Source organism: Dama dama, chromosome 9 (assembly GCF_033118175.1).
Source record: "Dama dama isolate Ldn47 chromosome 9, ASM3311817v1, whole genome shotgun sequence".
NCBI classification, from domain to species: Eukaryota; Metazoa; Chordata; class Mammalia; order Artiodactyla; family Cervidae; genus Dama; species Dama dama.
This window is the reverse complement of record NC_083689.1, coordinates 73676733-73789700: the sequence shown is the minus strand read 5'-3', so window position 1 is coordinate 73789700 and position 112968 is coordinate 73676733. Positions and strand designations below refer to the sequence as shown.

Here is a 112968-nt window from a genome sequence, read left to right as displayed (position 1 = left end):
GGTCACAAAGAATCAGACATGACTGAGTGACTGGACTGAACTGATTGTGTTTTATTAGGTTTGAGACCTCTGTGCCATGTGTTTATCATGGATTAATATCTTTGGCCTTGAAAACAACATGTAAGGTATTTATATTACTATGATGTACTTTTCACAGATGAGGGGATCAAGGCTCACAGAGGCTCAGATAATTGGTTGAGCTCATTCAACTGGTGAAGCTGAAGAGCTGGAGCTCAAATCAAATTTCATCTGACTTCCAAACCATCGAAAGCTACTAGTGGCCACAGCCCTGGTCCTCAACAGAGGTTGCACAATGGAATCTCCTGAGTGGGGTGTACATATTCAAATCCTCCCCCGAAGAGGTTATGATGTAATTATAACCAGGTTATATAATTATAACCAGAGTAGAGCCAGGATTTTGGGGATTTTTGTAGATAGGTGAGTCTATTGTGAATTCCCTTTCTGCTCAGATTGGCTGTGATTTCACCAGTTCTGCTGCCAGTAGCCTTTCTCCCAAAGTGACTAGGTTTCAGGAAATGACAGATGAAAGCTGAGGGATCTTGGTGACATCAGTTTGGCTTTAATGGCTGAGCAGGGAAAGCCAAGTCCTCCAGGCTGCATCTCTAAGCCCTGCTAGCCACTCACCTTTGGCCCAGACCCAGCCTGCAGACAAGGGGAGATGAGGAAGAGGAATGGTCAGCTGATCTCAGGTGGGCCCTGATACCAGAGACTGATGGACTCCTCTGAGAGCCTCTGGAGTGAGCATTAGAAAGTAGTGGGAGCAGCTCTTACCTGCCCCCTTGGGCCTGCTTGGCTTCTTGGGGGTTCTGCGGCTTGGAACAGGATATGGGTATTTGACCCTCTCCTTTTCCCCTCTCCAGCCACTTGGTCTGCTGCCCCTTGAACCTGCCGAGTTCATTCCCCCTTCTAGGGCTTGGTATTGCTGGTCCCTGGGCTTGGCATGCCTTCCCCCAGCCAGTCACTTGGCGACTCCAGGTCTGGAACGCAGGTGGGCCCCCGACAGAGCTCTGAGCAGACTCTGAGTTGAGAGGCCCAGAGGCAGGCTCTACCCAAGGCTCCTGCTCCTCCTCCTCTCTGATATCTGGGATAAGTCTTTATCCGCCCCCAGGGAAACCAGCCCCCACCCCGCCCCAACCGCCATCATTCCTGCAGTCCAAAGACTCAAGTCGCAAATGCTTACTTGATCCTCTCTGACTCATGACTACGCAACCGCAAGAATTTAGAAAGAGTTGGGACAGCAGAGAGCAAAAAACAATACCTCACATCTGGGGGCTGCTTTCTGTCTTTTCCAGAACCTTCTGGAGCTTATAGACTTCTCACTTATAGACTCAGACTCTGACAGCTTTATGGAGACTGCATATGCCCTGTCCCCATAATGCAAATAAGAAACTTTGTGGGGTGGTTGTGTTCTGCCCGTAGTCCGAGTCCCCGGTCGGGAAAGAAGACTCCTCGAAACAATGCAACTTGCAATAGGGGAATTTATTACTGACTGGAGCCAGGGCCTCCCGCCCTCACCAAGGGTGTGAGGACGGAAAGGCCCCAAGCCCCAGTTCTCTCGGGTATTTATTAGGTCAAAAAAAGCAGCAGGTAGTTGGTGCAAGCAGATTGGTTACACAGTTGCAAGGCAATTTTTGTTGGCCCAACGTGGGGCTTTCAGCTTTCCCCTGATACGTTCCCTTTTTCTTGCTAGGCATATGTTGATTGGCTAGCTCCAGGAGGCCTGATAATTATGTTACCCCGGGAAACCAGGCCTACTCCTAACCTAGGTTGCCTGTCATGGCATTAGCTGTGACAGCCTCACAGTTGTTGCAGAGATTTTATGGCTGAGGCAAGGTCATGAGGCCTAAACTACAACCGCAGATGATGTCGATTCACGTTTGATTTCCAGGATAACCCTGCAAGACTGGCAGGACAGTATCATCAGCCCATTGGACAGATGACGAAATAGAGGTACAGAGATGAACAATCTGCCCAAAGTCACAATGGACCTCACTGGGGAACAGAGACCAGAAATCTGCACCCTTGGCCCTTGCCAGTATGACACCACACAGCTCTGCTTCTGAGAGGGGCAGAGAGAAGGCAGGCAGGGTCCCCATAATGCCAGTTGATGTGAATGGAAAAGTTTGCTTTTAAGACTATGAGGTCTCAACTGTTCAATGTTATTAGTTTGCCTGACAAGCTCAATCCCAGCTCAGCTTTTTTCCTTGACCTCTTAAGAGTCTCGGTTTTCTCATTTATTAATGAGGATGGTAATATTCCTTAGTTCATAGATCATTGTGAGGATTAAACGAGAGAAAAAGCCCACCAAATGAATAAACTGTACTCACAGGCAACAAAGAACAGTTGCTATTTTTACTTTAATAACTCCTAGTAGAATTTCCTCTGTAATACTAACCATTCTGGGACTTCTCTAGCCGTCCAGTCGTTAAGACTCTGAGCTTCCACTGTAGTGGGCACAGGTTCGATCCATAGTCAGGGAACTAAGATCCCATATGGCAGGAGACCTGGCCAAAAGTAAAAACAAAACATTCTGGAAAACAAACCATTAAAACAGCTCTCTCTGAGAATGAGTCCTCCTGGGCTCCTAGCTTGTGAAATCAACCCAGAGGAAGTCTCTCCTTTTTGTCTTTCTTTTTTTTTTCCCTCAAAATACATTGGTATACTGGAGCCAATTTGTACTGACTTCTGAGGGCCCATTGTTCCATTTTCAGGAATTTGTGGGCTGGTTGTTAAACACAGTTATTATTAAAAATTAAATTATATAAGCTGTTTGGAGCCAATTCTTCAAGAGTTTCTCTTGTTTCAGTTGGTCCTGTGAGAGGGAGCACTAACAGTCTTTGTTCAGGATTATCTTTTCAAGCTTGTTTGTATCTTGTTTCCCTTAAGAAAAAAAGGGGGGGTTTACTTATCACCCAGAATAATAAAGACAATGTCTGGCTCTGAACATTATAAAAGATGATTATTTAGCATTATAAAAGATTTGGGTCCCTAAGCTCAGGATTCCTCTCCTATGTACAACTCACCACACGTGCAAGTGCCAGCTGGTCCATTTTGCATCACCATTTGGGAACTGGGGCTCAGGGAACCAGTACAAGACAGTGCTGAGACTTTAGTTACTGCAGTTGCTGTAAATAATAAAGTCCATTGTCTCTGACCCAGGAATCTCATGTCTTCCATCAGCTTCCGTGAAACTGACAATGTGTTAGTTGACAAGTACGGCAAATCTTAGAACCTCCAAAGTTTTTGACATACACTTAAAATTGAATAAGTTATATTTAAAATAAAGTTAATAAATACTCAAAACACATCACTTCCTACCACCTTTTATTATTCTCTATACTTCTAAGGTCATGTGCATCTATTGTAAGTGTGAGTGTATTACATAACGGTGTGCTCCTATAAATCTCTTCCTAACTCTGTGCTCAGGGGCATCCTATCAGTTGCTAGCAATCAGCAGTCAGCTATCCCTCCCCACCAAGATTTGGCTGTGAAGCATTTACCATCACATCGCCATCTAAATCCTACCAATCCCTCCCGGAAATTTCTCGGACCTTGATAGTCCCAAAGATCTGTTAAAATGCAGGATCCGAATTAGACATCCATAGGAAAAACAAGATAAACAAGAAAATCTCAGCCTAATCTTACACTTTATTACACAAAGTAACTCAAAATTGATCATAGATTTAGGGAAATTCCCTGGTGGTCCAGTGGTTAGGCCTCTGTGCTTCCACTGCAGGACTGCGGGAACAGGTGTCTGATGCCTGGTCAGGGAACTAAGATCTCGCATGTGGCAAAGCCATAAAAAGAATTCAGTGAGAGAAAAAGTAGTAGGTAAGAAGTGGGTTTATTTAGAGAGATACTCATTCCACAGACAACAAGTAGTCTGAAAAGGCGAGAAGGGCTCCGGGAGAAACACATTCCACAGACAAAGTGGAGGCCATCTCAGGTGAGAGACCCTGAAATATGGGGGTGGTTAGTTTTTATGAGCTGGGTAGTTTCATAGCCTAAATAGTGGGAGGATTATCCCACTATTTTGGAAGAGGGGGTGGAAACTTCCAGGAATTGGGCTACCGCCCACTTTTGGGCCTTTTATGGTCAGCCTTGGAACTGTCCTGGCACTCATGGATATCATTTAGTTTATGCTAATGTCTTAGAAGAGGAACTGAAAAGCCCCTTGATGAAAGTGAAAGAGGAGAGTGAAGAAGTTGGCTTAAATCTCAACATTCGGAAAACTAAGATCATGGCATCTGGTCCCATCACTTCATGGAAATAGATGGGGAAACAATGGAAACAGTGTCAGACTTTACTTTTGGGGGCTCCAAAATCACTGCAGATGGTGATTGCAGCCATAAAATTAAAAGACACTTACTCCTTGGAAGGAAAGTTATGACCAACCTAGATAGCATATTAAAAAGCTGAGACATTACTTTGCCAACAAAGGTCCGTCTAGTCAAGGCTATGGTTTTTCCAGTGGTCATGTATGGATGTGAGAGTTGGACTGTGAAGAAAGCTGAACACCAAAGAACTGATGCTTTTGAGCTATGGTGTTGGAGAAGACTCTTGAGAGTCCCTTGGACTGCAAGGAGATCCAACCAGTCCATCCTAAAGGAGATCAGTCCTGGGTGTTCATTGAAAGGACTGATGTTGAAGCTGAAACTCCAATACTTTGGCCACCTCATGCGAAGAGTTGACTCATTGGAAAAGACCCTGATGCTGGGAGGGATTGGGGGCAGGAGGAGAAGGGGATGACAGAGGATGAGATGGTTGGATGGCGTCACTGACTTGATGGACATAAGTTTGAGTAAACTCCGGGAGTTGGTGATGGACAGGGAGGCTTGGCGTGCTGTGATTCATGGGGTCGCAAAGAGTCAGATATGACTGAGCGACTGAACTGAACTGAACTGAATGTATTACAATGGCTTCCCAGGTGGTAATAGTGGTAAAAAACCATTCTGCCAAGGCAGGAAAAGTAAGAGACTTGAGTTCGATCCCTGGGTCGAGAAGATCCCCTGGAAGAAGACATGGCAACCCACTCAAGTATTTTTGCATGAAGAATCCCATGGACAGAGGCTAGCTGGTTACAGACCATAGGGTCGCAAAGAATCAGTCATGAGTGAATCGACTTAGCACACATGAATATATTACAAAGAGCATGTAATGAGGTTCAGGATCTCCTGGAAGCTGAATCTTCCCCCATCTTGGGCCTAATTGGGTCTAACCAATTTATGTTGTATCCTCAAGGATTATGTCATTTTTTGGAGGTTGTGCCTGGTCCTCTTGCCTCCTCTTTTAGTTCCAATTTAAAGAAGGGATATGTGAGGCACATAAAGACTAGTTCTTCTTTTTTTAAAAATAATTTTATTGACTGATTGATTTTTGACTGTGCCGGGCCTTCATTGCTATGTGGGATTTTCTCTCCTTACAGACAGCAGGGGCTACTCTTGAGTTGCAGTGTGCTGGCTTCTCACTGCAGTAGCTTCTCTCATCGTGAACTACAGGCCCTAGGGCAAGTGGGCTCAGTAGGTATGCCTCCCAGTCTCGAGAGAACAGGCTTAGTAGTTGTAGCGTATGGGCTTAGTTGCTCTGCAGCATGTGGGATCTTCCCGAACCAGGGATGGAACCTGTGTCCCCTGCATTGGCAGGCAGATTCTTTACCACTGAGCCACCTGGGACACCTAAAGACTCGTTCTTACTGCATACCTATATGTGCAGCTGTGTTCTGGACAGTGGTGATAAAGCAGCAAACACAATAGAGGAAGATTCTTGCCTTCATGAAACTTGTACTCTAGTAAAAAGAGGCACTAAACCAGGTGAAAAGGTAATCTAATATGTTGCATGTTCTTAATTACTATGGAGAGAGAATAAAATAGGAGAGGACATAGGGAGCTTGTTAGAGGCGGATAAGGAATTTAACGACAGAAAGGGTGAACTGTGTTCAGAAAAGGTGAACTGTGCTGTGCTTAGTCGCTGAGTCCTGTCTGACTCTTTGCGACCCCATGGACTGCACCCCACCAGGCTCCTTGGTCCAGGGGGATTTTCCAGGCAAGAATACTGGAGTGGGTAGCCTATCCCTTCTCCAAGGGATCTTCCCAACTCAGGAATTGAAGCAGGGTTTCCTGCATTGCAGTCAGATTCTTTACCAGCTGAACTACCAGGGAAACCCAAGGTGTTACTGCAAAGGTGGCACTTGAGCATTAGCCATCTCACTCTTCAAGGGTGAGTTGCAACTATTGGAGAGTGCTATGGGGGAGGGGAGCATTTCAAAGGCTTGAACTGGCAGCTCGCACCCTGTGTTCAGCCAACCGGCCACCTTGGCTAGAGAACCAATGGCAGGAGATCAGGGATGGCATTAAGGGCCTTTAACCTCACGTGGGCTTAGCATGCCGACAGAGAGACTGCAGTCATGAAATTAAAAGATGCTTGTTCCTTGAGAAAAAACCTGTGTCCAAACTAAACAGTATATTAAAAAACAGAGATGTTACTTTGCCAACAAAGGTCCATCTAGTCAAAGCTATGGGTCTTCCAGTAGTCATTTATGGATGTGAGAGTTGGACTACAAAGAAAGCTGAGCACTGAAGAATTGATGCTTTTGAACTGTGGTGTTGGAGAAGACTCTTGAGAGTCCCTTGGACTGCAAGGAGATCAAACTAGTCAATCCTAAAGGAAATCAGTCCTAGATATTCACTGAAAGGACTGATGCTGAAGCTAAAATTCCAAGACCCTGATGCTGGGAAAGATTGAAGGCAGGAGGAGGAGGGGACTCTGTTGAGATGGTTGGATGGAATCACTGACTCAATGGACACGAGTTTGAGCAAGCTCTGGGAGTTGGTGATGGACAGGGAAACCTGGCGTGCTGCAGTCCATGGGGTAGCAAAGAGTCGGACAAGACTGAGAGACTAAACTGAACCTGGAGAGTCCCTGGAGCGTTTGAACAATGACTTTGCATAGATGATGCACAGGCAAACAGGAAGTAAATGCAGGCTGCAGGTCCCCCTGTGGAGGTCTGACAGGGCTCTGAAATAGGATTCAAGGTGATCAACAAAATAAAGGAAGTGCGGTAGGAAATAGCATCAGAGAAATCCAAGTCCCTGAACCTCGTTACGACAAATTATAGACAAGAAGTAACCCTGCAGAACAGGGTAGGGATGTTTTCCTTCTGCTTTTTCTGCCTTGCTCTGCCAGGTCACAGCGTGGATAAGATGACATGGAAACCTTAGCAACATTCGGGGCTGGGAAGGACGACACAGAGGGCTGCAGCATCCCTTCTTCCCTACCTCCCAGGTCCAGGCACTCCCTTAAATGCTTTACCTACAACAACTCATTTCTGCTAACTTAATCCTCTCAACAGCCTTATGTGCTGCAGCAGGGGCCTCTCTGCTTCACTATAACTCAACACTAAGAAATAGAATTACTTTCTGTTTTATTCTTTTTTCATTTAAAAACAAACACTATTCCTTCAAATGGGTTAATTTTAAGACATGCTCTCAATATCAGAAATGTCAAAAAGTGAATGACAGAATTGAGGCAATTTGGAGTCATCCATTTCAGATGAAATCAAGGCTCCTGCAGTTAGAAGTGTAAAACCAGAGACTTGAACCCATAACCCTTGGTTCTACTCCGAGGTCCCCCATTTAGTAGCTGGCAGAGGAGCCCAGCGGGCTTCCATCCGTGGGGTCACAAAGACTCAGCCTCGACTTAGCAACTAAACAGCAACGACAAAAGTCATCACGTTTGATGCTTACTCAGGCATGTCAGACCGTTCCCTCTATCACAGTGCTGACACACAGCATTCTTTTAAATCCTCAACTAGCAGGACCTCGGCAGATGGAGCCTCCTACCACAATTCCCATCTGTTGATTTTTTGCTCCATGGCCCAGCTCCTGAATTTTGCTGGTATGTTTTAATCTTTAAAATATATGTGAGTGACATTCTACTCATTAACACTGTATGAACACAGAAACAATATGTTTTTCTTAGCCAAATCTTTGAATAATATTGAAGTTTGATGGGAAATGGGCCATGGCCTTGGGTACACAGAATACATTGATAAAGTCAATCCATTTGCTTGTGTGTTTCCAGTTAGTCAACCACAGCTTGCCTCTTGGCAAATATGGGTAACAGATGAAAAGGTACTTTCTGGGTCAGCATTAATGCATCACTGAAAGCAAGTCAGTGACAATTTGTAAGATGAAACATAAATCTAAGAGGAAGCCACCAGTATCATCAGGCTGAAATCTGTGGTGCATGCACGCTCAGTCGCTCAGTCATGTCTGACTCTTTGTGACCCCATGGACTGTAGCCTGCCAGCCTCCTCTGTCCTTGGGACTCTCCAGGCAAGAACACTGGAATAGTTGCCATGCCCTCCTCTAGGGGGTCTCCCCAAGCCAGGGATTGAACCCAAGTCTCTTATGTCTCCTGCATTGGCAGATGGGTTTTTTACCACTAGTCCCACCAGAGTGACTCAACTGATTGACCTTGGAACTGAATCTGGACAAGGTGAGACAGTGGAGAGGTATCAGGATTCAGGACTTCAATGATTATTAGGGTCTGGGTTCTAGAGGGAGAAAGCTAGAAATTGAGTTTATGGAAGGGGTGAGACCATGGTAAGGAAGATGGGGTGATTGGAAAATGGGAAGTCAAGGAATAAGAGGCCGGAATCTTGGAAGGTACATCTCTCTGCTTGGATATTAAAAATATGAAGAATTAAAACAGAAGTCGGTTAGAGAGAGTGACAGTGAGCCAGACAGGCATTAAAATCCTCAAGCAAAGAAGTCATGGCCTCGCGGTCAGGAGGTGACTGCCATAAGGAAAGGTGACAGGAGCTGTACTCTGATAACAAGTAGTTCCAAGCCAGAAGGTTTTACAGGAACAACAATGGTGGAAGGTCCGGCAGAGGCAAGGGGGAGCAGGGAGAGCCCCCCACCTCCAGGTCCATGAGCAGAGAGGCAGGAGCACCAAAACCTCCACGTGCAGAGAGGGCTGAGGAGCTGAGCGCCCTGCAGAACCAGGGTCCGTGGTTCTCCACCTGAGCCCCAAACAATCAACAGAGGGGGACTCTGTGTCTCTGTCAGTGCCTGGACCCCACCATCTGGCCTTTTCACTTAATTAGTCTGGTGAGGAGCCTGGACTTTAGTGTGCTTTTGAGTCCTGGAGGTGACTTAAATGTGTAGCCTGGGAATGACAATAGAAGGTAAAGGGGACACAGAGAGGAGTTTGAGGATGTAGGGGGCTTTGCCCAGGATTGGCGTGGGGATAGAGGGAAAACAGTGGACTTTAGGGACAGGTTAGAACAAGGGCGGGTGGTGAGCATGGGGATAAGAGCCTGGGGGAGGTATGGGAGGCCTGGGAGACCTGGGCAGAAGAGGTGGATCATGTGGTGGTGAAGCTGTGAGTGTTGGGGAGCCAGAGGGGCAGGGTCTTGCCTGGAGCACAGAGAAAGCGGTGGCCCACTTCACCAACACAGGGACCTGGAGGCTGAGGGAAGCCTTTCCTAAAGGAACACCTGGGACTCTGGGCTTCCCACTGACTCCCAGCTGCCTTCTTCCCATCAGATTCCCCAGCACATCACACTCCAGTGAGGCAGGGCAATGTAAGTCCCCCTCTTATCCAAGGGAAGGGCTCACTTTCTGTAGTTTCAGTTACCCTCGGCCTGAAAATATTAAAAGGAAAATTCCAGAAATAAGCAATTCATAAGTTTTAAATTGCTTGCCGTCCTGAGTTGTGTGATGAAATCCGCTGCCCTCCTGCTCCCTGAATCATCTAGTCTCTGTCGTCAGATGGACTATCAAGGTATCACTGTGCTTGTGTCCAAGTCACCCTCATTTTACTCACAGGGCTCCAAAGTGCAAGAGCTGTCCATGATGCTGGTAATTCAGATCTGCCAAAGAGGAACTGGAAGTGCTTCCTTTAAATGGAAAGGTGAAAGTTCTTGATTTAATAAGGAAAAAAAATCATACACTGAAGTTGCTAAGATCTGCAGTAAGAATGAATTTTCTATCAATTTGTGAATAAGAAAAAGACAGTCGTGCTAGTTTTGCTGTTGTACCTCAAACTGCAAAAATTACAACCACAGTGTGTGATAAGTGTTTTGTTAAGAAGGAAAATGCATTGCAGTTGTACAAGGCATTAAATTTTGGGAGACTACATTCATATAACTTTTATTCCAGTATATTGCTATGATTGTTCTAGTTTATCATTAGTTGTTAATCTCCCACTGTGCCTAAACTATAAATTAAACTTTGTCATAGGTATGTATGTGTAGGAAAAGACGTGTGTGTGTACTCAGTTGCTCAGTAACCTCTGACTCTTTTTGACCCCATGGACTGTAGCCCATCAGGTTTCTCTGTCTATGGAATTCTCCAGACAAGAATACAGGAGTGGAGACGTCCCTGGTGGTCCAGTGGCTAAGACTCTGTGCTCCCAATGCAGGGTGCCTGGATTCAATCCCTGATCAGGGAACTATATTCTGCATGCCACAACTGAAAGCTTCCACATTCTTCAACAAAAATTGAAGATCCTGTAGGCTCCAACTAAGACCAAATTATTATTATGTATTGTATTATATATATATTATATATTGAGGCCAAATATATAGATACTTTTTTTTAGATACTTTTTAAAAAGAATACTGGAATTGTATGTACGTATAGGAAAAAATATGGTACATATATAAGATTTGGCACTATTCGAGATATCAGGCCACCACTGGGGATCTTGAAACGTATCCCCCACGGATAAGAGGGTACTGTCACAGTCAGAGCCTAGACTATGGAGTCAGAAGAACTTGGTTCAAATCTCTGCTCTGGGTGACTTTAGGCAAATTAATCTCTCTGTGCCTCCATTTTCCCATTGGTAAAATGGGGCTAATAATAGTATCCAATACAGAGGGATTTTGTGAGCATTAAATGAGTTAAATTATGGAGGGGATTAGAAGATTGCCTAGCATACAGGAGGCCCTATTTGGGTTTTTCATTCTTTTCCTTTTTTTTTTTTTTGGCCAGGGGTGGGGGGCAGGGGGACACTCTGCCTGTGGGATCTTAGTTTCCTGACCAGGGATCGAACCCAGGCCCTCGGCAGTGAAAGCACGGAGTCCTAACCACTAGACAGCCAGGGAATTCCCCTGTGCTTTCCATTCTTCATCAAACATATCCCAAATCTCCTTCTCTCCGTCTCTGTTGTGATAACACTGGTCCAAGATACCGTCATTGTCTGCTGGGAGTCCTGTTTTCACTCGGGTTTCTAACCCACTCGCATACAACAGCCAGGGTGATACTTCAAAACGGCGCATCAATCTGTGTTGCTCCTCTGCTTGAAACCTACCTCTGACTGCTCACCCATGGCATTTAGAATGAAGCCCCAGATCATTATTCCTGGATTACTACGTCCCTCATCATCGGGTCTTCCTCTCTACCTCATTTCCTCACCTACTACGTCCCAGAGTCACTGACCTTTCCCTCCCTTAACATGCCAAGCACACTCCTGACTTGGGTCTTTGCCCAGCTGTGTCCTCCGCCCAGGCGATTGTTTTCCCTAGTCTGTGCACGGCTAGATTCTTCTTGTCCCTGAGGTCTCAACTGAGGGAGGCCTTCCACATCCCCAGTGTCACGTGGCCTTTGCTCACTAATTTCGCTCATGCCAAGTTCAGTTCTCAGAGGATCCTCACTACACCGTCTGCTTTGTTTGTGTCTGTTCTACTCTGCATTCCCCCCCAGACAGAGACTGGGAGTAGGATTTGGGTGCAGATGGCTTATCTGGAAGATGTGGCCAAAAAGCAGCAGTGAAAATGCAGGGACAATGAGACAGGGAGGGTGCAAGTTCTGTGTGTGTTTACAGCCTCACTACTAGGGAATTCCACCCCCGGTCAGAAACTAAGGTCCCACAAGCAGGGTGGCCAAAAACAAGGAAAGAAAGAAAAGAATGGAAAACACAAATAGGGCCTTCTGTTCACTAGGCATTGTCCTAACCCCCTCCGAGATAAGTTAACTCACCTAATGGTCACAAAATCCCTCTGTGTTGGATACTATTGTCAGCCCCATTTTAAGCACAGAGAACACCTCACACGGTTGTCCTGCTATGTATAGGGGCTACACCTTCAACTGCTGGCTCTGATGGCTCTTTAACCGAAAGCTGCCTCTGAGGCTTTAATTCCCTGACTTCTAGGCCCTGCTTGCCTTTGGGCCAAGCTAGTTTCAGCAGCAAAGCTGTATTGGAGAAGGCTCTGGGCTCCCTTGGTGGCTCAGATGGTAAAGAATTTGCCCGCAATGTAGGAGACCTGGGTTTGATCCCAGGGTCGGGAAGATTCCCTGGATGAAAGGGATGGCAACCCACTTCAGTATTCTTGCCTAGAGAATCCCATGGACAGAGGAGCCTGGTGGGCTACAGTCCATAGGGTTGCAACGAGTCGGACATGACTAAGCAACTAACACCTGCCACCAGAAGCAAGTCAGCACAGGTCTATCTAAACTCAAAGCAGGGCTGAAAGCCTTCACTACAGGTCAGGTGTCTGCTGCCTGCCTGTCTCCTCACTAGAGTGTAGACTTTTAGTGAGAGAAGACTGTTCTTTCTGCTCACTGCTATTTTCCAAGAGTCCAGCATGGTGCCTGGCAGATAGCAGGTATCAATAAATATTAGTTGGAGGAATTTAATCCCTTCATCAATCCAAGCGTGTGAATTACTGTTATCCTCATTTTTTGAGGAGAAAATTAAGACTCGCCTTGTTAACTTGCAGTTGCAGCTGTGGTACAGCTGGAATTATCAACCCAAGCACTCTGACTTTAGACCCCAAAGCTGAGAACTATAAGAACTTCCTTCATCAGCAGCTATAGTTACTGAGAAAGATCATTAGACTTGGTCATCACATTTAGTTTTGGCAGTAAAAGGGTTTTAGGTACTTTTTAGAGATTGTCTTGCTTTTAGGGCATAATGGCTTTCAAGTGGTATTAGGGGGTGATTTACAGAATGAATAAGAATAAAAAATGCAAATGACTCAAAGACCTTGGAGAGCAAGATAAATACTTGGAGTTGGCCTGGTTTGATATAAGAACAACTGGGGAAGATCTGCCACAAACTGGAGGGCACGTGCTCCATTTAGAGGAAGCTCCCGTGGTGGCCCACAGCTGGTGTCTAATAGCAGGGGTCAGTGAACATTTTTGCAAAGGGCCTGGTAGTAAATAGGCTTAGGGAGCCGTATAATCTCTGTGGCAGCTACTCACCTCTGCTTTGTAGCATGAAAGTAGCCACTGAGCATTTGTAAGCAAATGGGTGTGGCTGTGTTCCAATAAAACAACATCCTTTACAAAAACAGATGATGGGTGATGGGCTGTAGTCTACTGACCCCTGCCTTAAAGGAATGTAGTCCAGATCTTCTGATTTTCCAACAGAAGATGGAAATTGAGACTTTATGTGAAATTTCCCAGTTCTGAAAATATCATATAGACTGCCAGTTTGTGCTCACCACATACAGTGGCTTCTCATATTGCCTCAGAGGTCAGTATACTTCTGTTCAGGAAGTAAGGCATAAATATCAATAGCCATAATGCAAGTGGCCTGTGAAAGACACTGTCGTTCAAAGAGAAAATTCTCTCTGGACTGGGAAGCAGTTACTAAAGGCTTTATGAGAAGGCGGTGCATAGCTGGAGTTAAAAGTTAGGTAATATTTTTCCATGTTAAAATTTACATTGTGGGAGCACTGTAAAGGCAAAGGTAGTGGTATGAACAGAAATATTTGGGGAACCACAAACATTCATTTTGACAGAGAGCGGGGTTGATAAGCTTGGGAGAACAGGAAAGGAGATCAAAGGCTTGCTTGGAGTCAGGCAAAGAACCTTGAGCAGGGTGTTCAGAGCTTCCCTTTAGGAAGGTCCCTGTTAATAGCAATGCCACTTAAAGACCGCATCATGAAGGGACTTCCCTGGTGGTTCAGTGGTTAAGAATCCTGTTTGCAATGCAGGGGATGTAGGTTCAATCCCTGGTTGGGGAACAAAGATACCACGTGCCACAGGGCAACGAAGTCCTTGAACTGCAACTACTGAGGCCATCACCACAACGAAAGAGCCCGCATGCCGTAGCTAAGACCCAATACAGTCATAAATGAATGAATAAAAGATAAGACCATAATGGGGTCACACATGGGATTGAATGTTTGTATCCCCTACCCTCAATTCATACATTGAATTTCTAATCCCCAAGGTGATGGTGTTTGTAGGTAGGGCCTTTGGAAAGTAACAGGGTTTGAATGATGTCAGAGAGGTGGAGCCCCTGTGATGGGATTGGTGCCCTTGTAGGGGGATGACGGGACCAGAGCTTTCTCTCCCTGCCATGTGAGGATACAGCAAGAAATTGACCATCTGTAACTAGAAATAGGCTTCACCCCAAGAACTGGACCACGCTGGCACCCTGATCCTGGACTTCCAGACTCCAAAACTGTGAGAAGTAAATGTCTGTTGTCTAAGTCACCCAGGCTATGGTAATTTGTCACAGCAGCCTGGGGTAAGACAGAGAGTATTGTAATTGGCAATGACAGCTTCTTGAAATGTTAGCTCAGAGGCAAATTTCCGGTTCTAGGACTAGAATCAGAGAATGCCTGACCTGGGAGGAAGCTCCGAGGTCTAATCAGATCTGCCCCCCACTGCCAGGCAGAGACTCTGTGATCTGAGAGATGTCGCATGCCTGCAGGTGCGCTGCAAGTTAGGGCAGGAAGGGCCTGCACTCTGGCTTCCCAGGTGCGGTTGGAAGCACATACTCTCAGGAAGGGACGAGAGGTTTGACTATACGTAACATAAAAATCTAACATAAAAAAAAAAAAAAAACAATCTAACATAAAATTTAAAACAGCAGGAAAAACATTTGCCGCAAATTTAACAGTCTTGCTAGTTTTAATATATAACTAGCACTTCCTTTAGCAAAACTCTAACATGCTAACACAAAGATGGATAAAGAACAATGTATAGAAGAAATACAAATAATCACATTTTAAAACTCCAGTCTCACTGGAGAGGAAAGAAATGTGAACTGAGACAATATATTCAATTTCATAATCAGTTTGGAGAAAATTTTAACATACTTTCTCTTTTAAAAAAATTTTTTTTAAATGATAATTTAGTCTTGGTGGGTCCAGGGAAGCAGGCACTTTCTAACATTGTATTGACAGAAATGTGTTTTGGTAGAACGTTGCTAGAAACCCATTTATAATCTATTTTAGAAGGCGTAAAACTGTCATACTCTTTATCACAGCAATCTCACTTTTAGGAGTGAATCTTCAGGATAGAATTGGAGAAACATAAAGACAGTATGTCTTAGGATTTTATTTATATTGTGCACACACACAAGAAAAAAAAACAACCCCTACACTGTGTTACCAATACTCTTAGTCATATTTTAAATTATCCAAAAATAAAAGGCTAATTAAACAAATGATTTGGCAATATGTTAGAATATTATGCAGCCATTGAAAAATATTGTTACTATTTTATTTTTGGCTGTGCTGGGCAGCTTGCAGAACCTTAGTTCCCCAACAATGGATTGAACCTGAGCGACAGCAGTGAAAGCTCAAACTCTTAAACCCTAGGCCACCAATGAAGCCCCTGAAAATATTTTTTGAAAGATATTTTTAAGATATCTCATTGGGACTTCCCTGGTGGTCCAGTGGTTAAGACTTCACCTTCCCACAAACCAAAGAAACGTAAAAAAGAAAAAAATAAGAAACTAAATTGTAGTAAATTCAACAAAAACTTTAAAAAAAAAAAGATATCTCATAAAAATACTCATGAGATAATTTGGGGCTTAGAAGCAGCAGGATGCAGAACTGCATCCAGGTGATTACAACTTCATGATTATATACGAATTTTGGCTCACACTTAGTGCCATCTACATACCAGGCATGAATTGATCTTCATATAACTCTATAAAGGAGATCTTCCTTATTATCCCATTCTACAAATGAGGAATCTGGGGTTAAGTAGCATGCCTCAGATCAACCAGAAAGACGCAAGGTCAGGACGGTAGCACTGACATATACACTACCATGTGTGAAGTAAACAGCTAGTGGGAAGCTGCTATATAGCACAGGGAGCTTAGCTCCATGCCCTGTGATGATTAGAGGATGGGACGCAGGAGGAGTGGGAAGGAGACTCAACAGGGAGGGGATGTATGTATGTATATTTATAGCTGATTCAGATGGTTATACAGCAGAAACCAACACAACATTGTAAAGCAATTATCCTCCCATTAAAATTTAAAAACATAATTAATTTTAAAAAAATTGCAGTCTGGGCAGTCTCAGGACTCTGATTGAACCATGGAGCTTGCAGGAGGCAGAGAGGCCAGGGTAGGGGAGGGCAAGACATCAAAAATATCCTGGGTGATGGGATTAAGGTCTCAGGAAATGAGAACTTCCACCTTCAGATACTCAGAACTAAAGCCTTGGTTTCATCTTCATTCCCCTCTTTCACACCCCACATCTGGTCCATCAGCAGATCCTATCAGCTCTACCTTCCAAACATGCTCAGAGTCTGGCCCCTTCTCACCTCCCCCATCGCCTCCACCCTGAGCCTCGGACCTGGTCGCTCTTGCCCCCACCGTCTATGTTCCCAGCCCAGGACACCATCACACTGATACCATATGGTTGCCTAGTGGTAGTGGGGCAGTGGGGTTGTTCAGGATCTTAAACATATTTTAAACATGCTTTAATAATGTTTCAAGCAGAGTGATACCTGTGTAACTTAAAAACGTCAAAATAGAAGATTGCCCAGCACCTTCCCCCACCCTTGGCCTCAGGGTCCCCAGCTGAGCAACTGCTGCCCTAATTCTTGGCTCTTCGAGCCTGGGTCTCTGAGCACTTGCAAGCTTTGGAAGCCCCTCATGGAAGGAGACCTCGTGGCGTCCTGTGGCTTGAAGAAAGTGGTGCCCGGCCGCTTGCGGTCAGGACCCTCTCAGCTTGAGGGTGCCATGGGCAGGCCCCAGCAGGCTTGTCTGGTTGCTTTTTACTGTCCAGTCTCAGCTTCCTTCCTGTTCATTGTCTGTCAGAGGAGGGGTGTCTGGCAGGCTCAGGGGCTTTTAAGTTAATGACAGCTTTTACTTCCTCCTGGAGTCTGGGCAGTTCTTAGGCTCTTGTTCCATTGTTCCCCACAGACTCCTAGTCAGGCTGGAATGCTCCTTATCACACACCTAGTCCAGAGTCCACAAACTGGGGCTGATTGTGAGTGTGGCTGCAAGCATTTAAAAAAAAAAGGAAAAAAGGTAGATACACACGTCATTTAAAAATGGACGTTTAAGTTCAAAACATGTGGGAATTTGTTTAAAGTGTCTTAAATATTAATTTCTCACTTAAATGCTTTCTTCTCTGCAGTCACCCTCTGTGTTCTTTTTTTTTTCAATCTAACTTTATTGAGGATTTCGATGGCTAAGTTGAAGATTTCTCTTGGTAAATGTCATATTGCACTTGAAAATATATTTGGGTTATTTTCAAATATCTTTTCATATTGATTTCTAACATAATTCCACAGTGATAAGAGCACAGACTCTGTACGATTTCAATAACTTTAGACCATGAAATTTTTGCACCTTGTTTTATGTCCCTGGATATGTTCCAGTGTCTCCTAGTTTATAGTCTATGGGAACTTGAATAGAATTTGTATCCTATTGTTGTGTGAAAATTGTATAAATCTTAATTATGCTGAATTGATTCACAGTGCTTTTCAGGCCTACTGTATCCTTCTACTTCTCTGTATATTCATTCTATTAATTTTTGAGTGTTTGATATTGAAACTCCAACTACAAATCTTAATTTATCTACCTAAAAAAATAATTGTAATATATAGTGGAACTACACGTAGTTCTGTATTTTCCAAGTCCCCTGTAAATGTGTTATCATACTTTCATAATCTAAAAAAACAGGAAAGGAAAGGAAAAAAGCCAGTATTTTAAAAGTCAGAAGATGTCTTGGTTTCTTCTTTGAAAAATCCAACCACTGGTGATAATGGAGCTGGAACAATCAGAGAAGCACAGAGGGGCCTCACTCTGGATGTGCCGTGAGCAGTCTGAGTCACCTCAGGCCTCAGCACCCTCATTGTCCTCCCCCCAGCACCTTGGTGGCATGGCTGTTGACCGTCAGACTTGGGCTGTTGTCTTCCTCACAGAGAAGAATGCATCTCTATCCCTCCATCTCTTTCAGAGTGAGGAGTTACACAGTGGGGCTGAGAGCTTTCTTCCACCCAGCAAGATCCTCTCATGCTGATCCCCTTGGGTTTATGCCCCCCTAGCCTCTGCCAGGATCTAATCCCATCCTCTCCTTTGGTCCCCTCCTTTGACCTAAGGAGAAACTGAGGCCTATGGAAGAAGTGCTGCTTGTCAAGTCCCTACGGTGAGTTTGCACAGCGCTTGCTTCAGGCTCTAAAGTGCAATGTCCTAGGAAGGCTCTGGCATGTTTTGTTATGAGTGACACTATTAGAGAGCACTTTGTACTTCCACTCACCTTTCTTTTTTTTAAAAAAAAAATTATCTTTAAGAATTCATTCTTTTGACTATGCTGGATCTTAGTTGCAGCATGCAAGATCTTTAGTTGCAGCATTCAAACTCCTGGTGATGGCATCCAAACTCTTATTTGCTGCATGTGAGGACTATTTCCCTGACCAGGGATTGAATCTGGGACCTCTGAATTGGGAGGGTGGAGTCTTAGCCATTGGACCACCAGGGGAGTCCCTCACCCTGCTACTTTTCATCATCACAACAGTCTTTCAAGGAAACAAAGTTCCTCTTTTCTAAAGCCAAAGAGCATAAGTGTCCGGAGTCACACAACTCTCTGAGTCTCATTTAAAAACTGGGGGTAATGCCTCACCAAGCCGAAGTCTGAGCCAGGTGATTCCTTCAGACCCTATTAGCTCTGCTAGGTACATGCCCCTCATTTATCTGTTAATTCAGGTAACCTGTATTGACCACCTCCTTTACATAAGGCACTGTGCTTTTCCTCGAGGGGCCTAAGTGGTGTGAGGGTAAATACTGAAGGTGAGGAGAAGGGGAAATTTTTGCCCCAATGATTGCCCATGGAGGGGGAGGGTTGAGTTCAGATTAAGCATTATAAGGTATAAGACTATCTTTGGAAGGAACGTAAATAGGTATCTTACTCCTGTCAGGCTACTATGACAAAATACCACAGACTGGGTCACTTATAAGCTACAGGAGGGCTCCCCTGGTGGTCCAATGGCTGAGACTCTGCACTCCCAATGCAGGGGCCCCGGCTTCCATCCCTGGTCAGGGAACTTAGTCCCACACTGTGCAACTAAATATCCTGCATGCCGCGACAAAGATCGAAGATTCCGTGTGCAGCAGCTAAGACCCAGTGCAGTCAAACAAGCAAATAAACAACAGGAATTTATTTCTCAGAAGTTCAGGAGGCTAGGAACACAAAGATCAACATGCCAGCATGGTCGTGTTCTGGTGAAAGCCCTCCTCCTGGTTCACTGCCAGCGCTCTCTCGTTGTCTTCCACATGGATGAAGGGGCCATGGATCTCTCTGGGGTCTCTTTCATAAGGCACTACCCTCAAGACCTAATTGTATCCTGAAGGCCCCAGCTCCTAACAGCATCACCTTGGAATGTTAGGGTTTCAACACATGAATTTGGGAGGCGGGGGGAGGGGCAGACACAAACATTCAGACCATTGCAGTGGGTTTCCCCTTAGGTAGAGGTCAGAGGACCCGAGTGGGGAGCTAGGCTAGTTCTGGTCTTCTACAGGGACTCATGCGAAATGAAAACACAGGGCCCCTTGTTCAAAACACACGGGAAAGTCCTCTTAAAGTTATTAAAATATAGTTTTTTCCACTTCATCTGCCATCTCTCAGCTTGTCATGGTTTTATTTGCTATTTAATGTTCTAAGTTAAGAAAATTGGGAATTCCCTGGCAGTCCAGTGGTTAGGAGTCCAAGCTTTTGTTATGAATCCAGTATGACAGGACAGTGAATCGGAGATGAGGTATTGAGGTGAGGAATATTATTCAGAGAGCTGATTGACTGAGAAGATAGCAGATAAATGTCTCAAAATAACCAGCTAATGATGTGAGGGTCTGGATGCCAGGTTCTTCTATAGATCAGAGATGGGGAGAGGTGAGGAAACAAAGTAAAAAGGCCATTAATCCAAATATATCCTAGAATGGCAAGTCTCAGGCAGGGTATGTGTTGATTCTTCCTTCCTGCAATTTGCAGGTCGACAGGGTTCTGAACAACGGCACTTCAATTTAACAGTGAGGCAGAGGGGCAGTATTCTCTGAGGCAGGCCATTATGTTTGATTATAAGAACAAAAGCAGTGAAAAGCACATCAAAGAAACAGTTCCAATATGGAGTCAGAATTGCCTTTTCCCTGCAACACTCTGACTGCCAAAGCCACAGTCCAAGGTTCATTCCCAGGTTGGGGAACTAAGATCCCCGAACTCTACTTGGCAGACCAAAACTTTTAAAAAGAAAAAAAAATTTTTTTAATTTAAATATCACTGTGAGTTTTGTCATTCATCTTTATATTGTGCACTGTCACTTTTCACTGCAAAAATGAGAATTTAACTCATATGCAGGGTCCCTGAAATTACACAATTCACATTTCACAGTTTGTATGTACATATGTATTTAGTTTACATAATAGCAGTGGAAATGCTGCACCAATTTTTTCCCCCAGATTGCAGCAGGTTTAATAGTGGCCCCCAAAGGTACTCCCCAGTTGTAACCCCCAGAACCTGCAAAGATGACTTTATTTGGAAAAGCAATCTTTGTACATGTAGTTGTGGATTTTGAGATGAGATCAACCTGGATTAAGGTGGGCCCTTGTTTGTTTGGGCTCAGCTGCTCAGCTGTATCCGATTCTTTGTGACCCCATGAACTGTAGCCTGCCACACTCCTCTGTCCATAGACTTTTCAGGCAACAGTACTGGAGTGGGTTGCCATTTCCGACTCCATAACACCAACTTTTTACTTCACTTCTTTTTTGTTGGTTTTTGTTTCAATAATCTACCAGTTTTAATAAACAAAAATTACTGATGCATATAAAAAGCTACTTTTGTCTGCAACTTAGATGTCCCCACTTTCTGGATAGGAAGTTGTCTTCTCCACGGATTGGACTTTCTGTTTCTCCTGGGGCCCCAGCTATCAGGGTGAACGTGGCTCTGTCATACCAGGGCAGGAGCTGCCTGTGTGTGGGAAAAGCTTGTGGCCCCCATCTGCAGCTCTCGTCAGCGTTTTCACAGAGTAGAAATTGCTTTTGTCCTCTGCCTAAGAAGGCCACCAATGAGATTAAAATATCTGCTGCAAAATGGATGTCAACCCAGGTTCCTTACATGAGGAAGGCTCATCTTCATCTTGGAGCCCAATCCTCTGCCTGTAGTCCTCAGTTTAGGGCAGAGTTGTTCTCGGATTCACTTTCTGGTATTTAAAGACCCAGCCCTCCAGCGGTGCAGGTCTGCACGTGTGTGGGGTGTGGGGTGACCCGGGAAGGACGGAGAGAGGAGACAGCTCTAGGAGAGCTTATGGAGGTGGGGCCTCAGGCCACCCAGAGTCACAGGAGAAAGGAAGGGAGCAGGTGAGCTCAGAGCCCTCCATGTCCTGCCTCTGAGGGCAGGTGAAGCAGTGAGGGGCCAGCTGAGGGTGCTCCCTCTCATGCCAGAGCCAGGATGAGGTCAGCGTGTGAGGCAGAGTAGGGTTACCAACCACCACCCCAAAAGTCGGGGGGCCACAGGCAGCGCCCAGCACCAGGCCCTTCCCCTACAAAGAGAACCACCAGCAGGCCAACAAGAGTGTAGCGGGCAGGGCTGACCCAAACCTTCGACAGTGGGCACGAGGTTTCCCTAAAATAAATATTAGTTCCAGCTCATCAGCCGCTGGTTTTCTGTGAAGGGCAGGGGTTGGGGGAGCTCAAACTCGTTGAGCAGCCCCCTCCAGACAGCCAGACCCAGCTCAGAGCCCCAAGGCAGAGGGGTCTAGAGCCACTCCAGATGATTCCAGGGTTGCTGCTGAGAGGAACAGAGGCCCAGAGAGTCCTGGGCCCGAGGGCACCTGTGTGGCCAAGACTGTGACTGCTGGCCACACGTCGAATCGCCACCTGAGGGCCTCGTCCCCTCCTGAGCCGGGGACCAGTGGACACCAAGGAGCTCTATCTAGTACCAGTCTCAGGGGGTCAAGGCTTGTTCCCCTTCTGCTCCATCCCGGTTGCCCACCCTCCCCTGCTGCCCCTCCTCTGGACCCACTTGTTTCCTACCACCCTCACCCCCACACAGGGCTGCCTGGAGGTGAGGAATCGGTGGCTGAGGGACTTTTGTTTTTGTTTTTCAATAAAAACTATATAATTTAAAGTGTACAACATGTGTTTTGATATACATATACATCGAACCTAGGTCTCATGCGCTGCAGGCAGATTCCTTACCCTCTGAGCTACCAGGGAAGCCTTACCAATACACAGTGAAATGATTACTACAACTGAGCTAATTAACATATCCATCACCCCCACCAGGGTATATAGTTATGAATGGCGTCGAGAGAGAGAGAGAGAGAGAGAGAGAGAGAGAGAGAGAGAGAGAGAGAGAGAGAGAGTGTGACCAGACCGGGGGGGGGGGGGTGGGGGGGGGGGTGGGGGGTGCAGCAGAGCCTGTCTGGCAATCCTTTATTTTTTACCATAGCTTTTATACCCTAAGTTAGTACACTTCTAAAGGGAAGATAGTTTAACATTACGTCAGCTTGTCCTTCATGAAACCAGGGTGTTTTCTGCATACTTCTTTGTTTATGAGGGTCTTGTACATTATCTTCTGGCCTTAGGGCCTATTAACATTTTATGCAAGTTAGGTGAATGTAAACCTATTTTCTGTTTCTCTGGTGACCTTAACTGAAAGGTAGCAGTCTCATAGGGCAACAGTACAGAGTAGAAGTATAACCTTGTTAACACAAAAATTAATCCTTCTGCAGTGGTCAGTTGCGTTTATCTAAGAAGTTTACCCCACACAGACTCTGCGGCTTCAGTGAGGCAGCCTCTGCCTAGCACTACTGGCTGACAATTAGCAACCATTTCATTGTTACCACACTAGGGCTAAGTTCTTATTTCTCTAGATCTTTAACTATATTAGCAATGGTTTCTATAACACAACCTTAGCACATTAAAAGCAAAAACACAGCAAGCAAAACACAGCAAGCAAATGTTAACCCAATAACCACTTTTAGAATAATTTTTCTTATGTTTTCTTAATAGGGCTTCCTCACTCCCCAAAGGGCTCTATGTCTATTAGGGTCTTTATACAATCAGCTTCTTTATGCTATTTTATGATTAGGATATTATAAGCAATCATGCATATTAGTACCAAGGGCATAAATGCATTTGGCCAACAAACTACCAGCAAAGGAGTTTAAATTAAAACACTCCTTTCACCCTGGATAATCTCATAAAATACCACCACCTGGGAAACTTATTGATTAAAGTTCTAAATTGATTCTTATTTGGGAAGAGATTGGGGAAGGCCTTCTGCCTGTGTCACAGAAATTAGGGAGTAGTCTATTGAGGCAGGCATCAGGAAGACAGATATCATCTTTAAGGTGAGCGCTGGCGGGCAGCTTTTCGAAATCCCTGAAAACCTGATCTGCCTTGCCTGTCAGGCTTTCTCCTCGTGACCTTGTATGGGTGGGATCTCGTGAGCTGGCCTTTTCGAAACCCCTGAAAACCTGATCCGCCTTGCCCGTCAGGCTTTCTCCCTCATGACTTTGTCATGGGTGGGGTCTTGTGTGTTGGCTCCCGGCACCTAAGGTTTTGTTTTTGTTTGTTTTGGTGGTGAGAGCACCTGAGATCCCCTCTCTTGGCAAATTTCCAGTATACAATGCGGCTTTTGTTTATTTGTTTGTTTTTGGACATGCCTCATGTGGGATCCTAGTTCCCCGATAAGGGATGGAACCCATACCCCCTGCTTTGGAAGGATGGATTCTGATCTACTGGGAAATTCCTACAATGTAATTTTACTGACTATAGCAACTGTGCTGTACATTAGATCCTCATAACTTATCCATATTACAGAACTGTAACTTTGTACCCTTTAAACAATAGCTTCCCATTTTCCTTAGCTCCCACTCCTGGTGACCACTGTTCTATTGCTTCTATGAATTCAATGTTTTTAGCTTCCACGTGTAAGTGATACAATACTTGTCTTTCTGTGTTTGGCTTATTTCACTTGGCATAATGCCTTCCAGGTTCATCCATATTGTTAAACATGACAAGATTCCCTTCATTTTTATGGTTGAATAATATTCCATTGTGTAAATATACTACAACTTCTTTACCCATTCATCCATCAATGGGCACTTTGTTTGTTTCCATGTCTTGGCTGTTGTGAATACTGCTGCAGTGAACTTCTTGAGATGTGCACATCTTATCAATACTCTCTACCTCTAGCTCACTCATGAGGAGTGAAGAGAGGAAAGGAAAAGGAATGACAGGTTGACCCATCTTTCCCTTTCCTTCTTTGTCATAATATATGGTTGCTTAATACAAGTAAGCAACACCAATAAGAAAGACTGCATAGGCTTCCATGGTTGTTCATATTTCTCAGAGCACTACTGCCCTCTGTTATGGGCTGAATTGTGCCCCCACCAAAGAATGCTAATATTTTATTTGGGCATAGGGTTGTTCTAGTGATAGTTAGTTAAGATGAGATCACAGTAGTGGGGTGAGCCCTTAATCTTAGATGACTGACTAGTGTCCTATAAGAACACTATGAAGATGAAGGCAGATAAGGCAGATGCAGCTGCAAGCCAAGACACCATGGGTTGACAGCCACCACCAGAAACTGGAAGAGGCAAGGAAGTATTCTACCCAGAGCCTCCAACGGAGCATAGCCCTACTGACACCTTGATTTTGGACTTCTGTTGTTCAGTTGCTCAGTTGTGTCAGACTCTTGGCAACACCAAGGAGACTTCTAGGCTCCAGAATTGTGACAGAGTACAAGTCTGTTGTTTTAAGCCACATGGTTTATGGTATTTTGTTAATAGCAGCCTATGGGAAACTATCACACCTTTTTGCATTCAGAGCAAGTCTATTTCAAGTGGAAAGTAGAGCGTCTCAGGGTTATTAGGCCTTCCTGCCCTGTGACCTGCAGTTATAGGTGTAACACACTTACCTTCTACTTCTTTGGATTTCACTGAACTCCTGTGCCTTCTAGGTCCACTGGAATTCCGTGCTCCCACGGCAGCAAGGAGTAGCAGACACCTATGGCACAAAGTTCCTTTGTTTACATACATGCTCCTCTGTCCTGGACTTCATTTACAAAACACAGGTCCAAAGATAAAACTCTTTAAGAATTTCAAGGCGGTAACAGTAGAACATAAAAGCACAAGGCCCTTCTGAGTTTCAGCCTGTACAACTGCATAAGTCATACACCCAGGAATTGACCCAGTGAGACGGAAATTCATTTTTTCTTATTTCTTTCGTGCCTTCTAGATTCCATACTACCTTTTTAATTGAAAAAAAGTAGTACGGGCCTACTTTATAAATATCCTAGGTTTCAAGTTTTGTTTGCAAAATGCTGCTTTTAAAAATTTGTTCTGCTGGGGTCTCAGGCCTAATCTGTAGAGTTATAAGTCAAGAATTTCTAATCAAGGATCATAAAGGATTTGGTCAATGTTCTTTTGACTCTGCAGAGCACAGAGCTAGAAAGAGTTTAAAGGGGTTGGACTGGTTTTTGGTTAAAGACCAAAATGGTAAACAAGGCTTATGTCTCAAAGTTTATAGCCCAGATGTCTTCCTTCTGTCCCTATAAACTGAGCCAGGCTTCGTGCTTTTGGTCCAAAATGGAGCAATGCAAACCATTAAGACACTAAGGAAATAAGGGGTGGGGGGAGAGGGATAAACTTGGAGGTTGGGGTTTACATATACACATTACTATGTATAAAATAGATAACTAATAAGAACTTACTGTAAAGCACAGGCAACTCTACTCACTACTCTGTAATGGCCTATATGGGAAAAGAATCTAAAAAAAGAATGTATATGTATAACTAATTCACTTTGGTATATGCCTGAAACTAACACAGCATTGTAAATCAACTATACTTCAATAAAAATTTTAAAACAAACAGACAAAGACTCTAAGGAAATACTACTCAAAGTCTAGCCTCAGCTTAGGACCTGCAAAGCTGAGTGCCTGAAGAATTTGTATCATGGACCCCCCCTGCCACCCAGGACATTTACTGTAGTGTGGTTATGGCAGCAAAAGACTGGAGACAATGTAAATGTCCAGCAAAGAAGACTGGGTCCACATATCATGATGGATGGATCTATACTATGTGACTATGGGGTGACTGTGGAGCTTCCCCAATGGCTCAGTGGTGAAGAATTCTCCTGCAATGCAGGAGATGGAAGTTTGATCCCTGGGTTGGAAAGATCCCCTGGAGAAGGAAATGACAACCCACTCCAGTATTCTTGCCTGAAGAATTCCATGGACAGAGGAGCCTGGTACAATACAAAGGGTCACAAAGAGCCAGACATGACTGATCTACTGAGCACATACACACACACCGGGGTAACTCTGCAGCTCTTCGGACACTGCCACGGGACAACCGAGAGGGAAAAACGAGATGCAGAAGGATGTGTTCCACACGCTGCCATTCGTGGAAACGGGGAAAGGCATGGGTATTCACGTTGGTAAGTGTGTGGGTCACTTCTGGAAGAAAACATCAGGCGCTGCTGATCCTTGGGAAGGAGATCAAAGCCTGGGAACAGGATGAGAACACATTCTTTTCACCATAAATATGTATTTATAACGTGAGAGCTTGTATCCTATGAGAGGAAAAAAGACAAAGGAAAGTTAAAGTGACCAGTTGAAAAAAAAAAAAGTTAGCAGTTGATAATATTAGATTGATTTGTCCTCTGAGGAAGATTGGAAAGATCAGAGAAAAAAAATTATTTTCTCATTTTATACCTGGAAAAGTTTTAGATAGGTAGGATGGTCTTGCTCTAAATCTTTGGTTCCCATCCTGTGAGTTTCAGAGATTGGAAGTGGGGAGGCAGTAATTGGTTCATAGTTCATATTTGATAAAATTGTAGTCTTATGAATGAATGAATGAATGAATACTTCTTGGCTTATTTACTTCTCATAATGCAATGAGTGGGAGAAGTAACTCCAGTTGTATTTTTCCTCTGTCATCTACCATAGGAAGCCTCTTCTGCTAAGGGCACCGACATCATTTCTACCTGTGGACAGGACTCACTACCAAAACCATCAGTGCAACATGTTTTTATCTTTCAGAGACACATGGAAAATGAGAGACTACTGAGAATGATACACGAAAGACTGAAGAATATGAATAATGTTTAGTATCCCCTTAAAATAGCCCTGGGAGAAAAGACCAAAGCTTCTGCATCTCGCTCACCTATTGGGACTCTGGATAACTGAGAACCTGAAGTTAGGAAGAGAGAACTCCAAATCAATGAACAATAAAGACCTGACATCCTTTGGTGTACCCTGAGAAATAAATAATACTGCTATGAAAAAGATAAAACCAAACCAGAAATAAAACAACACTGTTAATTGTTATTCAATGGAAGGCCACTCTGTAAATATATCAAGTGATTTTTTTAAAAATAGCATTCATTCTTTTTTTATGATTGTGAAAGTAATGCATGTTTCTTAAAATTTAGAAAACTCAGATATACTAGAATAAAAACCAAATTAAAATTTCCCATAATACTACCACTTTGATTACACTGGGTAATGTTTTAAAAGATGCTTGCCCCTTGGAAGAAAAGCTATGATCAACCTAGGCAGCATATTAAAAAGCAGAGACATTACTTTGCCGACAAAGGTCAAAGCTATGGTTTTTCCAGTGGTCGTGTATGGGTGTGAGTGTTGGACTATAAAGAAAGCTGAGCACCGGAGAATTGATGCTTTTGAACTGTGTTGTTGGAGAAGATTCTTGAGAGTCCCTTGGACTGCAAGGAGATCCAACCAGTCCATCCTAAAGGAAATCAACCCTGAACATTCTTTGGAAGGACTGATACTGAAGCTGAAACTCCAATACTTTTGCCATCTGATGTAAAGAACTGACTCATTGGAAAAGACCCTGATGCTGGGAAAGATTGAAGGCAGGAGGAGAAGGGGACAACAGAGGATGAGATGGTTGGATGGCATCACCGACTCGATAGACATGAGTTTGAGTAAGCTCCGAGAGTTGGTGATGGACAGGGAAGCCTGGCATGCTATAGTCCATGGGGTCACAAAGAGTCCGACACGCCTAAGAGGCTAAATTGAACTGATTGAATGTTTTTATGGACATTTTTTTTCTTTTGAGTGTGTGTATGTGAGCATAATGTATAATTGGGATCATAATCTAATCTCCTTTTTCACTTACTATCTTGTGAACACTTTCTCAAATAATTATTTATTATCTTAAAAAACGTTGAGCCAAATTAATATTTAACCAGTCCCTGTTCACTATAATGGAAAAACTTTGTGATGAAACCCCTGTAAAGAAATCTTTGTACTCATATGCTTATTTTTTTAGAGTGAATTTCCAAAAGTGGAATAGTTGGATCCAGTGATACATTTTTAAGGTTGTTTTTTTTTTTAGTTTGAGGTAGTTTATTGTTATATTTTTAGAATAATATATGAGGCACAACTATCTCCTGCTTTTCCAGCATCTCAACATAAAAGACAATAATCAAGTGTATCAGTGAAAGTAAAAAAAAAAGACAAAAACACAAAAGCCCAAGGTTTTGGAGAGAAAAGTGACTATAATCTATATGCAGAAAGGCTGTAAATGGTTTTAGCTGAGCGTTGCAAATAGTGCTCTTTGTCTCTGACAAGAATTGAGGGCCAGGCACCTAACTGAGGGCCGGGCACCTTCCAGGAATAAGATGCCCGTTCAGCTCACCATGAAGTGGAGGAAGCCCTGGCGCAGGGGAGAATGTGGGTCAGTTTTGTGGGTCATGCAGGGCCTAGGAACCTCGGATTGTGTCGTCTGCCTCCCAGTCAGCTTAGAAACTGCTCCTGAATACAATTATATTGTCTATCAGAAGACGGTGTTAAATTTCATTCTCACCATCACTGTATTTGTCAATCCTGTATATTGTGCTTTAAAAAATTCTTGTCAGAGATACACCCTGTTTCTAAAACATGTTTAATGTCTTGGCTAGTGAGTATGAGCATTTAAAAAAAGCTTATTTAAAAATGGTAATTGTCCCCTTGAATTTCTTCTTTCATGCATGCCTGTTCATCCATTCCTGCATTTCAGGTGTTAGTGTTTTCCATAGTGATTTACAAGAGGTCTATATGGTAAGATCAACCATTGTCCCATTTGTTAACAACATTCTCTTCAGTTTATCATTTGCCTTTTTGGTGATATTTGATGGCTGAGTGCTGAGTGCTAAGTCACTTCAGTTGTGTCTGGCTGTGTGATCCCATGGATGCAGGCTCCTCTGTCCATGGGATTCTCTGGGTTTATTTACTCAAATCTATATATACTCATCCTGGCCTTTTGTTTCTTCCTGTGCCTTAACCTCTAGACCTTCTCATCTGAAATAATTCACCTATGTTTATTTTTAATTATCTTGTAATTTTTTTTTTTAATGGGGGAGGTTGTCATTTGTTTGTAGTTCTTTGGGTTTGATAAAGTTAACTCGTTATGTGGAGGCCACCCCAGTGGTCTGGCCTACATCACATATCTAAACCTAAGTCAGCCCACACTGACCGGAAACATCTCACTGTACAGCAATCTGAGTCCTCCAAGTGAGCTAAAACTGGCTCACCCTACCCTAAAAAACAGGACCTCCTCGTCTGTCATGCCTTGTTTCCTCCTTCTCACACTCTATAAAACTATCTCTCTTTTAAAATTTCTAATTAGAGGGTAATTACTTTACAATATTGTGATGGTTTTTGGTATATGTCAACATGAATCGGCCTTGCCTGTACATATGTCCCCTCCCTCTTGAACTCCCCTCCCACCTCCTTCCCCATCCCTCCCCTCTAGGTTATCACAGAGCACAGAGCTTTGGGTTCCCTGCCGGTCACCTCAAGGTGTTTGAGTCAGACACCAAACTCTGATGGGCTATCTACTTTACGTATGGTAATATATATGTTTCAAGGCTACTCTCTCAAATTATACCATCTGGTCCTCTCCTTCCCCCACTGTGTCCAAAAGTCTGTTCCTTATGTCTGTGTCTCCTTTGCTGCCCTGCAAGGAGGACCATCAGTACTAACTTTCTAGATTCCATTATTATGCATATAAAATTCACTTTTGCCCAAAATTTCTTGGGAAGAATGTTCCACTGTTTGTAAGGCACTGTACTCTCCCAATCCATGAATTATTTTCCCTTAAATAAATAACATCAAACCATCACTAAATTGTTTTAGTTTTGTCATTTGACAGTTTCTTACATTTATTTTGATGATGGCGTAAATAAATCCCTAATTTTACTTTTTTCCCTCAAATTAACTAATTTCCCTGGCCAGTTTATTGAAGAATTTATCCTTTTCCCCTTAAAAGTGAAATGCCACATTTATCATAGTTAGTTTCTAAGTATGTGGGATATATTTCTAAATTTTCGATTATTCCACTGATACTTATCTACCTATTCTTGTGTCAACACCATACTGTTTGAATCATAGATCTGAGATATGTTTTAAGATTTGGCAATATATAGCTCTATCCCTCATTTTTAAAAGACAAAAATCTTAGCTTTACTCATTGGTATTCTTCCTTTTAAGTGTTAGAAAAAGAAGTGTTATCATCCCTCCCGTACCTGCTATCTACACACAATCGTTAGAATTTTATTAAAAGAGTTAATTTGTGTACAGTTGGTATTTTCACCTTTTTCTATTTCCTCAAACTTTTCTTATTCTGCTCAACCTTTATAATGTCTTTATTAAGAGCCTGTATTTATTAATGCTTATTCCTTGATATTTTTCACTTTTACAAGGTGGTTATTTTTTTTTTAACACTAAAACTTCTCTTTAAGCACCTATTGAAGCTTATCAAAGCTGATTTAAAAATTTCTTTCCAGGTGGGTACCTGCCTGTAGGAAACTAGTCAGAAACCAAAGCCTCCTTAGTAGCAGCTAGTTATTGAGTGTTTTATACTTGTCATGGGGATTATCCCTTTATACGAATTATCTTATTTAGTGATGCAGTATCTCCAGCAGATTGGTGCAATTTTTATTCCCAATTTTCACATGAGGGTTCCCAGGCTTAGACAGTCTAAGGAACATGGCAAAAGTCATCCAGTCGGTAGCTGGATTTGAAACGAGTCTGTGAATCTCCAAAAGTATCACAAAAAGCAATCAATCTGTTGTTCCATCAGAGGGGCTGATTCAAGGGAGTGTCTTTCCGAAAACAAAATAAAACTAAATTAAAAAGACAATGCTTTCCATCCACCTGACCCTCCAGAAACACTGGTTTTCTCCCAATGTAACGAGTAGATCTATACTTTGCAGGAGCACAAAAACAAAATCCGTTGATTTACTGAGCCTCCTTTAGAAACAGCGACTCGTGGATAATCAAGAGCGGGTTTGGGGGCTTCCGTGGGAATTTTACATTTAGACATCCACCTCCGCATTGCAGGGCTAGTTAAAAAGAAAAAACAGGTGGAACCGACTAAAGGTAGGCTAGAACAGCGCACGCGAGAGGCAGAACTTTCTGGGGTTCGCCTTTCACGAGTGGCGCGCGCAGGTGGCGCCGCGGTCCCAGCGCTGCCCGCGTGAGCACACCGGGAGTCCCCGCGACCACCGGGAGCCCCCGCGAAGGTGAGAGGAAGCTTTCCGCCCCGGCGGGGGTGGAGTGCGGACAGGAAAAGCAGCCAGCTCGGGCGAAAGAAAGACTCCAATTCCCAGCCCCCCGCCCCGCGGGGTGCGGGGGCCGGCGGCGCATGCGCGAGGCCCGGCCCCCAATTCCCCCAGCGAAGGAGGGAGGCCCCCGGCGGCCGGGAGGCTGCGAGCCGCGGCGGGACCCGAGCGCACACAGGGGCGCGGCGGCGGCAGGGGCGAGCAGGGCTGCGGAGGCGGCCGTCGAGAGCTTGGAGCGCCCCGCGCCAGGGGCCCCTTCGCTTGCAGGCACCCGAGGGCACACCGGCTCGGCCCTGAGAAGGGCCCGGCGCCCGCAGCCCCCCACCTCCGGAGAGGGATGCGTGAGTTTCGCCCCGGCTGGAGGGCAGGATGTGGGAGCAGGACAAAGGCTGGGCGGCGGGGGAGGAGTTGGGGACGGCGAGCCGGTGGCCGCTGTCGGAGCCCGGGCCTCTGGAGAGCTAGCGGAGTCTGCAACTTTCTGTGCAACTTTTGCAAAAAGGAAGATAAAAATTCTGCAAGTTGTTGCAGAGCTCCAGGTCGCCTCAGGTTCCGCGAGTAAAGGGGAGGGGACGCTGCAACCTTCTTGGGATGGGAGGCGACCGCCCTCCGCTGAGTGGGGCAGAAGGGGGCGCCCGGCAGAGCCCCTGGCCGAGGACAAGAGAGGATGGGGATGCCGGGGGTAGGAGCTGGGGGGCGCGCTGCGGGCTCTGAAGTTGCCTGTGTCCACTCAGGGTGCGCCCTCAGAGCCCGGTAGCCTCGGAGAGCGGCGCTGCAGACGAGATGATGGATGAGCCGTGGTGGGAAGGGCGCGTCGCCTCGGACGTCCACTGCACCCTGCGCGAGAAGGTCAGTCCCTCCCCGCCCTCGTCACTCGCAGGACTGAGCATTTAAAGTCCCTTTCGCTCTTGACTCCATATCCTCAGGTCGCACTGCGTCGGAACTGGGAACTCCCGGTGCCTTTCTTTCCTTCTGCTCTTAGCCTCCTTCTGGGACAGTCGCGGGGAGAAGGGGAATGAGAAACGGGACTGCGGAGCTTAAATTGATTTCTCTGCATAGGAGCCCAGAGTTCTTAGACAACTAAACTCTACTCCTTAAGGTGGTATTTCCCATAGTATTGTCACCCGACATTATTTTAAAGGACATATGAACGGACTTAAAAAAAAAATTATCGTGTATTTAATGTGCAATTTAAAAACATGTATCTAGCAAGCTCTACATAAAATAAATGGTGCTGATTTTCCATTTATTGTAACGATATAGCAGTTCCTTTAAATATAAGTTTAAGTAAAAGTAGTGACATGATATAAAGAACAGTTAGGTTAATGCTAGACTAAGGCATATATAGTAATGCCACACCCCAAATATATCTAGGATGGGACTGAATAAGATTTTAAAAACACTGATCTAAAGGAGAGGCTACAACACTAGGAAAATGTGGGGAGAAGGGCTGGTGCACTGATGACCCAGAGGGATGGGATGGGGAGGGAGGTGGGAGGGGGGTTCAGGATGGGGAACACATGTAAATCCATGGCTGATTCATGTCAATGTACGGCAAAAACCACTACAATACTGTAAAGTAATTAGCCTCCAACTAATAAAAATAAATGGGAAAAAAAAAAACTGGGGGGAGAAAACCAGCACTCCCCTGCCGGTGTGCTTCCGCAGGCAGAAGGTGGGGATAGCTGAAGTATGATCTCTGCTGTCCCCCACCCCTTAAGGGGAGAAGTGCTGATGGGCTCTGGGAAGGTGGCAGAGTCCAGGTGGGTTAGAAGTATGGCCTGTGTGTCTTGTCTTTTGCCCCTGGGCTGAAACTGGGAAGGGTGTGTTGGGGAACAGGTGTGAAATAAAAGGTGTGTATTGGTTTCCTAGGGCTGCTGGACAAGGTACCACAAACCTGGGGACGTGATAAAAATGTGCTCTCTCACAATCTGGAGGCTGGAAGTCTGAAATTGAGGTGTTAGCAGGGCCATGTTACTCCTTGGCTTTCCTTGGCTGGTGAATGCATCACTCTGTCTCTCTGCCTCTGTGGGCATATGGTGTTCTGTCAGTATGTCTGTCTGTGCCTCTGTTTTCTCGCCTTGTAAGGACACCAGTCGTTGGAATGGGGGCTGCTTTAATTCAGCATGACCTCATCTTAATTTAACTAGTTACATCAGAAAAGACCCTATTTCCAAATAAAGCCATTCTGAGGTTCTGGGTAGACATGAATTTTGGGGCGACACTATCCAACCCAGTAGAGGGAGAGGGGGTCTCTTTAGTGGAGCCCCTGGGTCCGTACACAGACAGGTCTCACATCGAGTGCATTTGTACCCAATGTCTGTGGAGTTCTGCTTAAAAAGTCATTAGCTATTTAGATTTTTCCTCATGAGGGGGTAGCTGTATTCCAGTCCAATTATCTTATCTTTTTTCCTGTACCTACTTTTTTCTCTGTTTTGCATTGCTTGTCAGGGCTGTGGCTTTCCTCTGCTTCCCTTAGTTTTCTCCCCAGAACAGAATGGCCCAAGGTGCAAGCATATCAAGGTATCTGGAAAAGAAATCCAGATCTTGGTGGTTCAGTTAACATGCAAGGAGTAGGAGTGGTAGACCAAGTAATAAGGGTCTTAGTCCTTTTCTGGAGGTGGTGGCTAAATGAATTAGTGAGGCCTGCTGTAAAAACTCGGAGAAGGCAATGGCACCCCACTCCAGTACTCTTGCCTGGAAAATCCCATGTACGGAGGAGCCTGGTAGGCTGCAGTCCATGGGGTCGCTAGGAGTTGGACACGACTGAGCGACTTCACATTCACTTTTCACTTTCATGCATTGGAGAAGGAAATGGCAACCCACTCCAGTACTCTTGCCTGGAGAATCCCAGGAATGGGGGAGCCTGGTGGGCTGCCGTCTGTGGGGTCACATAGAGTTGGACACGACTGAAGCGGCTTAGCAGCAGCAGCAACAGCAGCAAAAATTGGGCTTCTTTGTTCTTTGCAGGTGCCAGTGGTTGTCAGTTCTGCTTGTAGCTTAGGGGAATGGCTTTGACCTCATTGGTTCTTTTCTGGCAGGAAGGATTTCTGAGAGCAGTATAAACTCAACCAGCTCAGTTACCTGAGAATCCTCGACCTTTTGTGTGTAAATAAGAATGTTCTAATCTCTCCTTCAGCCACTCAACGGAGCAGGGCAGGCAGTTGCCCATTAACTGTTCCTCACCATGTCATATTAGTTCACTGTTGGGTTGCCCACCTTGAGGGAGGATGGGTTTGTCCAGATCTTACGTGTTAGTGATTGAAAACTCACTTGAGTTAATGCTGAGAGTCACCTGTGACTTGAAACTGGCCTTATTAGTTGAAATATAGGTGATTTATAATGTTGTGTCAGTTTCTGGTATACAGCAAACGGATTCAGCTATGCATATATATACATATTGTTTCATATTCTTTTCCATTACAAGATATTAAATATAGTTCCCTGTGCTGTACAGTGGGACCTTACTGTTTATTCATTCTCTATATAATAGTTTGCATCTGCTAATCCCAAACTCTTAGTTTATCCCTCCCCTCCCCTTTTCCCCCTTCAGTAACCATAACTTTGTTTTCAATGTTTGTGAGTCTGTTTCTGTTTTGTAAGTAAATTCATTTGTATCATATTTTAGATTCCACATGTAAGTGATATCATATGGTATTTGTCTTTTTCTTTCTGACTTAACTTCGCTTGGTGTGATAATCTCTAAGTTCATCCATGTTGCTGCAAATGGCATTATTTGATTCTTTTTATGGCTGAGTAGTATTCCATTGTATATATATATAGCACATCTTCATTCATTTGTTGATGGACATTTAGGTTGCTTCTATGTTTTGGCTATTGTAAATAGTGCCGCTGTGAACATTGGGTTGTGAATGGCATTTCAAATTTGTGTTTTCTCTGGGTATAAACCCAGGAGTGGGATTGCTGGATCATATGGCACCTCAATTTTTGTGTTTTTTTTTGAGGAATTTCCATACTGTTTTCCATAGTGGCTGCACCAATTTACATTCACGCTAACTGCTGAGGAGGATTCCCTCTTCTCTACACAATATTTTTATTGTTTGTAGACATTTTAATGATGGCCATTCTGAGCAGAATGAGGTGATATCTCATTGTAGTTTTGACTTTGGTTTCTCTAAAAATCAGTAATGTTGAGCATTTTTTCATGTAACTAATAGTCATCTGTCTGTCTTTGGAGAAATGTCTGTTTAGGTCTTCTGCCCAATTTTTGATTGGGTGGTTTGTTTTTTTGTTATTGAGTTGTATGAGCTGTTTGTATATTTTGGAAATTGAGCCCTGTAGGTCACCTCATTTGTGAATATTAAAGTACTCCTTTGAGCATCCTACCTGGCCCTACTGCTTCTGTTGAAGCAGACTTAGAGCTTCTCCTCATTTAACTACTTTTCTGGTGGGGCCTGGGGGTGCCAGCCAATACAGGGGAGTCAGGATTCTTCCCCATCACTCCTGTGCCCTTGAACTTCTTCATTGAATATGAGAGAGGAGCAGATCATCCCACCAGGCTGGTGGTGACAGTGAGGCTGTTGGTGATTTTTTCGGCATATGGCCCAAGGAGTGTCCGGAGTAGACTGACTCCCACTTTTTTTTTCTTTTTTTTTTTTGCCAAAAGAGGCATCCAGCCATTTAAAATGAGCAGGTTCTGGAGACGCATGATGGAATTAGGGCAGGGGATGGCTCTCAGCTTGAGGCCCAGCTTCCTGGTCCTGCGAGCCTCTCTCCCCTCCCCCAAGGGTCCTGGCCCCAACCTCATGCTTCCCTCATGGTCCTGTTACCTGTGTCCTACTCACCAGGCTGTGAGCCTCTCACAGGCATGACGTATGTTTTGTGATATCTCAGCGCTCCCAGACCAGTGTGTGGTATGGAGGGAAGACAAGGGGTGTCCACTGCCTCACCCGCTGCAGGCACAGCCCTTGGGGGAGCACAGAGGAGAAGGACCAGGCTCAGATGGTGGTGCAGGAGTGCTCCCCAGGGCCCCTCTGCTGGTCTCGAGCATGTCCCAGGAGGTCGCCCTGGCCTGGTGGGGGCAGTCCATGTGAGCGGCTGCAGTGTTGGCTGGGGTGTCCAGGACAGGATCAGGCGAAGGCTGCCTCCTGGCCTCCTATAGACTTAGACAGTAGATAGTCTCATTCTCTTCTTGGATAATGTTGGGGTGGGGAGTGAAACGAGAAGGGACTGGGAAAAGAATTCCCCACAAAGACAGATCTACTGACCTGGACCAAAGTCCTGCCTTGGGATCGTAGGAAAAGAACTACAGGTTTAGCCCAAATAATAGAAACCTAAACCATTCCTCCCACACTTCTGCTGGGAGGTTTCATTTTCCTTCCTGAATTTTATCTTTGGACGAGCAGTACAGTAGATAGAACTCGCTCTGGTCTCCTTTTGACTTATGTCCATTTTACACATAATCATCATTCCAGTTAGGAGGAAGTGCTTATGTTAGTAAAACAGAATGTTTAATAGCTCTCATCACTGTGATTTAAAGCTTCTTGGGTATGTGGAAGACTTTCTGAATATGGGGATTTGAGGGGAGTACTTGGGGAAGAAGTACCCCCACCCTGCCGAAGCCCCATTGACAGCGCTGGTAGCTTTCTCTTCCAGGAGTGTGCCAGAGGCCTCCCCCTCCTCCAGCCCCCTCTTCCTCCATCAAGCATCCACCTTCTCCCAGGATCGGAGTCATGTGGTACCTTGGGGGTCTTTTCCATCACCCGAGATTTGAGATCTTCAGGGCAAGCAACCAGGGAATGTATATTCCCTAAAACAGCCAGTTTTCTCTTCCCAGCCAGTTTTCCTGAAGCTGGCTTTCTTGTACACTTAAAGGCCTTTAACTGTGTGAGACTGTGTTTTTTGAACCAGTGGAGTGTTAAAGGACATTTTTACTGATCTGTGACTAAATTTACACAGAGAACTTCTGAAACACCAGTAGAAATGATGTTTAGTGATGATAATGTTAGTGGCTACTGTTTTTTGAGCACTTCCTATCTTTCAGGCAGTGTGCCAGGCACACCCCTGTGTATTATCTCACTTACACCTCATATCTGCCCTGGTTCTGGGACTGACCCTGTAGATGGAAACTCTGAGACAGAGTGTGTCAGTAACTGTCGTGAGATCAAATCCCTGCTTGTATCAGAGCCTGAACATAAATTTATTTGGGAGAAAACCACCCATTTTAACCAAGAATGGAAGTTCAACGCTAGGAACAATCAAGGCTCTGCCCTCTGTGACACTGTAAGCTCTGTATCTTAGTTTGTTGTCCGATGGCTCTCCAAGGGCTGGGTTCTCCCTAAACCATCCTGAGAAACCTGGGCGTTGGGAGTTGCTGACTGAGAGGGCAGGGCCTCCCTTATCTGGTCCTGGTGGGTCACCGTGCCCCACCTGTCCATGGTGCTTCTCACCTTGAAGCGATCTGACCTCTGCTGTTGCCTGCCCCCGGGGTGTACCCGGGGGGGCTGCTCCTGTTTCTCCTGGCCCGGGAAAGGGTGAGATGCCTCGGGACCTTCCTTTCCTGGAACTCTGACAGCAGCATGTGGTAGGATCTCACCCCAGCTCTGTCCTTCACCTGGATTAAAACCACACTGTCTTCTAGTGACCCCTAAAGCACGTACATTCTTTTATTTTTCTTTTCCAACATCAATATTCCCCCTTCTCACTCCTCCCCTTACATTCCTTGAATGTCCCCACTGCAGAGCTGAACATCTGTCTCCTTGTAGAAGGTGTTGACCCAGGTTACCTCTTACTTGGTTTTTCTCTTCCCTTCCCCTCATTTTTGGGTGTCTGCCCCCCCAGGGAGCAGTTCTTCCTAAATCATGAGGCACACCCAGGTCCACCCATGAGAAAATGTTGCACATACTGGGATGTGTCTGCCCAGCTGAGTTCCAGGAATGTGTCACCCAGGCCTTTCAAACCCAAATGCTGGCCCGGACAAGCCCCTGGGTACTGACAGGGGCGCCTTGTGGTGATGGCCTTCAAGTGGGAAGACAGCCAGCCCAGAGGTAAGGGTGAAGCTTTTAGCGTAAGCAGAAGTTTCTGGCGTGCATCCTCCAGAGCTGATGCAGGCTGTCCTGGAGGTGTGTGCAGAGAGAAGATGGAAGGTGGATTGAGAAATGGGGTTTAGAGCCAGGAGGAGATGGCCTTCAAAGTGGCATCTGGCTTGCAGACTCCCTGACTTCTCTGCCTTACCTGTTTTCTCTAGGAAGCTGGGGACAAAACTGAACCAGAACTTGGCATTTTCTCTCGAGTCCTAGCAGCCTTATATTGTGGAAGCCCCCAGTGTGCCCTCGACACTCAGCTGAGACTAGATCTTTGCACGTTATCCGTTATCTGTGGAAGTAGATTGTCTCGAAGGCTCCCTTTCATCTGTAAACCAGGAGAGTGATTCCTGCTCTCTGCCTTCCAGGTATCCTGGGAGAAAATGGGTATGGGTATCCTCCTTCCATCTCCCGGGCCTCTGGATTGTGGAGTGGGGAAGGGTCTTGGCAGGCATCCTAGTTGGCTGGGGAAGTCTGTGCTCCCTAAGTGAAGGGAGGACAGTTAAGACTTTGGGTTGGCTCTGTGCCCTTGCCCTTGACTTGTTCTTTGTCTTCCTAAACCACACAGCCCCTTGGGTAAAAGGAGTGTAGCCAGCAATTCTCTCTGAGAGAACCTGGCAGAAAGAGGTGACATTGTTGATCTGCTGTTTCTTTCTTTTCTTTCTTTCTCTTCTTTTGGCCACGCTACGCAACTTGCAGGAGCTTAGTTCCCTAACCAGAGATCAAACCCATGCTTCTGCAGTGGAAGCACTGACTCCTAACCACTGGATGGCCAGGGATTTCCCTTCATTTTTTAAAAAAAGTTATTATACACATAAAGTACGTTTTTTGTTCTCTAGGAAACTACGAAAATAAATACAAGCAAACAGAAGAAAGTAATATTCCCTCCACGATCCCACTGCTTGGAGTGATCTGTTGACATTTTAGTGTAGGTTCTTCTGTTTGTGTGTGTGTGTGTGTGAGATCACATTTTTATAGAGCTTTTATTTAGTGAAGATAGAAAATATCTTTTCTTAAAACACTGTTGATTTCATAATATATCATGCTCACATTTCCATATCATTCTTCTTCTCCCAATCCTGATTATTGGACTTTTGCAAAAAATTTGCAACAATTCATTGTGTTTATTTAGAATAGACAATATAAGAACATGATAAGAGGAAAAAAACACACATGAAAGGCTGGATGGTGAAGAGGTTCTAGTTCCCTCCCTGAAAGGCACCACTGACTCCAATTTCTCCTGAATCTTTCCAGAGTTATCCTGTGTATGAACAAACCATGTGTGTGTGTTCTGACCCAAGTGGTAGTAGAATTTATACACTTCCCTGTACCATTTGATTTTTTAAATGTTTACATTTTAATAATTTATATATTTTTATGAAACCACCAACAGAAGCTCCATGACCAGAAGGGAATTTTTTTGGTCTTTTCTGCTCACTGTAACAATAAAGGTATAGTGTAGATACTCAATATATTTGTGTTGAATGAATGAATGACATGTTTCTTTTTGGCCATTTTTTATCTAAATGTATACATTTTATTTTATATAAATATTGTCATAGTGTATTACAGTATATTATAGTTTCATAACAATTTTTTTGTTAACTGTATATACTAAATAACTTTCTAAGTTAACTGTTGGTCTACAGGTATCATGCGTAATGTTTTATTGTATGGATATACCATGACTGAATTAACTCATTTCTTTGTTGGATACTTAAATGAGCTGCTTATTCATTTTTTTAAGCTGAAGTTAATTTGTATATGATACAACACACAGATCTTAAGTGGTTATGCAGTTTTGAGTATACAGCAAGTTTTGACAAATGTATATACATGTAGCAACCACCATAGTCAAGAGATAAAACATTGCCATCAACCTAGAAAGTTCCCAGGTACCTTTTCTCAGTCATTCACCCCATCTTGCTGCCAACCCCAGGCAATCACTGAGCTGTTTTTTGTCTGTGTGGATTAGTTTGTCTTTTCCAGAGTGGAAATGGAGTTACATGTATATGCTGTTTTCTCTCTGTCTTTTTAAACTTAGTTTTTTAACACTTTTGAGATTCCCCTGTGTTGTATCTATTAGGAGTTTATTTCTTTTTTATTGCTGAGTAATATTCCACTGTATGTATATTAGATAATTTGTCTACCCCCCTCTTGATGGCCTTTTGGATCATTTCTCTTATACCATTTGATTTTATACAACACTGTAGTGGTGATCCTACTCTGCTGTTTATGAGTGTGCTCATGAGAATAAATGCCTAGAATGGAATTGCTTGTCACAGGGTGTGATTTTAAGAACTTTGTATTTCCCTAGTTAATAAATTCTCAAAAGTTGCACCAGCTTTCACTCAAACCAGTGGTGTTGGAGGGTGTCTGCTTCCCAGTAGCTTTGCCAACCCTGGTATTAGCCTTTTCTAAAAGTCCAGGGACTTTCCTGGTGGTCCAGTTGTTAAGAATCTGCCTTGCAGTGCAGGGGACGAGGGTTCAATCCCTGGTTGGGGAATTAAGATCCTACACACCTGGAGTAACTAAACCCACAGACCAGAACTACTGAGCCTGCGAGCCAAAACTAGAAAGCGCATGCACTGCAACGAAGATCCCACATGCTGCAACTAAGACAAATAAAATAAATGGTAAAAAAAAAAAGAAAAAGTCTGTTCTGTTTTAATAGGCCAAAATGGTGTCTCTTGTCTGTGTTTAAAAAGAATCAGAGAGACACAGATGTACAGAACAGAATTTTGGACTCTGTGGGAGAAGGCGAGGGTGGGATGTTTCGAGAGAACAGCATCGAAACATGTATATTATCAAGGGTGAAACAGATCACCAGCCCAGGCTGGATGCATGAGACAAGTGCTCGGGCCTGGTGCACTGGGAAGACCCAGAGGAATCGGGTGGAGAGGGAGGTGGGAGGGGGGATCGGGATGGGGAATACATGTAAATCCATGGCTGATTCATGTCAATGTTTGACAAAAACCACTACAATATTGTAAAGTAATTAGCCTCCAACTAATAAAAATAAATGAAAAAAAAAAAAAATCAGGAACCCTGAACAGGAAAAGTACTAAAAGATGCAAAGGAAGGGGTAGAGAACTCTGAACACTTTCCAGGATCCGGGGAGGCCCATCTGCAGCAGAGAGCCATCCTGAGACTCGTGTCATGCTAGGGGAGGCCTGCTCACCTTCGGCTCTGGACACAGAACTCTCCAAGCTCCCCCTGAGCCCCTCCACTGCAGCATGTGCTTCCCTCTATCCTCGCATGGCAGTTACTTGGAAACTGAATCCTGAGGCTGAACTTGAATTGTCCTAAGGCACTGGCTCCCTTGCAGTTCCCCGGAGCAGATGGTACCAGAGCCTGGTGTTCTCTTGGTAGGGACATCCTTGGTGGTAGGACCAGCTACTTACTTACTGAGTCGAAAAATGGTCATCTAGTGACTTGAGTGGGTGGGCTGGGGTGACAGGGAAGGGTAGGGAGGATCATAAGAACAGCAAGAAGCATCAGGAATTGGATTGATTGAATTATTGTAAGGAAAAGTAGAAAACCTCAGTGCCCATCGGAGAAGAATTGGTTTCATTGTGGTTCATCCATTCACTAAAATAGGTGAAATTATTAGATGTGACGAGGTATATAACTTTATACTTAATAACAATTGATTTTTCTGATCACTGTAAAAGTGACCGAATGACTTAATACTTCTGAATCTTTGGAGTGAACTTGTCCTTTTTTATTATAGAAATTTAAAAAGATATACAAAAGTAGAATAGTGGAGTGAATCCCCGTGTACTCTCCACCTAACTTCAGTACCTGCTTCATCTTCCCCGGACAGCATGTCATTTCACCCATAAATATCTACTAAGAGATAAAGGCCATTTTAAAACAGCACAACACCTATGCCATTCTTACAAAACTCACTATCATTCATTAATAGTCTTCTATGGCTCAGTTCATGTTCCCTTCTCCCAGCTGTCTCATAAATGGCTTTTATAGTTGTTTTGTTCCAATTATGATCCAGATAAGGTCCATGCATTACATTTTCTTAATTGAATGACAGGTTCTTTAAATTCTACAGTGCTATAAAATTTTCAGAAGTTTCACATACATGATTTAATATAATCCTGTAATAACACTTTTTTAAAATCCCCCTTCTCCTGTATTGTCCTTCTTTTCCTCTCCCCACTGGTAACCAGTAATTTGTTGATTCTTTTTGGTTATATTCACTAGTTACATTTTTTACGTTCCACATATAAGTGATGCCATACAATATTTGTCTTTCTCTGACTTATTTCACTTAGCATCCATCAGTGTTGCTGCAAGTGGCAAAATTTCCTTCTTTTTAGGGCTGAGTAGTATTCCATTGTATATATGTATACACCACATCTTCCTTATCCATTTAGCTGTTGAAGGACAGTTAGGTTGCTTCCATACCTTGGTAGTTGTAGATAATGTAGCTTTGAACGTTGGATTACGTGTATCTTTTTGAATTTGTGTCTCTGGTTTTTTCGGCTATCTGCCCAAGAATGGAATTGCTTGGTCATATGGTAGTTCTATTTTAATATTTTGAAAAATCTTTATACTGTTTTCCACAGGGCTGTACCAGTTTGCATTCCCACAAGCAGTGTAGGAGGGTTCTCTTTTTTTCTCCACATCCTTGCCAACATTTGTTGTTTGTATTTTTTTTTTTCCTTTTGGTTGTTTTTTTTTTTTTTCCCTTTTCCTTTTGCTGGGTCTTTGTTCTTGTGACTGGGCTTTCTCTAGTTGTGGCAAACGGGGGTGCTATTCTTTGTTGCCATGCATGGGCTTCTTGTTGCAGTGGCTTCTCTTGTTTCGAAGCACCAGCTTTAGGGCAGTCAGGTACTAAGGCTCACAGGCTTCAGTAGTTGCAGCCCATGGTTTTGTTAGTTGTGTTTCCCAGGGCTTTAGAGCAGGGGCTCAGTAGTTGTGGAATGCTGGCTTAGTTGCTCTGTGGCACGTGGAATCTTCCCAGACCAGGGATCAAACCCGTGTCTCCTGCATTGGCAGGTGGATTCTTTTTTTTTTTTTTTTTTTGGCAGGTGGATTCTTATACACTGTACAACCAGGGAAGTCCATTACTTGTGTTCTTTTTGATGATGGCCATTCTATAGATGTCAGGTGATGTCTCGTGGTTTTCATTTGCATTTCCCTGATGATTGTTGATGTTGAGCATCTTTTCATGTGCCTGTTGGCCATCTGCATTTCCTTTTTTAAAAAGTCTGTTTTGTTCTATCCTCTTTAAAATCCAGTTGTTTGTTTTTTTGATGTTGAATTGTATCAGTCATATCATTGCAAATAACTTCTACTATTCAGTAGGTTTTAAAAAATTATTCTTAAGTCTTTCATTCTGTAATGGTCTCCCTGCCTCCCATTGCCTTAAATTATTTTTCATGCCATTGAATTTTGGCTAAACCAGGTCATATGTCTTGAAGGACACCCCATATTCTTGATTTGACCTATTACTTCCTCATGGTGTCCTTAACTTCACTATTAAGTGTGACCTGTATAATTCCCTACTCTGTGGGACTAGAACATTCTGTAACCTTCTTGTTCTCTAGCTGTCAGTCAAACATCACTTCCTCAGAAGAACCTTCCCTGGCTCCCACACAAGGTCAGTGTGGGCCTGTGCTGTGTTCTTAGACAACCCTTGATTATTCCTTCAGCACTGAGCACAATTTGTAATTGTATACTTATTAGTGGAGTCACTCCGTTTGTATCTCCCTGGAAGGCCGGTTCGTTAGGACAGGCTGGGACTGTGTCTCCCCAGTTCTGAGCAGAGCAGCTGATGCATATGAGCGCGCCCCCGTATGGGTATGTGCTCATCACGGACGGCTGGTCTGGGCTCTGTGCCTTATAGTCCACACCTCACCTTCCTGGGCCTCACTGTCTGGCAGGGTAGGTAGCCTGGCTGCCAGTAACTCCATCTGCTGGGAGAGAAACAGCCTCCAAGGACTTCAGCACTTGGCCATTAAGTGGGAGAGCTGGGACCTTAAAACCTCGCAATCTGCTATCCGGAATCTGCCTTTCAGCAAGCAGAGTTGCACGCAGCCTTGAAGGCAGTGATGTGTAACAGGAACTTCCCTTGGTGGAGGGGCAACACCCGGGCACCCACACAGGGAGGTGAGAATGCGGGGGCGAGTGGTACAGAGCTGTTAGCTCTGAGTGGAAATCTCTCATGGGTCTCTTGTGTTAACTTTCTGTTTGAAATAATTTCAAACTTAGCAGAGTTGCCAGCCCAGTACACAATTGTAAACACTTTAACACATTTGCTTTATCATCACCTTTTTTCTTTCTTTAGGCGTTTTTTTCCCCCTCTTGGATCAAGATGCAGACCAAGATGCAGATGCAATGCCCTTAACATTTCAGGGTTTCTTTTGCATGGTTACATTTTTTTTTTTTTTTTCTAATTTATTTGGCTGCGCTGGGTCATAATTTCACCCTGTAGGATCTTTAATTGTAGCATGTGGGATCTAGTTCCCCGATCAGGGATCAAACCTGGGCTGTCAGCATTAGGAGCTCGGAGTCTTAGCCATTGGACCACCATGGAAGTCCCTACATGGTTTCTTTTAAGATGGGCCATAAATTCTGGGGGAATTTTGGTCAAATCACTAGCAGCACCTTCCCAGCTAGGAATCCTCTCTGGAAGCCTGTTTTGGGTGAAGGGGATACAACAGTCAGATCAGGAGGAAAGTGGCCTGGCTCTGAGTCTGGGAAGGCAAATTCTGGCTCATTTCCTTGGACTGTCCCATGCCTTGTTGGCTGACCACTTCTTTATCAGGCAGTGCTGTGGTTTTTCCAGTAGTCATGTATGGATGTGAGAGTTGGACCATAAAGAAAGCTGAGCACCAAGGAATTGATGCTTTTGAACTGTGGTGTTGGAGAAGACTCTTGAGAGTTCCTTGGACTGCAAGGAAATCAAACCAGTCAATCCTAAAGGAAATCAACCCTGAATATTCATTGGAAGGAGTGATGCTGAAGCTTAAACTCCAATACTTTGGCCACCTGATGTGAAGAACTGACTCATTGGAAAAGACCCTGATGCTGGGAAAGATTGAAAGCAGAGGGAGAAGGGGACAACAGAGGATGAGATGGTTGAATGGCATCACCGACTCAGTGGACATGAATTTGAGCAAGCTCTGGAAGGTGGTGACGGACAGGGAAGCCTGGCGTGCTGCAGTCCATGGGCTTGCAAAACTTCGTGCGTCACCCACAGACACCGAGAAGCTATACAGAAGATATCACAGCCCCTGGCCTCACTCCTGGGGGGTTATTCTTTGTACAACTGAAGATAATCATCTCAGACCACTTCTGGCCATTGTATTTGTCAATGGTCGTAATGGCCAGTGAAAGTTAGCAAAGCTCTTCCCCGTTAATGGGTGCTTGTTGTGTGCCTGACTTACGTTACCTTCCATTATCTAAATCCTCTGCTGCTGTTGCTGCTAAGTTGCTTCAGTCGTGTCCAGCTCTTGTGACCCCATGGACTGTATTACGCCAGGCTCTTCTGTCCATGGGATTCTCCAGGCAAGAATACTGGAGTAGGTTGCCATGCCCCCCTCCAGGAGATCTTCCCAACCCAGGGATCGAACCTGCGTCTCTTAAGTCTTCTGCATTGGCAGGCAGATTCTTCACTGCTAGTGCCATGTGGGAATCCTCTAAGTCCTCTAGTAGGTACTAAATTATCTTCATTTTACCTCCACTTTACAGATGAGACAGATGCTAAAGTTTACAGAGTTAAATAAACTTACCCAAGGTCATGCAACAGGTAGATGAAAGAACCAAGATTTGAACACAGGCAGACTGGCTCCAAAGTGCACACTCTTAACCATTATACCCATGATGACATCCCATTGCCTGGGAAAATACGAAAAGCTTCCAAAAGAAGGTGAGCCGTAGAGGAATTTCATCTACTAGGGCCCAGGGCTGCAGCATATGGTGGTCATGCATTGGTGGTCTACCTAGGGCAGTCTGGTGAATAGTGGGCGGGCAGGTGAACCAGGAGTATTGGCTCTGGGATGTGGGTCTCAGTAGACATTTACACTTATCCTGAGACATAGAGAACTCTGAGGAGTGGGGACTGGATTACTGGAAAATATCCTTGGCCTTGAAGACCTGGGTGTTGGCAGTGTTCCAAAGATATGGCCTCTAAACCAGGGCAGGAAGTGGGAAGACTTGAGCGTATTAGGCAGTAGGATCATAGGAACCAGTTAACAGAGTGAAAGATTCAATGTTTCTTACTTGTTGGAACAAAGTGATTTTCCATTGCTGAGGGATTGGCCTTTTTCATGGTGAAGATTGTTGTTGGAATGCTCCTTCCAGCAATTGCTAGTTTCTGTGTAATTTTTCAAGGCTCCCACTGCCCTCTAAATTAAGAGAGTAGGCGTTTATCGGGTACCACATGCCAGACATTGATGAATGTTTGATGCATGTTATCTCATTTGATTGTTAAAGTTGCTTAATTTGGGAAAGGAGTACATCAAGGCTGTATATTGTCACCCTGCTTATTAAACTTATATGCAGTGTATATCATGCGAAATGCTGGGCTGGATGAAGCAAAAGCTGGAATCAAGATTGCCAGGAGAAATATCAGTAATCTCAGATATGCAGATAACACCACCCTTATGGCAGAAAGTGAAGAAGAACTAAAGAGCCTCTTGATGAAAGTGAAAGAGGAGAGTGAAAAAGCTGGCTTAAAACAACATTCAGAAAACTAAGATCATGGCATCCAGTCCCATCACTTCATGGCAAATACATAGGGAAAGAATGGAAACAGTGACAGACTTTACTTTTTGGGGCTCCAAAATCACTGCAGATGGTGACTGCAGCCATGAAATTAAAAGACGCTTGCTCCTTGGAAGAAAAGCTATGACCAGCCTCGACACATATTAAAAAGCAGAGACATTACTTTGCCAACAAAGGTCCATCTAGTCAAAGCTATGGTTTTTCCAGTGGTCATGTATGGATGTGAGAGTTGGACTATAAAGAAAGCTGAGCACCAAAGAATTGATGCTTTTGAACTGTGGTGTTGGAGAAGACTCTTGAGAGTCCCTTGGACTGCAAGGAGATCCAACCAGTCAATCCTAAAGGAGATTAACCCTGAATATTCATTGGAAGGCTTCCCTGGTGGCTCGTAGGTTAAAGTGTCTGCCTCCCAATGTGGGAGACCCTGGTTCGATCCCTGGGTTCGATCCCTGGGTCGGGAAGATCCCTTGGAGAAGGAAATGGCAACCCACTCCAGTGTTCTTGCCTAAAGAATCCTATGGATGGGGGAGCCTGGTAGGCTACAGTCCACGGGGTCGCAAAGAGTCGGAGATGACTGAGTGACTTCACTTTCACTTTCATTCATTGGAAGGACTGATGCTGAAGCTGAAACTCACTTTGGCCACCTGATGTGAAGAACTGAATCATTTGAAAAGACCCTGATCCTGGGAAAGATTGAAGGCAGGTGGAGAAGGGGGCAACAGAGGATGAGATGGTTGAATGACATCACTGACTTGATGGGCATGAGTTTGAATAACCTCCGAGAGTTGTTGATGGACAGGGAAGCCCGGCGTGCTGCAGTCCAAGAGGTCGCTAAGAGTCAGACACAACTGAGGGACTGAACAGAAATAAAATGTCCTGACCAAGGCAGAGTTAGTTCTTGCATGCTGTTCCACCTTCATTCTTTCATTCAGCACGTTTTTTAGCAGCTGATCACGTGCCATGCACTGCTAGCCACTGGGTATATAAGTGGTGAGCAAAACAAAATTCTCCACCTTCATGGAGCTTACTGCCAAGCATCAGGCTCACATGAAGTGCGTGTAAAGCGCAGAGATATGCCCAGCTCCATCACAGGAGGACTGGGTCAGCAAGACAGCAAATGGGGACTATAGTAGATTCCTAGGGCTACCTCAAACTGGGTGACTTACAATAGCAGAAGTGTATTCCCTTGTAGTTCTGGAGGCCAGAATTCTGAAATCAGAGTGTTTACAGCATGGTGCTCCCTTCAGAGGCTTGCAGGGAGGATCCTTCCTTGCTTCTTCCAGCATATGGTGGTTGCTGGCCATGCTCAACATTCCTTGGCGTGTAGCTTCATCAGTCTGTTCTCTGCTTCCATCCTCACCTGGCCCTCTTCCTGTGTTTGTCTTTGCCTGGTCTTCCCTCTGTGTGTCTGTGTGTCTCTGTTTTCTCTTCCTATAAGGACACCAGTCATTGGATTAGGGCCCACTCTAATCAGGTATGACCTCATTTTATCTTGATTGCCTCTGTAAAGACACTATTTCCAAATAAGGTCACGTTCTAGGGTTCTGGGTGGGCGTGAATCTGGCGGAGATGCTATCCAACTCAGTACGGGGGGGTGGGGTGGGGGGCAGCCTCCATGTTTCAGTTGATCCCAGATCACCTGTGATCAACGCCACAGGTGTGGGAGCCCAGATCAGCAGGGGACTGGAATCCCAGCTGGAGCAGCTGGGGCTTAGTGGTGGTGGTTACCACTACCGACCCGTTTCTGGCTGCACAGTAGGGTCAGGATGCCCAGGAGAATGCATCAAAAGGAATCTGGAAATTAGGGCAGGTAGCTGAAAGTGTGGCGTAAAAGCCACAGCTTTGGAATAGTGACTCAGGGGAAAAGGAGAAGAGTTGTGAGGGTTGAACCTATTGCAAAGAACCAGCATGGAAGGGGGCACACCATGACCCCTGCCCCTAGGTGACAGAGGGTGTGGAAGAATGAGGGGCACCTCCAGTTCAGAAGGTGTGGGACAGCGTTGTATCAGGAAGAGCTCGGGGGGGGGGGGGGTGGCATTTTATGGGGGGGGGGTGTAAGGGTGTCACCCTGGGAGTGGGGGGAGGGGGTTGCTCAGACTTGCCTTGTGCCCTGAAGGGCAGTGGCTCTGTCTCCTGGGAATGAGGAAGTGTGTTTGGAGCTGGCCCTCCTATGATTTGCAGACTTCGGGGGGCCCCATGAGAGGTGGGGTGGCTTGGGGTGACCTCTCTCTGCTGGAAGGAAGCTGCAGGCCAGACATCAGCAGGAGAGGATGTGACCAGCCTTGCTGGCTTCATGTACCGCAGGCCACCCTCTCGAGGATGTTGAAATAATGTTCCCGCAGAGAAGTTGATTCTTTACGGAAAATGCCTCCTTGGGCTCTATGAAGCAATCGGTTCAAGAGGGGGAGGGAGGGGTTGGGTGATCCTCTGGCTTTGCAGGGCCTCCCAGGTCTCCGGCCTGTCCTCCTGAGGCCTCTGAAGAATCAGCCCACCCCTCCCGTTTCTCTCTCCCTTCCCATTTGCAAGTCTCCACTTCCTGCTGGTCACCTTGGTTACCCACGGTGTTTCTTCACCGTCTTGCTGCTCTTTGTTCTCAGGCGGACTCAAGCCCTGGAGCTGTTTCCCAAGCAGCTGGCCCGGTGCCTGGGCCCAGCCTCCCTAGGGAGGCAGCAGTTGGCAGCAGGGAGGAAGAGCTTGGTGGGAGGCACTGGGAGGAGACCCCGAGTGAGTTTCTATCAGTGGCTGGTGTGGGAGGGCAGCTCCTCCCTGCTCTGCACCTTGGCCTGTTTATGCAGCAGTTGTCACACTCAAAGCCGTGTCCCACCCCAGGCCTGGCCAGCTCCTCTGATGTCCACGCCAGGATTTGCCACTGACCTGCACTGTGGCCTGGGTCATTGCACTTCCGAGCCTCAGTCTCCTGGGTTCTGCTAGTGTTAGTGGCAGTTCCCCTGCCTGGGTTCAGTTGTTGGGGGGCATCTCTGTGTAGAGAAGCAATGTCAGAAGGGCACGTAACGAGACTTGTATGGACTCACAGTTATCTCCCCGTGTGGGATTACTGGTGATTTAATGTTCTTAGTACTCATTGTATTTTCTAAAATTTCTATAGTGGTGGTGCTGCTGCTGCTGCTGCTAAGTCACTTCAGTCGTGTCCGACGCTGTGCGACCCCATAGACAGCAGCCCACCAGGCTCCCCCATCCCTGGGATTTTCCAGGCAAGAGTACTGGAGTGGGCTGCCATGGCCTTTATTTTATAAATGGTTTCATATAACATTATTTTGGAAGGAAAACACAAGCCTAAATTATCCCATGGAGGCCCCAAAACATAGTGTTAAGAGCACAGAGTCAGAAAGCCCAGATTCAGATATGTCCTTCATTAACTGGATGGCCTTCAGCAGGTTACTTAGTTTCTCTGAGCCATCCTGGTCTGGAGCACCAGGACGCCAATGATCCCCATCTTGTGGGCCTGTTGGAGGATGAGAGGACAAAATGCATGAGACATAGTGTCTGGCTAATGACATATAAGCTTTCAAATTATGTATATGATACATATATATGAAATGGGAGGTTATATAAAACTATTTGTCATAATGAGCAAATCCAGATTCTTATGAAGACCAGAGGGGAGGTATAATCCAGGAGAAAGAGAAAGCTCTGTCCTTGCCTTGGGGTAGTATGTACCTCAGTCTATCTAGTAACAACAGAGGTTATCAAGGAGGAACCCAGGTCTGTGTTTATGGAGGACAGGATGCTGCCAAAGTTGTATATATATTTGTGTGAGATAGGCTTCCCTGGTGGCTTAGCAGTAAAGAATCTGTCTGCAATCAAGGAGTTGCTGGAGACACGGGTTCTATCCCTGGGTTCGGAAGACCCCCTGGAGGAGGGCATGGCAACCCACTCCAGTATTCTTGCCTGGAGAATCCCGCCCATGGACAGTGGAGCCTGGCGGTCTCCGGTTCACAGAGTTGCAAAGAGTCGGACACGACTGATGTGACTGAGCACGCATTCACGGCACATGCGTGAGATGGGACGGGGCAGGCGGGGGTTAATCTGGGGCCCAGTCCCCGGACCCCTCAGGGCAGGGCACCCAGCACCCGGCTGCCTGGGACTTCTGTGGCTGGCGTCTTTGACCTCCTGTGCCCCTCCTAGCCTCCTTAATACCGCTGCCACGTGGGGGTTCTTACCAGGGGTCATTCTGCAGGTGGAGGCTGTGGTTGTCCATCTCAGCAAACTTTTCAGCTAGTCTCTAAGTTTAGAGTTATCAGATTACTAGGCAGTGTGCCAGGGATTTTCACGAGTCTTGCCTTGCAGATGGGCTGGGGTCCCAGCTGCCAGCACCGTAAAGCACCGAAAAGGGTGGGTGAGGGTGATAGTGGTCAGTGGATAAATTTAACCCAGAGTTTCTCAGAACTGTGAGTTTTGTCTGAACAAATGTTTCTGGGCCTCTAATGGGCTAATATATGATGCTTTTTAGGAAGGAGCAATGTAGTAGTGGGCTTCTCTGGTGGCTCAGAGGTAAGAATCTGCCTGCAGTGCAGGAGACTTGCAGGAAGACGCCACTTTGTTCCCTGGGTCAGGAAGATCCCCTGGTATAGGAAATGGCAACCCACTCCAGTATTCTTGCATGAAGAATCCCATAGACAGAGGAGCCTGGTGGGCGACAGTACGTGGGATCACAAAGAGTTGGACATAGCTGAGTGACTGAGCATGCACACACAATGTGGTATGCAGTGTTTCCCAAACTAATGGCCCACAGAATCCTCTTCTTCAGGGGCTGGGGTGTCATGGGACACATGTCAGGAAGCAGTGTTTTTGGAATGACCAAGTATGGAGGGTATGATTTAGATTCTTAAAGCTCCCAGTCCTCTATAAACACTGACCTGCTTCTTCCTTGGTTACCCTATGTTGCTGCTGGGTAGACTGAGGCACAGGCCACCGCAAGGCAAGGACAGCTTTCTCTTTCCCCTGGAATTCAGCATCACCCCCAACCCCACCCCTACACTGCCGGGTTTTGAGTGCTTAGAATCGCATCACCCACACCCTTATCCCCACACCATCAGGCTTTGAGTAGTTTGAATTGCCCTGCTAGATGAATAGTTTTATTCAACATAAGATCAGGAGTAACTCGTTTTTTCCTGCCTTTTCATTTCAAGTGTTTACCGTTTCCAAAATTTGGAGATTATAAGAATTGAGTATCTCTTTTGTGTCAGGCATTGGTGTCCCAGAGCTGAACAAGACGAACCCAGTCCCTGCCCTCATGATGTCTGCAGTCAGGGGTGAAGAAGGACAGTGGACTGATGGATGGAGGGATGGATAGAAAGTCCTGGATGCCCCTGAGTTCTGACAGGGGCATGCCCTGGGGACACTCTCTTCAGAAGTGACTTTTAAGTTGAGATCGGCAGGAAGAGTGGGTTAATAGGCAATTAGAAAGTAACACAGTGCAGGACACCACTAGGGGTCAAATGAAGACTTCCTTTCCTCCCATCGTGAGAAACCAGGGGTGACTGGCTGAACTTTCACAGTGCATGTGACCTTCAGAGCCCTCTGAGGTTAGCCTCAAAGTGTGAGCAGAGCCTGAGTGTGAGGAGCACACTCTGAATTTCCTGCCCATCTGTCCTGCAGCAGTGACAGGCTGGGGTCCCCGCCCAGCTCTCCTGGCTGTGGGCTCCGGGTCTATCAGACTGCCCTTGGAGCTGGCCTCACTCCTGTTCCCAGACACATCTGAGCCCAGCACAAGTGTGCAGGGTTTGCCACCTCTGCCAAGGTCAGTGCCTCAGTGCTGGGGATGAGGGAGGGGTCTGGACGCCTGGGCTCCGGGCGGCCCTGCCGCCTCTGTGTGTAACTTGGTTTGGGGCTTCATGTTGGTCATGATTCACTTGTCCCTGGTCTTTCTCGGGGCCCTGCCCCTCTCAGGCAGTCCTCTTTCTGCTTTGGAAGCCTCTGGAAGAGCCCTTGGGCAGGCAGGAGAGTGTTTCTAAAGGACTCCAGCCTGTCTTAACACCCATCACCTTCCTCTCCTCCAGGATGGCACCTCTGGGGTTTCTCATCCCGGGACTGTCCCCCAACTATGTTGGTTACCCCCAGGGAAGAGTGCAGGACCAGGCAAGGGAGACCTGGGGGAGGAGGGCAGAGACGGCGCCAGGTGGAGGAAATTGGTGTTGCTTGGGTTGTACCTGTGTTCATCACAGAACACGCCATTCATTCATTAATACATTCATTCCCTCATTCAGCAGATGTTCATTTGCCCTTAACTGTACCAGATCAATCCCTGGCTTGGGAAGATCCCCTGGAGGAGGGCAAGGCAACCATTCCCACTATTCTTGCCCGAGAAATCCCACGGACAGAGGAGCCTGGTGGGCTACAGTCCATGGGGTCACAAAGGAATCGGACAGGACTTAGCAACTAAACAACAACAACTGAGATAGCAAAAGCAGGTTTTTGGTGTTTTTTTTTAAGGTGGAGTCCCACCTACCTGCCCTCCCCAACCCCATCACAACCATCTGTCTTTGTGCCCCCACCTGCTCAGACTGGGCAATCAACCTTCTGGAAGGGCAGACGAAAGCTCTCCCCATCTGGCTCAGGTGATAAAGGTCTAGGGAGGGAGAGTTTCAGGAAGCTCTGCCTGCCCCTCCGCCCCGCCCCTTCTCCGTGTGGCTTTTGTGCCGGCCGCGCTGATGCTGCCCCTGGCCCCACCACGAGCGGGGTCACCTTGCCAGGCCGGTTCCTGCCCCCTTTCCGCCCTCGCCAGCAGCTGCCTGCCTGCCTGCCTGCTCTTTTGTTTCTGGAATTCGGGCGGCTCAGCAGAGGGGCTGGCTTCGTGCACCCAGCTGCTTCGAGCTGCCTTAGGTCAAGAGTGCTCCGGGAGGAATGAGATCCTCAGAGCAAAGCCCTTGTAATGGATGCCTTCCCCCCCACCCCCGGCACCCTCCCCCTTTCAGTTGGGTTAGGGGAATAATTGGCCAGACTCTCAACTAAACAGGGTAGGCATGCTGGCGTCCTGGTTTGTTGTTCCTTTCCCAAAGAATCACCTGCTCTGAGGTGCTGAGCAGAAGCGAAGGCTCAGAGTCCTAATTTCCTTTGGCTCTCTGCAGAGCACGTGGAGGCAGGCTGTTTTCTCTGCTCCGCCACCCCCCTCTCCCCACCCTAGCCCAGCTGTAAACCCTCAGGTAGAACGTCTCCTTCAGCAGTACAAATCAGGTTCCTTTGAGAGCCCGACAGAGGCAGATAAGCTCAACTTATCTGAAGGTTGGTTGCCCAGTTTGAGGGAAAGGCAGGCCTAAGTGCTGTTAAGTGCCACACGCTTTACATTATGACCGTGTGACCTCCTTTTCAGGTGAGGACACTGGGGTTCAAAATTCACATGTCCAGGGTTAGTAAATAGCGGAGGTGAGATTCCACCCCAGAACTGCCTAACGTTACAATCCGTGCCGGGCTGTTCCCTTAAATGTGGAGGAGTGTATTTGGAACAGGGAGGGATATCCTTGTGTTCATTCTTATTTTTTGACTGACTTTGTGTTTTCAGGCAGTTTTAGGTTCGCAGCGTATTGAACAGAAGGTACAGAGACGTCCCCTGTACCCCGCCTCCCCTCCGCATCCACAGCCTCCTCCACTATCAGCAGCCCCCACCAGAAGGGTCCATTTGTTAACAGTCAGTGAACCTACAAATCGTCACTTGAATTCCAGAAACAAAAGAGCAGCCAGTGAGGAGCAGCTCAGGAAGCGCTCCTGTAGTGAACCTACATAAACGCATTACCCCAAGACCACAGTTTACACTGGGGTTCACTCTTGGTGGTGTACGTTCTGTGAGTTTGGGCAAATGTGGAATGACATGTCTCCACCGTTATAGACTGTACCAGCCCTGAAAGTCCTCTGTGCTCCCCGTTCGTCCCTCCCCCACCCAACCTCTGGCAAACCACTGATCTTTTTCTTCACTTTCTCCGTAGTTTTTCCTAGTCCAGATTGTCATATAGTTGGAATCATAGTATGTCGGCTTTTCAGATTGCCTTCTTTCACTTAGTAACATGCATGTACGTTTCCTCCTTGCCTTCTGATGGATGTTCATTCCTTTTTTTAACTTAGGCAGAGAATTTTTTTTTAACACCTGCCCCTGTGCCAGGCTCTGGGCAGTTGGTATTGGCAGGGTGGATGTGACTCCTGCTCTTTGCAGCTAGAGTTTAGCAGGAAGTAAACAAGTAAATTTAGTAAACAAGTAAATATCTGGCCTTGAAGAACAGCGTGCTTACAAGGGGCACCTGATTTAAAATGATGAGGGGTCAGAGAAAGCCTCTGTTTGGAAGTGACGATTAAACCTGTGTCTGAGGGACGAGCAGAAATGGAGCTGGGGAGCATCACAGACAGCTGTTCTCTTTCCTAGAAGCCTGCACACCCTTGAGAACAGCCTTTTCCATGAAGCCCTACCTGCTGACTCCTTCTTGAGCTGTTATTGCCTGTTCCAAAGGTCCGTAGCTGTTTTATGTACCGATGGCTTCCTCAGAGAATCCGCTCAAGCCAGTGGGCTCTTTCTGCAGGAGGGTGTGCAGGGGAAAGATGTACAGCATCTTGCTTTGAGCTTCTCCTACACAAGGAAAAATGCAGAGGATGGGAGCGAAGCTCTGTTGGGCTGAGCTAAAACCAGAGAGAAGTCAGGACATTGCATATCTGACTTCTCGTGTTTGGAGCCTTTGAATCGCCTGGATGAGGGCAGTGCAACCCGGGCCAAAGGTCACTTCGCTAATTTCCGTCAGCTGTTGCCTATGGAACACTAAGAATCTGAGATTGTTGTTGCTTCTTGTCAAGAGGCCTTAGAACCCTCTGCTTAAAGGAAATACCCAAGTAGGCTGCAAGCTTGTGGGGGCTGCTGGAGGGTGGGGAGGGGGTCCTGGTGATCAGAGGGCTGCAGCCGCAAATTGGCTGCTGCTACCAGCTGTCTGGCTATATACCAGGGTGAGGCTGACTGAGACATCTTCCCCGCAAGGCCACTCTGCTCTAAACCCTTCACTGTCATTGCCCTGCTCCAAACCCTTCGCTGGCTTCCATTGCCCACAGGACAGGCGGAATATCTTACGTGTTAAGTCCCTTCAGTCGCATCCAACTCTTTTGTGACCCCGTGGACTGTAGCCTGCCAGGTTCCTCCGTCCATAGGATTTTCTAGGCAAGAATACTGGAGTGGTTGCCATGCCCTTCCCCAAGGGATCTTCCTGACCCGGGGATTGAACCTGTGTCTCTTATGTCTCCTGCATTGGCAGGTGGGTTCTTTACCATCTTAGCAGGACACATAGACTGAGACCCTGTCCACCCTCGCAACCTGCTTTGTTCAGGCATACTCTCCCTCTCTGGCTTGTCCAAGGGCTCCAGCTTCCCCAGATGGGACACCAGTGTGGCCTTGCAGGTGCTGTGTTCCCAGCTGAACTTCCTTTTCCCCTTCATCTTCAACAGGTTAGTTCCTAGACGTCCTTCTAGAATCTGACTAGACAGGTCTCCTTGAGGTTCCCACTGACTTGCTACTCTATACAAGTGGCCACACCTTCCCCTGCGACCTGGGCAGTCAGTACTCACCACTGCAGTCCCTCCCTTCTTTTCCCCCCCTCCCTTCCTTCACTCCTTCGCCGTTTAATTCCAGGCATCTGACCATGTTTTTGTCACACCAGGGCAGTGGCAAAACAAGGAGGAGTAAGAGCAGACCCAGACTCGCACCCTCAAGGAGCTCGAAGTCCCATGGTGGAAGCATGAATCCATCAAACAATGAAGATGAAAAATACCCGAAGAAGTCAAATCTGTTCCTTAAAGAAGTGAAGATTTTGTCCATGATTTTAAAAGCCTACACATAATAAATGCTGGCGAGGATGTGGAGAGAAGGGAACCCCTCTACACTGTTTTGTTGTTTAGTCACTAAGTCTTTGCGACTCTGTGAACTGTAGCCCACCAGGCTCCTCTGTCCGTGGGAGTTCCCAGGCAAGAAAACTGGAGTGGGTTGACATTTCCTTCTCCGGGGGTATCTTCCCGACCCAAGGATAGAACCCACGTCTCCTGCATTGCAGGTGGATTTTTGACCACTGAACCACCAGGGAATGGAATGTAAATTGGTGCAGCCACTGTGGAAAACAGTATGGACGTTCCCTAAAAAACTAAAAAAAATAGAGTTGCCATTATCATCCAGCAACCCCAATCCTGGGCATATATCCAGAAAAGATGAAAGTTCTATCTCTAAAAGATACATGCACACCAGTGTTCATAGCAGCACAATAGCCAAGACTTGGGAGCAACCTAAATGTACATCAACAGATGAATGGATAAAGAAGATGTGGTACATATATACAGCACATAATAATACAGATTATTATTCAGCCATTAAAAAAAGAAATGAAATAATGCCATTTGAAGCAGCCATTATCATGTGACTTACTAAATGAAGTAAGTCAGGTAGAGAAAGACAAATATGTGGTATCACTTATATGTGGAATCTAAAAATAATGTAAATGAATTTATTTATAAAACAGAAATGGACTCATAGACATAAAAAACAAACTTTGTTACCAAAGGGGAAAGGAGTGGTGGATAAATTAGGAATATGGTATTAACAGATGCATATAAAATATTTAAAGAATAAAGATTTACTCTGTAGCACAGGGAACTGTATTCAGTATTTTGTAATAACCTATAGTGGAAAAGAATCTGAAAAAATATGTATGTTAGCTGAATTACTTTGCTGTAACCTGAAATTAACAAAATATTATGAATCAGCTATACTTCTATTTAAAATTGTTTATTAGAAAAGATTTTCTTCATGATTTAAAAAAATAATAAAAGGTTGAGGAAAAGGATACATTAAAATTCTTCTAGTCTCAGATCTAATATTTCTTGTTAGTTAAGCCCTGGGGTTTTAGGACTTTGTCACATTCATTTTCTTCATGTGTAATGTTAGGGACAGGAAATAATTGATCAGGCGTTGGGCACCTTCCATGATCACAGCTTTAGGGCTACTGAGAGAGTAGTGTTGTGGCCTCAGGTTCTGGGGGAATAAGTCAGAGAAGAGATCCTCGCTTGGAATCTCTACAGGGTTTGCATTCAGAGGGCAGACCTCCCCTCCCTCAGGGAAGACGAGCATCTTTACCAGTGTCCACAGCTTTCCTCTGCAGTGCTGATCCCGGTTTGGAATTCTGCAGTTGTCTTACCCTTTGATGGTCATCTCTTTCCAGCAGGGCCATAAACTCCATTAGAGTGGGTGATGTGCCCATCTAATTTTTTTTTTATAACAACTTTTTTGAGATACCATTCACATACCATAACATTCACCCTTTTGAAGTACACATTCAGTTGCTTTTAGTGTATTCACAGAGTTGTGCAACCATTGACACTATCTAATTTAAGAACATTTTCATTATTCCTAAAAGAACCCTCAATCCATTAGTAGGTTCCCTCTGCCGTTAACCTTCCCACGTGCCGCCAGCTTCCTGCAGTCACTAATCTACTTTCTGTTTGTACGGATTTGTTACCAGAAGGGGGACCCCTTCCAGGGCCCAAGAGTGGGCTCTTGTCTAACACTCGGAAGCAGATTGTCCGAGGAGACACATGTCCTTACAAAGCAAGAGACTTTATTGGGAAGGGGCGCCCAGGCAGAGAACAGTGGGATGAGGGGACCCAGGAGGGGGTTCCCTGCTCCTGGGCAGAGGGTTCCTCTGCCACATGGCTCACAGTCTCAGTTATTATGGTCATGGGATTAGCTTACCAGGTTGTCTGTGGCCAGTCATCTTGCTCATGCCCACTTTGGTCTGACTAGGGTCCTTCCTGGTGGCGCCACGATCTCTCTGCCAAGGGAGGGTTTCTGGGAGGTTAGCAGAACGTACTGTGGCTTGGTGATTCCTCTCTCCTTTTGGCCCCTCCCAAATTTTCCTGGTTAGTTTTCAGTGGCAGCACTGTCTTCCTTATGGGGACCTTCCTGTTGTGAGACAGCTCATGCAAGTGGTTATTACCATGCCTGACCAAGGCAGACAGTTTTGGTCTACAGTTCCCTAATATTTTCCTGTGCTGCACATTCCATATAAAGAGAGTCCTATGATATGTGACCTTTTATGACTGGATTTTTTTTTCACTTAACGTAAAGTTCTCAAGTTTCATCCAAGTTGTAACACATATCAGTATTTCATTCCTTTTTGTGGAATAATAATATTCCATGGGATGGGTATTCCATATATTTCCATTCATCAGTTGGTGGACACTTAGGTTGTTTTCATTTTGGGGCTATTATGAATAGTGCTGCTATGAACATTCCAGTACGAGTTTCTGTGTGGTCATCTGTTTCCATTTCTGTTGAGTATACACCAAGGATTGGAATTGCTAGGTCATGCGGTAACTCTTTTACATTTTGAGGAGCTGCCAAATCATTTTCTCACAGTGGCTGCACCATTTTTCTTTCCCACCGGTAGTGTATGAGGGTTCCAATTTGTTCACATTCTCACCAACATGTGTTTATTTTCCATTTTTGTTTTTATAATAGCCATTCTAATAGATGTGAAGTGGTATCTGATTGTGGTTTTGCTTTGCATTTTCCTAAAGATTAGTAATGTTGAGCATCTTTTTGTGTGCTTATTGGCAATTTCTATACCTTCTTTGAAGAAATATCTGTTCAATCATTTGCCCATTTTTAAATTGGGTTGTTGGTCTTTTTATTGATGAGTTGTGAGAGTTCTTTGTATATTCTGAATTAGAGTCTCTTACTGATCTATGATTTCCAAATATTTTCTCCCATCCTGTGGGTTATCTTTTCGTCTTCTAGATGGTGTCTTTTGCAAGTTTTAAATTTTGAAGTCCAACTTATGCAGTTTTTTTTTTTCTTTTTGGTTCCTTCTGTTTTGTATGTCATATCAAAGAAACCACTGCCTAACCTAATCATAAAGATTTGCTCCTTTTTTTTTTTTTTTTAAGAGTTTTATAGTTTTAATCTTACATTCATGTCTGTGTCTATCTCATTCCTGATTATACCCCCTCTGCCTAGAATAATGCCTGATATATAGAAGTTACTTGATACCTATTGAGTGAAATGAATGAATTGGTATCTCTTAAATGAGTGAATGAACAGATATCTCCTTGTCCCAAAGCTATTCACAGCCCCAGGGTTAAAAGAGGGTGTTAGACAGGGGAGGGTCACTGGTCTGTTTTAATCTCATCCCCCAGTTAACCTGCCCTTAGTGGACACTCACAGTTCCTTTTCTGCAGTTTTCTTCTTTCTGTTTTTCCTGGATTTTTGCTTCTTTTTTGTTCCCCCTTTTGACAAAATGTTGCTAAGACGTTTCCTAAGTAAATTGTGTCTGGTCTGCTTGCTTAAATGTATGGTAGAGGTATAAGAAAATTTTTTCATTCATCAAAATCTTGGGTGAGATAGTTCTCTTGTTGCATTTACTTGTGTTAGACTGATAAATTCAGATGACACAGTAGTACATAAATTACGAAGGAAGAGTCACCTCCTCAGGGGACATATGATGGCTAGAACTTACTTTTAGAAAAAGTGTATGTATAGAGAAAGAAGAGGTAAGATAACAACTAATGAATCTGGGTGAAGGCTCTTTGGAGTCCTCTGTACTCTAGTTTTCATTAGGCTGGGCCAGGTCTGAGTTGCGGGACTCAGGGTCTCTGATTTTCATTGTGTCATGCAGGGTGCTGTAGTTGTGGCATACGAGATCTTTAGTTGTGGCGTGTGAACTCTTAGTTGTGGCGTGTGAAGTCTTAGTTGTGGCGTGTGGGATCTAGTTCCCTGACCAGGGATTGAACCTAGCCCCCCTGCATTGGGAGCGTGGAGTCTTAACCACTGGACCACCAGGGAAGTCCTTGTGCTCAAAATTAACAATTTTTCTTACACTGAATTTTTTTCAAAACAGTGTTTCTCACAATCCCACCCATAGAGGAAATTAAGCTGAGGACCCTGAGAGGTTGCTGGGTACTTGGGGCTTTACATCCATTTTTCATTTTATCCTCAGCTGTTGGAAAGGAAGCCAAGGTGAAGGTGGACTGACCAAGGTCATACAACCTGCTTGAGTGGAAAAACCCGAATTTGGATTTGAGACTCCCAGCTTAAGTCCTCCTATGTGTTTTATGGCCTGTGCATCTCAGGCAGTCAACCTTTTGCTGGGAATGACCAGGCTATCACCCTTGCCTCTGTCTTCACGTTCTTGACAGTTCACGAGCCTATGCTCAGCGAGGGTGGGAGGAAGATGGTCCAAGACTTTCTAGAACAGAGTGACTGCCATGTGGGACTTGAAGGAAAGTGAAGAGGGAATGGAGGGAATTGATGCTCCCTCACCAGCCAGCAGGTGGGCCCTGAGGCTCCCGGGAGGCAGCCCTGACCTCCTCTTCTGCCCTACCTGTTCCAGGAGCTGAAGCTGCCCACCTTCCGAGCCCACTCCCCGCTCCTGAAGAGCCGCCGATTCTTCGTCGACATCTTGACCCTGCTGAGCAGCCACTGCCAGCTCTGCCCCGCTGCCCGGCACCTGGCTGTCTACCTGCTGGACCACTTCCTGGATCGCTATGACGTCACCACCTCCAAGCAGCTCTACGCCGCGGCGGTCTCCTGCCTCCTGCTCGCAAGTACGTGGAACCCGCCTCCTTCCCTGTGCCGTGCCCTCCCGCTCCATGAGCCCACGTGCTCCCGAATTGTTCTACATTTCCGTGGTCTTTGTGCGTCTTCTGTATTCATCCTTAGCTGAATGCGAAGAAGTGAAGCTGCTCAGTCGTGTCCAGCTCTTTGTGACCCCTCCTCCATCCATGGGATTTCCCAGGCAAGAATACTGAAGTGGGTTGCCATTTCCTTCTCCAGGAGATCTTCCTGGCCTAGGGATCAAACCTGGGTCTCCCGCACTACAGGCAGACTCTTTATTGTCTGAGCCACCAGGGAAGCATTTAAAATGTACCAGACTATAAGGCATAAGGATTTTAGCAACTTGATCTTAAAAGAATCAACATAATGACTCTAGAAGACAGATGTTTGAGTACCTGCATTTCACCGAGGCGCAGAGAGGTTAAGAAATTTGCCTTGGATCTATAGCAGATAGGATTTGAGCCCAGAAATGCACGATGCCAGAATCTGTGTCTTAACCCCATATTACCTCCTTTCTGACATATAGGGCCTCTGAATGTGCTAGGTGGGTGGGTGGGGAACTCTAGCAACCATTGTCCTTAGACGTGTTTAGAAATGTGACTGCTTGTGTGGGTCCCAAGCAGGACCCTTCATGTATTTGTCAGGCCTGGGCACAGGCCTCTTTCAATGAGGCCTCACTAAAACACAGCGTGGCTTTGACCATCTGTCTGTCTGCCTAGGTAGGAAATGAACATGCTCCTGGCCTGGTTCAAACACAGTCTGCCATACCATGCTGCCACTTTAAAATCGCCCCCTGGTTTACTGACGGTCTTAAAAGGACCAGCCATCAGGGTCCTGCCTCTCTGACCTCATGCCTTTCTCCCCTTCCATCCCTGGGTTCCAGCCAGTTCCCCTGCTCCCCTGTCACAGAGCTTTGCATATACTGTTCCCCCTGCCCAGAGCGCTTCCCATTCTCTTCCCCTGCCCCTCTGGTCTTGGTTAGACAGCACTCGGGTCCCACGCTTGCATCCCTAAGCAAGCCTCCACCACTGCCTGCAGAGTGAGTGGGGTGTATGTAAAGTGTCTCTGATGTACAGTTCCATAGCGTCGTGGATTTTTAATTAAAACCCACCTCCCCCACTGAGCAGGCTTCCTTGACGGCTCAGCTATAAAGAATCCACCTGTGGTGCAGGAGGCGCAGGAGATTCCGGAGATGCTGGTTCAGTTCCTGGGTCTGGAAGGTCTCTTGGAGAAGGGAATGGCTACCTACTGCAGTATTCTTGCCTGGAGAATCCCATGGACAGAGGATCCTGCAGCCTACAGTCCACGGGGTCGAAGTCCAACCTGCAGGCTACAGTCCAAGAGTCGGACAGGACTGAGTGACTGAGCAGCACACGCCCCTCAGCAGTGAGTTTCAGAGGGAAAAGGAGCACATAGTGAGGCCTCAGGGTATAGTATTTGTGGGCTAAAGGAAATGAATGGAGCCAAGGGTTCCTTTAGAGTGGGGCGTCCGCACTTCTCCAGGTTGCCCTTAATGCAGAGGAGTGGATACCCCAAAGTGACCAGCTGCAGTCACAGTTCCTTGATATCTAATCAGATATTGCCTTCGTCGCTACGTTATGTTATTGTCCTATTTTATTACTGGGGGCCCTTGCCTAATCTTTTTGCTTCCCACTGATGCTTCAAGAAGATCATGCCCATTTTCTCCAGTGGCTTTGTCTATCCCTGGCACACTGCTATGAGCCCTTCATCACCATCACCCAGTTGCAAACACATGGCATTAGAGTTTTTAATTCTGCCTTGTTTTCCACCCTGGCACCTGCCACCTATAATCCCTTTGCCAGCTTTGGGTTTACAGCCTTCTGATTTGTGATTTTCTTTACCTTGGGCCAGCTGGCTTTCCCCTGTGATATAGAGGAGCCCGGTTTGCTGGGAGACTGGCCTGCTTGCTAACATCAAAGTCCTGCTTGCTAACTTCAAACATCAGCTCGCAGCTCTCTTTGGTCTTGGGAGGAGCTGTGGGGCTGGCGAGACGTCCCTGTTAGCAGAAGGCAAGAAGGGCGTCGCATTTCAAGGGACCCTCGGGGAGTCTGTGCCATGGCCTCTGGCTTGCTGCTGTCTGTGATCTGTGGGCTGCTTCGAGGCCCCTGGGGTGGGGGACTTGGATTTCCATGGGGCCACCGAGGCTCCGGCGTCTGTCTGGGGGAGCTGGGGCGGGAGGTGTGCACTGGGGACTTCTTTGTGCCGTGGCTGCCATGGCAGAGGGAGGGGACCTTTCAGTCGGAGAGCGGACCCCCACACATACCCACATGTCTGAGGGCGGCAGCCAGCCTTGAGTGGCAGGAACGGATTTTTCAGGACACCTGCCATATGCTCAGAGGCCCCAGGAAAGAAAAGTTTCCATGACAGCCTGAAATCCTATTCATTCCTTCTTCGCCTCTCCCCAGGCCAACTGTCAGCCACAAGGGAGGTCACCTTGCTCGGGAGGTTCTGAGTTCTGCTAATTTGCTAGCAAATAATTAATTCCCAGATAAGAAGGTGACAGTTCTTGGGTTTTTGCAGCTGCTTCCAGGTAAGGGTCTTGCATAGATGGAACCTACTCACCCACACGCAGTTTCTCTGCTCCCATAAAACAGGAGCCGGTCAAGGACCCATGTCTCCAGACTGTGGAAGGAGGAAAAAAAGCAAGAGTTTGTGGGCTGTTCCATGGCGGACCAGTGGCAGAGCCGCCCTTTGCCTCTCTATGATCAAGTTTTATTTATTTATTTTTCATCCCCTTTATTGCTAAGTAGATTCTTAACCACTGGACCACCAGGGAAGTCCCTGTATGACCAAGTTAACTTCATTTTCTTCCTTAACAGAGGAGAGACTCCTGTTGTTCAGTTGCTAAGCCGTGTCCGACTCGTTTGTGACCCCATAGACTAGCCCACCAGTCTCCTTTGTCCATGGGATTTCCCAGGCAAGCATACTGGAGTGGGGTGCCATTTCCTCCTTCAGGGGATCTTCCCGACGCAGGGGTCAAACTCATGTCTCCTGCATTGGCAGGCAGATTCTTTACCACTGAGCCACCAGGATAGCCTGGAGAGACTCTTTCTGTAAGTCTCATCTAGGTATAAGTGTGCCATAAATTGAATAGAGCCACTGTCTTCTGTAGTCTTTCATCTTATAAAGCACCCCTCCCCGGCTGTCTTTTGGTTGTTGTTGTTGTTTAATTGACAACACAGAAACCCCACCACCTGCAGGTGAGTTGGCTTTGACGGTGCCACATAATCATCGTCCTGATGAGGTGGCTACATTGTTTACTGGTCCCTTTCTACACGCCCAGCCCTGTGCCAGCCACTTCATACACACATCACTTGGAAGCTTCGCAACCAACCCGGGTAGTCGTGCTGTCTTCTGACCATTCTGTAGGTTCAGAGAGGCCCAAAGTCACACAGTTTGGAATTTTGCTTTATTTTTTTTAATTGAGGTAGAATTCATATCACAACATAGAATCTACCATTTTAACTGCTGTGAAGTGTGCGGTTCTGTGGCATTTAGTTCACGTACCGCTGTTGCACAGCCATCAGCTCTCTCTGGTTCCAGCACACGTTCATCATCCCGAAAGGTGCCCATGTACCCCGTGAAGCAGTCGGTTCCCATTCCTTCCCATCCCCAGCCCCTGGGAACCACCAGTCGGTTTTGTGTCTGTCTGGAGTTGCCTATTCTAGATATTGCATATGGAAAGGAATCATACAATATGTGACCTTTTTATGTCTGGTTTCTTTTACTTTAAGTTTTTAAGATTCATCCATGTTGTAGCATGTAGCAGTACTTCAGTACCTCATTCCTTGTTACGGCTGTATGGATACATACAGCCTTGTATGGATGGACCACAGTTTGTTTATCCATTCACATGTTGATGGACATTTGGGTGGTTTTCACCTTTTGGCTGCTAGGATTAGTGCTGCTGTGAACATTTGAGCACCAATTTTGTTTGAACATTTACTTTCAGTTCTTTCGGGTATCAACGTCGGAGTGGAATTGCTGCCCATATGTGGTTATTCTGTGTTGAACTTTTTGAAGGAAACTTGGAGTTTTGCCTTTGCCTGGTTATTGTCATTCAGAGATGAATATGTGCTGAGTCCTTATCCCCAGGATATGGACAGGGAAGGAGAGAAAGGAGAGAGGGAGGGAAAGAAAACCAGAAAGGCAGGAGGCATGACCAGTGGCATTTTGCTGGGATGGCAAGGCCTTAAATGTAGTATAAGATCTTACAATGATGATATAAAAAGTATGAGATGCAGTAAGTCTCCGACATACGAATGAGTTCCATTTTGAGAGTGCATTCGTAAGTCCAACTTGTTCATAAGTCCAACAAAGTTAGCCTGGGTACCTGACTAACACAATCTGCTATGCAGTACTCTACTATAATAAGTTTGTAATACTTTTCATACAAATAACACATAAAAACAAAAGCAAAAAAAAAAAACATTTTTAATCTTGCAGTACAGTACCTTGAAAAGTACAGTAGTACAGTACAACGCTGGCATACAGGGGCTGGTATCGATTGAACAGGTAAGCAGTGTTACTGACTGCAGGAGGGAGAGGAGGTGGGAGACGGCAGAGCTGAAGGATCAGTAGCAATAGGAGACAGAGCAAGCTGCAGTTTCACTTACTCCTGACATTGACGGAACAAACATTTGCATCTTTGAATGTTCGAAACTTGAAGGTTCATATATAGGAGACTTTATATATATATATATATATTTATGTATATACATATATATATTTATGGTTTTTTTACTGTATATTTTTATTGTTTAAAAGATTCCAAAAGGAACAGAAGCACCCAGTGTAAAAAAATCAGTTTCTCCCCAAATCCATAGTCCCATTCCCAAAGTTTGGGGTGTATCGTTCCAGATCTAGATGTACTTATGTATTTTCATAATTGAGAAAGTAAACCTATTTTCATTTCTCTGGGTGGGTATGGGAGGGAATGAATCATAGGTTAATAGCTGTATAAACTGCCCAGTAAACAAAATTGCCCTCCCTTCCTCCTTTTATCATTCTTTTTTTCATTCTTTCTTTCCAGCTAATCCCAATTCCATTATACTTTCTCTTTGCAAGCTTCTGTTTTCTTTCATTGTGACTTTTGGACCCCTACCCGCTCCCTGGGAGAACAAGGTTTCTGAGTGCTGAATTGTCGGTGAGCTGCATCCTGCCCCTGACTTCTGATTTGTGAGAAGCTGTGGGAGCTCAGGGAGATGAGTCCATGTGTTTCTTGGGATAAAATTCTGACTTCCATTTTTTTGTAGCTGAGCCTGAGTCCAGTTCTGGCCTTCATCTCAGCCCTCATCCTTCTCCCCAGGAGAGGGAGGCATCAAGCAGGAGGGTGATCCCGTGGTCTCTGCAAGAATAAGACCCTTCTCTGTCCTTGGGTCCTCCTGCAGGGCAGGCTCCTTGAGCCGGGCCTGAGTCAGTCCTGCTCTTCTGTGCTTACCTGTAGTAGGCCCATCTCCCTCTGCTAGAGTTTTAAAATTAGCAATGGTACACTCACTTGTAATGAGATTCAAAGAATAAAATACAAAATCTGTTGCCCATCCCACTCTCCAGAGACAACTTATGGGAACAGTTTCTTATATCTTTGCCCAAAACGGATTGAATGTATTTTCTAGGAATATTCCCTGTGTATACAAACATACAGTCAGCTTTCATGAGCCAAGATTCTGTACTTGCAGATTCACCTGCTCACTGGGGTTTATTTGTGACTCCAAAACCAGTGCTTCTGGAGCTTTGGGGGCAGCTCTGTGCTTTCTCATTTCAGCTCTCATATTAATAACAAATATCAGGTGGCCTTTTTTGCTCTGTTTCGTGCCATGTTTTCTTATTTTTCTGCTTGTTGGAGACTTTGCTGTGTGAAATGAGCCCCCACCATCATGTTTGAACTATGGTGTTCTGTTCTGCTGCGTTTGGGAAGGCTGTGCTGTATGCTCCTTCGGAGAACATTTGTGTGTTAGGTCAGCTTTGTTTAGGCAAAAGGTATAGTGCTGTTAGCTGTGAGTTCAGTGATCATGAATCAATGATATATTAAACAAAAATACACAGAAAAGGTTACGTGGGGGTTTTCTTGCTCCGCTGGGTCTTTGTTGCTGCGACTGGGCTTTCTCTAGCTTCTGTGCGTGGGCTCCTTGTTGCCGTGGCTTCTCTTTTGGAGCACGGGCTCCAGGCACATGGGCTCAGTAGCTGTGGCACATGGACATAGCTGCTCTGCGGCATGTGGAATCTTCTTGGACCAGGGATTGATTCTGTGGTTACAGGACCACTGGAGAAGTCCAGAAAAGCTTATGTGTTGATTGATTGTGATCAGACTCACAGGAACCTAACCCTGTATCTTCCCTCTAGGAGCATGGTTCTCTGTGCACCGTGAATAATCAGAATCAGTTAGATCTGCACAAATGGGTTAACACCAAAGGTGCTTTCTTTGTGGTATGTTAGGGAACATCTTTCCCGTCAGTCTTTTGGATGTACCTTACTCTTTACACTGAGTGCAGAGTTCTCCATGTTATAAACACCGACATCTATAGAATGATTTCTCTGTCAATGTATATTTACAGTGTCATCTTTTTTTTTTACACTGCTTTACACAATGTGACAACAACTGTCCTTTCCCTTGCATCTTTGCACACTGAAGTATGTCTGTGAAATAAATTCCCACAGATGGGATGGCTTTGGTCAGAGGTGTGTGCATTTAAGATTTTGGTAGGTTGCACTGAGTCCAACAGCTGAGGAGATCCTTTTTTTTCTTCAGTTGAACTTAGTGGGCGGGAGCCTTTGGAGCCACGCTTCTCCACCGTCAGGAGAGTCATGTCCCTCCCCTATCGTGGCCCCTCATCACTGTCCACCGGGGCTTCCCAGCGGGGAGTGCATTTGCATCCCACCTTTCTGCCTTGTCCTGTCCAGGATGCCCAGGTAAGAAATGAGTTCCCACAACTGCTTTTAAGGCTTCTTAAGTCCAACATCAATAGACTCATCTCTTAGTGAAGGTACCAAAAGAAGCAGTGCCTCTGGGCCTCCGTAGATTCTAGAAGAGGCCTGTCTTTCTCTCAGTAAATGGTCTCCCTCTGTCTCTCTCACCCCTGTATCCTTCCCCTCCCCTTCCCCTGCTTTCATTACTTATCAGCTGAGAAATAGCTTCTTTGCCAGTGGAGTCGGGGGATGGGATCGCTCCCTCTGAGATTTTGAGATTTCGGAAACTTGAAAGCAGCCCTAATCCCTCCCGATGTCCCTCCTGGACAGAGATGAAGGAAGACGCCCCAGCTCCCCCTGAAGCCAGGGATGCTTGGGACCCCACTGGGGCACCAGTCACAGGCTGCTCGTGCACCTGCATGCTCAGTCATGTCAGAGCAACCTTTTGTAACCCTTTGGACTGTAGTCCTCAAAGCTTCTCTGTCTATGAGGTTTTCCAGGCAAGAATACTGGAGTGGGTTGCCATTTCATCCTCCAGAGGATCTTCCCAGCCCAGGGATTGAACCTGCATCTCCTGTGTCTCAGCAGATGCAAGTGGAGGCAGTTTTTCCAGGTAGCCTTGTTCAGGGGTGTGCTTCAAAAAAGTGTGAGACTTATTTATAGGATTCGGCTCAAATCTGCAAGGAAACTTGGCTGTTCAGGAAATAATTTAGCGCTCCCTGCCTCTCATGCAAGAGTGGTCGGCCCTGTGTTTCCTTCCTGCTATGGTTTCACATTTCAGAAGTCAGGATGGGTCTTACCTTTGATGCGTGCACTTGATGTGACCAGTGTGTGTTACTTCCTCCAGAAAGCTGCTACAGTGTCAGTGGTGTGTGTTCTAATCCGTAGTATTTCAGCGGTGGCCACACAGCACAGGGCGGGCTAGAAACAGGGGTCAGTCATGTGCGGGCCACGCCGAGCAGCTCCAGCGTTACTGTACAGTGAGCGAGGACATGGTAATTTTCCATTTCCTGTTCCTGTTTCTGCAGACTGGCAGGCTTAGAACTATTTGAGGGGAGGGATTTTGTGTGAAGTGGCTGTCAGACAGCTGACTGGGCTGGAAACTGAGAAACTGCACCATTTGCCCTAGCAAGTCTAGTGTCCAGACCTGTTTGGTCAAGGCCTGCTGTTCTGGTCTCAGAGATTTTTTTGAGGGGAGGGAGAATCTTGAGCTGCATGAGTTGATTTATCATGCAGTGTTTAAGAGCCCTTGACCCCACATGGGTAAAATAGTCATAAACAACCCCCTGTATTTCACCTTTGCTGTATGCCAGACGCATGCTGTATGTCAACCTCAGGGAGACGGGGTGAACAGCAGGAGTTCACCTGGAAGACTCAGCGGCACATCGCAGGGCACAGAGCAGATCAAGCCCGCATCCTAAGAAAGCAGGCTTCAAGCCAAGCGTGTCCAGCAAGTCCTGGGCACATGCCAAGAACAAGCCAGTCACCCTGCTGAGAAGATCCAAGCGTCCTTCCTGTCAGGAGAACATTTCGGCTCACACCATGACTAGGATATTGACATTGGGCACCCTCTCTGCTCCTCATGCTATTTGCGGTTTGGCTGCTGGGATCTCGGCATCTTTATCTTCTTATTTACAGTCACCTTGAACCCACCGAGTAGTGAATGCTTGGTGTCTTATAGTACTTTGTCCGCTGTCACAGCCAGGATTGCATTATAAGCATCCTCTTGCTAATGCTGAAGGCTTAGAGGGCGGAGTTCAGAGTCTTTCATCATCGGGCCACCAGTTCCCCACACCCAGAGTCTGTCCTCCAGGTTAGAACCCCTCCCTGCCTTCCCAGGGAGACTTGGGCTCTGCGTGGTGGGGTGTTCACACCTCTGGTCACAGCATTCTGCCCTCCATGAGGCACCCACCAGTTGTCTGCATTGGTTACAGTAGGACCAGCAAGGCAGCTTTCGGTTCTTTTCTTTTTTTTCCTCTTCAGTATAATTTCTGGGCTTCCCTGGTGCCTCAGTGGTAAAGAATCCACCTGCCCATGCAGGAGATACGGGTTTGAACCCTAGTCTGGAAAAATGCCACGGAGCAGCCAAGCCCATGCAACACAACTTCTGAGCCCGCAGTCTGCAAATGCTGAAGTCCTCGTGCACCCTAGAGCCTGTGCTCTGCAACAAGAGGCACCTTAGTGAGAAGCCTGCGCACTGCAAGTGGAGAGTAGCCCTCAAGGCAGCAAAGACCCAGCACAGCCAAGGAAAAAAATAGAATTACTTTTAAAAAAGAAAAGTATGATTTCCGTTTTATTGTCTTTTCAGAAAACAGTATTTCTTCAGTCTTTAAGGACTCATCTCCTTTCCTGGGCTTCAGTGGAGGCCGTGGAGCAGCACCTGCAGGTCTAAATCAGGGTGGCGCTGTTCTGTCCTTCAGCGGTTTCTGAGAATGATGCCTGGTTGACTGCTTTGCTGTGAATGGTACCGTTCACACAATAGTGTTGTTTCACATACAGCTTGGGAAGCACAGAGGCGTTGAAAACACTTGTTTCAGAGTTGTCATCCCTGATGGCTGCGGCCTCTAGGATGTTCCGAATGACAAATTTTTTTAAAAAGAGAAAATGTTTATTTTTGGCTGCACTGAGTCTTTGTTGCTACGCATGGGCTTTCTCTAGTTGCAGCAAGTAGGGGCATCTATCTAGTTGTACACAAGCTCCTCTTTGTGATGGCTTCTCCTGTTGCAGACCACGGGTTCTAGGGCATGGTCTTCAGTAGCTGTGGCACGTGGGCTTAGTTGCCCCGAGGCATGTGGGATCTTCCTGGACCACGGGATGGCAGGGACCAATGTCCCTTGCATTGGGAGGCGGATTCTTAACCACTGGACCTCGAGGGAAGTCTGAATGACAAACTTTTTAATGGGCTTATCCTTGGGCATACATTGGGCATAGTTGGTGTGTTGGACAGGCTGCACGTGACCATGGCTTTTTTTCTGTAGGATCATTGTTCCTTCTTTTCTTGGTGATCTTGGAAACGAGGCGAGAGAGGAGGTTTGTTTTAAAACTCCTTTCAGACCCAAAGGAAATGTGCCAGCCTAGCCTTTCCTGAGAGGTCAGATGAGATTAATCTTTTTCTTTTTTTGGCAGATCTTAGTTCCCAGTCCAGGGACTGAACCTGGGCCCTCAGAAGTGAGAACGTGGAATCCTTAATCAGTGGACTGCCAGGAAATTCCCCCAAGATAAGATTGTATTATTTGTGTTTGCCTAGATTTTCAAGATGGTCTTAAAGGAGCATGCCTCCCTTCTCCCTACATCCTTGTCTTGAATGAGGGCAGATCCACATTTAGGAACCTTCTCTGGCACTTACTTTTCTGGTTCTGGCTTCTAGGGTCCCAGCAATGGCATCTTGATTTCTGAGAAGTTGAAACTGTTTTTCCTCAGCGGCAGAATGATATTTGTTCCTTGTAGAAAATTAGAAAATAGAAAAAAGTAGAAAGCATAAAATATAAGCTACTTGCAAACCCACTGAGTTTTTTCCTACAATCAGAATTTGGGGGTGGAGGGCAGATTCTGTCCTCAGTGATCATGGGATGGTTAAGATTTATTGTTTATAGGCCAGGTGGTGTTTGGAACTCTTTGTGTGGATTTGCTCATTTAATCCTCAAAACCATCCTGTGAAGTAGGCACTGATATTTCCTCCAGTTGACAGAGACCCAGCGGTTGGCTAACTTGCCCATTGGGTGAGAGGCCTGGATGAGGACCCAGGTGGCCCAGAGTCCTTGCTTTCAGCCACTACACAACAGCAGCCTTTGTCACCCAGCAGGTCACTGTCTTCCTTGGCCATAGCCGCAAGACTCAAACCAGCAACCGGAGAGGTTGCCGGGAGATGCCTGGCTCCTCTGCTTTCTGAGTCTGCTGAGCCGCATTTCAGCTGACCTGGATGGAAGCTTCAGCCCCAGGGACCAGGCCTCATGATTGGAAGTGGCTCCCCTTCTGACCTTGAGAGAGGCGACCAAGGTTGCTGCCTTGCTTCTCCTCCCGCCACCTCCTCCTCTTCTTCCTCCCTCTCCCCCTCCTCCCTTCTCCAAGCAGAGAAGTTGGAATAACAAAGTATCCAGAACTCCTGACATCCATGCCTTCAGCTCAGAAGAGGACTTGTTGTCAGCTTTTCTGCAGCTGGCAGCCCAGTCAGGCCTGGTCCGGGGCTGCCCGGATCGGCTGGCAGGGGCATTCTGCAAGGCAGTGACCTTCATTACAGGGGAGAACTCCCTCCCTCTGCACAAAGCACTGCCTGACCCTGGCCCCAGAAACCGGCCATGTACACGACAGGGGGCCGCATTGCACGCCCCTGCTTTTACACTCAGTGGAATTATTTGAGTCCCTCTTAAAGAGGAGCACAAAGGAGCCCAGGCTTTGCTGGGGTCAGCGTGTGAGGTCGTCGCGCCAGTTGCTCAATCCTGAGACAGGGAAGCCCTCACGTCCAGAAGGGACGCCGGTGTGTGACCCAGCTGGCCACATGCCACCTCTGACTCGGAGGCATTTTTACAATTTCCTCCTGGAGAAAACAACTCCCCGCAGCCTCAGCTCCAGCCCAGAGGTGAACTCCGGAATTGAGCCAGCCTGTCAGAAATGTGCTTTCAGTCATTCTTTCATTATTTACTGAACTCTGCTCTGTGCTGGACCCTGAAGATGCAGCCATAACAGAACAGCCTGCTGTGAGGAGGGGAACGGGGAGGCTCTGAAAGGCAGGCTGAGCCCGGGGACCTGATTGTTTTGGGCCCCACCATCTCCCAGGCTCAGCACGTAGTAGGTGTGTGTGTGTCAAAGGAATCTTCAATTGCAGGGATCGTGGACATTCCTTAAGGGCCTTTCTTTGTGTCCTGAGCAAGGCAGGGAGCTCAACCAGGGAAGAATCCCACTTTACCTTCCCACTGGGTGTCCCAGATGCCCCAGTTTGGCTGGGATCACAGGCTTGTTTCTGTAGGACATTTCCTAACCTCCAGATCCCTGGAGGGGCTGGGGTTCTTGCATGCGGTGTGTCTGGAGTAGGTCTTCAAGGACAGACTGGGGGCGTGGAATGCTCCCCACTTCCCACCCGCGATGGTCTTTATAGCTTCTTCCCTTCACTGAAGACTGCCACTGAAGCAGTGTCTTTTTTTTTCTTTAAAGATCTAATTTTTAAAAAAATATTTATTTATTTGGCCATGCCGGGTATTAGTTGTGGCATATGGGGTCTAACCTGAATAGGGATCAAACCCAGGCCCCCTACATGGGGAGTGCAGAGTCTTAGCCACTGGCCCACTAGGGAAGTCCCCAGAGTACTGTCTTACAGCAGGAGGGTTTTCTTGCTCTGTCCCTGGCTTTCTCTCTCCCATCTCAAATCTCGTCCTCAGGTGAAGCTGTCACTGCACCTGTGGCTGACTGCATGGTTGGCTTTGCAGCGAGCAGATATTTATAAAGCAGTGCACATTTCAGTGTTTGTTGAGCTCCGGGCACCCTTCTGAGCATGCTGAGCCCTGTGTCATCCTCACCAGCATTTTGTCTCCTTCTGTCTCTCCTATTGCTCGTGCCCTGAGGTTGAGACTCGCCCCTAGCACAGCCGGTGATTGACCGAGCCTCCAGAGAACCTGGGTGACCCTGCGCACTGTGCTGGCTCTGCCTTCTCCATCAGATTGCTCAGAATCTGTCTCCCCTGGTTCCTTGGAAAGACACTTGTCTGCTGCATATGAGCAGTGCTCGTTTGGGGATGAATAGGAAGCAAACTTCTGGCCTCAATAAGAGAAGCTGGTTTGGGTGGAGAGGAATCTGTCCTTTTTTAAAAATTTCTTTTTATTGAAGTATAGTTGACTTACAATGTTGTGTTAATTACAGCTTTGCAGCAGTGATTCACTTATACCTACACATATATATATATACACATTCTTTTCTTAATATATCCTTTTCCATTATGGTTTATCATAGAATGTTGAATATAGTTTCCTGTGCTATACAGTAGGATGTTATTTATCCATTTTATATATAAAAGCTTATATCTGCTCACCTCAACCTCCCACTGTATCCCTCCCCTATCGCCCTCCTCCTTGGCAATCACCAGTCTGTTCTCTGTGTCCCTGATGCTGTTTGTTTCATAGATAGGTTCATTTGTGTCATACTTTAGATCCCACATGTAAGTGATACCATATGATATTTGTTTTTCTCTTTCTGACTTACTTAGTAGCTAATCCAGGTTCATCCATGTTGCTGCAAATGGCATTGTTTCCATCTTTTTTGTGCCTGAGTAGTATTCCGTAGTATACATGTACATCTTGTTCATCTGTTGATGAACATTTGGATTGTTTCCATGTCTTAGCTGTGAATAATGCAATGTGAATATAAGGGTGCATATATCTTTTTGAATTATGGTTTTGCCTGGATATATGCCCAGGAATGGGGTTGCTGGATCATATGATGATTCTATTTTTAATTTTCTGAGGAATCTCTACACTGTTTTTTCCGCAGTGGCTGCACCAACTTAACATTCCCACCAACAGTGTAGGAGGTTTCCCTTTTTTCCACATCCTCTAGGGGAGGCTATTCTTTATTGCAGAAAGTTTGCTTTGGAAGAAAAAACTAAGTCTCTTTGATCATACACCTCTTTAGTGGAAAGGCTCTGGGATTAAATTACTTAATGGCATAAAGAGGAGAATTGACAGAGATGAGTGTTTGTGGACAACAGGGTGTAGATGGGGAGGTTGCAGCTGGCCTGACACCCATGTTCATGGGAATTCCTGCGCCCAGATAAATATACTCATGGAGACTTTCTGGAACTGCAGGGCTTTGTGACTGTGTCTGAGATTTCTTGCTTGTGGAATAGAAAACTCTGGACTTTGGAACCACTTATGTATTCATTTTAAAAAGAACTACTTAAGTATTAAATTTGTGCTGGCTAAATGAAGGGCATCTACAACGTTACAAAGACAGATGTATTCCCGTCCTCGTGGAATAAGGAGCTAGCCAGACTTTTCATTTTGCTCTTGCCCTTCACAGCTGGGTGATTGGGCAACTCCGTTAACCTTTCTGAGCTTCTAATTCCATGTGGAAAACACTCCCAACCTCTGGGGTTGTTCCCAGAATGAACTGAGTTTGCTTGTCAGTAGTTCCTGAGGCTGCGCCTCCCTGGGGGCTGCCTGCATTGTCTGAGGCCTGCTGTGCAGTGCTGGGGCCTGGGAGGCAGAGGGGAGCCCAGAGTGAGCCACGTGCCCCCTGGGGCTCACGTCCTGGTGTGTGGATTCTCTGCCTCTTGCCAACCAGCTAGGAGGCTAGGAAAGTCCCTCCCCTGTGAGGAGGACCCATCCGGGAAAGGCCTTGGACCCCACACTGCCCTTGACCTCCCAGGCCCTGTGAACCTTGAAATTATCAGCAGGAGGGTGGAATTCAAGGTCACAGTCTAGGGCAAGGAGGCTGGAGCCACTCTGGCGTTCTCTCTGGGGGTCTGGTACTGCCTGGCCGGTGGGATCAGTGGGCTGAGGGAGCCTTTGGTTGGACTTACTTTCTCCCCTTTTTCAGAGCCCGTAAGAAAATGTTTGTAGTATTGACTGCCAATGCTAGTTCATCTGTACGCAACTAACAGGACTTTAGAAGAAGATCCCAGGTCCAGGATGCAAAGAATAAACACCATGTTCAGGAAATAACAGCAGCAGCTGCTACCGTTTGTGGAGCGCTTGCTTTACCCTGGGTCCTTTGCCAGTCGTATTACCTTCTGTCTCCTTGAGCCCTCCCAACCATCCTTTGGGGTGTAGGTTTCCATATGATTGCCCAGAATCATGCAAATCATAACAGCAGTGAGGATGGAGAGCTAGCACCTAAGCCTGAACCTGAAATCCTTGGTGGGGGTGGGGGTGAGGGTGTGAGAGGAGGCATTCTTGTCTGTTTCCATTAAGGACCCCCCTCCCCCAGAATCTGGGCTTCCCCTGGTAGCAGATGCTCGGCCCTCAGTAAATACCTTGCTCAAAAAACAAACCAAAAAAACAATTCCTGCTCCTCCTGAAGGCCACTTCTCTCCCCTCCCTTAAAAGAAGAATCTGAGGAAGAAAGGTCTCCATTCTGCCTGGCCCAGCCTGGGAACTAAAGGGCCCAGTACTTCCTCTCCCAGCTATTGGGGAAAAGCCCTTTCCATCAGGGCTTTCTCTTTCCTCTTGGGTCCTCACGTCCTCTACCACCCAGCACTTTCTACAGGCATGTCAGAAGAGGTTAGGTTCACCTGGAGTGCCAGGCAGTCACCAGGGTGGCTTTTTACCTCTGACCTGCCCCTTTATCATCAACTGCACACACAGGAGGGCAGAGGGCTGCTGAAAGAAGGAGCAGTATCCATGGGGTCTCAATCCCTGATCGAGAACATTTTGTTTCTCATTCTCAGATGAAAAGCAGGGGCAGTGGGTGTGGGGGGAGACTTTAAAATAGGAGAGTGGCCTTTCTTGAGAAAGAGCAGCTTTGCCTGTTCTAAAAGGCATTGCACTTCTTTAGCAAAGAAGAATTGTTTTCATAGCTGTTGCTTTAAAACCTGGTCTCTTTAGCCAGGAGGCCTTGGCCTCATATCTGAGCCTAGGTTTAGCTCCTGAATGAGCAGAAGGTAATCCTAAATGAATCTCTTAAGTGTGTGTCTTGCCAGGGATGTAGGATTCTTGTAGGAATTGACTGGAATCTGTCTAGTAGAGAGTGGGCAGCGCTGAGCCCGGGCATGAGAAACAGGCAACTTTTTACTAAAAAGCCAGTTTTTCTTTTCTTTTTTTTTTAAGAAAAACTCCCATTCTGTGCTTGTTTACCTTTTTGTTTAAGGATTTTTCTTTTCTTTTTTTTTCTCCCTCTTTTGGCCGTGTGGCATGCAGGATCTTAGTTTTCCAACCAGTGATTGAACCTGAACCCCCTGAAGTAGAAGCACAGAGTCTTAATCATTGACCCGCCAGGGATGTTGCAAGACTTTTTCTAAAGACAGTGTAAATGTGGATGATCGTTAAAGCTTCATGATGCATTCATGGGGTTTCATTATAACATTTTCTCTGTAGGTTTTTTTTTTTTGGTATGTTTAAAATTTTCTGAAATTAATAGTTTGAGGGTTTTTTTAAGCAATTAAAAATATTGCTTCTCTTGCTTCTACTTCAGAAAAGTCAGTATTCTATTTGATATGCCTTCAGGCTTGATTGTCAGGACAGTAGGTAGAATAAGAAAGAGCTAATCTTTAGTTCCAAGAGATAGAAAGTAGAAAGGCGGTTATCAGGGGTTGGGAGAGGGGAACAGAGAGTTGTTAAGTGGGTACAGCGTTTCAGTTTTTGCAAAATGAAAAGAGTTCCGGAGATTGATTATACAACAGTGTGAATGTGCTTAATGCCACTGATCAGTACAATTAAAAGGGTACATTTTATGTTATGTGCATTTTACTACAATTTTTAAAAATACCATTGTTTTTAAAAAGGGAAAGCTATTGTGTGGGTATCCCTTCCAAGGCTTGCTGGCTTGTGGTGGCTGCCCACTGTGGTGGAGACTGTGGTTTAGGCCACTTGGTGGACACATGTCATCAATCTACTAACTGTGACCTTCCAAGAGTGGCTCAGGCTCTCTTTGAACCAGCCCCTGGGAGTGTGGGAGCAGTCGGTCAGCTGATGCACAGAGCATCCTCAAAGATGTTGTTTGCATGTTTCACCATCACCACTAACATTGGGCTCATGTGCATGCAACTGGCCTCCCAGATTCAGGGTGAGTGCTTTGATAGGCTTCAGTTCAGTTCAGTCGCTCAGTTGTGTCCGATTCTTTGTGACCCCATGTACTGCAGCATGCCAGGCCTCCCTGTCCGTCACCAACTCCCGGAGTCCACCCAAACCCATGTCCATTGAGTCGGTGATGCCATCCAACCATCTCATCTTCTGTCATCCTCTTCTCCTCTTGCCCTCAATCTTTTCCAGCATCAGAGTCTTTTCCAATGAGTCAGCTCTTCGCATCAGGTGGCCAAAGTATTGGAGTTTCAGCTTCAACATCAGTCCTTCCAATGAACACCGAGGACTGATTTCCTTTAGGATGGACTGGTTGGATCTTCTTGGAGCCCAAGGGACTCTCAAGAGTCTTCTCCAACACCACAGTTCAAAAGCATCAATTCTTCTGCACCCAGCTTTCTTTATAGCCCAACTCTCACATCCATACATGACCACTGGAAAAACCATAGCCTTGACTAGATGGACCTTTGTTGACAAAGTAATGTCTCTGCTTTTCAATATGCTGTGTAGGTTGGTCATAACTTTCCTTCCAAGGAGTAAGCATCTTTTAATTTCATGGCTGCAATCACCATCTGCGGTGATTTTGGAGCCCAGAAAAATAAAGTCAGCCACTGTTTCCACTGCTTCCCCATCTATCTGCCATGAAGTGATGGGACCAGATGCCATGATCTTAGTTTTCTGAATGTTGAGCTTTAAGCCAACTTTTTCACTCTCCTCTTTTACTTTCATCAAGAGGCTCTTTAGTTCTTCTTCACTTTCTGCCATAAGGGTGGTGTCATCTGCATATCTGAGGTTATTGATATTTCTCCCAGCAATTTTGATTCCAGCTTGTGCTTCCCCCAACCCAGCGTTCCTCATGATGTACTCTGCATATAAGTTAAATAAGCAGGGTGACAATATACAGCCTTGATGTACTCCTTTTCCTATTTGGAACCACTCTGTTGTTCCATGTCCAGTTCTAACTGTTGCTTCCTGACCTGCATACAGGTTTCTCAAGAGGCAGGTAAGGTGGTCTGGGATGCCCATCTCTTTCAGAATTTTCCATAATTTATTGTGATCCACACAGTCAAAGGCTTTGGCATAGTCAATAAAGCAGAAATAGATGTTTTTCTGGAACTCTCTTGCTTTTTCAATGATCTAGTGGATGTTGGCACTTTGATCTCTGGTTCCTCTACCTTTTCTAAAACCAGCTAGAACATCTGGAAGTTCATGGTTCATGTATTGCTGAAGCCTGGCTTGGAGAATTTTAAGCATTACTTTACTAGCGTGTGAGATGAGTGCAATTGTGCAGTAGTTTGAGCATTCTTGGGGATTCCCTTTCTTTGGCATTGGAGTGAAAACTGACCTTTTCCAGTCCTGTGGCCACTGCTGAGTTTTCCAAATTTGCTGGCTTATTGAGTGCAGCACTTTCACAGCATCATCGTTCAGGATTTGAAATAGCTCAACTGGAATTCCATCACCTCCACTAGCTTTGTTCATAGTGATGCTTTCTAAGGCCCACTTGACTTCACATTCCAGGATGTCTGGCTCTAGGTGAGTGATCACACCATTGTGATTATCTGGGTTGTGAAGATCTTTTTTGTACAGTTCTTCTGTGTATTCTTGCCACCTCTTCTTAATATCTTCTGCTTCTGTTAGGTCCCTACCATTTCTGTCCTTTGTTGAGCCCATCTTTGCATGAAATATTCCCTTGGTATCTCTAATTTTCTTGAAGAGATCTCTAGTCTTAGGATTTCTTTTATAATTTTATTTATTTATTTTTGGCTGTGCGGGGTCTTCCTTGTTTCGAGGGCTTTTCTGTGGTTTTGGCAAGTAGGGGGCTACTCTTTAGCTGCGGCACATAGGCTTCTCATTGTGGTACCTTCTCTTGTTGTGGAGCAGGGGCTCTAGGGTGCATGGACTTAGTTGTTGCAGCTCTCCGGCTCTAGAGCACAGGCTCAGTAGTTGTGGCGCATGGGCTTATTTGCTTCTCGGCATGTGGGATCTTGCTGGACCAGGAATTGAACCCGTGTCTCTTGCGTTGGCAGGTGGATTCTTTACCTCTGAGCCACCAGGGAAGCTTAGGATTTTTTTTTTTTTTAACCTTAGTATGTTGATAGTGCTCCCACTGTTCAAATTTGGAACAAATGTGAAAAGAAAAATTTAGATGAAATGATAGATGAAATGTAGATGAAATGCAGATGAAATTCTTTTTTTTTCAACCCCTGTATAACAATTTATTCAGGAAAGGATGCTAAACCGTTGAGTTAAGGTTGTTGGGAAACGGGGTACTCACTTCATCTTGAGGTGTCACCTAACAGATGACTTACTAATTTTGCAGGAGAATTTTAAAATAGAGAGATCTGGTTTCAGCTCCTTAACCAAGTGATCAAACGTAGCATCGCTATTGCTGGGACAAACTGACCTTGTATAATTCCTGAGGAGATCCAGTAGGAACAAAGCGTCGCCTCTGTAATCTTCTTGACCAAACTGTGTGATCATGAGGAAACAATCAGGGAAGTCCAGGATATGTGATATTGTACCAGACAACTGGCCCAGATTCATCCAGAGTTGGTGTCATGAAAAACAAAGAGTGGGACCAAAGAGATGTAATAGACACCATGTGTAGCCTTGTTGGATCTGGATCCAAAAAGCAAAAGTTATAAAGGCATTTTCAGGACCCTTGGGGAAAGCCAGATATGGATTGAATGTTAGAAAATGTTACTGCATCAATGTTGATGTTCTTGGAATTGTTAATGGCATTATGATAATATAGGAAAATGACCTCAGAGGTGGATGCTGAAGTAACGAGAGGTGGCATGTCATGTCTACAACTTAATTAAAATAGTCCAGCAATCCCAATATTTATATACTACACACATGCACACACACAGCAATTATGTGACTCTGGGGAGGGGTCATCTGGGTTCATTGTTCTGTTCTTTTATCTCTCCTGTGGATTTGAAAATTTTCCTAACAAAAAGTACATCAAACAAGTTGAAGGCAAATTGTGGCTCTTGCCTGACTTGGAAAGACTCGGACTTCTGTCCCCCACTCTTCCAGGGAAACTGCCTGAAGACTCCTGGCATTTGTTGTCTGTGCCCTTTGTCAATCAGGAGCAAGCAGCTGGGTGGTGGTGCTTGGTGCTGGCAGGCTGGGGGCAAAGGGCTGCCTGGCTCCCAGTCCTGGGAAGAAGGATGCCAGGCACATGCAGTGCCAGGAAACTCATAAAATCTTTGCTGACTGTGAAATGTGTTGTTCTAAGAGCATGGGCTGTGAGGTCACTCCTAGGTGTGGACCTGAGTGCCGGCTGGACCTTTTCCTCTGAGTCTCTGGGGCTCTGAATAGAACCTGCCTGGGGGCATCCAGCGTGTGTCCAGCACAAAGCCTGGTGCCCAGCCCAGTATGGAGCTCCATCCGTTTCTCTGCTGGGTGTGTCTTATAGGACTTTGCATACTGCACAGCCATGCTTTCTCCATGTGGGGCATATTCATAGAGAGGAAATGAATAGTTTGTGGATTTCAGTGCTTTTAGGTCCAGAGTCCACTTGACGATTCAGACCCAGCTCTGCCCTGCTCTGGCCTGCAGTGCAGTGAGTCCCCAGGAAGCTTCCCCAGTGTGGGGAGCAGAGAGAGCCAGTGAATCAGATTCCTCAGTAATCATTGGCCCTTCCATTTCAGGGTGATTCTTTGAGTCCTGGTAGCTGTGGGAAAGGCACAACTCTGAAAAGTTTGAAAGCACCCAGGGCAGGGAGGACCTAATCTGATTGAGTACATCTGCCTGTTGGGATAGATTGCTGTCTGCCAGCAGAGCCGTGGAAGGGTCTCAGTGCCATTACCGGCAGGATTCATATTTCTGCCAGAGCTGTGACCTTCACCTTCACCTTCTGTTCTGGGAAGAAAAGAGCTCTAGCTATTGAGTGCCTGCGAATAGCATTGACTCAAGTGAGCCCAAGGTTCAGGGAAACCTTAATAAGTTGGCAAAAAAAATTTTTTTTCGTAAGTTGCCGAAAGAATACGTGAATCATTGGAGAAAAAAATTAGGGAGTACAGATAATCAGAGAGCATCAGAGAACAATTCAAATGGCCTGCAATTCAACTAGGGCTTCACCGGTGGCTCAGACAGTAAAGAATGTGCCTGCAGGGCAGGAGACACAGGAGATGTGGATTTGATCCCTAGGTGGGGTGGGGAAGATCTCCTGGAGGAGGGTATGGCTACCCACTTAAATATTCTTGCCTGGAGAATCCCATGGCCAGAGGAGCCTGGTGGGCTACAGCCCTTAGGGTCCCAGAGTTGGATATGACTGAAGCAACATGCACAGTTCAACTATCCAGAGAGAACCATTCATTCTCTCAACAAATAGACGTGGGATATCTACTGTGTGCCGGGGACTGTGCTGGGACCTCGGGCACCGCTGAGAACGTGTGGGACGTGGTTCCTATTCTTCTGGGGCTCGCGCTTGTTGATGATTTGGTTGCTAAGTCGTGTCTGACTCTTTTGCGACCTCATGGACTGTAGCCTTCCAGTCTTCTCTGTCCATGGTATTCTCCAGGCAAGAATACTGGAGTGGGCTGCCATTTCCTTCTCCAGGGGATTTTCCCAACCCAGGGATCGAACCCACATCACCTGCGTGGACAGGTGGATTCTTTACCACTGAGCCACCAGGGAAGCTCTCAATTGTGTCCGACTCTTTGCGACCCCATGAATTGCAGCACACCAGGCCTCCCTGTCCATCACAAACTCCCAGAGTTTAGTCAAACTCATGCCCATCGAGTCGGTGATGCCATCCAGCCATCTCATCCTCTGTCATCCCCTTCTCCTCCTGACCCCAATCCCTCCCAGCATCAGGGTCTTTTCCAATGAGTCAACTCTTCGCATGAGGTGGCCAGAGTATTGGAGTTTCAGCTTCATCATCAGTCCTTCCAGTGAACACACACACTGATCTCCTTTAGGATGGACTGGTTGGATCTCCTTGCAGTCCAAGGGACTCTCAAGAGTCTTCTCCAACACCATAGTTCAAAAGCATCAAATTTTTGGCGCTCAGCTTTCTTCTCATACTTGTTAGTGACTATTAATGATCAGGTGATGACCACTGACAGTAATATTTGAAATTAAAAAATCTTGAGTGTGAGAAGTGTCTTGGTGACACCCAGTGGCCTCTGATCAAAGCCCTGGAGGACATGTGATAAGGTGGATGAGGGCATGAGCACACCCCGCTGGAGGAGCGGTCACGTTTCAGGTGTGGTTGAATCCAGTGTTTGGGGAGGGCGTGGGGCCCCAAAGCTGTGGAAGGCGGCAAGGCCTGGTCAGCAGGCAGGCCCACCACCCGACCCCCGCCCAGGATTTCATTGTACAAAGGCCTCTTCCACCTGGGGAAGGGGCAGCGCTGTCCTCGCCTTTTCCTGCCCGAGTTGCCCTGGTACAAGGGAAGGTGTGTGCTCTGGAGGCAGGGCTGTGCCTGGCAGGCTGGGAAGGAGATGAGTCTGGGTTGCAGTAAGCCACTTTGGGACTGGTCAGCATCATCTTATCCTTCCCTCCTCCAAGGCAAAGATGAGAACTGCATGTCATCGACTTTGCCCATCCGGTGGGCTGGCTGTTGCCTGGCTCCCTGAGAAGAAAGATGCAGGCCTCCCAGAGTCAGTGTTTCATTTTTGAGTGACATCTTCTGAGGCCTTGGTGAGGAATGTGTTGTCTCTGCTGCAGGGCCGCCTGCCTGAAGTGGTTACTTCCTTATCTCTCGGCGAGCGAGAGCGTCGGCTGAGAACTGGGTCAAAGGGCCCTGGCAGTTGTGCACAGGTGTGTGGATGCTTTGTAGGCTGTTCCCTCTGTCGGAACAGATGTGTGCTCCAAGCTCAACTAGGTTGCCCATTGCCTTTTCCGACACCTGCTCCAGCAGCTGTTCTGCACACAGCGAGGTTGGACTTGGAGGCCAACGTGATGGGACCGAGGTCAGGCCTTGGGGTACACTGTCTGATGCGGGTGTCAGGCAGCTCGTGGGGACTGTGGTCAGGGAAGGCTTCCAAAGGGGAGTGGCTTTGAGGTGGAGGACAGGGTGAGCTTTGCGGAATGACAGGACGATGGGAAAGGGAGAAGAGGGGCTGTGCTAACCAAGGCTCGTCAGCAAGGAGGGCACAGTGCCTTCAGAAAACTTCAGTGGCCACGGCCACAGTCTGGTGCGAGTGGTTTCCCTGAGCATTGGCATGAAGGCTCGGAGTCCCCAGAAGTTTCCCCTGTAGAGCGGCCTCCAGCGCAGGCTGCCTGTGGGGCTTCCACCATGGATGACTGCCCAGGGGCATTACTATGGAAATCCTCCATTCCCTTGACCCTGAGCAGGATAACCCAAGGTTTGTGTTTTATTTTTGTTTGTATCTAGCTCCATTTGGATATATTTCATGCAGTTTATTTCCAGGATCTTCCAGTATGTAATCATGATCTCAGTGAGGTAGCAGTGAGCAATGGTGTGAGATGAGATCAGGAATTGAACCTGGGTAGCCTGGATGAAAATCAGGAATCCCAGCCACCAGATCAACCAGGGTTACAGGCTAGAAGCTATTTTTCCCTGGATCTTTGCCCCCAGTGAAAAATGCATTTATCATGGAGACAAGAACTGTAAATGCAGGTACAGAGTTTATCATTAGAGTCCGCATAACAAGTGGGAAGGCACCCAGAGAAGCAGTTTATTAAGACAGAAGCAAGGCAGAGATGTGCATCCAGAGAGAAAGGTTGTGGGTGTCCCCCTTAGTGAGGAGGAATGCAGTAAAGAGGCGGTTAAGTCATTTAGATAGGTCAGTTCTTACAGGTCTTTGTTTACCTTTAGCCAATTATCTGGTTTCTTTTTCCACACCTGACCTACCCTAGGACCCTCCCTTGGATGTGCACACACCCCTCGACCAAGATAGATTTCAAGTGAAGTCTTCTGGGAGGATCAAGACTCATTATGGTCTGGCATTATTCCCTGACTTTTGGCCCCCAAGGAGCCTTTCTGCACATGTGTGGTGTCTCTTTATCCCAAAAAGTGGGGAGCAGAAATTCCTTAATCCTTTACTCAGGTAGGGTTTTGCCCCTCATTGTCCTTGCCATGACTATTACCTTGACTATTGCCATGACTATTACCTTAAGGTGTTTACGAGAGGCAAAGACTGGCTGTTTACCCTGTTTCTGTTGTTACTTCCATATTGGAGGGCAAATAGGAGGCTGATTATAAATGCCTTAACTGGAGCCCACCTATCTTTTACCTCAGGAAATGCAAGCAGGAGACTGCTTAGAAGTGTCCAGTCTGAAGCCTACTTCTTCCTGCCCCAAGAAATGCAAATAGGAAGCCAGTTGTCAATGTCTAACCTGGAGCCTGTTTATCTCTGGGCTCAGTTATTCTTTTTTTAAACCATTTTTAATTATTTAATTTTATTTACAACTGTGCTGGGTCTTCATTGCTGCATGAGAGCTTTCTCTAGTTGTGATGCAAGGGCTTCTCACTGTGGTGGCTTCTCTTGTTGCAAAGCATGGGCTCTAGGATGGTTAGGCTTCAGTATTGTGGTGTATGGGCTTAGTTGCCTCTGAGCATCTTAGTTCCTGGACCAGGGATCAAACCCGTGTCCTCTGTACTGGCAGGCAGATTCTTTTTTTTTTTTTTTTTTTGGCAGGCAGATTCTTAACCACTGAACCACCAGGGAAGTCCATGTAGTCATTGTTTCTTGAGTACTTTCCAGGCTATGTGACAGGTCTGTCTGTGGGATTTCACATCTTTTTGTCACTGTGCAATGATATGGGTATATTCCAGTTATCTGTTCCTGCAAAACAAATCACCCCAACGCTTAGTGATTTAAAACAACAGCAATGTGCACTGCATGGTGGTTCTGTGTTGGTTTCACTTGAGCTCATTCATACAGCTGCTGGAGGATCCACTGGCCTGGAAGGTCCAGAGTGGCCTCATTCACATGTGTGAGAATCAGTGCTGGATGTTGCCTGGGCACGTCTGCTCCCATCCTTGTGGCTTCTTTGACTCCGGGAGGCTAAATGTGCTTCCTTACATGGAGGTCTGGGAATGACACTCCAGGTAGGGCCAAGTTTGGATCTGTAAGGCCTCTCTCGACATTCCTTATAGTCAAGTGGTTAAGAATCTGCCTTGCAAGGTAGGGTACACCGGTTCGATCCCTGGTTGGGGAACTAAGATCCCACATGCTTTGGAGCAACAAAGACTGCAGGCCACAACTAGAGAGTCCATGTGCTGCAATGAAAGGTCCGCCATGGTACAATGAAGATCCTGTGTGCCACAACTAAGACTCAACGAAGCCAAAATAAAATAGTAATTTTTTAAAAGTTGTAAGGCCTCTTAAAGCATTGTCTTGGAAGTTACATGACACCATGTTTTCCAGTTTCATTGAGATGCATTTGGCATAATGTATTGATTTAAGGTGTACAACATAATGGTTTGATGTATGCATATATTGTGAAATTACAATTAGTTAACATCCATAATCTCACATAGAATTTTTTTCTTTTAAGATGAGAACTTTTAAGATCTACTCTCTTAGCAACTTTCAAATATACAATATGGTTTACTAGCACTATACCCTATGTTACATCCCCAGGACTAATTTATCTTGTAACTAGAAGTTTGTACCTTCTGATCCCATCCCCCACCCCACCTCTGGCAACCACCAATTTTTTTAAGATTCTACATGTAAAAAATACTGTAACAGTGCCTGGAGCTCAGCCCTTACCATAGTAGCCTTTGCTGTGCGTCATTACTCTGCACACTGTTACCAGGCAGTGGGTCCTGCTCAGTCATTGGTCGGTGCTTCAGTGGGCCCCGCCCACTGGCAACCAGCTGTCAAAGAGGAACCGCTAGTGGCCCTTCTCTGCCATTGGACAGCACGGCAGTGGGCCCCGCCCACAAGCAACGACAGTTAGTGAGGGGATTCAGACAACTGTAAAGTGGTGGTCGTGAGGTGCAGAGTGAGCTAAGAGGCAGATTGCGGCCTTCTCCCCGAGGCCCCCCAACTCACCCAGCCCTGGGCCAGCGGGTGAACTGGGGGCCCAGAGAACAGACTGGGGACCGTGTCCTGCAGGGCACCAGAGCTCTTGCCAAGGCCACTCACTCGCCTTGGCCCAGGCACTAAGGCAGCTGTGAGCCTCTCCTCAGTCCCTGTCTGCGACCTAACAGCAGTGGCTGTCTGCCTGACTCACAATTTTCAGGACCTGCCCCCGCCGTACCGGTGGCTTGAGGAGCGTGAGGGCCAGTTGGGTCCTGGGTGCCTGGCTCCCTCAGCGATGAGCTGGACAGGGTATTGGGACGTGGCCCTGAGGGAGCTGCCAGCTGAGCTCTGCCTCCTCTCGGCCAGAACCGGGACCTCGGAGGGTGAAGGTTGTACCTGGGACCTGGCCCTTTCTTGTCAGAACAGGGAATAACATTCATTTGGTGGAGCTTTATAGGAACATCATTACCTGACCTCAAGAACAAAGGATCTGACACAACAAGTAACCATGCCCCTCCGTCATCTTTTTACTTTTAAAATGGCTTTGCTGAAAGCTTTCAGTAACTTCGGGGTTCTTAAGGTATGAGGCACTCATCTCCTTTCATGTCCCTGTAATAAAATTTTCTCTGTTCCAAATTCCAGTGTTTTGGTATTGTTTGGCCTTACTGTGTATTGGGCACACAGACTTGGTGATCTTCAGTAACAATATCATATAGTAGTTGTCTGTCTCTGTCATTACTCACTTAATATAATGTCCTCAAGGTCCATCCATGTTGTCCCAAATGGCAGGATTTTCTTCTTTTTATGGCTGAATAATATCCCATTAAGCTCCAGGAGATAGTGAAAGACAGGGAAGCCTGGCGTGCTGCAGTCCCTGGGGTTGCAAAGAGTTAGACATGGCAACAACAAATATGTTGTTCAGTTACTCAGTCGTATCCGACTCTTTGTGACCCCACAGACTGCAGCACGCCAGGCTTCCCTGTCCTTCACCATCTCCCAGAGCTTGCTCAAATTCATGTCCATTGAGTTGATGATGCCATCCGACCATCCTCTGTTCCCCTCTCTTCTCCTCCTGCCTTCAATCTTTCTCAGCATCAGGGTCTTTTCCAGTGAGTTGGCTCTTCACATCAAGTAGCTGAATATTGGAGTTTGATCTTCAACATCAGTCCTTCCAGTGAGTACTTAGGGTTGATTTCTCTTAGGATTGACTGGTTTGATCTCCTTGCAGTCCAAGGGACTCTCAAGTGTCTTCTCTAGCACAATAGTTTGAAAGCATCAATTCTTTGGCGCTCAGCCATCTTTACGATCCGACTCTCACATCCATACATGACTGCTGGAAAAACCATAGCTTTGACTATACAGACCTTTGTGGGCCAAGTAATGTCTCTCCTTTTCAATGTGCTGTCTAGGTTTTTCATACCTTTCCTTCCAGGGAGCAGGTGTCTTTTAAATTCATGGCTGCAGTCACCATCCATAGTAATTTTGGAGCCCAAGAAAATAAAGTCTGTCACTGTTTCCACTTTTCCCCTTTCTATTTGCCATGAAATGATGGGACCCATTGTATATAAATAACTAGTTTCTTTATTCATTCGTCTGTCAGTTGGACACTTAGGCTTTCTTGGCTCTTGTGAATAATGCTGCAGTGAACATGGGGTGCAGATACCTCTTCAAGATAAAATGCCCCTTTGGATTTCGTCCCTCTCTACTACTTATAGATCTTCCCTAGGCTTACCTCCCAAGAAAACTATTTCTAATGGAATCCAAACTCAGAAACTTTTGACAGAGTTTAAGCTCAGTATTGAAGATTCTAGGGAGCCACTGAAGGGCTCTTCCACATCTGCAAGGACAGGCCAGATTTACAAGGTTACTGTGACTAGGGCCCCCTGACCAGTCCTGATGTTGAATTAGTATAGACCAGACAGGAGGGCCCAGGCCCTTGCTGCTATTGCTAACTGCTGTTGAGCATCTTCTGTGATCCACACGCTGGTCTGTACATTTGGTGTGTGTTATCTCATTGAATCTAACAAAAGCTTTAAGAGGTATAAGTTCCATTGTACATAGGAGAGAACTGAGGCACAGAGAGGGTGAGATATGTTTCCATGATCACACAACTGGAGGTGATGGTGTGGGGATTTGAGCTCAAATGTGATAGATCTGTAATATGTGCCTTTGGGCTTGCTCTTCTCCTTGCCAGCACCATCTGAGTACTGTAAAGAGGGCCTTTACAACAAGTGCTGGCTGTCTCACGTGATCTCTGCTTCTCCCTTAGGTAAGTTCGAGGATCGGGAAGACCACGTCCCCAAGCTGGAGCAGATAAACAGCACCAGGATCCTGAGCAGCCAAAACTTCTCCCTCACCAGGAAGGAGCTGCTGAGTACAGAGCTGCTGCTGCTGGAGGCCTTTGGCTGGAACCTCTGCCTGCCTACGCCTGCCCACTTCCTCGACTACTACCTCTTAGCCTCCGTCAGCCAGAAGGACCACCACTGCCACAGCTGGCCCACCACCTGCCCCCGCAAGACCAAAGAGTGCCTCAAGGAGTACGCCCACTACTTCCTAGAGGTCACCCTGCAAGGTGGGGCCAATGTCAAGGCCTGTCTACCCTTCCCCACCCACTTGGGGGCCAGGGTTGGGGGCCAATGCACCCACATCACCAGATCACCCCACTTCGCAGGGATAGGCAGAGACAGATTTGCAGGGGTAAGCAGAGATGGAATGAGTTAGCAATAATGTGTAATGGAGGAGTAGCTTGTATGTAGGCAACCTGGAGTCTATTTACTGATCACCTACCTGGTAGTTTTTAACTCACTTGGAACACTGCAAATGATCTAAATAGCACAGAGTCAAGGTAGGTCATTCTGGAAGAGTATCGTACAGGTAGGATGGGAGAGAGGATTTTGTTTCCATCTGCTTTAGCAATACACTTTTACCATTTGGAGATTTTTACTTAAAGTGTCTTAAGATCTGGGTATTAAGATCTAAGTGTTTGGTACAACACTAGGTCAGAAATACTGTTGATTTAACCACCTGATAACCCACTCCAAGCCAAAATGGTTGTGAGTAACAGTACCAACAGTTGTGATATTAAGCAGTAAGTGAGCAGGTACTGTACACGAGGCATCTTGTTTTAGTGCTCTGCATGTATTGTTTCATTTGAACCTCACAGCAACTTCACATGAAGATCATTTCTGCTATTCTCATTTTACAAATCAGTTTCCTTAATTGATACTCAAGTTGTGAAGTAACTTATCCTAAGATCATTGCTAGGATTTGAACCTGGGGAGTCTGACTCTGACTGTGCTTACAACCGTACCACCCTGCCTAATTCATACTTTAAGGGGCACATGTTGAAATCGTTGAAAGTCATGAACAGTTTAAGACAGCAAAGTAATGTGCGGATAACCAGCTATTCTTCATGAGAATTGTGGAAATTTGAGCAGTTTGCCTTTGCACTGTATTTGAGCAGTGCAAATTTGAGCAGTACCAGCCTTGCCAGGTTGCCAGATATCTTAGTAGGACATGAAGATTTCTTATATTATTTCACAGTGTTTACTTGTACCAAAACATCACACTGTACATCATAAATATATAGTGTTTGTCAATAAATCTGGGGTGGGTGAGGGGAAGATTACCCAGTAAATTTTTGAATATCAAATACTTACAGACATTCATTTATTTGTTCATTCTTCAGCAGATTTTTAGTGAGTTCCTGCTTTGGGCCAGGCTTCATTACTAAATAGCCTTCAGTCAGCACCCCAAACAGAAGTCTTTGAAATGGTGTGTGTTTACCACTGTCTTTCAAAGGAAGGACAGATGTTTAATGTTTCTCCTTGTAGCATCAGCAAGTCCATTGCAGCCCCTGGAAGCCAGAGATGTATTTTGACAATCACTGCTCTAGGCTGACATCAGAAATCCCAGACCAAGAGCTGAGGTGTTTTAAGAATGAAAATCCATGCTATTTTAATTTTTCATGTAGACCCTCTGCACTGCAGGTATGGTGAACAACCTTGGACCTAATCATTTGTCTCCCAGTTCCCAGGGAGCACAAGGCAGAGCTTCAAGGCCAGGCTTCTGATGGTGACTCTCTCTCTGTGATTCTCTTTCAGATCATATTTTCTACAAATTCCAGCCTTCCATGGTGGCTGCAGCCTGCGTTGGGGCCTCTAGGATTTGCCTTCAGCTTTCTCCCTATTGGACCAGAGACCTGCAGAGGATCTCAAACTACTCCCTGGAACATCTCAGCACATGCATCGAAATCCTGCTAGTGTAAGTTCCTCTCCTGATCCTTTTGTGTTTTTGAAATAGCCAAGTTCCACTTGCTCGTAAGGCCTACCTCAGGTGATTTCCTGCAGTTTGAAGCTTATAGTGTCCTGGTGGCTCACAGAACGTGAACCACCGTGACTCCTGATAGAATACATATTTGGGGAGTTAGTCCTTCCTATTTTGGGTGTCTTTGGGTTTGCAATTGTCGGGTCCAGAGTGCAGGAGAAGAGGGGCTCACTGCACATTTTTCTGAGTGTCTGGGCTCTTTGACCCAGTGTATCAGTCAGTCTTCTGGGTGATCACATGGAGAGACCCTCATTATAAGTTGCTTTACTCAGACATGGTCACAAAGTGAACTCTTAGCCTGCTCAGCCCAGAGTGACTTCGCTGAAGAGACCATAGCCTAGGAATCTTGGGGAGGAAATGTTCAGGGTTTCAGAGAGGATGCTTAAAGACACAGCACCCTAAAACTGACATTGGAGGCCAAAGAGTAGTGACTGCAGGGAGGAGGACAGAGAGGACAGAAGCTCTCACCTGGCTACACTTGGTCTCTCTTGCATCCAACAGCTAGCAGCATCTCCTGCGTGCTGGTCCCACTCCCTTCGGGGCCATGCCTCTGAAGAGCCATCTCTCACCCTCCTGGTACAGCTGTCTTAGTCTCAATCCTCTGAAATCAGTCATGCTTCCTAGCCCTGATTTTAAAATCTCCCCCTTTTGAAAGCTGGCGAATATGGTCTGACCTGAATGAGGACAAGTGCCCCAGATACTTAGCCACGAGCTCTGCCTCTTCCCCAAGGCTCTGGGGTAGCCCCCTGCTCAGACCTGCTACAGCTTCACTTGCCTCTTTCTTACCAAAGCCTCTAATTGTTTCCTCAAAACAAATTTATTATGGGAAGCTTTTTTTTTTTTTTTTGAGATGGAAAAAAACCTGTTCTATCCTGCTTTTCAGATACAGACAGGACCCTGGGGGCAACCTGTTTGAAATCTGCTAAGTCTCATAACTCCATCCCAGCTAGGGATGAAGCTGACCAAAAGTGTCTTGAAGGTAGAAGGGCTGCTCACCTAAGCACCAGGGGGCAGTTCCTGTGCCCTGTGTGGGGATGCAGTGATGAGCAAAAGCAGACGGGCCCTCCCTCTCGAAGCTTCAGCTCCACACACGGGGCCACACAGTGACCCGGAAGTTATCGTCTGCAGTGTTGACCGCCAAGTGGGGGCAGTGCAGAGGGTCTACATGAACAGCTAGGTTAGTCTTGAGGGTTGCCAGGCTTTTGTGGGAAGCAGATCCAAGCTGAGATCTGGATCCTGGGTTTAGTCGGAGATCAGCTGAGGCAGTAAGCACAGACCAGGAGAGGCCTGCAGGACACAGGTCTCCTCGCATCCCAGTCAGCAGGCAGGTGACCGGCGCTGCAGCCTCTGGCCTCCCAAATCTCACCCAGTCCTTTCCTTTCAGAGCTTACGACAACGTCCTCAAGGATGCCGTTGCTGTCAAGAGCCAGGCCTTGGCAATGGTGCCCGGCTCACCCACCCAGGTGCTGTTCCAGCCACCCGCCTACCCGGGCCTCAGCCAGCCGACGGCGACGGCGCTGGCCCAATTCCAGACCCCCGTGCAGGACCTGTGCTTGGCCTATCGGGACTCGCTGCAAGCCCACCGCTCGGGGACCCTGCTCTCAGGGGGCACCAGCCCGTCCGTCCACGCCCTGTACCCCACCCTCCAGCCCCTGGACGTGTGTTCTGTACCGCTGCCCGCGTCCTTCAGCATGCAGATGGCCATCGCAGCCGAGCCCCGGCACTGCCTTGCCACCACCTATGGGAGCAGCTACTTCAGCGGGGCTCAGGCATTCCCCGCAGGCTGTTTTGATAGATAGGGCACCTTTATCCACACAGGGAGGCCTTGGAGACCCGGGCAGAGGAAAAGGTTGCAGACCAGGGGAGCCCAGCCCAGGGAGGCACCTGGGAGAGGCCATCCCCACAGAGAGCCTCAGGGCCCGTGAACAGAGCCGGTCTGTGGTCTTTTTAAATAAAACTGACCCGGAGCAAAACAGGCAATGACATACCTCACCCGAGAGCATTCCTCTGGAAAAATGTCTTCCACTTGTGGCCAGGGTGCAGGAGGGTGGCTCGGTGGCCACCTTCTGGAGAGGGGCCCAGTGGGTCCAGGAAGACTTGGGAAGAGGCCAGGAGGCTGGAGACTGGATGCAGGCCTGCAGTCCACGAGCAGCTCCAGGTTTTAGCATTGAAGACGCCTTTATTCTTTGCTGATGGCAGCTACACAATTGAAAAGGGGGTGGCCTGACGTGCTCTCAGGAACCCCGGTAGATGCCGTCTGGCTCCATCCACAGGGGCCTGGGTGTGCGTCTGCCTCCCGAGACACAGTGACAGCTGTCTTGATTTGTTGTGGAACCTAAAACCTTCTTCAGCCTTTTAGATGTTTCACGTGTTGCTGCTTCCCGAAGTGACCTAGCTTTCTGTTCAGTAAGATGTCTTGTTTACATGCTATATCAGGGATTTTGTGATACTTGAAAACTCCTTAGGAGAAAAACATTGGTGATTGCTACACTGCCTGTCCCATGCGTGGGCTGTAGGTTTTAACCCGGCTTGGGATGGACCCCTGGTTAACCACAGAGCTCCCTTTTGCAAAAGTGTATGGTTGGGGAGAACCACTTTCCAGGCTCTCGGTTCCAGAAGATTCCACATCTTGGATGCTCTGTTCATCTGTAGAACTTCGATAACCACCCAGAGAAAAAGGACTGTTGAAAAGTAGACAAAAATTTAGCACCAGCAACCCCCACCTCCCTCCCTCCACCGCATGCTTCTAGTGCATGAGGTTAAATCCAGCCTCGGCCTTGCATTTGGCTCAGAGCAAAGGATCATAATGTGGAATGTATGCCTGACGCCAGCTGGATTTGGGGGCGTGTGGGGTCTGTGACACCACTGACAGCCAGCAATGGCTTGGATCAAAAGCCAGTATTTGGGTCTCTGCAGTGAGAGGGCTCTCAGGAAGACTCTTGGAACCATGTGCAATATGTTTTTATTCTGACTCACGGCTTGTGCTCAGCATATTTTATTTCTTGGTTGGTTTGGGGTCAGTGGTCAAATTGTTCCTCCCCTGGGACTGGGAGGTGCAAAGAACCATGGAAGCGTATTTTGGTTTGTTTCTTAAAGAAGAACCCATTTTGGTTTTCTTGACTTGGTTGCCAGTCTAGGAGACTGGCAAAGGGACTGCCAGAAGTCAGATCCGAAGGTGGTTTTCAGAGCTGATGGGAGCCTCAGCATGGAAGCTGAGTGAAAGAAGAGCCTGGACGCCGGCACGGAGGGGTCACGTCACACTAGCATAGGAAAGTGCGCGTTCGTTTGTTTTCTCTTTTTCCTTGCCAGCCTCCTTCTATTTATGTGCAACTGGTTTGGATTCCGAGTTACTGTGTCTGTCTTTTCTGGGTCTGGGCATTTGTGAGGGTCTCCCCCCAAATAGAGCCTCACAGCCAACCCATCCCCGAGAAAAAGTGGACCTGCAATAAATACATCACCTGCTTGTGGCCTCTCTGGGTTCTCTTCCTGGCCTTCTCTCAGCCAGTCCTCCCTTTCTCTTCCTCGTCAGCCCCAGGGATCCACACGGGTACCCCGAGTTTGTCGGGGAGGAGTGGGTGACAGCAAGATGAGCTCCTGCCCTCTGAGCTGGAGCTATGCCTCCCTGGGACCTGGGCTGGGCTGCAAGAGTCAGCCCAGCACCACCACCAAATCAGGCAGGGTGCTCCAGAAAAACAGAGCCCATTGTATATGTAGTGAGAGTGATTTATTCTAAGGGAATTGGCCAAACATTGCGAATGCCTGCATTAGGATCAGGGCTAAGGTTCCACTTCCTCACGCCCTCTAGGTTCAAAATCCATCTCTCCAAAGCCATCTGTTCTGTCATCTGAACACTCCTCTCTATTAACCCCTTAAACAGTGATTCTCAGCAGGGCTCATTTTTGCTCTCCAGGGGACTTTGGCAACATCTGGAGATATTTTTGGTGGTCACAATTGGGAGAGGGACATGGTTGGCATTTAGCAGGTAGGATCCAGGATGCTGCTAAACATCCTGCAATGCACAGGACAGTCCCCACAGTGAAAAACGGACTGGCCCAATATGACAACAGTGCCGTGGTTGAAAAACCTCAGTCCACAGAACACCTTCCGATGACGTCTCCATCATCCCCCAGGTCCCTTTCATTACCCCTTTCATTTTCATCATAGCTGTTAAATCATCTGGAATCATCTTGTTAGTTTACTGAGTTTGATGGCTGTGCCCTAAACCACCTCCAGCCAATAGAATATATAGATACTTGTAGATAGTAGTGCTCATCATCCAACTGGCGTTTATTATTTGCTGTGTAAAGCACTGTGCTAAGGAATTCGTTCATATTATTTCCTATAATCATCCTAATAAGCCTCCGAAGTAGGAACTATTATCAGCTGTTATCTTACAGACCAGAAAACAGGAACAGAGGGGATCTTCGCCTAAGGTCAGGTGAAGGAAGGAGCCATAATTCAAACTCGGGCAGCCAGGAGCTGCCCTGCCACCCTGAGGTGCCTCAGGGGTTTTGGATGAGCTCAGGGCTCCCGCTGGCCATCCTGTTCACCTGCTGGAGAAGACATAACAGAGTAATGGATATGGGTTTGTAACAGGGTTGCCAGGCATTTGTGCTCCTGATTGACAGGGTCCCAGGGGGTTCTTGGAGCATGCTCAGTAGCAGACAGAAATGGTTTTGCACAGCTGCCGCAGGCTAATACAATTTACAGCTCCATCTGCCTGCCTCCAACAGGCTCTGACCTGGGAGGGGATCCCCCAGCCTCGTCTGTGAAGGTGAAGATCTGAGATCCTGCTTGGGGCATCCCCTGGGAGGGACCCTGCCTCTGGGTTGGCTCTGGCAATACCTGGCTCTTTTTGAGTTCCAGCGAAAGAATCTTAGCAACCTCATTAATCTCATTCTCTGTTCCTCAGGGAAGCCCCTTGGGACAAATTTCAGTAGAAAGGCCTTGGCCTTTAGCAGGAGTGTCAAATCCAACGGCCCATCAGGACCAGACAGGTAACATAGTGAGTGGATCAGCTGGATGACTGAGACAGTATGAGATGGTGGAGACTAATGAAGCCTGTGTTCCCCTGTAAGGGATATGGTTGGCTTCTGTTCAGCGCTGACTAACTACAGCCTTTCAGGGATATAAGCTGTATGTTGCCACAACTTCAGATTTTCAGAGAACCTGGAAGTCTATGCTTTCTAGGAAATCTAATTTGTAATTTTAAAAACTACCTAAGAAATTGTAATGCAATAGAAGACCAATGAAAGATATTGTAGGTTAGGAAGATTCTTAGCCTAGAAACTTGCAACTTCTGGTGTGTAGACAAGAGCATTGGACCTAAGAGGTAGAAGATCTGAGTTTGCCTGCCTTTAGCTAGGTGACCTTGAGAAGAGCTTCCTCTCCCCTCTGAACTTCTGTCTTGTCATCTATAAAGGTGGGAAGGTTGTCAGGCTGGGCTGCATTTTAGATTTATGATAAGAAAGCATGGAATTTATGGAATCATTATCCAACAGTGCATCCTTTGAGGACTCAAAAGTGGACCACTCCTTTTTGGGGGGTGGTGCTCAGATGAGCCCCAGAGCTTCACCTCCCTCTAGCCCAGCTCTAATTTTTAAGGGAGAAGTATTTAAGTAGTCAGCCTTCTGCTGGCCCATCTCCAATGAGTGTTTCAGGTTCTACCCTTGCCAGAGCCACAGCAGACACCATATACTAGAAGTCAGACCTTCTGCTACCCCCTGGCTGTGTAGACATAGGCAGATCAGTCCCCTTTTCTTGATCTCAGTTTTTTCATCTGCAAAATGGGAGGATTGGGACTGGAATGGTCTGCAAGGTCACATCTAGCTGGACAGCACTTTGGAAGAATTACAGCTCCCTGGTCTTCATACCTGAAGTGTCCCATTCTGTAGGTCTGCGTTTGGGCCTGGGCTGCCCTTTTAATATGCCCCCAGGAAATGTGTATGCATATCTGGGTTTGGTCTTCTTGCTCTAGAATCTCTGACCCGCTATATGCCCATTCCACCAGTCAAACCACCCATAAGGATCCTGTTCAGTGAGCATTTACTGTGTTCCAGGCCCTGTACATGACACTTTCCTCATGCTCTCTTGCCCCCTGCTCCTCTTTTGTCCTCTCAACATCCATGACCTAGCATTATTTACTGTCACAATTTTCCAGATGATACTGAGGTTCAGAGAGGCCCAGGGTCTCACCACGGGAAATGGTGAACTGTTTCGCACTTAGATATGCTGGACTGAGGAGCCACGTGGCCTCTGAGTTGCCCGCCAACCCCCCAGAGGACACGTGCACACCCACCCCAAGGCCCAATTACTCGGGATTTCACTGGTCCACCACCTGTCCCGCGCTAGCATACATGCGCACCCAGGGGTCCCTGGGACCACGGGTGCGTGGTGGAGCGCCACCTAGTGGTGGTCTTTAAGGGTACTTCGAGAAGCTCCTGTTAATACCCAGTGAGCTCGGTGGGAGGGAAATGGGATAGCGATGATTCCCAAGGGTCAGGGTAAAGGGGCACCTTGGACCATGCAGCAGAATGGTGTTGCACACCTAACTTTCCAGAGGCCACTGGCATGGATTTTTACCCTTGAAACGCCTCTACAACCCAAGAAGGGAAGGCCTTATTAGCCTGTTTTACACATGGACAAGACACTGAGAAACGCTACAGGATGCCCACATGTCTTACACGTGAGTGGAGGAGGCACTCCTAACACTTTCATCAGGCTGGCTTGAGAATGATGGTGCTGATGGTGGAGGTGATGCTGGTCATGGTCACAGTGGCTAGTTAATTCGTAGCATGACAACTGTTATTAGATAAGTGCAGTTTTTATCCCCACCGACAGGTGAGGAATCTGAGGCTCAGAGAAATGGATGAACTTACCCCAAGGTGACACAGCTTCTAGGAAGCAGAAGAGAGATTTGAACCCTGGCAATGGGACTCCAGAGTCAGAGCTCTTAACCTCTGTCCATTCTTCTGGTTGAGGAAACTTCTTTTCCAAGATGCCGGTAAAATGGACACCTCACCGCATCTCACCTTCCTCCACTTACTCCCATAAACTGGAATGAGAAACTGAAGCCTCCATCAGCTAGTGATGCCCAGCCCCACATTTCTCTCAAGAGACTTGCTCAGCTATGTGACCTTAGATAAATCTCGTCACCTCTCTGAGCCTTGGTTTCCATATCTGAAGTACAGAATTTAAATTAGTTGCGCTCTGGGGTTCTGTTCTCTGAGTCTGTGACTCTGTAACACTGGCTGCAGTGTTTTAATTTGTTCTTAAGTCGGTTACCAAAGCAAAAACAATCTCTCTCCTTGCAGCTCTTCCTTTCTTTTCTACTCTTTCTCTCATCCCTTCTCTCTCTCTCAGCTTTCCACCTAGTTGTATTTAACTCTCTGTTATTTAGAGACTTATTGTCCAAGTTCATTATGAGTAATTATTCAGTCTGGGTGGAAAACAGGAACACTGCTAGTTTAATTTAATGCTTATCTAGTTCACTTAATTAGCAATAAGTCTTGGCAAAGTGCTGGAATTCACAGGGTCCTGGCTTTGTGGGTGGGTAGGGGAGGTTGAGTGCTGTTCTTGGAAAGAAACATGTTTCAGGGCACAATGTGGGAGGAGGCAAGGACTGAGCTGCCATGAGCTGGGCTGTGCCATCTGTCCAGGCTGAGGCCGGCTCCTGAGAGTGAAAGCCTGTAGATTACACAGGCTGCAAGTACCTGAGGTCAGGTAGTATAGCAGTTACTAAGCACCTATTGTATGCCAGACTCTCTAGTAACCACTAATCTGTTTCTGTATCTATGAGTTTGTTTTATTTTGAGATCATATGGACCACCAGAAAAGTCTTTCTCCATCTGACTTATTTAATATAATACCTTCAGGCTTTAGGGCTTCCCTTGTGGCTCAGCTGGTAAAGAATCTGCCTGCAACGCGGGAGACCTGGATTGGGAGGATCCCCTGGAGAAGGGAAAGGCTACCCACTCCAGTGTTCTGGCTTGGAGAATTCCATGGACTGTATAGTCCATGGGGTCTCAAAGAGTCAGACACAACTGAGCCACTTTCACTTCACTTCAGGCTCCATCCATGTTGTTGCAAACAGCAGGATTTAATTCTTTTTATGGCTGAATAGTATTCCTGTGTGTGTGTGTGTGTGTGTGTGTGTGTGTGTGTGTGTGTGTTAAACATCTTTATCCATTCATCCACTGATGGACACCTAGATAATTCAATTCTTAACGAATTCTCGTCCTGGAGTCCTGCAGGCATTCTGATGAGGGAAGGAGGGTTTCCTGTTTGGTGCCACTGGCTGTTGTATGGCTCTTTCCCTTTTCACAAAGTGGGGCCTAAGGCTCAGAGCTGTGGCAGTAGAATCCAACGCAAAGTCAATTTTGTTCACCTTTGACTTTTAAAAATATTTTTCATCTATTTATGGCAAATGATGTTGGCTTTCCATGTATGAAAGTGATATAATGTTTCCTTTGGGGTAAAAACAAATTAATTGTCCTGGAGAAAAATATGGGGTAAAAAGGAGTCAGGATGGGCACTTTTCTGGTGGTCCACTGGTTAAGACTCCGCACTTCCACTGCAGGGGGCACGGGTTTGTTCCCCGGAGCTAAAGATCCTGTGTGCAGTGTGGCATAGCCAATTAAAAAAACAAAAGAGAGAAGAACTCAGGGTGGTACCCAGGAGAGAAGAGAATGAAAAAATCCCATTCAAGGTTAGGGATGATCTATCCAGGGGACAGGCAGACCTCCCTCCTCCTCTCCCATGCCCCGAACAGACACCGTGATCAGGCAGGGACATTTGCTCAGTCCAGGTGCGGCCCTGGAATCCTCCGTAATTCAGGGGTCCAGACACCTACCCGAGGGTCAGAGTGACCTTTCTGATCCCCTTTCCCATCCCACTGCAGCCTCTCCAAGTTTCTCCCCGGCCCCCCATCCAAGCCCTGCTAGTGTAATCCATGACATTTCAGTTCCTGCCTGCCACACCCATAACCCCTTTGTCACTCCCATTTCTCCTCAGTCCCTCATTGGCCCTCCTGGCCCTCTCTGGTACCAGTGGGTAAACTGAGGCCCAAAGGAAGGACTCCACAGTGAATTGGCAGAGAGCCCCAGTCACGCTGAAGCACTGGCCCTGGCTGGTACGTCCACCCCAGTGTCTGTGCAGCCTCGGCGCCCAGCAGCGGCGTCCTTCCAGGGAATCGCCAGTCCTGCCCCTGCTTCTGATACACTCTCCTGCGGCCCATCTGAGAGTCAGGGTCACCCCTCCCAGGGGACATTTGTCTCTTGAAAGAGTGATCTCTCCACCCTGAGTGTGGGTGGCAGGTAGGGGCAGGGACCACAGAGATATGCCCACCATGCCTCTCGAGCACTGCCTGTGCCCTCTCTCTGGGGCCAGGGGTCTTACGTCCATACCTGTCCACACCCCAAGTCTCTGTGGTGACATGGGGCCCACAGGGACCTCAGGGCCAAGGTGTGGCCTGCGCAGCCATCCTCAGGGGTTTCCCATCTCCACCAGCCAGAACTGCCCCAAGACACTAGAGAACAAAGAGAGGTTCTGGAACAAGCAGATAGTCTTGTTACACCAACTTTATTGATACGGCTTTATGGCCCCTGCGGAGCCCTACCCGCCTGCTCAGGCCAGCTTAGGCCACCTTCTTGCTCACGCGCTCATAGATCACGCCTCCAAAGGTGGAGACCTGGAAGAAACAGCGGGAACAGAGGGAGTCAGTGCAGGGATCCCAAGGTGACCATGGGGCCCAGGGAAGGTAGACTGGCCTCTAGTCCCGCCCGATGGGAGTGAGCCTGTGGCAACACTTCTCTGGGCCTCCGGTTCCTAGTTTGTTGCAAGACTCACTCTGTTCACTTTTACGTGGCCCGAGCGCTCCATGATGTGACTTTCCTTGGGATAACCTTCCACTTGTCTGTCCATTTCATTTCACCCATGCCAGTTACATTTCCCCCAACAGTGAGCTTGCCCCATTGTGCAGATGAGAAAACTAAAGGTTAGAGAAGTCAGTCACCCCTCTGAGGAGGAAAGCCATGTTCACGCTCTACACCATTGAGCATTTATGGGGTCCCTGTGCTCAGTGATGGGGAGATACAATCTCTGCCCTTGTTGAAGCGTAAGGTTTTGTGGAAGAGGCTGAAAAGAGGATGGTGTTCAGCAGAGACCCGCTGTGTGCAGTACCCTGGGCTCAAGGCCAAGACATGCTGTCATGGGGTGTACATGTACCATCAGTTGGTCCTGATGCCCAGCAGAGGAGAGCTGCTTTCTTGTGGGAGGGGACAGGTGGCAAATGGAATTTTGTGGAAGCAGTTTTGTCTAAGGGCAGCAGTAAAGTGATGTGTGATTTGCTATGGGGTGGATGGAGGATGGAGTGGAGGAGGAGGCCAGGGCTCTGTCTAGAGAAGAAGTGATAAGAGAAGGGGTGCTGGTGGTGGGTGGAAGTGGGAAGAGGGATGCTCACAAAATGCATCCCTGTGGGTGGAGAAGGAGGAAGGTGTCTAGAATGATTCTGGGCCTCCAGAGATGGGAGGAAATATGCAACCAAGACAGCTTCTCTCTGGTACCTGGTACACACACACATGTGTGTGTGCATTCCTGTGCCTGTTTGCCTGTGTTTGTGTGTGTGCAATGGCCATGAAGTCTGGGCACTGCTCTCACAGTACAGGCTTCATGGTCAGGTGCCCCCAGCAATTAGGAAACAGATTTGTTTCTTTTGGGAAGATGAGTTCTCCTGTTGGGCACAAATGTGCTTCATTCTGCCCTGGGTTCTCCTTACACCCCTCACAGGCTGGGGAGCTTTGCCTCTGGGAGTCAGTGTCCTCCAGCTTTCATCGGATTCTCCAAGAGGTCAGTTTCCATCCAGAAAAAAATGCTCATGCTTGTGCTTAGAGGCTCAGTCATGTCTGACTCTACAACTCTGTGGACTGTAGCCCGTGAGGCTCCTCTGTCCATGGATTCTCCAGGCAAGGATACTGGAGTGGGTTGCCATTTCCTTTTCCAGGGGATCTTCCCAACCCAGGGATCAAACACTCATCTGCTACACTGGCAGGAGGATTCGTTACTGCTGAGCCTTTGGGGAAGCCTCTGCCATATGTATGTATGTATATGTGGGTATACATACATGTACACAGACATATTTTAAAACACTATAGATTTTTTTTAAACTAAAATGAAGGGAGGGAAAGAAGACCCATGGCCTGGGAAGAGCAGGCAGGGTTTAGAAATCAGCCAGTTTCATCTGCCTCCCCCACAGACTAGTTGTGTGGCCTTGGGCAAGTTGCCTATGTCTCCGAGCCTCTGTGGCTTCTCTGTAAAATGGGAGTAATGTGAGGGCATGGAGCCTCTTGAGCCATGTGCTGGTTTTCTCTAGACTGGACTTGGGTGAGGAAAACAAGGAAACAGGGAAGAGATTGCAAGATAGGAATAAGGGTGGCAAACCCTGCCTCCCTCAGCACCTCTTCCTGGAGAGGCTTGGGGAGGACAGCCCAGACCTCTCCTGGTGGGGACTCTAGCCCAAGACATAGGCTCACGAGGGGGAAATGACTGACATGCAGAAAAGCATCTTCCTTTTTTCTCTTCACCTCACATCTGTTTCCTTCACCCAGGGAAACTCTGGAGCCCCCGGGGGAAGAGTTGGATGGGAGAGGGAGCACCTCCAACCTGTGTTTACTGAGAACCTGCCTGCCAATGCAGGAGATGCAGGAGACAAGGGTTCAATCCCTGGGTCAGGATGATACCCTGGAGGAGGAAATGGCCTGTGGGAGGGCTCAGTCCACAGGTGGGTGAATTGGCCCCACCAACATTTTTAAAAAATCTTTTGATTAGTTGCCAGTATTGGCTAGTCTGGAAATTTCACTTAAAAGTGCCAATATCCAGCTTCTCTTGACACACCAGAAGATACAGCAGTAAGGGCCTGAGGTCCCTCATGGAAGTGAGGGGGTGGCAACTGTGCTTGCAAGGGCCCACCAGGACTCCCTGCTTCATCTGTACTCTGGGAGTCCAGACTTGTGTCCCTGAGGTGGCTGAGTGCGGGCACTGGAGTCTGGCACCTAACCCCAAATTCCTGCTATGTCAAAAAAAACTCTGTGCCCTCTGGCCAATCTCTTAGTCACCCCATCTCCTCACACCTCAGTCTCCTCACCTGCAAGATGGGGATAAAAATCCTTACCTAACAGGGGGATTGTGAAGGTCAGATGAAGTCGTGTGCATTCTGTGATCAGCACAGAGCCCAGCCCACAGGGCATACCTGTAAAGCCAGCTTCCCAGGGGCCCGCCTCTCAGGGCAGAACATTCTGTATATTATGTGGGAACCAGCAGGACACTTACCTCCACCAGCTTGCCATCCACAATCTCCGCAGTGTGGTGGTAGTGGGGGGAGTCCACAACCACCTTCCCACCCTCCATCTTCACGGAGACCTGAAAGAGAAGCAAAAGGCAGCCTGAGTTGCAGAGCCCCCACAAATGCAGGCCAGCCCTCGGGGATGAATGGACCTGCCTCCAGGCCCAGCAGTCCCCCTCTAGAAATTAATTTGTCCTATAGACATGTGATGCTGCCGTCCATGGGATCGCAAAGAGTTGGACACGAGTGAGCAACTGAACCACAACAGCATAGACATGTGATTACATATATCCAAAGATACAGATAATCTGTGCAAGTCACTGGACCTTCCTGTGCCTCAGTTTTCTCATCTCTATAATGGGGATAGTACTTGTACCTACTCCATGGGGTTACTGTGAAGATTAAATGATTTACTATCATTTATGTGGGCTTCCCAGGTGGTTCAGTGAAGAAGCAAAGAATCTGCCTGCCAATTCAGAAGGTGAGGGTTCGAACCTTCTAGGGCAGATTCCCTAGAAGAGTCAGACATGACTGAGCAGTCACACATGATATATGTGCTTAGAGCAGTGCCTGGCTCCCTGTTGAGCACTCCTTGTTAGCTACAGAATCTATTATGATCATCGTTATTAAGCAATGCTGATGTCATCTGAGGGTGTTGATTGCAGCATTGTTTGTAACAGTGAACAACCTAAATATTCAACTTACGTTACCCACTGGTAAATAGCCTAAATATCTATTAATGAGGGAATGGTGACTAGCATTTCTATATTGTTGGACACTATACCACCATTAAGAAAAGAATAAAGCAAGTCAATATGTGCTGACACTGAAAGATACCGTGAGAAGTTGTTAAATTTTTAAAATACCCAAGCGGCAGAATATCAATATTATGACTGCTTATCCTTCCCCCAACCCCGCCAGCAATCTGAGGAGAAGAGTACTTTCTTGGTTAGGGTTGGAGGCTACAGAGGGGACCTTGGATGGGTGGAAGACCTGAGGGGCCATTCTGGGTAGGAAGGGGATAAACAGCCAGCTTTCACTTCTTTGCTACCCATGATTGCAGTTTCAAACCCAGATGAGTCTGGTTCTAGGGCCTGGGCAAGATTAATCTCTAGGTCACACTACAGGCAGTATAAAAATGTGGTTATGCTCTCAGGAGCCAGACTGCCTGGGTGTGCAGACCCAGCCTTGCTGTGGGATCCAGGCAGCTATTTAATCACAAGACTCAGCTCAACTCCCCCATCTGTAAAGTGGGGCGGTAGTTATAGCAACCTCACGGGCTTACCTGCATTAAGATGTGTGACAGATCCAGCTAGTGTCTGGGATATATGTGTGAAGGATTCGGCAGATGGGAACAATTTTTATCATTATTGTGTCCATTATTGACATATCATTAAAAACCAAGAGTGGCTAAATTGCCAAGTAACTCAAGCTCTTAACGCTGTAGGCTAGACTTGAAAAGAAGGTCATCCCCCGTGGCGCTAGTGGTAAAGAACCCACCTGCCAATGTAGGAGACACAGGGGACCTGGATTTGACCCCTTGGTCAGGAAGATCCCCTGGAGGAGGGCATTGCAACCCACTCCAGTGTTCTTGCCTGGAGAATCCGTGGGCAGAAGAGCCTGGCAGGCTACAGTCCATAGGGTCACAAAGAGTTGGATGCGACTGAAGCGACTTAGCACTCACACACAGACTTGAGAAGAAGCCCCAGCTTGGGGAGCAGCCCCAGGGGACATGGTGGGGACCAAGAAGTCAGCCAGAGGCCTGGGGAAGGAGGGAGAGGTAGCTAGCAGGCTCTCACCTTGAACTTCTTGTTTCCCACGGTCTCCATCTCGGTCTCCTTGCCAACGGTGAAACTGTTGGAAATGGAGTGGCCCCCGGGGTAGTGCTGGGACCAGGTGAAGTTCTGCCCGTCCTGCTTTATCTCCGAGACGACCTTGAAATTGCGGCCCTTTTCAATCGTGTCGCTGGAGAGCCCTGGGCCCGGGAACAAGCAGAGAGGCGGTGTAAGAGCTGCCTACAACCTGTGGCTTTGGGCACGCGCTTGCTTCACCCAGGGCAGGTTAGTTTGACAGTCAAGAGCACAAGCCCCAGTTCTGGATGGGCCATGTGGTTTGGGCAAGTTACTATCTCTCCAAGTCTCAGTGTTTTCATCTGCAAACTGGGGATAATAAGGCCCATTTCACAGGACTGTTACAGGGATTAAATGACAGTGATTGTTGTCTGGTAAAACTCCTGGCATGGAGTTGACAATAATAGCTGCTCTTCTATACTATACTAGAAATTTACTACTATACTACTAGAAAGTAGTATAGTAGAAAACAGTATGCTCGAAATTTCCCAAGCTCACAAAGTCCTAAAATGAATGAGACCTGCAAGACTGTCTTCTAATGCTCCTGTTTTACAGATATGGATTCCTGCAACTAGACTGTTGTAGGTGAAGCTAGGTCACTGTTCCTTCAGGGCCAGTCCCAGTGCTTGACTCAGAAGGGGCTCTTTCCTCCCCATGGCCCCAGGCCCCTGCTCTTGGGGCCCCTTTCCTACCTGGGCCCAGGTCGGGCCCTGGTCCCCTGCAGTCCTCTGAATATAGACAGCTGCACTGCCTCACAGTTGGCTGACACACCAAGATTTCTGCAGGATCGTCAAGTCCACTGTCTCTTTGGTTCCTCTCAACCAGTGTTACAAATCGAGCAGTCAGAAGAGTGGGGTGTTTGATCTCCACCCTCAGTGCCTAGCACTGTAAGAGGCCCTTGTTTGCTGAACAATGGAGTGAACGAGTGGCTTATCAACCCTGGTATCTATGTTCCCACCCCTTTGTCACCTCTCCCCAGGCAGGATGTGGTGACATCACTCGTCATCTCATCCTTGGCTCCTGGGGGGTCTCATGACCTCTGGCACTGATGTGTGACCTTGGGCAGGTCTTGCTGAAATGCCCCATCAGTAACATTAGGTTGGCCCATGCATATAGCAAGCATTCAATTGATGTTTGAATGAATAAACCAATCAACTCTCCATCTCACCCATTAGTAGCTTTGTGACCTTACACTAGTCACTCAGCTTCTCTGAGCCTCATGGATTTTGGGTCCCCTGTGCAGAGTTGGCTGTGACAGCCCAGCCCCAGGAAGGTGCTCTCAGGAGCTCACTCACCCAGGCGCTTCATGAAATCATCGTAGTTCTTCTCGCTCTCAATCTCATACTTGCCGGTGAAGGCCATGCTGCTGAAGAGCTGGAGCCTCAGGAGCAAAGGATGAGAAGGAAAAGCTGTGGTGCTGAGGGGCCTGATGCCTCAGCTTATAAACCCTCCTGGATGCTGAGGCTCAGCCCCAAAGTCACCCCACTTCTCCTTCCCACCCCTGAAGAGGAAGCACTTGCAATTTTATGATGTGGGCAGGACGTGGAGGAGCAGAAACCCTGAGGTTATTCACCTGGGGACTTGCTGGCTGGAATCCCATTGCCATTGGCAAGGCTAGGGATGGATCTGCTGCAGGGTTTGAGTGGTCATCCATCTCTGCCCAGCCCTCCTCTATCCATCCATCCATGTCCTCCCTCCATCCATGCTCCCAGCATCCCTCCTTTACTCAGTCACCCCCGCATTCATTGACCAGAGTGTGTCGGGTACCTCAGCGTGGGGCCAACACTGAGGAAACAGTGAGACATGACCTCTTCCCCAAAGAGCTTCCAGTCTGGTCCAGCAACAAAACACACCTGCAGAGAATCCTCATGCAAGCAGGATGGGATGGGTCCTGAGACACACAGATCTGGGGAGGAAGCAATGGGGTTCAGCTAGCTGGTGCAGTTTTGCATAGCAAGTGCCTTTAATACAGGTCTTGAAAGAATTTGGATGTTTAGAGAAGTGGTAAGGTTGGAAGAGGCAGATCACATTGTAAGTTGAGGGAACAATGTGATGAAGGTGGGTAGGGCCACCAAGAAAGGAAACAATGAGTTTGTCTGTAGCAAAGAACGCTTGCAGAAGCACATGCATGAGATGGGTGTAGACGGTGTGATCATCCGCACCCGTGGAGTGTAGCCCACTAACAAGGGAGCCAATTAGAGGGGGCAGTGCCAGTTCCCTTAAAGACCAGTTATGTGCCGGGCATGGGCTGGGAGTGTGGCAAATTTCACTCTGTTCCAGCCGAGCAACTGGGAGAGCCAGGAGTCCAGCCCCGACTTGCTGTCCCTGTTCTTCTGTGGTTGTGCTGGATCTCCATTGTAAGGCACAGCGTCTCTAGTTGTGGCACACAGCTTTGGTTGCCCCACAGCTTGCAGGATCTTAGTTCCCCGACCAGGGATCAAACCCGTGTCCCCTGCATTGGAAGGCAGATTCTTAACCACTGGACCACCAGGGAAGTCCCCTTGTCTCTGTTCTGACTCTGGTACCACTTCACACTCAAGGACTCCATCTCATGATAACTCCTGCCCTGCCTGTCTCATGGGACTGCTCTCTGGATCAAATAGATTGGCCATGCAAAGTATGAAGCACTTACGCAGGCTCTCATGTTTATTATTATTAAGGAAAGTTTTGCATCTGTCTCCTTTTCTAGAGTCCCTTAGAATCCCCATCATTTATATGCAAAGCAGAATTCACCACAGTTGCTAACCCCAGACCCGGGACTGAGTGGTTTCTGAACTGATGGAACCAGTTTTGCCACATTCTGCAAATCTACAATTTTCAATTTTAGAATTCCTTGCCCCAGCCAAGGGTCTTATTTAAAAAAAAAAAAAAAAAATCAACACATACCCACACTGTCTCCCCCCCACACCATCCTGGATTTTCTGATGCTAAATTATATATATTAAAATTTTGTAATTCAGAGCGAGTGACAGTTCTGGTAGAGATGTCCTTGATAACAGTTGGTATCTGTCTTCTCAGACTTTTAAGTGAATACCTATACTTTCTTCTGTAAATAAGATTATATTGTTCTGTCATCTATTCTTTATGTAATGATGTAAGTACATGTGTGTATCATTACATAAAGGTATACCACATTCTATGCTATGTATGTTTCACAGTTTGTGTAACTATTGCTGGGCCTTTGGGTTGTTCCCAATCTTTTTCTGTTATAAATAACTCTGAGATAAAATTCTCATTCACTCCTCTTGGTGTACATGTCAGATTATTTAATAAGATTATTTGCTAAGGATGAATTCCTAGACATGCAATTCCTAGAACAAAGAGATTTTGTACCTAAAGTTATATATAAACTTATATGTAAGTTAAAACTATATCTATACTAGAGCAGGTTACACTCCTATCTAGAGCATATGAGAATTTTCCTTCATTGATCCATTTCCTCTTATCCCCAAATGGCGCAACTGAGGATATTGAACACTGCAGCTAAGACCTGGCACAGCCAGGTATATACATATTTAATGCCAGCTTTATAGAAACATGAGGCTGTGTTTACAAACCAGTGCTGAGCAAAGAAAAAGAGAACGGGATATTGCATTTACATGGTGACTATGGCTCTTACAGGGCTTTCCAGGCGGCTCAACGGTAAAGAATCCAACTGCCGATGCAGGACACAGGAGATGCATTGATGACGTAACAATGACAGTAATAGCTAACACTTACTGAGTGTTTACCATCCATTGGGCACGATGCTGAGAGTTCTACATGGATTATCTCATTTAATCTTCTAAACAACTCTATGAAGTAAATACCATTATTGTCCCCATTTTGTCAAGGAGGAAACCAGGAAACCAAGGTTCAGAGAAGTTAAGTATCCCCCTCAAAGTCACAGAGTCCCTATGTGTAGTTCATATTTACTACCAAGACAATTTTCAGCATCATTTAAAGACATTTCCAAAAACCTTCCATAATCCCATTGCTTTTTCTTTCTATTATCTCTTTCGCTCCTCTCTCTCCTCTCTCATCCTTGCTTTCTTTCTCACTGACTCAAATTATAACAGATATATAATAGCCATAGTCACCATGTAAATGCAATATTCCATTATCTTTTTATTTGCTCAGCATTGGTTTGTAAATATAGTCCCATGTTTCTATAAAACTGCCATATATATACTTATAAATAAATATTTATATTTATATATATTTTTACATTTATATTTATATATTGGGCTGTGCCAGGTCTGAGCTGCAGCATTTGAAATCTTTAGCTGTGGCATGAGGGATCTAGTTCACTGACCAGAGATCAAACCCGGGCCCCCTGCGTTGGGAGCATAGAGTCTTAGCTGCTGAACCACCAGGGAAGTCACAAAGCTGCCGTGTTTATTGTTAGAAATGGCTGCATAATGTTTATCGTTGGAATTTTAGGGGGTTCCCAGGTTACCCCTTTAAGTGAGAGGCCACAGTGAGCTTGTTTACATGTATTTTCTTGCACTAAAGGATTACAAAGTTATGGGATCTGGAACATTCCTACAACTCTTAATATGTGTTGCCACATTGGGACTGAATTGGGTTAGCCCCTGATTGCCCAGTTGCTGATATCTAAAGACACTGTTTTCCCTTGCCTTTTCCCCCACCTAGCAGTATGTCATAGATATTAATGGATCTTATTTCTTCATGGAAACTGAAAACTACTCCATTCATTATTTAAAGGGACTTTCCAAATGGAGAAATCCACTGGTCTAGGCGTGGGAAGCCAATAAGAGCATTTGTCATCTCCCTGGAAAGCTTGGAGGAAAATAAATCCACAGCAGTATTTGGGATGTAGGTTAGATGTAAGATGGTTAAGCTAGAGAGGTTTAGGGGATGGGAGATAGTCTCCTCAAATCCCCTGGGGCCTCTAGGAAGTATGCCCTTTTACCTTTGTGCCTTGGCCTGCCTGGAATGACTGCTCACCTTTCACCTGTCTTTCCAAATTTGAATTGTCCTCCCAACTTCACCTTCTCCAGGGAGCCTTCTTCGATTACTCCAACCTGTAGATAATCAGTTACAGGAATCTGCCTGGTGTGGACCAGCTGCTTGTAATGGCTCATGGGGAAACCTGGGCTTTAGAGTCACAATATTAACCAAGACTTCAGACAGAATCTTTAATCATTCAGAAAATATTATCTGAGTACCTACTGTGCACCACACCCTGGAACTACCAAGTATCTGTCCTCAAGTCTTGTGAGAGGCCCAGCCTAGGAAACAGGCAGTTGCAACATGGTATGATAAATGAGATAAAGTCTGTTACATCAGAGTATTTTGAAAAACAGAGGCATCACTCTTGTCACCTCTTAAGGGTCAGGGAAGGCTGGTGTGAGGGAAGTTGGCAAATAAACCATTAGTAAGTGGGAAGGAGAAGCTTGAGTCTGGCGCCTTAGTCCACTCGGCCATCCTGACACAAGTTGGGATAAAAATACCTATTTTCTGGGACTTCCCTGGTGATCCAGTGGTTGAGACTCTGAGCTTCGAATGCAGGGGGCTTGGGTTTGATCACTGGTCAGGGAACTAGATCCAGCATGCTGCAACTAAAATCTTACACGCAGCAACAATATCCCGGGTGCTGCAACTAAGACCCAGTGCAGCCAAATAAATAAAACAAAAACAGACCTGCCTTCCAGAGACTAAATGAGGATTAAATAAGCGTATATAAATAAAGGGCTTAGCACAGGATCTAGCATTTTGTAGGTGCTCACTGAATGATATTATTTTTTCTGTGTGTGTGTGTGTACGCGCGTGTGCTTAGAGGCTCAGTCATGTCTGACTCTTTGCAACCCCATGGACCATAACCTGCCAGGCTTTCTGTCCATGGGATTCTCCAGGCAAGAATACTGGCGTGGGTTGCCATTCCCTTCTCCAGGGGATCTTCCCAACTCAGGGATTAAACCCGAGTCTCCTGCATTGCAGGCAGACTCTTTACCACCGAGCCACAAGGAATGCCCACTGTTTATTGTAGCATTAGTTTAACTCTTCACAAAATGTGTCTTTTATCTCCCAATCAGATTACAATCCCTTTAAGGGAAGAGGCTGCATTTCCTACTTGTTTATGACTGTGTACCTAGTAAGCGCTGGGACATCTCTGATTTTGTCTTATTGGTTCAGAGCAGTCTGGAAGAGCAGGCTGTGAGACTGTTTTCCAAGTGTGGTTTTAATCATACACTGCTAAGGGTGCAGGAGAGGAGGGCTTGTGAAAAATGGAAACCTATGGGCCCTGCCCCACAGGACTTCTGATTTGGTGAGCCTGGTGGGGCCCTGGAATCCCCAGTAGTTGTGCTGTGGTTATTACCCCAAGAAGCTCCAGGCCAGGGTTTGTGGGCAGATGGGTTCAGCAGACCCCGACTTCACTTTCTTTCCCATGGACTTCCTTGTGAATGGTCAGAACCATTTTCTCCTCAGTAGCTCATCTAAAGCCAGCAGCACAGACAGGATGGGAGAGGCAGGGACATGGGAAGGGACAGGCTTGGCACCGGGACACCTGACTCAGCTGTGTTCCTCTTAACTGGAGTCCCTGTGCATTTGACCCTCCAGCCTTCCACCCACCCACACACACTCTCTCTCTCTTAAACTGAGGTTCACCTATTTGTTCAGACACTCATTGAAAACCTTCCAAGAGGGGTAAATGAACTCAAACTGCTTCCGTG

At 46.6% G+C, this 112968-nt stretch overlaps 2 protein-coding genes and 1 pseudogene across 2 annotated transcripts; 1 reads left to right on the top strand and 2 right to left on the bottom strand.

Moving 5' to 3' along the window:
- Nucleotides 1-31962: 31962 nt before the first annotated feature.
- Nucleotides 31963-95576, top strand: CCNJL (cyclin J like). The gene is made up of 6 exons (XM_061151868.1): nt 31963-32141; nt 32532-32646; nt 61952-62165; nt 90048-90350; nt 91882-92041; nt 93489-95576. Exons 2-6 carry the CDS (start codon nt 32581-32583, stop codon nt 93901-93903), a joined length of 1158 nt encoding a protein of 385 aa, XP_061007851.1. The 5' UTR covers nt 31963-32141; nt 32532-32580; the 3' UTR covers nt 93904-95576.
- Nucleotides 70586-72114, bottom strand: LOC133061539 (small ribosomal subunit protein eS26-like; annotated as a pseudogene).
- A 6088-nt stretch (nt 95577-101664) lies between the features above and the next one.
- FABP6 (fatty acid binding protein 6) lies at nt 101665-107746 on the bottom strand. Its single transcript, XM_061151867.1, has 4 exons — nt 107587-107746; nt 106241-106416; nt 104429-104518; nt 101665-101792 (listed from the first exon to the last, which is right to left on the bottom strand). Exons 1-4 carry the CDS (start codon nt 107651-107653, stop codon nt 101739-101741), a joined length of 387 nt encoding a protein of 128 aa, XP_061007850.1. The 5' UTR covers nt 107654-107746; the 3' UTR covers nt 101665-101738.
- Nucleotides 107747-112968: the final 5222 nt, after the last annotated feature.

Bases quoted from the DNA above. Each gene is read 5' to 3' on its own strand.
- CCNJL (XM_061151868.1), top strand. From the start codon at position 32,581: ATGATGGATGAGCCGTGGTGGGAAGGGCGCGTCGCCTCGGACGTCCAC. The intron at 32,647-61,951 runs GTCAGTCCCTCC...TACCTGTTCCAG, and splicing joins ACTGCACCCTGCGCGAGAAG to GAGCTGAAGCTGCCCACCTT. The intron at 92,042-93,488 runs GTAAGTTCCTCT...CTTTCCTTTCAG, and splicing joins TGCATCGAAATCCTGCTAGT to AGCTTACGACAACGTCCTCA.
- FABP6 (XM_061151867.1), bottom strand. From the start codon at position 107,653: ATGGCCTTCACCGGCAAGTATGAGATTGAGAGCGAGAAGAACTACGAT. The intron at 106,417-107,586 runs GTGAGTGAGCTC...TCCCGGGCCCAG, and splicing joins TGATTTCATGAAGCGCCTGG to GGCTCTCCAGCGACACGATT. The intron at 101,793-104,428 runs GTAAGTGTCCTG...TGTTTCTTCCAG, and splicing joins TGGATGGCAAGCTGGTGGAG to GTCTCCACCTTTGGAGGCGT.